We start from the raw sequence: 144,179 nt of genomic DNA, 5'->3' as shown, positions 1-144,179 counted from the left end.
CATTGATAAGTTGTTTCTTGAAGGGGGCCATGGAAGGAGGACCAGGGGTCAGCTCTCGTGATTTTTGGATTAAAAAATTTTTAATATATTTTTGAAGGGGGAGTTCAGGGCATGGAGGGAGGTCCAGGGGTCAGCTCCCATATTTTTTGAATAAAATATCATTAATAAGTTGTTCGTTGTTGTTGTTTTTTTTTTGGGGGGGGGGGGGGGGGCTGGCCAGGAGTCAGCTCCATTAAGCTTTGGGATAAAATACTGTTAGTAAGTTTTTTTAGTGGGGGTGGGGACAAGGCTGATCTGATCTTTGAACTATTTTAAAAAACCTTCGCAGAAAAACCTTATATGCCCAGAGGTCATAACTTACAACACTTGCCCTCAGACTCTATACAGAGTTTTGTTATCTGATTTGGGAATAGTTATCTCAAAATTTGATTGGATGGATTTGGGGAAAAGAGGGCGGGGGGGGGGGGGGTAGACGCCATTCAGTCATGGGAAATGATGGGCGTGGGGGGGGGGGGCAGTCTCTTACCAGTCTCTCAAATCACTTTGAATCTTAAAAACAAAACTTGAAGCTTCAATTTCCAATCAAATGAGCCCCCTTCAAAGTTTACATGACCACCCCTTCCATAAGAACCATATATACCCCCAGGGCATAATTTACAACACTTGCTCCTGAGTTCTGGGGAGTTGTGTAAACCCTGAAGTTTTTGTTATATGATCTTTGGTCTATTTTGAACAAAGTGATTATCTCAAAAATTTCATTGCATTTGGGTAAAATAGGGATGGTGGGGAGGGTTTTTGCCATCCAATCACTATTGACTCTTAGAAAAGGAACTAGAACTTCCACTTTCTAATCATTTGAGTCCCCTCTGAAGTTTATACGGCCACCTCTTCCATAATTCTGTATGTGCCCCCGCGGCATAAGTTACAGCCCTTTCCCTGAGTTCTGGGGGTTTATGTTGACCCTGAAGTTTTGTTATCTGATAGTTGGACTATTTCAAACATAATGACTACCTCAAAATTTTTACCAGATGTATTTGGGTATAAGAGGGTGTGTGTGGGGGGAGGGGGGAGGAGATGCACCCCAACCACTTTTCACTCTTGAAAAAAGAAATGAAACTTTCAATTTCAAATCAAATAAGCCTCTCTGAAGTTTAAAAGATCACTCCTTACATAAAACCTTATATGCTCCTAGAGTATAACTTACAAGGCTTGCCCTGGGCTCTGGGGGTTGTATTGACCCTGAAGTTTTTGTTATCTCATCATTGAACTAATTCGAACAAAATGGCTATCTCAAACTTTTGATTTGATGCATTTTGGGGAAGAGAGCCTTAGGGGGAGGGGCTAGTTGCCCTCCAATCACTTTTGATTCTTATAGAAGGCACTAGAACTCTCGGTTTCCAATTGAATGAGCACCCTCTGAAGTTCCTTCCATAAAAACTATATATATCTCGAGGGCATAACTTACAACACTAGCCCCAGGCCCTGGATGCTGTGTTGAACAAGGAGTTTTTCTTATCTGATCTTTGAACTATTTTTAACAAAATGGCTATCTAAAAATTTTTAGCACATAAATTTGGGGAAAAGGGCGTGGGGGGTTAGTTGCCCTCTGATCAATTTTGACTCTTAAAAAAAGGCAATAGAGCTTCCAAATTACAATTGAATGAGCCCTCCCCCCCCTATATTAAGTGTATCTAGGGAAAAAATAAATAAATAAAATAAAACAAAGGAGCCTTATGACCTTTGTTATAGGCAATGTTACAGTATTGCCTATAATTTATTATATCTTTGGAATGGTTCAAGGGATTGTATAAAAACATTGAATGAGTATTAGAGTCTTTGACTAGGGGAAAGGAGGTGGAATTAGGTCAAAGGATAATATTTATTCAGGTCTTTGAGATTACATGTTAGCAATGTTGTGAAAATGGAATTGAAACTTGCAGGAACTGTTGGAGAAAGTAAGGGGTGGTGGAGAAGGGAAATTTAAATTTAGTTTCAGAGAGATGGGAGAGGGCCAAATTGCTGTCTCCAATCCATACACAAATAATATTTCCGTACTACAAGTTCGTATGAAACTTATAATTTATACATGGATAAGTAGCAAGATAAATCAAAAGGCAATATGCGCAACTAGATTGTCAAAATGGTGTGTATTCAATATTTTGGGAATGGCTTAGGGTATTAAACCAAAACCTTTAATGAATATTTAGGACAGGGCAAGTCCATGCTGAATTGTAGCTTGGGGGAAAGTACAGCTAAATTGAGAGCATACAATAGGCTATACATCTAGTTTATCAAAATACTGCATGTGCAACATCTTGGGAATGCAAATTAACAGCTTAAGGGACTCAGCTGAAACTTTGAGGGAGCAGTAGACCAGTTGGGGCAAGTAGATTTAAAATTTTTCACTTTGGTAGACAAAAGGAAGTTGAACATCGAAAGCAAATTTGGAAAAAAAATTATAGTTATAATTTTTTAATGGTGATCTGCTTTGAAATTCAGACAATGAAACTGCCTCAATTAAATTTTGCAACCAAGGGAACCTTAATAAGGAAATAAACCTGTTGCACTGACTCTTGGTTTTCTATTTTTCTTCTCTAGGGTGCAAAAGAGAGCTCTTTTTAATGAATGAGCTCAAGATACATTTAGCATAGGCAGCACAACAGCGCTGCCTAAGTAAAGAACAATGTTGGCACAATGTATTACTTATTTTTGGTTTTTGTTTAGACCATGGCACTTCATATTGAACGAGTTGTAGTAAAAACTTCGAAAAGGGTTCATTTGATTGGAAATTGAAGGGGCTAGTACCCTTTCTAATAGTTGAAAGCGATTGGAGGGTAGCTGACCCCCTCCCACATCCACCATTTCCCCAAACACATTCAATCAAAATTTAAAGATGACCATTTTGTTCAAAATAGGTCTGGAAATTATTTCTTTGAGGACGACACCCCCCCCCACAGCCCTCATGGCAAGGGTTGTAAGTTATGCCCTGGAGGCATATAAGGTTTTTCATAGAAAGCGTTGTCATAGAAACTTCAAAAAGGGCTTATTTGATTGGAAATTAAGAGGCCTAGTGCCCTTTTTAATAGTAAAAAGTAATCCGGGGGAGAATCACCCCTCCCCCCAAACCCATCAGTTCCCCAAAGACTCCTGATAAACATCTTGAAATAGCCATTTTGTTCATCTAGCTCAGGGCTTCTTAAATTTTTGTAATTCCCGACCCCATTTATGATTGCGAGTTTCTTAACGACTCCAACAAATATAAAAGAAAAATAAATTAATATTTTTGATGATATATTTATTAGGTAACAATATACATATGCATATGAAAATCTAAAATTGAAATTTTCACAAAATGTTATAGAAATGTTTTTATTATAGTTTCAAAAACAAAAGTGGATTCCGACCATCTCAATTCTATCGAATATATCCAAGTTGCTGCGTGGTAAATATTAAATTAAAGTTTACGTTAAAAATTTAATGAGACGGATGTGCCTGTTTTTTATTACATAATAAATCAAATCTTGGTGTAATGTTAGAAACTGCTGGACGTAAGACCTCATTAACATTTTTTATTGTTGAACGATATTGGGATTTAATGTGTGTTAAAGCTGAGAAAGTAACTTCATTTAAATGTGTGGTGTTGAATGGCAGAAGTACATTTAACGCCATATCGGCGATTGTGGGAAATTCAGTTCTAGTTCCGATTCAGAATTCAGTCAAGGGCGTTTTTTTGGAATTGTAGTATTAAGTTTGAGTCACACGAAAGCTCAGCAAATTCCTCTTGAGCTTTAAGTGGCAGATGATCAATCTCACTTAAGCCAATCCGAAACGGATTTTTGAATCCAAACTATTTTTTTGTAAATCAATATTTAATATAAAATATGTCCAGAGTTGTATTTCTCTTTTAAGTGATCTACAACGGTTTTTGCAATAAAAGTTTTACAATGAATTTTCTCAATTACAAAATTATCAACGCTGGAAAACATTTCGAACGAATTTTTTTCGACCCTTTTTCTAATTTTTTGCTGATCTTTTTAAAAAGCTTCCAATCTTATCATTTGAAATAAATATATCGCAATTTTTTCCTTGAAGAGACAAGTTAAGATCGTTTAACTTCGCAAAAATATCTGACAAATAACACAGTTTGGATAGCCACAAGTCATTTTGAAAAAAAGCAGCAAATTCACATTTTCGTTCAGTTAAAAATATTTTGAGCTCGTCCTTTAATAACAATAATCTTTTTAAACTTTGACCTCTTGACAACCATCTTACTTCTGCATGTAATAACAAAGTTGTGTAGTTGGAATCCGTATTCTTACAGAGATTTGAAAATAAGCGACTGTTAAGGGCATGGCTCTTAATAAAATTTATGACCTTAATAACATCCTGAAGCATACCATTAAATTCTGGTGCTATCAATCAACTAAGAAGCGCCCAAAGGATTTTTATATGCCGGGATTGTAAGGTCCCGTCGGTCGCGAAAGGGTTAAACTGACTAATCCGGAATAACATGCACTTCGTTCACAATCATACAATGGCTAAATGAAAATAACACGTAGTTTCTTCGAAATAGCACTTAGAAATTTTGTTGATAATATTTATCAGGATTATTTCGGTTTTAAGAGATTGACAAAAATAAATGTACATTTTTTTTTATAAATTTCTATAACATCTTCCAATTCATAGTAAATTTATACAAGATATCATAATGATAGGAATAGAAATGCTGGTATAAACAGTCTTTCCGAACCAGAAGATTTTATGATATATTTATCTACGATGATTGTTATTTTTCTTTATAACAATAATCTTACAAGTTAAAAGACATTTTTTGTTAAATTGTATTTTATCACTCGCGACCCTATAATTTTGCTACGCGACCCCAAATGGGGTCGCGACCCATAGTTTAAGAAGCCCTGATCTAGCTGAAAGGTCTAAAAATTATGCTAAGAGCATATTACCTCCCCCCCACAGCCCTCAGGACAAGGGTTGTAAGTTATGCCCTTGAGGCATATAAGGTTTTTAAAGAAAGCGGTGTCATAGAAAACTTCAAAAAGGGCTCATATGATCGGATATTGAGAGGACTAGCGCCCTTTTTATTAGTCAAAAGTGGTCGAAGGGCAAATGATCCCCCCATGCTCATGATTTCCCCGAACACTTCCAATCAAAATTTTTAGATAGCCATTTTAGTCAACGTTTTTGAAAGGTTCAGAAATTATATCTTTGAGGATAACAAATCCTCCATCCTTAGGGCAAGGGTTGTGATTTATGCCCTGGGGCAAATAGGTTTTTATAGAAAGTGTGGTCATATAAACTTTGGAAGGGGTTCTTTGGATTGGTAATCAGAAGCTCCACTGCTCTTTTTAAAGCGTCAGAGGGCAGCTACCTCCCCACATGTACACACACACGTATTGTCCCAAAATCATCCAACAGAAATTTTGAGATGGCCATTTTATTCAAAATAGTCTAAATATCAGATAACAAGGCTTTTAAGGTTGAAACAAATCCTAGAGCCTAGGGACAAGGGTTATAAGTTATGCCCAGGGCGTATTTAAGGTGTTTATGCAAGAGATGGCTGTATAAACTTTAGAGGAGGCTCATCAAACAGTTCATGGTAATGAACTGTAGTAAGGAGCGACCCGGCTCAATAGTAAATGAAACTCTAAAAAACAGAATTTTGATGCTAAAAGATACATCAAAAGAATCGAATTTTTATGCTGATTCTAAATATATAGGTTTCATTAAATTTAGTCTTTGTCATAAAAAGTTACGAGCCTGAGAAAATTTGCCTTATTTTGGAAAAGAGGGGGAAACATCCCCTACAAGTCATAGAATCTTAACGAAAATCACACCATCGCATTCGGCGTATCAGAGAACTTTAAAGTAAAAATTTCAAGCTCCTATCTACAAAAATGTGGAATTTCGTATTTTTTGCCAGAAGACAAATCACGGGTGCGTGTTTATTTGTTTTGTTTTTTTTCTTTTCCCCAGGGGTCATCATATCGACCAAGTGGTTCAAAAATGTCGCAAGAGGGCTCATTCTAACGGAAATTAAAAGTTCTAGTGCCCTTTTTAAGTGACCAAAAAAATTGGAGGGCAACTAGGCCCCCTTCCACGCTCATTTTTTTCCCAACGTCAACGGATCAAAATTGTGAGATAGACATTTTATTCCGCATAGTCGAAAACCATAATAACTATGTCTTTGGGAATGACTTACTCTCCCACAATCCCTGGGGGAGGGACTGCAAGTTACAAACTTTGACCAGTGTCTACATATAGTAATGGTTATTGGAAGTGTACAGACGTTTTCAGGGCGATTTTTTTTGGTTTGGGGGTGGGGTTGAGGGGAGGGGGCTATTTGGGAGGATCTTTCCTTGGAGGAATATGTCATGGGGGAAGAAAAATTCAATGAAAAAATAAACATGAAAACGTTTTTTCAATTGAAAGTAAGGAGTAGCATTGAAACCTAAAACGAACAGAGATTATTACGCATATGAGGGGTTCTAAAAATACTTAAGCATAAAGAGCGAGATATTTAGGAGGAGATAAATACCTCGCTCTTTACCCTAAAGTATTTTTAGTAATTTCAACTATTTATTCTACGGCCTTTTTGATTCAGGGGTCATTCTTAAAGAATTGGGACAAAACTTACGATTTAGTGTAAAGAGCGAGGTATTAACGAGGGTACAAACCCCCTCGTATACACAATAAAAATATAAGAATATAAAAGATTGTTACGTTATATCTTTTACTAATAAAAACGTTCGGTAAAAATTAAAAGTTCTAGTTGCCTTTTTAAGTAACCGAAAAATTGGAGGGCAACTAGGCCTCCTTCCCCACCCTTTATTTCTCAATCAGGGGTCATTCTTAAAGAATTGTGACAAAACTTAAGATTTAGCGTAAAGAGCGATGTATTAACGAGGGGACAAACCCCCTCATATACACAATAAAAATATAAGAATATAAAAGATTGTTACGTTATATCTTTTACTAATAAAAACGTTCGTTAAAAATTAAAAGTTCTAGTTGCCTTTTTAAGTAACCAAAAAATTGGAGGGCAACTAGGCTTCCTTTCCCACCCCTTATTTTTCAAAATCGTCTGATCAAAACTAAAAGAAAGTCATTTAGCCAAAAAAAGAATTAATATACAAATTTTATTTTAATAATTTATGTGTGGAGAGCCAAAATCAAACATGCATTAATTCAAAAACGTTCAGAAATTAAATTTAAAAAAACTAGTTTTTTCAACTGAAAGTAAGGAGCGACATTAAAACTTAAAACGAACAGAAATCACTCCGTATATGAAATGGGTTGTCCCCTCTGCAATCCCTCGCTCTTTACGCTAAAGTTTTAATTGTTTTAAAAAGTAGAATTGTGGCAAAGAGTCAAACTTTAGCGTAAAGAGCGAGGGATTGCAGAGGGGACAACCCATTTCATATAGGGAGTGATTTCTGTTCGTTTTAAGTTTTAATGTCACTCCCTACTTTCAGTTAAAAAAACTAGTTTTTTTTTAAATTTAATTTGGTTATAAATTGGAAGTTTTAGTCCCCTTTTAAGAGTCAAAAGTGATGGAAGGTAGCTAGCCCCTCCCTGACTATCCCTCTTTTGTTAAAATAGTCCAAAGAACTAAAACAATGACTTTAGGGTTGACACAGCCCCCAGTGCCCTGGGGATAGGGTTGTAAGTCATGGCCTCAGGTTGCAAAAGGTTTCTATGGAATGGATGGTGGCAAAAACTTGAGATGGGGTTCATTTGATTTGAAACTGAAAGTTATACTACCCTTTTTAAGAGTCAAAAGTGATGAGAGCAACCAGCCCCCCATGCTCATCATTCCCTCAAAGACATCCAATCAAAATTGACTCTGAGGAAAGCATCCCCGTCCCCACAGCTCTCAGGGCAAGGGTTGTAAGTTATACCCCAGGGGCATATAAGATCTTTATAGAAAGGGTGGTAGTATGTACTTCAGAAAGGACTCATTGGAATGGTAAACTGAATTTCTAGTGCCCTTTTTAAGAGTCAAAGTAAACAGAAGGCAGTTAGATCCCCCTCCCCCTCAGCCCGTCATGTTTTCCCAAATACTTCAAACAAAAAATTTTGAAACAGTCATTTTGTTCAAAACATTTCAAAGATCATATAACAATGCTTTTGGGGCTGAAATAAACCACCAAAGCCTAGAGACAATAATTGCAGGATATATGCTGCAGGGTATTCAAAGTTTTTACAGAAAGGATGGCTGTTTAACTTTAGAAGAGGCTCATTTGGTTGAGAATTGGAAGCTCTGGTTCCTTTTTAAGTGTCAAAAGTGATGGAGGGCATTTACATCTCCCCTCCAGAATAACCCCTCTTTTCACCAAACGCATCTGATTGAAATTATCAGACAGTGATTTTGTTCAAAATAGTCTGAAGAACATATAATAATGTCTCGAGGGGTGACACCAGCCCCCAGTGCCCTGGGGATAGGGTTGTAAGTTATGCTATAAGAGCATACAAGGTTTTTATGGAATGGGCTGTCATATAAACTTCAGAGGGGCTTATTTGATTTGAAATTGAAGTTACAATGCCCTTTTTAAGAGTCAAAATGATTTGACAGCAACCATCCCCCCTGCCCTCCACGCTCATCATTTCCCTAAATATCTCCAATCAAAATTTGGAGATAAAAATTTTATTCATCGTAGTTGAACGTTGAAGAATTTATGTCTGTGAGGAGGACAATCCCCCCCTTAGAGCTCTTGGGGAAAGACCTACTTGACTTAATGCTCCTGCTGAAATGCTTTCAGCATCAAGAGTGATGCTACATGGTCCCTCCATTTGGACTGGTCTCTTGTAAGGATGTGGACATCCTCCTGAATATTTGCCATGACTAAGAAGGCACCTGTCGTGTCCTTCCATCTGGTTGGGGGACGACCTCATGGGCGTTTCCCATCATGCAGCATGGGATCAAAGTCAAAAATCGTTTGTGCGGGAGTGTCATGGTGCATATGAAGGAGATATCCTTACCAGCATAGTGTTTGTTGGGCGAGTTGGACTGAGAAGGGTGTTTGAGCAGTTGACTCCAGGAGGTTCTCATTGCTAACAAAATTGTGCCAGTGTAGTCCTTCAATGCAGTGAAGATGTTTTGTTTGGGCTATATTTACAGTGATAAGCACAGACTGAGTGGCTGGCCAAGTTTTGGCTCTGTAAAGAATCATGGATCCCACCAAAGCATTGTATATGTGCATCTTGGTCCTACAACTGATAAAAGGCTTCCTCCAAAGGGCACTTAGTCTCCCCACTACTGCTGAGGCTTTGGCAATTTGGTGCATTAGATCTTTAAGGATTGATCCGTGATTTGAGAGGATAGAGCCATGGTATGTAAATTCCTCAACAATCTCAGCTGGTTTGTCACCAACCATCAGGACTGGCAGGGGACATGGCGAGTTATGGGGTTCAACAAACATCACTTTGTCTTCTGCCAATTAATCAACAGCCCTATCTTTAAGGCTTCATCAGCAAGGATTTGTAGGGCTTCTATGAGCTTTGATGGCGAATCAGAGACAAGAGCAAGGTCATTGGCATAGTCACCATCTGAAAGTACCCTATCACTGTAATGCAACCAAAATTGTAGGCAGTTTATGGTCTGAGTCATAATGTAGTTGATGACACAATTAAATAGTTCTGGGGCAGCAGCACAATCCTGATGGACTCCAGCATTGATTTTAAAAGATGAGCTGCATCTGCCATTGACTTGCATGCAGCTCTCAGTCCCTTTGTGGAGCCGCTCAAAAAGGTTGCAGTACTTTGCTGGTAGTCCCATTGTTTTCAGTATGAGCCAGATCATTTCCCATGACAAATGTCCAAACAAAGTCTGATTCCATGTTGTATTTTATGCACTTTCTGAATATTACATTTGCAATTCTTTCCATGTGCACCACCCCCCTCCTAATGGTATTTTATCAAACAGTTCGTGGTAACGAACTGTAGTAAGGAGCAACCCGGCTGAATAGTAACCAAAACTCTAAAAAATGGAATTTTGATACCAATAGCTACATCAAAAGAATCGCATTTTAATGCTGATTTTAAATATATAAGTTTAATCAAGTTTAGTCTACATCAAAAGTTACGAGCCTGAGAAAATTTGTGTTATTTTAGAAAATAGGGGGAAACGCCCCCTAGAAGTCTTAGAATCTTAACGAAAATCACACCATCAGATTCAGCGTATCAGAGAACCCTGCTGTAAAAGTTTTAAGCTCATATCTACAAAATTGTGGAATTTTGTATTTTTTGGCAAAAGACAGATCACATATGCGTGTTTATTTGTTTTTTTTCCAGGGGTGATCGTATCAACCCAGTTGTCCTAGAATGTTGCAAGAGGGCCCATTCTAACGGAAATGAGAAGTTCTAGTGCCCTTTTTAAGTGACCAAAAAAACTGGAGGGCACCTAGGCCCCCTCCCACGCTAATTATTTTACCAAAGTCAACGGATCAAAATTCTGAGATAGCCATTTTATTCAGCGTAGTCGAAAAACCTTATAACTATGTCTTTGGGGACGACTTACTCCCCCACAGTCCCCATGGGAGGGGCAACAAGTTACAAACTTTGACCAATGCTTACATATAGTAATGGTTATTGGGAAGTGTACAGGCGTTTTCAGGAGGATTTTTTTGGTTGGGGGAGGGGTTGAGAAGAGGGGGATATGCTGGGGGAACTTTCCATCGATAATTTGTCATGGGGGAAGAAAATCTCCATGAAGGGAGTGCAGCATTTACTAGAATTATTTAAAAAACCATTGAAAAAATAAATATGAAAAAGTTCTTTCAGCTGGAAGTAAGGAACAGCATTAAAACTTAAAACAAACAGAAACTATTACCCATTTGAGGGGCTCACCTCCTCCTAATACCTCGCTCTTTACGTTAAAGTATTTTTAGTAATTTCAACTATTTATTCTATGGCTTTTGTGATTCTGGGGTCATTCTTAATGAATTGGGACAAAATTTAAGCTTTAGTGTAAAGAGTGAGGATCTGACAAGGGGGCGAACCCCCTCATATATGTAATAAAAATATGAGAATACAAAAGTTCTTTACGTAAGCTAATTTATAAGTTACATAAATCTTTTACTAAAAAAAATATTCGTAAAAAATTAAAAGTTCTAGTTGCCTTTTTAATTGACCAAAAAATCGGAGGGCAACTAGGCTTCCTCTCCCGCTCTTTTTTTCTCAAAATCATTTGATCAAAATTATGAGAAAGCCATTTAGCCAAAAAAAAATTCAAATTTTGTTTTAATTATTCCTCTGCGGAGAGCCAAAATCAAAACATGCATTGATTCAAAAACGTTCAGAAATTAAATAAAAAAAACAAGTTTTTTTAACTGAAAGTAAGGAGCAACATTAAAACTTAAAACGAACAGAAATTACTTCGTATATGAAAGAGGCTGCTTCCTCATCAACGCCCCGCTCTTTATGCTAAAGTTTTTTACTGTTTTAAAAAGAAGAATTGAGAGACAGAGTCAAACTTTAGCGTAAAGAGCGGGGCGTTGATGAGGAAGCAGCCTCTTTCATATACGAAGTAATTTCTGTACGTTTTAAGTTTTAATGTCGCTCCTTACTTTCAGTTAAAAAAACTTGTTTTTTTTATTTAATATTTAATAAACTCAAGTGATCTGAACCAATACACATTTCCAAATTGACTTCATCAGTGAAACTAGAGTTACCATTATAGCCTAGGCTACAATATACCACAAAATGAAAAATAACAAAGAAATATATTATTAGGGCTATATAAGGGACCATCAGCCAGAAAAGTGAGGTGAATAGTCAGAAATGTGAACATAATATTTGAAAAAGCATAATAGGCCTACTAGGAATCTAGGTAAATTTAAGGAGTTTAAATTACTGACCAATGAATAAGGTGAGCATACCAGCCAATTCCTTTTTTATGCTCTTTCAGAATACAATAATTATTTTACCCTACTTGGAAATTCAATTTTAAGTCCTTTATGGACCTTCAAAGAAGATACTTTTCCCCCTTACTTTTACTATATAAAATGGTTAAAAACAACAATTCTTTCTTCATTATATCAAAAAAAGGTAAAAGCCTAGAGAAGGACCTGTAGAGAAGGAAACATGTTAAGAAAAAAAATTCATACTTCATAATATGCAGAATAATTGTAGCTAACACATTTTGAATGCAGTACACTACACTTCATCCTCAATCCCCAATGCACAAATATATAGCCTAGATTATATTTTTCCAATATGTTTTACCACCCATCACTTGCTTTTCTGGTTCTTGTTTCAACATAGATGATTCAATTTACAGGTACATAGGTACAAACAAGAGAGATACATTGAGAGAATAGATAGAAAATATATGATTTTGGCCATATATTTGCTAATTAGGGAGGGGGGGGAGGTTGAGGGTAAAGTATAGCAGGGCTGCATGCAAAATGTGTTAGCCATAGTAGTTCTGCATATTATGAAGTATCAATGGTTTTCTTAATATGTTTCCTTCTCTAGACTTCATAATATGCAGAATAATTATAGTTGACACTTTTTGTATGTAGCCTTGCCACACTTTACCTCCCACCCTCTCACCCCTGGTGTGCAAATATATGGCCCAAATTTTTATTTCCTATATATTCTCAGAAGGTGTCTCAGATTTTTCAACCCATTTGCCTGTAAATTGAACCAACTGTGACAAAATAAAAACTGAAAAAAACAAGTTACAGGTGGCATAATGCATTGAAAAAATATAGAATTTGGGCTGTATATTTGAATATCAGGGGGAGAAGGGTTTGAAGATAGAGTATAGCAGAGCTGCATGCAACATGTGTTAACTATAATTATTCTGTATAATATGAGGTAAGAATTGTTTTCTGGGGAGAGGCAAAGTTGAAGACAATTTTCCCAAATTGGTAAAACTCTATTTAATTGACTTCTTGCTATCTCAGAAAGGGTTTATGTTAGGAAAATGAAACTTTCAGGGATGAATCTATAAACTAAAATATGTCCTGGGAAGGTATTTTGAAGCAACTACCTCTACTCCTTCTCCCTCTAAAGGGCAATGACCTTTGATGACCTTTAAAAATATGTGTGGTATAAAAGTGAAACCTTGCAAAGTATATTTTCTGCTTAATTGAAGTACAACAAAATTGTTTTCAGCCTCATAACTTTGCTCACTTCCATTTAATTAGGTTTTAAAGATATGCAAATACATTTCCTAAATTTTGAAAAAAAAGATTGATATGGCTCAAAACTCTAGCCTACTCAAATAACAAAATATTGCATTTTCAGAACTAAAGGCTGAGAAAAAGCAACTAGTAACTGAAAACTAAGGTAAAATGTTGTTTTGTCAAAATTTCAATAGGTATAGACCTGTCATGTAGGCAAATTTCAGGGCCTCTAGAGGGAGGAGTGGAGATGGGTACTTTAAAATACCTTCCTGGGACATACTTTAGCCTGTAGATCCATCCCTGAAAGTTTCATTTCCCTAACCTAAACCCTTTCCAATGACGGTAAAATCTAATAAAAAAAGAAATTTAATACCAAAATGGTAGTGGGCCTATTCAGTACTATAAAGCAATTGAGGTCTGGGAGGGACAGTTACCCCCCTGCCCCATAACAAATTATACACCTGAGTCTAATGGTATTTCTTAGACTTTTTATTAGGCTAGGCATGGGATATTTCCTTTTGAGGACCTAATCTAGAATGTTACCAAGATGTTTCCTTCTGACTAGCCCATCTCTAGATTGTTACCTTGTACTAAAAAATAGAGGTGTGTATGTAATCATCCAATGATTACATGTAGAAGGATAGCAGAACTGACCTTTTCAGATTTTGCTAAGTGCCTCAAAAGTCCATGGTTAAATTTGACAATTTTATTAGCCATTATGAAGCTCTGAAAATTTATCAGAGAAGTTCATACGAAAAAAACGTACACATATTCCATGGTTTTCAGTGATGCAGAACTTCCTTGACGAAACATTTTTTTTCAAAGAGGCCGAAAAGCCAAATTATAGTTCCTTCCGTGCGACAGAACCAACGGCAACTTTAAAGGAAGAAGGTGAAATCTAAAACAACCACTGATGGGCTAGAAAAATTTCATCAGGTTGATTTAAAAATATAGACAACAGTCCTCGGATTATTGAAAATTTTGAATTTGGATCATTCAACTCATTTTTGTTGTTGCATTTTTTTTCGAAAAGTAACCGATTTTAAAAAAAGAGGCCCTGGACGATGAATCATTTTGATCAACAGCTTCCGTCAATCGATTGACTCAAACATAAGAACTTGTTTGACACTTGAGTCAAGCGTTGACGGTGATGGATAGATAGTTTGAATGACTCAAGCGGTAGACGTGGTCGATTGACCGTCTAGGCCAGTTTTGTTCAAGCATTGCATCAGTCACGCACCAACAACCATGGAAGACACATCACTTCCCCAAAACTCACAAAGCGAGAATTTGAAACGTGATTTTATACTTTTATTAACAGAGTTATACTGGGATTACCCTGCATTATGGAAGGTTAGAAGCAAAGAGTATTATAACCAAAATAAGAAAAGTGTGGCAGGATATTCCAGGCAGTAAGAAATTGAAAGCGGATTATACAGTTTCTGAACTAAAAAATTAAATGAATATCTTAAGAAAAAATTTCAACTGCGAGTACAAGGCGATTGACAGAACGACTTTGGTCGAGATTGAAGGGTCGATTGTAAGTTGATTCAATCACAAAGCAATGGATTGACGGAACTGCTTGATCAAAATGATTAACCATCTAGGGCCTCCTTAAGACGAATTTTTTGTAAGGACAACAGTCAAACTATATGCGGGATTTTGCAGGCTCAGTCAGCCCCATCATGTTCAGGTGCACCTAATTGTTGATTCACTTTGCATCTTTTGGATCAAGTTCAGTATGAAGGTCAAGTGAAGACATACTTGTATTTTATTCATTCCTTTATATTTGCAAGCCCAATAGGACTAAAAAATGGCCCTTAAGTCTTTTAGCAAGCTTTAGTAAATTTTCTATTTTAATCGGCGACAATTGGATTTTGTACAATGTATTTTCAGCTGATTTTAAAAGATTGTTAAGGTATTTTTATTTGTGGCGGGGGGGGGTTATTTTGGTTGGATGATTTTGTTTCGTATTGGTTACGTGGGTTTATCATCATTGACAGTTTTATACACCTTTTGAACTTTGTAATAGAAAACCTATGAAAACATCTGCCCATTTTTTGAGCAAATAGTTATTTTGTATAAAAACATTAGATAAAGAAAAATTTAACTCTCTTCCTTGAGAAAATTTCTGAATAGCATGCTATGTCAAAAAAGGAAGGTGAAAAGAGCTAAAATGTAATTCAAAGTCTTGTTTCAGAGTTGAATTCATGAACAGCTAAAATTGGATACTTGATGAACATTACTAAATCAGTGAGTTTCTTGTCAAGTGAATTAACTTAACATTTCATAATATTGGGCTTGGGATCAAAGAGTCTTTTAATCCTGACCTAAGCTTTATAATTAATTCAGCGACCTTGTTATTTCGCAACAATTGGCTTGGGATTGTAATGACATATAACAGTGACCTAATTTTATAAATTGAACGGTTTAAATGTGTGGTGGTTGAAAATAGGCGCCTTGAAAAGATGCCAAGTATTAGCTATCAATCGGAGGATCTGAATGGCTTTGAAATTATCTATTTACCTGTATTAAATTTTGTCCAAAGTAATTGGCTGAATTGGATTTCTGAGAAGGAAATTATTGAATATGGAATGGATTTTTTTGCTTCATCAAAAATAGTTGAAGCTAGGGCTGATCTATGGTCGAAACTTGCGCCTGATGAAATTTCCCCTCGCCGCAGTGGTGCAAAGTCTGCAATCAGTAATATTAAGGACATGCTCGATCTTTTGAAGAAGTGTGATGAAGCTAGCATCACTATGCCAACTTTTGTGATTAAACTTCCAACTGAAGTTCCAGCGTTGTCGGCTGTGGCCTATTCACAATTAGCCCCTAAAGTTTCCATAATTCATCAGCTTGTTCAAATTGTGTCAGCAAAGTTGGACAATTATAGCCTCAATTACCCTCAGTTACCAGAACCTGTAGGCTCTAATCGCCAGTCAACCACTATTGTCGTGTCTCATGTGCTGTCTCATCTATCGGATCCTATTAAAAGGAAAGACGCTATTGATAAAATCAGTTGCCATGAACTGGTTTCCAGTATTCGCCCTGTTCACGATAAGTGATATGTAAATATTGATAAATCTGCTGCAGAAGACTTCCCTGCATCTGTTCCCGTCATTCTCGTCGGTATGTCAACCAAAGAAATTTCTAAGAAATATTCAGCCATTATTAAAGGTGTTCCAGAGGATCATGCGATTCAGTCTTTCATAAATTGTAGCGGCATTGTTGCTACCAAAATGCTGGGCTCTTCGAAAACAGTTAAGCTTGATTTTGTGGATTCTTTTGCTAAAGCTGCTTATTTCAAAGATGGTGTACGAATTGGTTATGAATTCTTTAGACTGAGCAAGTTTAAGGAAATTCCAAAGCGTTGTTTTAAGTGCCGATCGCCCTATCACTTCCAGTCTTCTTGTACCGGTCCTGCGCCCAAATGTGCTCGTTGTGTCGGCCCTCATATTAGTACGAAAGATAATCCATGCAATACCTCACCAAAATGTGCCAATTGCAATGGTGAATAAGTGTCCTTTAGCATGTCATGCTTCGTTCTACGTGGTCTTGCAAGTCAACAAACCTCTAAATGGCTTTACAAATTTCAATCATTTCGCACAATATCAATGGCACAAAAAATAAAGATGCTTATATTGAGAATCTGTACGAGAACTTTGACGTTATCTGCCTGCAAGAAACCTTGTTAACTGCCTCTAGCAGGAATCTCCTTCATCGAAGCTCTATTAATTCGGTTTTTACTTCTGATGCAGTTACAACGAGTGGCTGCCCTTCTGGAGGTCTGGCCTGTATTTTTAAAAAAAAGTATTGATCTTTCGAACCCATGTCTTTTTTATTCGGATAAGCACATTCTTGCTGTGAGAGTAAATAGTACTGTGTTTGCTAATGTTTATCTTCCATATAAGAATGATACAATGGAGTCAATAAATAGATTTGCTATTACATGCAAGTCTTTAAAGTCCGTGATGAATCATTTCAAGGAAAATAAACTTGATTTCATAGTTCTTGGTGACTTTAATACGGATTTGGATGAACAAAGTTATCGATCCCGAGAAATATTGGAATGCATGCCCCCTTACCAGATTCTGAAGAAAGATTTATCATACTCCTACATCCATCAATCTGATAATGTTTCTAATATTGATCATATAATCAGTTCGTCACAGCTAGAATGCTCGATTATTCATGTTGATATTGAGACTGATGACACTGACCATCTATCGCTTTCATGTGCTGCTAAACTGAAACGTAACCTTTGCAATGTTGTCCCTATTGGGAATTCTAAATGGTTTAAACGTAGTAATTAGAAAAGAGCCGATATTGCTTTATATTTATTGTCTTTATCTACATTGCTTAGTTGTATTCGTGTGGCTTACCATCTACTCCAATTGCAAGTAAAGGGTAGTAAGCGTGATCTTGATAGATATTATGATGATATAATTAGATGTATGAAAGAAGCTGAAAAAATTGTGGTTCCCGAAGAGCATGTTCGTATAAAAACGCGGAAATCTATATGGGCTGCCGATCCTGAATTAAAGAATTATAAAAATAAGGCAAAACCTTGGCTTCGAATTTGGGTTGATTGTGGTAGACCTACAACATGGTCTGTTACGGATATAAAGCAGAAAACAAAGAATGACAATAAAAAGTACTTTAAATCCATCCGTTATAATGGTATGGAATTTCCAGCCTCTAAAAATGATTGGTTTAAATTGATTAAGACTGAGAAGCTGGATAAAAGTGATCTTTATAATAGTGATTCGATTTCTAGTTCAGCTTGGTATGTTTAATATTCGGGAATTTTTTTCAAAATTAATTTCTTCGTGCGGGTCACATTATTCTCGGTTACTTTCTAAAATTCTTCCGCCTTCGCTTCATCAAGGCCATATTATTCCAGTATCAATAACTGCTGTTGAAAATGCAATTAAGCAACTGAAATCTTCATCCATTGATATTTATGGTATTAGTGTAAATAATATAAATCCAAAGTGTGTTGTTCTTTTATTTCATTTGCAGTTGTTGTTCCAAATGTGTTTAATATCTTCACTGGTTCCGGATAGCTTTCTTTGTGGAACTGTCACCTCAATTCTAAAGCGGGGAAAACTCCCTTCTCAATGTTCATCTTATTGCCCTATAACCACTACGTGTAACTTGAGTAAAATTCTTGAATATATTTTATTTCCTCATTTAAATGAAAATATAAATTTCGGATCGAATCAATTCGGGTTTCAATCTGGTATTGGTTGTCAACATGCACACCTTGTTCTTTCTTCCACCCTTAAGAATTGCATGGCTGAGGGGTCGCCACTTTATATATGTACTTTGGACCTTTCAAAAGCTTTTGACAAGGTAGTTCAAAGTCAAGCATTTTTTTCTCTTTTTAATAATGGTGTAAATCTTTCAGTCATTTTTCTTCTTCGTTTTTGGTATGAGAATTCTTTCTTCTGAATTAATAAATTTGGATCTCCGCTTGTCCGTTTATCTCGGGGTGTCAAACAGGAAGGGGTTTTATCACCTAGTATACTCAAAATGTGTATTTCTGGTATTTTAGATGAAATTAGATCAAATTATTTTATTGAACTTTCAGATGTTTCTTATCTTGCTTATCCGGATGATCTTCTACTTTCAGTGGTTACTGAGAAATTAGCAACTCTGATTGATAATATATTTTCGTCACTGACATTTCAAAATAGCTTCGTTATTGTTAGTGATTTATCTGACCATTTCCCAGTTTTATCAGATCTTTTGTTGCGAATATGCAGGCTCCACGTTTTAGCCCCTCAACCTCACCTTACTTCGTTACGGAAAAGAACCTTGAAGCTTTAAAGACTAAACTGCAAGAATGTTCATGGGAATTTATAGATGAAGAAGATGACTTGGACTCTAATTTTGACAAATTTTACTCTAAAAGTAAGAGATATTTTTATAGAATGCTGGACCAGAAGACCTTCTAATCAGCCTCGAAGAAAAAAACCAACCTTTTAACCCTTGGATGACAGAAGGACTTCTGACAAGCTCCAGCCGCAAACTCTACTTATGGAAAAGAAACAAAAGTTCTCCTACACCTCGTCACCTACAAGAATTCGAAACTTATAAGAATTTATTCAAGTCATTGATTCGCAGAGCGAAAAGCTCTTATTATGCGTCAAAGTTTCTGGAGTGCAAAACGGACATGAAAAAAACTTGGAAAGTCATCAATTCTGTCATTAGACCATCATCTCACAGTCCTGACATTCCAACGAAGCTTGATGTTGACGCGGTACTGATCGAGGGCCCTTGTGAGATTAAGAAGTCCCTTGCATGATATTTGCTTCAGTTGGCGAAAAGACTGTCAAGGGACCTGGTGGAAGCGCGATTTCCCTCACACAAGATCAACATCTCAAGTTCATGGGACCCCCTTGCCTTAAATCTATTGTTATAGAGCTTGTATTGGAATCAGAGGTGGCAAGACACATTCAAGTTTTAAAAGGTGCATCATCATATGGCCCCGAATACATATCAACTAAAGCTATGCAAGCTATATTCCCAGATCAACTAGATCAACTAATCCAGAATGTATTCCAGAATACATATCAACTAAAGCTGTGCAAGCTATATTCCCTTCAATTCTGGGCCCTTTAACAAAGCTTATTAATGTGTCGTTTGAAAAAGGAAAGTTTCCTAGTTCCCTAAAAACTGCGAGAGTGATAGCTCTATTTAAGGGTGGGAACAGAAGTGACCCGTCAAATTACCGACCAATTTTCCTTCTTTCAGTGTTTTCAAAAATATTTGAAAAGCCGATGCTCACAAGTTTTTTACAATCTAAGAAGTTTTTGCACAATCATCAGTTCGGGTTTCGATCGAAATATACTACGGAGTAAGCGTGCACTACACTCATCAGTTTTTTTCATACCGCTTTAGATTAAATAAAAATACCAGCCGCTGTTTTCCTTGATGTGCGGAAAGCTTTTGATAGTCTTACTCATAAGATCCTTCTTGATAAACTGTCTCATATAGGAATACGAGGTTCAGCCCTATCATGGTTCCATTCTTATTTACACGATAGAACGATTTTCATGGACCCTGACTCACTTAATTCCATTGGTGTAGACTATGGAGTACCACAAGGATCGCTTCTTGCTCCTACTCTGTTTTTAATATACATCAATAATTTATTTAGAGCGGTAAAGAACGCGATTCCTTCTGTGTGTTGTGCTCTTAGTCAGGAAAAGGAAAATACTGTGGCATCTTCTGATATTTTGCCATCCCCTCATGAAGATTTAGTTGCCTTCGCTGACGACAGCAATATTCTATGTGCTGAAGACACGGAACAAGCTTTGGAGGTTAAACTTCACATGCTCATGGAGCGGTCTTACCACTGGTTTGATACTAACCGACTTGCTTTAAATATCGCTAAATCACACTTTCTCATATTTTCTAAAACTGGAAAGGTATACCCGTCCTTATCAACTATATCTACCTCGAAAGGACCTTTGTCTCGACCTAACGTAAAAGTGCGTTTCCTTGGAATTTTGTTTGATGAGAATCTTTCTTTTAGAAACCACATCAAGATGGTCCAAGCAAAAATATTACGTAATCTCGGGATTATTCGGAAACTTAAACACATTTTTCCTGGATCTATTCTTCGGACCCTGTATTTTTCACTCATTCAGCCATATTTAACTTACTGCAACTTGATTTGGATGTCTACTTTCCAGTCTCTGCTCCATCCGATTAAAGTAATTCATCAAAAGGCTCGCCAGTTAGTTAACGAACTTAATAAAGGACATCGAAAAGTGCTTTTGAATACTTGTGCACTCTATGTCGTCTCTTGCTCTTCAATGATTTTCAAGCATCTTCATGGTGAACTGCCTCGCTGTTTCAATTCTTTCTTTCCCGATTTAGTTAGTTCAAGGAGCTCTCATAATCAAACAGTTCGTGTTAACGAACTGTAGTAGGGAGCGACCCGGCTCAATAGTAACCAAAACTCTAAAAAATGGAATTTTGATACCAATAGCTACATCAAAAGAATCGCATTTTAATGCTGATTTTAAATATATAAGTTTCATCTGAGAAAATTTGCGTCATTTTAGAAAATAGGGGGAAACACCCCCTAAAAGTCATAGAATCTTACCGAAAATCACACCATCAGATTCAGCGTATCATAGAACCCTATTGTAGAAGTTTCAAGCTCCTATCTACAAAAATATGGAATTTTGTATTTTTTGCCAGAAGGCAGATCACGGATGCGTGTTTATTTGTTTGTTTGTTTTTTGTTTTTTTCTTTCCCCAGGGGTGATCGTATCGACCCAGTGGTCCTAGAATGTTTCGAGAGGGCTCATTCTAACGGAAATGAAAAGTTCTAGTGCCCTTTTTAAGTGACCAAAAAATTGGAGGGCACCTAGGCCCCCTCCCACGCTAATTATTTTCCCAAAGTCAATGGATCAAAATTCTGAGATAGCCATTTTATTCAACGTAGTCAAAAAATCTTATAACTATGTTTTTGGGGACCACTTATTCTCCCACAGTCCCCGTGGGAGGGGCTACAAGTTACAAACTTTGACCAGTGCTTACATATAGTAATGGTTATTGGAAAGTGTACATACGTTTTCAGGGGGATTTTTGGTTGGGGGGAGGGGTTGAGAAGAGGGGGATATGTTGGGGGAACTTTCCATCGAGGAATTTATCATGGGGGAAGAAAATCTCTATGAAGGGAGCGCAGGATTTTCTAGCATTATTTAAAAAAAAAACAATGAAAAAATTAACATGAAAAAGTTTTTTTCAACTGGAAGTAAGGAGCAGCATTAAAACTTAAAACGAACAGAAATTGTTACACATATGAGGGGCTAACCTCCTCCTAATACTTCGCTCTTTACGCTAAAGTATTTTTAGTAATTTCAACTATTTATTCTACGACTTTTGTGATTCAGGGGTCATTCTTAATGAATTGGGACAAAATTTAAGCTTTAGTGTAAAGAAAGAGGTACTGACGAGGGGGTGACCTCCCTCATAATTGGTAATAAAAACATGAGAATACAAAATTTCGTTACGTAAGCTAATTTATAAGTTACGTATATCTTTTACTAATAAAAACGTTCGTAAAAAATTAAAAGTTCTAGTTGCCTTTTTAAGTAACCAAAAAATAGGAGGGCAACTATGCTTCCTCCCCCACTCCTTTTTTTCTTCTGCGGAGAGCCAAAATCAAAACATGTATTGATTCAAAAACGTTCAGAAATTAAATTAAAAAAAACAAGTTTTTTTAACTGAAAGTAAGGAGCGACATTAAAATTCAAAACGAACAGAAATTACTTCGTATATGAAAGGGGCTGCTTCCTCATCAACGTCCCGCTCTTTACGCTAAAGTTTTTTACTGTTTTAAAAAGTATAGTTAAGAGAAAGAGTCAAACCTTAACATAAAGAGCGGGGCATTGATGAGGAAGCAGCCCCCTTCATATACGAAGTAGTTTCTGTTCGTTTTAAATTTTAATGTCGCTCCTTACTTTCAGTTAAAAAAACTTGTTTTTTTTATTTAATCTACGCAATAATGACCACCTACTATTACCTCAAACTAAGACTGTCAGATCAGATTTTAGTCCCCGAATAGCATGTAGTAAAGCGTGGAACTGTCTCCCTGATAATATCCGTAGCATTCATTCGTTTGATGCCCTTAAAACCCAATTGAAAATATTTTTGGTTGATAAATATAATGGGGAATAAATTTGAGAAAAGATTTTATTTTTGAATTGGTTTGAATTAATATTGTTATATGTTTAATAATATGGTGAATAATGAGGGTAGGGCGACATCCCTAGATGCTAGACTTGAGACGTTTATTTATTTAATTCTAATTGTTGTGTTTTTGTGATGGTGGGAGATGGTGTGGACTTGGATTTGAATTTCGAAGACGAAGTGGTAAGTAAAAATAACACAAAATTATTTAATTGGATTTCTTTTTTTTTAAGAAGAGACTCTTTATTTGGTATTTATTTTTGTTTGTAACCCTATGTAACGAGCCAACCCCTATGTAACGGGCCATGGAGCCTTGTAGGGGTATAAAGTTATTGTTGTCCATTTATTTTGATGTTAATAAACTGAACTGAACTGAAGAGGTTGATTTGCGATTTCATTGGTTCCATTGCAGAGTTGGCGCCAGTGGCGATTTAGAATGAAAGGGTGCAAAACTTGCCTCTGTGGTATTTGTCCAGATCCTATCGTAACTACAAGAGCAGTGTTCAGAGGGAAAGGGGTATATTCTGGATGGGACATTATTAATAAAAACCCACTGAGAAATTCTAACGAGAATTAACTCGATAATTCAGCGAAGAACATTTCAATGGGGTAATGAAAAAGTTTTTTTTTCAATTGTGAATGAGAATCCTTAATTTTTAAATTCTGCTCATTAACTAAGTTTGAATAGGAGAAACTTACTTCGGATGGGGGACTATTGCCTGGAGAGAAATATTTAGGGAAAAAAGTCACTAATGAATACCCCCTGGAAAAGTTTTAACGAGAATCATATCAATAATTCACCATTGAACGTTTCAATGTGGCATTGAAAAATGTTTTTTTAGTGTGAATGCCAATCCTTAAAATTACACATTCAGTTCATTAACTTGAGTCGGACAATTCACTCTTAGATTGCAAATTTATATTCAATACGCTTTAAATAATCTTTTTCGTTTAAATTTTTGTTAATGTGTTTGTCGCTTCAGTCATGACAAAAAGTAAATGAAATCTGTTTCGTTGCTGTTACCAGGGCAACTACAGCCTCAAGAAAAAGGCTGCGAAAACAGTCTCTTTTTGTGCAAAACCTATATTCCCCCCCCCCACACCTAAACAAAAGATAAACAATGGCCTATAGTTCACTCTCTTGGTTACAATTAGTGACTTTGGAGTCCAATTATCGAAGATTGTTTCTATGGTATGCAAAAGGACTGTTTCAGTTGTTCCTCTGCCAAGCATGTGGTATCGCCCATTTAATGATGGGCTATGACTGTAGGCGAAGCAGAACTGCAAGGTACTTTTTTTTCCCGTTTTCAAATTTTTAGTATATATTTTACTGTTTAGTAAACACCGCTTCACTGGAGTTTGATAGCCATCAAATAGTTCGTGGTAACAAACTGTAAGTAAGAATTGACCCGGCTCAATAGTAACCGGAGCTCTAAAAAACGGAATTTTGATACCAGTAGATACATAAAAAAAATTGGATTTTTATGCTGATTTCAAATATATAAGTTTCATCAAGTTTAGTCTTACCCATAAAAATTTACGAGCCTGAAAAAATTTGCCTTATTTTTGAAACAAGGGGGAATACCCCCCTACAAGTGACAGAACCTTTATGAAAATCACACCATCAGATTCAGTGCATCAGTAAACCATAGAGTATACGTTACAAGCTCCTATTTGCAAAATATTGAATTTTGAAAAAATTGCCAGAAGAGAGATCACAGATGCGTATTTATTTGTTTGCTTTTTTTCCCAGGGGTGATCATATCGATCCAGTGGTCCTAGAATATCGCGAAAGGCCTCATTCGAACGGAAATCAAAATTTCTAGTGACATTTTTAAGGGACCAAAAAATTGGAACCGCCTCCCATGCTCATTTTTTTCCCAAAATCACCAGATCAAAATTTTGAGACAGCCATTTTGTTCAGCATAGTCGAAATCTGGTGATTTTGAGAATGACTTAATCCCCCAGTCTCCAGAAGAAGGGCTTCAAGTTAAGAACTTTGCCCATTGTTTATATATAGTTTTGGTTATTGGGAAGTATACAGACATTTTCAGGAGAATTTTTTTTCTGGTGGGAGGGGTCGTGGGGGATAACGCGGGAGGATCTTCCATGGAGGATGTTTTCATGGGGGAAGAGACATTTCTATTAGGGGCCTCCAGATTTCCCAGCATCATTTAAAAACGATCAGAAATTAAATTAAAAAAAAAAACACGTTTTTCTACTGAAAGTAAGGAGCCATATTAAAACTTAAAACAAACACAAATTATTACGTTTATGAAGAGGTTCGCCCCCTACTCAATACATCGCTCTTTACGCTAAATTTTTTTTAGTACTTTCAAAAGAGCTATCTGTTCTAATTAAACGACTTTTGTGATTCAGGGGTCATTCTTAAGAAACTTGAAACAAAATTCGAACTTTACCGTAAAGAGCGAGGTGTTCACTAGGGGGCGAACCCCCTAGCATACGCAATAATTTCTGTTCATTTTAAGCTTTAATGTTGCTCCTTACCTTCAGTTGAAAAAATCTGCTTGTTTAATTAAATGCACATTAGAAACAGTAAAAATAAAGTCTTCCCTGTTTGTGTTGTTTAGCATCATTTATTCCAAAAGAACAATTAAATGTGCTAAACTTTTCTTTCCAAGTACGCTTGGAAAAAAACTATGACAAAAGCAAGCCTTAAGCTGATACTCAGTTGCTCTGCAATGAAGTCACATATGAAATTTCTTCTGAAGATATTTATTTGATCAACTTTATATATCTCTAGCTTTATTAGAAAGTTCAAAATCTCTAAATGACAGAATTGAAACGTTTGCTTCTAGCTTTGTTAGCTCTAGCTAGTTTTTCTTTATCAGCCAGAGAAAAAAAAATGTTCAAAGTATAAATGATAGATACTTTAAACATACAAAACTGCAGTGGAATAAATATAAGATCTTTAGGTAAGTGACATTATACTCGAGGGCAGCGGTTCTACCCCCCGCCACCGACAAGCCTTTAAGCTTTTTTCCGCGTAGTATGGGGGGAAAGAGAAAAGGAATAAACTTTTTTTTTTACCAAAATAACATTATTTTCTTCATAAATTTTATATTAAAATACATTGAAAATCTTAGGAAGAGGAGTAAATGCTGTATCTACCCCAACCCCACCCCCCATGCATAATCATTGTCACATCTTCTTTATGATTAACTTAAAAATGGATTAAGACTGGACAAGAGACAGTAACGGTTCTTCTCCCTGTTGTGCCCCTCAAAAAATCTTGATTAGACTCCCCCCCCCTGTCGTTAAAAAGTTTTCAGGCTAAATCTGAATAAAATTTTTATTTGTTGAAGAATTTAAACTTATTAAAAATGTTTTTTTTTTCTTTTATTTAAACGTGACTTTTCTTACTTTAGCCTCTGGAAAAGTACCTCGTCCCAATCAGGGGTGGATCTAGAGCAAATTCTAGTGGGGGGGGGTCTAGAACAATGCGAGAAGGGATCCGATAAGCCAAATCATGGGGAGGTTGGTAGGCCCAGGGTCCCCCGGATCCTCTAGTGGTCCTAATTGATTGCTTCTAATTCTTCACATTTTATGCTCATTAACGGTAAATCATTTAGTCACTCCTGGTCCATAGTCAATATGAAGTACGACAATATTAATTTAAGTTTACGAAACGACCACTCATTACTGGCAAACGACACCGAAATCGCTAATGAACTTTGACAGTCAACATTTACGTCTGCGAAGACCATTTGTATTGCACAATTAATTCTGACAACATTTAAATGAACTAAATTCAGTCTACTTACTTTTAATTTCAATTAATGGTGACGACATGGGAAAAATGAAAATTTTGAATTCAATTTGCTTAAACTTGCCGCCAACTGCGCTCTTTACTTTATCTTAATAAAAATAAAATTCCAAAAATCACAAAATGATTATAAACATTAGATTATTTATTTGAAATTTCCGCCCTCTAAAATTTCTGCACCCGCGGAAAGAGCTCCCTGTAAAACCACCCCTGGCAAAAAAAGTCATTTGGGAGGGGGGGGGGGGGGTGTTCTGGAATTTTTTTCAGAAAGAGGGGCGAAACTTGATTTTTTTTTTTTTTTTTTTTACCTGTAAGTTGTTATATCTTTCCTGAATGTCTTGATCAAAGTGCGAAAAAAGAAAAAGGAAAAACAAAAAGATTTTTGTTTTTATTTGCCTATATCCTGTAGGTTACTATTTTGATTACTTTATTATTATTTTTTGCTCAGTACATTCGTATATATGTAAATGATAACTGCGCCCAAGTCAAGGGGATATCCCCCTTAGGTCGCTGTTGCGGGTGACCAACATCCTCATGCTGTGCTCTCAGGAAGATATTATCGGATTCTCATCTTTTGAAAAGTACTGCGAAAATGTGTTTTCATCAGTTCCTTTTCCAAATCTTTTCAATTTCATTACTAACCTGATGTTTTGCACTATTAACAAAAAGCTATTTTACAAAAAATCTGAGCCATAGACATAAAACCTATTTTTGTCTTGTTCATCCCTATCCATTTTGCCTATACACTTTCGTTTTCCTGTGACTCGTGTTTATCACTATATTTAGCCTATATTACCTTAAATTTAGCTTATGTTTGCGAGGGAAGCCTCATGTTCTTGCCAAACGATAGTTATACATGTCCATAAGAAAGCCACGATACTTGAATTTCATGTGTTTTTGGTGATTTAAATGTCAAACTTGTAGTGCAGAAGCAAGATGTTGATATGATATTGGTTTTAGAGCTTTGTATCCGTACAAATTTGTTCCCAATTATTGCCTACTAATATTGTCTTTACATTTTTTTGCCAGATTCATGCCACAAAGAGAAAAAGTGATGTCCCAATCTTTTTTATTTTCAAAAAATTATACCTTACATCACAAATTTGATATCTCAATCACAAATTTTATTCTTGAAAGTTGGACATTGTTTAATTCAAGAAATTGCGGACAGAGCCCGTTATTGGAAACTCTAAAGGGTGTATATTTTCTCGGAGAGCAGGGGAAAGCAAAACATGCCTGTGGTCCCGACTTTCACCAACAGGTATTCGTAACCCCTAAAGGTCGTATATGACGTTTTCACACTTCTGAGATAATCATTCAAATCATTTGTAAACTGTCCTCAAAGAAGAGATTAACAAGGAAATGTATATTTAATCACACATTGACCCTCCTGATCTACGTTGCCCTACCATTCTTCCTTTCCAGACCAACTTAGCAGGCAGTTTTTTGCAGAAGTGTGAAATGGTCATACATGACCTAAAAACACAAGGGTATCAATTTGCTTGTACAGTGAAGTCTTTTTTGATCTCTAAGATTCGGCATAAACGATTTTGATATCAAAGTGTCTTAAGAACCAAACACGATAGAAGACAATAGACTGAAAGAACTGACAGAGCGTGTTTAGTTTAAAAGTGACGGTTAAGGATTTTACATTCATAGAAATCTCAAATAAAACCATTGGACCATTGGAAATAAGTACAACATGAGGTTGTTTAATTTTTTTAGTTGAGATGTATCTTCACATCCGCAAGCAAACCGTCTTACGTCCTGCCAATTACCGCAAAAAAAAAAAATTCTGAATGCCACATATGTTTTCAAATTACGTGGCAAACAACTAAAGACGTATAAAGGGGGGAGGGCTAATCACCTCCATGCCAGTTTTTTTTGTGTTTCTAGGCATTCATTATTGAAGATATCAAACAAAAGTAGATTTAGTATTATTACCCCCCCCCCCCCCTCCCTAAGGGAAACAAAATCTGTGTATCTAACGTGCCTGAAAACGACGACTATGAAACACAACATACATGCACATGTCCTGGATATCCTAAATGTACAAAATAGACACATCTTTAATGTAATCAATTTGATTAATTAATTAATTAAATTAACTACAAACATTGACGACTAATTTGACTAGCTTCATCCCAAGGGTATTTAGCTAAAATAGTGAACTACACTAAATATAGTTAATGAACTGAATTAAGCTAAATAAGTCATTAAACCATTGAATACTTAATAGCATTTTCAGGAGAAAATTTGACTAGCTTCAGTCTAAGTGTATTCAGCTAAACTTACTGAACTAAATAGAATTATTTAAATCAAGTAAGTCAATTGAATAGTTAAAACCGTTGAAAACTTAATAGTTTTTATGATGCAACTAAATATACTTCACTAAATGTACTAAAGTACATTGAAACACATTTCCTTTGAAAGGATAGTTGGCTTTGGGAGCCAACAAATTCTTCTTGTTTAAGTTTTTACAGACGACAGTGTTGTCAACACACAAAACAAAAGAAAACACAAAGAAACCTGAATCAGTTTTTGGTGATTAGGCATTCTATCCAGAACCGGCAAAATCTATTTTTTCTTCCGTTAGTTGAACAAATTAATTTGGCACCAAGGCTGATGAAATGTATTTTCTACCCTTGGCAATTTGTTTCCAGAAAACAATGTCTATCCATAAACAGATGTAACCTTATAATCACAGCTATAATATAATTGATTAAAATAACAGCAATATAAAATTTGGACAATTAAAACAACTTTGAACAGTGGCAAACACCTCCAATTAGGAAACACATTATGCACCATAGCGATTTTTACTTTTTTCTTTAAAAAAATCATGACAGTTTCTTTTGTAGCGTTTATTAAAATAATATCTCAAGGAGATATGTAACTCAGAGTACAATTAGTAGTGCAGTACTAAGACCACAATCTAGGAACCGCACCGTGAATATGGGAGTGCGGCATCCCGATACCAGCGCCTTGAGTTTCAGTGAAAGATTTGTTTTATTTTTGTTTGAGTGTAAAAGGAAAGTACGACTTCTTTTAAAATTGAACATATTAACGTTCAGAAACGTCTTTTAACTAATTTTCTTAATGATTCCTTTTAATAGCTCAAAAAAAAGTGAAAAACCAAAAGTCTGAGGAACTTTACAGAAACAGCATACAACCTTAGAATCTATTTGCATGATAGGGCTAAGGATATGTTGCATCCCCCTATTTTCATAGGGGGATTGGAAGTTGGAATAATCTTTACAGGAGTTTAAAAAATTAAAGTGATATTTCTTTTTTTCGAGAGTGAAATAAAATAAATCATTTTTACTCAGTATGAATTTTAGTTCTTTTGTTTATTATTTTTTGGGGTGGGGGGGGGGTGTAAATAAATAATTCAGTAACGCGTTCTGGCCTCTAGGGGTATGATTTTATTAATATTGCTGAATTTGTTTGTTGAAAGGCTTGTGGTGCCAATTAGATCGTATTATTGGTTTATAAATAGTTTTTTTTCCTTTCTTCTGCATTATTTTCTAATTTATCTTTGACATCCCCTCGGACAAGTTTTTACTTCTCAGGGTGGCTGTTATTACTGTTTTGTTTTGGTTTAATAATAAATATTTTCTCTCTCATTCAGTTATTTGGTACCAGTACAAAGAGCCAATACAATATCATGTCACATTCATTTGTAAATAATTTCTCAGACCACACTGCTTTTCCAATTACAAAAGAAAGTTTAAGAGAAAAAAACGGGTTCAATCTAAACAAAGCAATGACAAGTCTAGTATTTTGACTCCACATCCAGGAGTCCCTTTTTTTGTTTTAGTGCGTTTTAGTTCGTTCGTCACTGCTTTGTTTGAATTAAACCCGTTTTTTCACTCTTAAACTCACTTTTGCACATTCATTTTTATTCGTGAAAAAACAGGAGAGGAGGCGAGGGTAGCTTGAAGACAGAATACCTGGGTTCAAAACTAGATACCCGGAGTAAAAGATTTGATCAAGACTAGGTGAGGCAAAGTTTCGTAATGACGGAAAACTTCAGACGTTAGTCTTTTAGTTTAAAAAACGAACTTTTCCTGCACACAGAGGGCGCATACACTGGGTGAGGTTCTTTTTTTACAAAAGCTTTCACAATATTATTCTGTGTAAAACAGAGATGTATCTGACACATTAAACAGGTGAGACACTTGCCACAGTTATAAATGATACACAACACTTTTTTAAAGCTTATAATCACTGTAATAAAGTTTAGGTTCTCCTAGCATTAGCCATCAGGAAGCTCCACCTAGACGGATCTGCACTACTAGGAGGTTCAGTTCTTAGATTTTTTCTCGAAACAGTTTGCTCCTCAATTATGGCAGGATTATCACACCTACTTTTCACACCTTGTTTATAGCGATACAAATCACTTTCATCCATTTCTTCCCATTGTCTTGGATGAGAAGTTGGTTCAACATGCAAAGGGTGTAATCTAGGATCAGGATACAGAGTCTCCTGTGACGACAAAGGCTTTTTTGTCATTGGTTCTCTGAAAATAACTGGGTTCCGCATTGGGATACACTTTGACGGCATTGAAAAGTTCACAGAGATATTGATTTGATGCAAGAGAGACGACGACTGTGTAATATCTGGAAGCAGTGGCTCGACTAAAGCAAGTTCAATAGACATGGGGATATAGAATGTCCCCTTGGGGTGCAAAACAAAGATCGGTAAACTCTCTTGTTCATACTGTGGCTCTTGTTTTTGCCAAGCAGTTATTTCGGCAGCAGGTGAATTCTCGAAAGAATTTGTATTATTCATGGGATGGTCATAATGTTTTAACGAGCCCTTAGATACCGAACGATAGGCAGGTTGTTGGTCAACTTCTATTTTTGACTGCCATACATTTGGAATACATGCTGACCTATTATCATCCTTTGAAAGACGTGGGCGCTTAATATCGTTGGAATCTGAATTCTGACTGCTAGTACGAGGAGATGTAGGCCTGGAAAAGAAAACACTGAGATAAGTCTTACTGAACAGTTATGTCACAACATAACGAAGACATTAGGAAACAATGACAATTGCTATTCAAAATCAGCACACAGTAGCCTCCGTGAAAAATTTTTTTTCATCAGTTTTATTGTTAGACGCAGAACATGCAGTAGTCAGCCTCTTGCTGTGTCGATTAACTGTTTATCCTCTTTTTTTTACTGCAGGTGTTCTGTTTTTAACAAAATTTTATTGTTACACGAAATTATTGTAATTTTTTTCAACATCTTTTATTTTCTACATAAGTAAACTATTTTTTTTCGGATGTGAACTCCCCTTCCCCCTTCCAAACAAACTATTTTTTACGAAACTGGTATTTTTGCATTAGACTTGAAATCCTTAGGACAGGGGTTCAAGTCCTGGTGTCGCTATTTATTTGGTTCGGGACGGGAAACAATGGGGTGACTAAACCTCCGCCAAAATTGACCCAGCTCTAAATAAGTACCTGGAGAGGTTTCGCGGGAAAATACAGGAAGCGTCAGATAATTTGCCCCCAACCACGCATTGCACTCCCAGCCGAAGGCTGTGAAAGAGGAGAACGGTATCTGCGCAACACAGACCATTGGTACATTTTTTTTTAAGTTAAATCGCAAGCATCTGTAAGGTCTGGACTTTTCCATGTTTCCCACATTTTGCGATGAAAATAAAAATAGGCTTTATTCAACTGGGAATGATGACCATGACAACCAAAGCTGAAGAGAGCAAAAAAAAAAAAAAAAAAATGAATGTTTGGCTCAATATTTCAACATTAAATATTCAAAATATTCAATATTGAATAATTGGGTCTTCAATAACCTAAGTTGGTAAAGAAAAAAAAGAATAGAAAAAGGCGTACGAAAAACGAAGAGGATAAAAAAGAAAGAAGAAATAAAAAGACAAAACCATGACGAGGATAATTTTCACACCAAATTTTGTAGTGAAGTACAAAACAAAGCAGACATTTTTGGCAAAGACCTCCGTCATGCCACCTTCAGTTTTCAAAATATTATATATAAAAAAGACAAAAACAGTCTTTCAAGCACCCAAGAATAAAAACAAACTAAAAAAACAAACAAAAAATAAGCCACCTTATATATAATGCAAGCAAAAGTAAAGGGTGACTGAAAACCAAACCATGAATGAAACGACCATTCAGATACTATATTGGGCACTCATTCTATGCAGCATTGCAGCACTCATTCTTATTATCATCATTATTATCTTATGCAGCATTCTATGCAGCACTCATTCTGCAGATGCAGTCGGTCTATTGATTCGTTTTGAATCAACATTACAAGTTCATTCTTTTTTTTATGATAAGAAGGGATGTATATTGAAACTGTAATACAGTTTATAAATACAGTTTAGAAAAATATCTTCAATATAGTATAAAATGCATTTAATTGGGAAAGCCTTTCAGAGAAAATAATCAAAGTGTAGTTTCACATTTTGCAACGAAGAAGTGAAAAACTACGGATTCAAAAATCCGTCAACCACAAAAAAGTTCGAACATCTTCTATAATAATTTATTACAAACCCGCTTATAAAAAAGAAGCATGAAGAAGCGGAGCAAAACAAAAGAAAAGAGAAATTAAAGACGAAAACAAATCAACCGAACATAATAATCACTAAATACAAACAAATCACACTTCAACTATCAAGCAAAAAAGTCGCTGGGAAATCAAATAATAGTGCCCTGTGTTTCACGAGAGCTTGTTTTTCAAAATTCGGCATGAACTCAACAGGATCAGGTATATGATACTTTTCTAGCAGACCAGTGTTACGGAGGTAAAGTGGCAGACCAAGCAGAAACTTTAAATATTTGCAAAAGCCTGAACGGATTCGCAACATATCCGAATTCGATAGCCAATGCCAAACGGGTGAGATGTAGTGAGCAAAGGGAAGAGCGACGGCACGATACAACCTAGCAAGAATATGCTTATTAAATTTAAACTTCAGAGCTGCAAGTTTAGCATACCCAGACCGAAAACCCGACAGAACCTGGTCAACAAAAAGAGCACGCGAGCTTCTGAGGTCGCTTCCATATGTGATACCTAGGTACTTCAACTTGCGGCTTGGAAGTACTACTTGCCCTGCAACGGTAACACGGGTAGCCTCGCGACGGGCAACTTCAGACGGCGCACGCGGGGGTTCAAATACAAGAAATTCTGTTTTAGCAGGGTTAATAACCAGACCAATATTAGTATAACCTCGACTTAGGAGATCGATATTAGCTTGAAGGTTACAAAGCGATGTGCTCACCAGTAATATGTCGTCGGCGTAGCACAGTAGGCTCACATCCATACATTCAGTGTTAAAACCACCGTTAATCTTTTTTGTTACCGACGAGGTTAGTGAATTGAAGAGTACAGGGCTTAAAACCGACCCTTGACGCAGTCCCCGGTGAAGCTTAATCGGTTTCGACAGGAATTCACTACTCAACTTAACACGGATAAGGCTACTCGAATACCAGTGCCATAGGACGGCCGCTACATGTGGGTTCACACCTTGGTGCAGCAGGTTCAAAATTAACTTTGAATGAATTACCGAATCGAACGCCGCGGACACATCTACTGCACAAATTAAAAGAGTCCGTGATTGATTCTGAGCTTTCGATACTATACGCGTAAGGAGGCGATGTGCAAATGCACAACCGAGGTGGCGACGGAACCCGAATTGTCGATTGTCAATTTTACACTTGCGTAACAGCTCAGGTAACAGAAGTCTCTCTAACACTTTGCTTAATGTGCTAGAAACTGTTATAGGCCTATAGCTAGAGCAGAGGTTACGATTTTTTCCCTTCTTCAAGACGTTAGACACAATACCTAGGGCAAACGACTTAGGGACTGCACCAGAATCAAGGCACATTTGATATAGCAGCGTCAAGTGCTCAATGAGCAGAGGTGAGCTACAGCGGAGGTGTTCAGTCACAATTCCGTCGTGCCCGGGAGCCTTGCCCTTTCTCAGCTGCTTAATAACCTGGAGCACTTCGCCTATTGAGACGGTAAAATAGTTCCGTTGGCTCAAGAGGGACGCAAAAGCTCGTGAGAGCTCGCTATCACTTTCGGTTGTTAGTTGGGCATGTTTGATCCCAAAAACTTCACTATAGTGTTTTACCCACTGCTCCTCAGGTATGTTACTAGCAGGGTTTGTCACTGGTTTAGACTGTCTAAAAGACTTCCACATAGATACAGGATTATTTGCTGCTTCTTGGGAAGCAAGTTCGGCTTCGGCAGCTTTAAGATCACTTACAGACTTATTATAAGTTTTTTTCGTGTTGCGGAACTGCTCAAACACTACACCTGACCTAGGCCTCTCGCAATCGCGCCATAATCTCAGCCAAAACTTAGCACGAGCTTTGGCTTGCCTTACTTTAGGAGAGCGACTCCAGCCAGGCTTGCTGATTCCAGGTTTAAAACGGCGAGTGGGTACAGAAGCCTGCTCAGCCGTTTTCATTGCATGTATAATCTCAGTACAATAAATCTTGAAATTCCATGTAAATTCCTCCTGTGTGACCAATATCGTTATGCAAATATTTTTTTGGGAAAAAAAAAACCGCCAAATTTCATCGATTAAATCGAAGCTTACAAAAAGTGTCAAGAGTATCAGGACTAAAATACATCGTGTGTTGTTGGTGAAATATGATCAATAGATCAGCTTCAGTAATTCTGTTTTGATTTTTCTTTCTGTCTGACCTTTCCAAGTAAATCAAGATTTTGCAGGAAGCCTCCCAACTCCACCCTTTTTGTATTCCTGGAATCGGTGCTTCACCTTAGGTAAGAATAAACGAGCTGAACATACACCTAAGCCTGTGTTCTTAAAAACAAAAGAAAATACAGGAAACTTGATTTTAAAATCTGTCAAACATGAGATTCGAACCGTAGACCTCCTCATAACAACGAGGCATAACAATAAAGTTCGCGGGCTAATGCTTTAATTATTGAAATCTTTTTATAATTAAACATGGCTTTCTCCAAAGTACACTCCCCCCGAGCTATAATACACTTCTCCATTTGCCTTTTCTAGCTTTCGGAGTATTCACGAAATTGGTTCTCAGTCAACCCTAACAAGGCCTCTAAAGTTGATTCTTTAATAGCCTTCAAAGTCTGAAAATAGTGCCTTTTTAAATTTTCGCTAATTTTTGCAAATAAAAAATCAGAGGGGATTCAATCTGACGAGGAGGATCTAAGAATCGTTGCGACCGTTTTGGCTAAAAACGGCTTTACAAATGTAAAGCCGTTTAGCCGTTTAGCAGTTCAGCCGTTTTGGCTAAACTGCTTTACAATGATGGCTGAATGCCCACGACCAATCTTGCCATAAATCTGGTCTCATTACTTAGACGTTACAAAGACGTTTCATTACTTCCACGTAGTAAGCAGAATTAACTGTCTGACGTTAAAAAGCCCATTCTTGGAATACAGTCGCAAAACCAGAAGCATAGTCTTGATTTTCGATTTTCACATCCTGGCTTTTTTTGGTCCGTGGCTGATCTGCTTTTTCCCATTCCATGCTCTTCTTCTTAGTCTACGGTTAAAAATTGCACTCGTCATCTCAAGCCACGTCACTGTCATTCGTATTCATCATCTCAAGGATTTACAACCCTTTCCCTGATTAGGAATTAGGAGGGGCTCATTCGATTAAAATTTTAAATTTATAGTGCCCTTTTTAAGTCAAAAATGATTGAGGGCAACAACCCCCTACCCCGTCATTTCCTCAAACAGAGCCAATAAGAATTTTGAGATAGTCATTTTATTCAGCACAGTTCAAAGGTCCAGTAGTTTTGTCTTTGGTGATGACACCCCCCCCAGCCCTGAGGGGCAAGGGTTGTGAGCAAGGGTCCTCAGGGCAAGGATGATGTTGTCAAGGATTTCGGAGTATTTCTCCGCTTTACCAAGGAATTTCATAAAAACTCGTTGCTATTTAGAATCACTATCACTCTTCATCGTCTCAATAGCAAAATACACGTGCACAAAAACAGAGCTACACTCAAAATGGCGTGATGAAAACAGCTGAAAATAATTGCACATCTGTGTGAAATGTAAACAAAGACTACGTCACTATGTAAACAAAGTTTATATAACCCCTCTAATGTTGCAATCAACTTCACAAAAATTGAGTCTACGAATGTTATTATCAAACCTCGTATTCTGGGTGTTATTAGCAGCAGTAGTTGTAGACTGAATCATGAGTATCATGACTGAGTCTTGAAATTCACAGTCATCTAATTTTTAATTGACCCGCTGTTTTTGTCGATTTCATGTAAATCGGATCTGGTCAAGAAGCAAATTAGGAATTCAAACGACTTAGTTGCATCCACAGTTAGTTTAAAGATTAAGTCGTTAAAGTTTCATTAAAGCTTATTAATAACAGAAAAGTCAGCAAGGAAAAAGTCACCCTTGTCCTTCATAGATGTGATTGATGTGACAGGTTTTCTCAGTCACGGCTAACGTAAAGTTCTGATTATTAATATTATTGGTTTATTACCTATCAAGAAAAACAAATAAGGAAGACTGAAAATAGAAGAAAAAGAGAAAAACGAATATACATCAACAAAACGTTATAAACTCACACTTCTCTGCGAATTAGTAGATTTATTAATGTCTGCGCTCAATTTTATTGTTCGTTAATCAGCACATAGAAATAACGTAGCAATATGGTGCTTCTTGGATTTCGTGCTATTTTGCTCCGAATGGATAAAAGACAAAGATCCTCAAGGGCCATTGATGGTGCAAAGGGTATCAACAATTATCGATGTTTCAGTTGCAGTCTTTTTTAGAGGGACAGATTCCAAGCCTGTCACCCAACCTTGCAGCAGATGGGAACTCCGAGGCCCGTATTGCCAAGCAGAGATCGATCTACTGCAATACCAGAGTCTTTCTTCAATTCCAGTCCTTTTTACAGGAGCAGGTACCAAGCCAGTCACCCAGCATTGCAGCAAATGGGAACACTGGGGCCCGTATTGCCAAGCAGAGCTAGATCTACTGCACCACCAGTGTCTTTTTCCGTTGCGGAATCTTTTTTGCAGGGACAGGTACCAAGCTTGTCACCCAGCCTTGCAGAAGATGGGAACTCCGAGGCCCATATTGCCAAGCAAAGATCGATCTACTCGAATACCAGAGTCTTTTTTCAGTTGCGAAGTCTTTTTTACAGGGACAGGTACCAAGCCTGTCACCCAGCCTTGCATCAGATGGGAACTCCGGGGCCCATATTGCCAACCAGAGATCAATCTACTGCAATACCAGTCTTTTTTCAGTTGCGGAGTATTTTTTACAGGAACAGGTACCAAGCCTGTCACCCAACCTTGCGGCCGATGGGAACTCCATGGCCCAAATTGCCAAGCAGAGAGCGATCAAGTGCAGTAGCAGTCTTTTTTCAGTTGCGGCGTCTTTTTTTTATAGGGACAGGTACCAAGCCATTTCACCCAGCCTTGCAGCAGATGGGAACTCCGAGGCCCGTATTGCCAAGCAGAGATTGGTCTACTGCAATACCAACAGTTGCGGAGCATTTTATACAGGGACAGATACCAAGCCTGTCATCCAACCTTGCAGCAGACGGGAACTCCGAGGTACGTATTGCCAAGCAGAGATTGGTCTACTGCAATACCAACAGTTGCGGAGTATTTTATACAGAGACAGATACCAAGCCTGTCACCCAACCTTGCAGCAGACGGGAACTCCGAGGTACGTATTGCCAAGCAGAGATTGGTCTACTGCAATACCAACAGTTGCGGAGCATTTTATACAGGGACAGATACCAAGCCTGTCACCCAACCTTGCAGCAGACGGGAACTCCGAGGTACGTATTGCCAAGCAGATATTGGTCTACTGCAATACCAAGAGTTGGGGAGTATTTTATACAGGGACAGATACCAAGCCTGTCACCCAACCTTGCAGCAGATGGGAACTCCGAGGCACGTATTGCCAAGCAGAGATCCATCTACTGCAATAGCAGAGTGTTTTTTCAGCTGCGGAATCTTTCTTATAGCGACAGGCACCAAGCTTGTCACCCTACCTTGCAGAAAATGGAAACTCCGAGGCCCGTATTGCCAAGCAGAGATCGATCTACTCCAATACCAGAAGTAAACTTCTTTAAGTGTTGGTAGGTCAGTTGTTTAGAGCATCATTCTAATAATTGAACCGCAAGGAGAAAAGCAAGCAGAACTCCAAAAGGGAGTCAGAGCCAACAAATAACGGGTGAGACTCCTCTCCTTTTTTACTTTTCAATGACAAATTATCGGGCTGATCATCATAACCTATATTAAAGATTTTTCTTTCTTTTATACTACTACCAATCCATGCTCAAACAAGTTATCACAATACGTTTTTCAGTCTATTTTTAAAATATGGTTCGTAGTGCCAAGCACTCGATATACAACTGTGCCTCTAGCTTAGTTGAATCATTAGATTTTAAAAGAAGAGCCAAATCTCTGCTTGAAGAAGTCAACACGCGGCTTGGAAGAAAAACCCTTTCATATTTCAGATGAATTTCAATGATTAGTTGACTTTAGTTGATTTTAGATGAATTTTAGACGATCAATCCATTTTAGACGAATTTAGATGATTAGTTAATTTTAGATGAATTTTAGATGATTAGTTGAATTTAGATGAATTTGAAAACATAAGGATTTTTTACTGTACTCTTTTCTGGCCGTTCCCTCCTTCAGGTAACTAGAGCGATTGGAATTTTTAAGAACTTTTTAAGTAGATGTCTTTTCACCTTGAAAAGCGATGGGAGAAGAAAAGAAAACTACTCGGGAGGAGGTAAACAGATGAACTTGTAACTGTTGTAGATCCATCTTTATTTTTAAAGGTACGAGTTGGTCTTTCAAATCTACACCCTTAAAGAGTAGCCATATTCTGGATCATTTAGAGTAGTAGCAAAAGAATGCCAAAGAGCCCAAAGTGTGAAAGTGACTGATAATCCAATATACAGAAAGTTGGAGCCAATTTCTCCAAATCAAGGGAAAATGACAGTAAAAACTGAAAAATGAGCCATTTGGTACCATGAAAGTACTATATAGTACTATAAAAGTACTATAAAATACTTTATAGTACTATAAAGGTAAATATATACTGAAGAAAACTAATCCATTTCTGTTGATGCTTAAATTATGCAGGCCTATATTAGTTTTGAGAAGATTTTTGAAGAAACTAAATTTCAGCTGGGGGACGGGCAACTCGGGTCTGGGGGGGCAAGGTCTAGGAGGGGCCGTTGTCCCTCTGCCCCATAGCAAATTACGCCTCTGAAACCCTTTGAAATTGATTTTTAAATTTGCTTTCATATTTCTAACGCTTTTTGAGCTTTGATACTTCCCGCATTCTAATGCTTGACGTTCCGTTTGCAAGTTTTTGGTTGTTATTCTACCACCCTATGGATTCAACATTTTTCATTTTCGATATCTGATATTTTGATAGCAAAATTTTGCCATTTTGACATCTGAGATTCAGTTTTATCCATGCATCAAAGTACTTTTGATATTTTTTTTTGATTGAAAATACATCAAAAAATTGGTTGAAACAAGCGCCCATCTCTTATTTACTTTTCAAACAAGTTTGGATTATTCTAGCTGATAATTGATTTTTTTTATATATTGAAATTAACTTAAAAAGTAAGCTTGACTGATGATCAATTAAATTAAACGAGATCAATTAAACGTCTGTTTTTCAAAACTAGCCAAATCAATGTAATTAAATATCAGTTTAGCATTACCTGAGGTCGTTATCAGCGCCAACGTCAGCAACGAATCTTTGCTTTATATTATTTTTGAACTTATACGCTCCATATTCCGAAGATGAACTAAAAGGGCTTGTTGGTGGGGTTTGTCGTCCGTCAAACAGCCTAGGTGGACCATAATCCACGTTGTCGTTATGATTATAATTTTGGCATTCTTCCAAACTCTTTCTAGTCAATGCTCCATTTTCTTCCAGAGTTCTTCGATCTGTAAGAGTTCGCTTCGCCTCAGGCCTACAGAAGGCTTCATAATCTACAAAAATATTAAAAAATGACCAAATTGTGGCTTGAAGCTGTATATTAGTATATAGATTAAAAATTAAATGTAGTTTAAAAAGTTAATGTCTAACTTTTTTTTTTATTTTTAGGTTAAAAAGTTGATGTCTCTCCTCTAGGGTTTCATCAGTTTAATTAACAGTCTAGTTTTTCCCTTTGGTAAGCTTGTGTCTAGGGTAATATCTCAGTGCTATGACAGTGCTTTATTCCGGAAACTATTTCGCAAAAATGAACTGCAAAACTTCACTCTTGTTTCTTTTTTCGCCAAAATTCGGCATGGTGCGATCGAGCTACACCATAATCGCACCACGCACCTGTCAATAAAAAATCACAATTTATGAACGACATCTATTTTTACTTGATTTTGACGTCATAATAGTGCTAGAGAAGTGGAAAACCAAAATTGAAATTAAAATTCATCTCAACAGTTACCTAATGATTCTCGTCTTTGCATCTTTATCAGATTCATGAACATGTAGGGAACTCATTTTCCAAACATTCATGAAGCGATTAATTTTTTTCTTCCGTTCAATAAATTCTTTTGGGTTCATTTTTTCCCTGGCCAAAAAAGATCTTTACGTTTAATGTGTCGAGTTTGTCTAAATGTTGCTTACGAATTATCTTATTGCTTGCGCTATTATTTTTTTCACATTGTTTCCGTCATTTGCGTAAATATGGAAGGTAGGGGCCATGAATGAACCTTTCATAAGTGAAAGCTTAATTTTAGATGAATATTTTTCATTTAACAAGCTTTGCGACAAAACTTTGTACTGTATAGCATATCAGCTTTTTGTATACGAGAATTCCCTAAACATGCAGCAAAATTCTAGCTTAAAACAAACAGAAACTACTATGCATAAATAAATAAGACGAAGAGAAATTTACCCACTTTCACCCCCATCAAACCTCCAAAGGTATGAGTTCATTTGCGCTTTACTGAAAACAGTATGTATATCGAACAGTGAGTTTTGTATTTGTCAAAATATCAACGACAACAAGAAGAAAATGCCTATATAATCAGCATTAAAGGAGGGGAGAAATATTTATTCGAATAATTATACTAGTAACTCTCAAATTATCTACAGCCTTGTCATGCTTCATAGTTTGAAAATTAGATTCCGGCAGTGAAATTGGAACTTGGTAAAAACCAGGGCCGTTCCTAGGGTTAGAGGCATCCAGAACAAAATTAATTATAGTCCACTTCCCAACTCAAACATTGTAAGTACTAAGGTCTTATAGTTGATGAAAATTATCTTGAAAGCTTCCTCTTCATAGACTAAGGATTCAGTAAGGAAGGAATGCAGGGTTATTGTCGTATCTAATTATTGTTAAATATATTTTCATTGTAATAAACTTAAGTTATAAATTAATAAATAAACTAAGGAAGTTTACTCTTTCAATGGTAATAATGAAAGAATTATTACCATTGGCTGCTGATACTATTAATTTCTCGCTAATTCTTTTGTTCCGAAAAGATATAGCCTAAGAAGACGTTCAGCTAAATTGCCTTGCCCTAGAATTCATACTGAACGGTCCAGATTTTCTCCATGAAATTCAATAATAATGTTCGGAGCATGATTTGGGTATTGGATCTTCAACTAATATTGTTTATGTTGTAAATATTGATGGGGCCGCCATAATCACGAGCTTTGTCTCTCCGTGGTGACCCATTGTATTTTATTTGTTATGCGTATTATAGTAACAAATTGAATTGAAAAAAAAGTTATACGGATTCACAGTCTTCTATTTTGCGCTTTACTGAAAACAGTATGTATATCGAGCAGTGAGTTTTGTATTTGTTAAAATATCAGCAACAACAAGAAGGAGGGAAGAAATATTTCTTCGAATAATTATATTAGTAACTTTCGGCATTATTTACAGCCTTTTCATACTTCAAAGTTTGAAAATTAGACTCCGGCAGTGAAGTTCGGACTTGGTGAAAACCAGGGCCGTTCCTAGTGTTAGAGGCATCCAGAGCAAAATTTATTGCAGTCCCCTTCCCAGCTCAAACATAAAAAAAAACTGAGGAGGCCCAAACCCCCCGTCACAAGACCCGGGACATTTTATTCTAGCATCCCATTTTCTTCTAGAGTCGTTTAATTCTAACTTACTTTCTAAAAAAAATAAAAAATAAAATAAAGTACATCTAATAGATGATTATTAATTGATATGAGGTCATGGTTGCCAGTGCTTGGGTTTATTTATATTAAGTTTATTAATAGATTTTGAATGTGGGCTGTGAGTTGATTGTTGTGCCTTATTTTCTTTTTTATGATGTGGATTGCTTTTGTTTATTATTATTCATTTTTCATTACTTTTATAATATTATTTATTTTTTCTTCTAAGGGTCCCAGTTTTCAAGTATAATTCACTTTGTAGGCACCCTCTTTAAATATTTTTCTTTTCTGTTGTACAATGTATTATAGTGTCATAGTGGGTGAATTTAGTTTGAAAATTAGAAGAAATAGAACTTGAACAGAATTAGTGATAAAATACAATTACTTTTATTTAAAAAATCAAAAAAAAAACACACTACGATCGTTGCTAAAACAAAACTTTACTCAAATACGCAGAAATTGAATTCTGGATGGTCAGGTGGGAGCTCAAAAAACACATGAAATTCGCTTTTATTAATAACAACCTTTTATTTTTTTATTTTAATTCGGCAAAGCCTTTTATTTTCTTTCGAAATCTAGACTATTCACATGATATTACCCCCCGTTTCCGAACACGAGGAAATATCTAGCTTTTAGAAACCCCGTTTTTGGGGAACGTGCTAGACCGTTGGAAAACAAAATGAACAGGCCAGCTAGCAAGACTGTCGGAGAAATAACAGAGGGAGATTAATTGATTTTTAAACACCCATTTAAGCTGGTTTGCTTATGGTAACATAGAGAATTGAACATTCGTTTAAAAATATTGCATACGTCAAACATAAATAATACCGTAGGCGAGGCTGTATCCAGGATTAATATTCGGGGGTGGAGGGTTACGAGAAAACTTAATTTTGTTTATATGAATTCTTATTAGTTTTTTACAAGTAGGATCAAATTTCGTGGGATCGGATGTTAAACCCGGTATTCCCCCCTCCCCTGGATAAAACTTGGCTATGGGTATTGATTGCTTGAAAAAGAAGTAGACGTATTTTTACAAGCAAATTTTTTTTATTATGTAAGTATCTATCGGTACGTTAGTATATAATTCAGAAAAATTAGTTTCTGTCCTAAAAACTATTAAAGACTAGAAGAGTGAAATATAAATATATATAAAAAAATATTTTGAACTCTTGCGCAATGGAAACTAAAAACAATTTCATTTTCAACAACTCAGAAACTTTTACTTTTTAGAAGACAAAAAAAAAAGAAAAAAATTGGAAGAAGAAACCCACCGGGCAGTCATGACGCATTTTGGATGATTAAGAAATACTCCGGCCTCTTCTCCTTTATTGGTCTCCTTACTAGCAGACACGAGATAATTAGAAGAAACTATGCCCTTCACTCCTCCTGAACCAATAGCCACTCTAAATATGTCACTGGGTATTTTCTCGATATTAGGATGATTATGAAAAATAAAATGATATTCAACTCTAGCGTTATTAGCGCTATTCGGCTTATTCATGTTATTACAATCCATCTTTTGCAATTCAAAATAAATGCTTAATTTATTAGTATCATATCACCATGGTAACAGCTCGAACTCGAATTTGATAGTCTCATAATATAAAAGACGAGACAAGACTCTTTTAACTTGGCTCTTATCCAGAACGGCTACCAGTGTGGGCTAGCACATGGGGTAAGACATCCAGAAGACCCAAAATTAACATTCAAAGTGTGATTTTTTTAGTATTTGGAACATAAGTGATACTTCTACGACCAATGCCCCTTTTGTCTTCTACCCTCTAGACATGATTTTATACGCCCCCCTCCACCCAACTGAAAAATGTGAAAAGGCATCCATGGCTACAAGCAAGTGAAACGTATATATTTCGGTTAATACCTAGATGACAAATGAACTCTACAAAACTAGAAAACCGGATTAGAAAAAATAACCTATTGAGGATCTTCAAACTTCAATTTCATGACGGTGAGTTTTTGTATCAATGTTATTAATGCCAGGGGTTGCGTACTAAATCATATAGTATGCACTTGAGGTATAGAGTAAAAACTAAATCCTGCTTGGGGAACTCCTTAATTCTGTTTCAGCCGGTATTTTTTCGAAGAAAGGCAATATTGTTCAGCTCAAAACTATGAATTTCAGTGAAAACTAAAGAACAATTAATGAGTTACTTTTCGAATAAGATTTGATCTTTTTGTTGAAGTCTGTTAAATATAAATCAAAGAGATGTGGCTGCCCTAAACTTTAGTGTCTAAAGTGTGCTTTAATGTCATTGGTTTATTTTAATGACGTATTTTCGCAAGTCAATCACACTATTCCTTATTTTTGTACCGGTAAATAGCCTCATTAAACAATGCCCATACGCAACAAATAACCTGATGCTCAGGCCTGGCCCTAAATTAAGCCAGCTAAAAGAACTAAAAACCCCATCTAGTCCTTTTGTGTGAAGTTTTAAGCCAGTAAAAAGATGGCAAATTTTTCGAATCGAATATTTTTGTTAAAGTAAGCTCTCTGTGGCGGGATTATGTCAATATATACATATATATATATATATATATATATATATATATATATATATATATATATATATATATATATATATATATATATATATATATATATATATATATATATATATATATATATATATATATATATATATATATATATATATATATATATATATATATATATATATATATATATATATATATATATATATATATATATATATATATGTGTGTGTATACATATAATGTATGTATATATACATATATATGTATATATATATGTTTTTATATGTATGCAAAAATATTTTTTATAGTCTTCGAAGGACTGAAAGAAACAAATAATTTTAAGAGTCAACAGTAGTAAATATAGAATATTACAAGATCAGCAATGCATAAAACAGGATAGGTTTTGAGTTATATATATCGAATGAAATCGATATATACATATATATCGAATATATCGATATATATCGAATATTTCGAATGAAACTCTACTAAACCGTAAACAGCATTTCAAACGTAGTGAACTTACAATATTGACTGATTTTCCGATACAAGAGAAAGCCAGAAGTGTTTGCCTACTTGATCAGGAAAAAAGGGATAAACACTCTGCCAGCAGATGGCATAACCGTGCTACCAGCTACCCCCCCCCCCTTAGACTGGCTCAGCAGACAGCCTCCAACAAAAAAAAATGCTTCGGGTATAATGGCTACAAACCATTGAAACACAAATATTTCAATAAATACATAGATAACTAAAGAATTTCACCTGTGACAAAGACGGAAAACCGGATCAGAATAAAAGAACCTATTGAAGGTCTTAGAACTTTAGCATCCTTTTAGTAGATATTTACATTGACAATGTTTATATCAGGAGGCTACATACTAAATTGCTTCATTTATACCAGGGGAAAAAACAGTTATATACGGAAAGTCGACCCAGAGGCCCAAAAAATGAACATTTGCGTTAACCAACGTCGAATTCCTACTGCTACTACACATAACTCATTGCAACACCAAGCCAATTGAGGCTGATGCAGCTATGGAAGCTCCTCCTCTACCCAAATCCATTAAAACTTCATCCCTTACTCCTCCCCATGAAGTTCTGACTTCCTATAAATCTGTTCTTATTTACCCCATTAAGGAGCGACTTGTTTTTTTTTGTTTGACCCCATGTGGATGGCCAGAAACAGCAATCTTTCACAAACTATAATCCTTCATTCGTAAAACATAGCCTTAGGAGTTCAGCTTTTATTTCATTACAGCCCTAGAAAATGGAATTCAACCCCATTTTCAGCTTATGGTCGGGTGTACGGTCAGTCAAAGAAGCAACTTAACCTATCCTTGGGCATTTCCTCTGCAAAACAATTAACCTATCTTAGCTTACAGCTAGTATCTACTCACCTTCACTGGGTGATGCACATCTCTTGTCGCACGTTCCAGACGAGTCTTCCGATCCGGATCCTCTTCTTGAGTCCCCAGAATCTCCTCCTGTGGATGACGACTGCGGATTATCAGAGGACGAGGATGGCCTAGTATGTCCTTGATTTAGGGGAGGAGTCGCAGCTGTTTCAGGTACAACAGAAGATGAACTATCATTCCCATTTGCTTCTAAAAAATGAATTATAGTTTAAATGGTCTGTCCTGGTTATCTTTTTTTTCTTTTTTTTTCTTTTTTTTAGAGCCTGTATCGTCTTAGCTCTTGTTCATATTCCAAAAAAATAGATCCAGGGTACGGTATAAATCGAGGGTAAGACTAAGTTATAAATAATAAAAAAAACTTCGACTTCAAAGACATTAAAAATAACTGATCAATAAAAAATAATAAAGATCGATAATAAAATACAAAACAAATAAAAAGTATAAGAAAATGCATAAAAAACGACAATAAAAGCAAGCAGATCGATAAACTAATAAAATCGACACTGCAAGCACTCGAATTCACTTTTTTTACGGTAAACTACACATTTTATTGCGCGAAAAAAACGTGATTTAGATGCACATGACTTGCTTAAGTTTCTTTGGGATTTGGGCTAAAGCCAATCTCCATTTGGCATTTTTTGCAAATTAGCGCATGTATATTTTTTAGGAGTCAAACATTGTCCATTGTTTCTTTGTCAGTGATGGAACGTGAGGTTTTTTTCATAGTTAAAAAAAAAGTTTGGAAGAACAGGAAGATAAGTCTGCGAACCGAGATTAGAATATTAGAAACTACAGTGATAACAGTGGTCAAATATAGCTCCGAAGCATGGGAGCTCCGAAAAGCGAATACAAGATTTGCTAGATGTTTTCCAGAGAATTTGCCTACGGATTGTTCTGAGTACACGGCTGACTGACCGTATTTCAAACAGTAGACTGTACAAAATATATGGTTCAATCCCGCTTTCTAGGACTATAATGAAAGAAAAATTGAAATAGGCTAGGACACATTGTTCAGATGAAGGATGACAGATTGCCGAAGATTATCCTTTTCGGCCAACTGTCTAGGGCTAAACGAAAAGCAGGTCGTCCTCGTCTGGGGTAGGAGGGTGCCATAAATAAAGATTTAAAGGAAATGGGAACTTTCTTAGGGGGTGTAAAAAGGGAGGCTTTGACAAGATTGGGGTGTAGGAGGAGCGTGCGTAACTGTGTTTGCCTCAGGTGGCTTGGTGCTGCGGTAAGTTGTCAGTAGTAGTAGTAATCTCTTTGGTCCTTTTTACCAAATCCGTCAAACTGAAAAAACAAAGTGTATTCCATCTGGTCTTTTGGGTTTAGTTACTTACAAATGTGCTGTTGCAAATCGCACAAAAAGAATTTTATAAGAGAGCAGAAAAACTGAAAACCATCCCCGCGTCTCTTTTTACTTTTACATTGGCCTTTAGTTTGCCCTTTTTTAAGTGTCAAATAAAAGAAACAGCCTAAACTTTTACATTTTTCAATTAATAAAAAATAATGATATAACAAGTCCACTGACAGTAGCCTTATCTAAAATGACAAATTCAAACATAAACTGGTTGTAATTCATTCGAAATTATTTGTAAGAAAAAATATGCGCAAAAGTTCGAGCAGTCTCACGGAAATCTGGGAAGGCAATTTATGCAGGGGGAGGAGGTGCCCAACGCGTATTCTAATTAAAAAAATAATACTCATTTTATTAAGACCCAGTAGTATGTAAAAAAATATAAAGAAAGAAAAGATTTACTAGGCATTGTAGCTACGTACAAGTAAATCTTGACATCGGAAGCTCTACACCCATTATTTCTGTCAGTGAAAAAAGAGGGCATACCACATCTTGAAAGAACAACAACTTCTAAATATTTTGAGTAACTAATTACGTAAGAAAAAAGCAATTTAAACCAATTAAGTAATTAAACCAATCGATGAATTTCGCTTGTTTGTGCCAGAGGCCAAACTGTAAATCTAATTGCTGCAAAAACGTCACATGCCACTTTTGGGGCTGCCACAGACGATCTGCTCAAATGACATTTATTCCGAAAAGTCCATCGCATCTAAGGAAAGACACCACCACAACAAAACACAACATCGCAAAGAAGAAAGAAACGAAGATAATAACAGCAAGTGAAAATAAGAAGAACGAATTATGCAAATATTTCGGTTGAGACCTCCGCTCAACCGCCCTCAGTGTAGAATAATAAAACAAAAATGCAGATAAAAGTCCATAAGACAATATAAAATCGAACCTCAAAATAAACAGTGAAAATAAAATAAGGACCCTTTCGAAGTAACGATAAAAAATTATTTAAACCACACGAAATTTTTTCAGAAGAGGGGGAGGTCATACTTCTTAGAATAAAAAGAAAATATTTGGAGAACCCAGAGGAAAAGCAGAAAATATATTGAACCAATCGACGTCTTAATAAATTTAAGGAGCTGGAATTTTTTTTTCCGTGTTTTTATAAAATGTCAAATAACACCTTTTGAACTACTACAGCCAAACCGTCTTATTGACAATTGTATTAAGAAGTCCATCATGCGAAAAACATTCCAAAGTCACTCCGGAGACCGTTTATATGGAGAGCTGAACAACAGAGAAGCTAAAAAAAAATCGCTTTTGTTCTAGGAAGCAAAAACTCATGAACTGTTTCCAACACTTGTGCAAAATCTTTTCCTGAAGGTAAGTAGAATAACGAAATTGCATCCAACACGTGAGAATAGTATTGCCGCAAGATCAGTTACATATTGAGGCCATAGCATAACAAATTATCATGTAATGATAGGTATTCGTCACTCTAGAACATTCTCGTTACTGGCAGACTGAGGGGGATGTCCAAAGAGACCAGACCCTCTCTTTAGATGGTTTTCTACGAATATGCTATGACAAAGAATCCGAAAAATAGCATTCGTATTCTAAGCTCCTAAACCGAAGAGACGGATAAAAAATTTAGACATTGAGGTGCAGCTTTGAATAGTTAAGCCTGGCCACTTATGGTCAGTACTAGAAGAGAGGGCTGCCTGTACTCTGAAAAGATTTTTTTTCTTCATTCAAAACACTTTCAATCTCTTTTGGTTTCAGACACTTGCTTCGGCTGACTCTGCTACCAAAAAGAAAGATTATACTCTACCCACAAAAAAGGCCTTATAAAGATTTCTTATATATCTTGCAACCTCTTTACTACCGTGTCTACCTCAAATTGAACATTTGGTTTGGCGGTCATGCTGGGTTATAGGAAAAGACCTAGCCCAGAATTCTTTAGATCTACAGACAAGCTTTATATAAGTAACACCCCCTAGCCCCTTGCTACTCCCAGCATCCAAACCGTGGTTGGCCCTTTTATGAAAATAACATATTTTGTATAACTTCTTTGTGAACTTAAAAATGCGTCAATTTTTAATTTTATTTGATAAGCTACCTTTGTAACTACCAATTATTTATCTGTTATCTTAATTATAGAAAGTCTTCAGGAAAGCTTAAGCATTCACTCGAACGTTACGAGGAGGGCGGAGGCAGCGACCTTTCTCACGTTCAGGGTAATCTAATTTGTGTTCAGCTTTTGTTTCTCTCACAACAGAGAGGGGCTTTGCTAGTCTATGACAGCCGATTCTAATCCTATGATCCCTCGTCCTAAGGGTTAAGGTTTTGATACATGAATAAGGACATCTCCTATACATGTATCAAAAGCAGATAACTGGGCGTGATATTTTTGAATTTGCACACACTTTTGATGCTTCACTAAGTGACTTTGCAATTCTTCAGTTCTTAAAATTCCAGAAATTGACTTGTGTGTTGACTCAAGGTGGTTGAGCTATCACGTAACAAAAATAAGCATGTTCTGCTCAAATTTTACAAAACACGTGATTATACCGGGTACACAACTGGTATGACTACTTACTGAATTTAATAAAAATTCCCTCTCTCTTAAATTCTTTTGATTAAGAAAATAAAAAAAAATCACCTCGTGGTTAAAAATAGCAGGTTAATGGGTTTATTATTTAGGGGTTCACACTGAATTATTATTTACAATCGATCTTAAGTGACAAAAGTTTTAAAAACGCCAAATAGTGTTACTAAGTTGTATAAAAAAGACAACCAATTAGGGAGCCGAGGTGACCGAAAGAAAGAGGCTAGGGGTGTAAGTAGAAGTTTGTGAGCATTTTACCAGGACCAAATTTTGGATACATTTTTTAAACTTGTTTAGTTCCCAGACAAAAATTAGCAAATGCTGCAGTCACAACTGAATCCTAGCCGTCCTCCTCCTGATACCTGGGTAATCCTAGGATAAACGTTAAGTTCGAAGTTTTGTTGGTTTGCGTTCTTTTTTGTACTTATTTCGTGTCAACAGTTGATTCACAGCGGCAATCTAAAAACAAATCCAACATAATCAGCGAACATACTGTTTAGTCTTGGGCCACATACAGGCATAAGTGTTGAGGCTTGAATTCAGCCCTGGCGGTAGCGATTAGAAAGAGCATTTAAGGACCAACTGAATAGTATTTTTATCTTTTACTTGGTGAATTACTCAACTTGTCCCAAGTTTCACGAATTTGGACTAAAAATTTATTTTTGGAAGGGAAAGGGAAGTAGTAATTCCGATCAATAGTAGGCTAACCGAAACTCTAAAAAGCGAAATTTTGATACATCGAAGATGTATCAAAATTTCTGATTTTCGAAGACGGATGGAAACAGAAACACCAATAAAAAGGCAAGCAATCTGAATGAACACCACACCATTAGATTCATCATACAGGTAAAGATCATTGATGTGTGTTTATTTGTTTCTTTTTTCCAGGGGTGCTCGTAACAAACCATTGGCCCTAGAAGATCGGGAGAGGGCTCATTCGAACAAAACTTAAGAGCTCTAGTGTTCTTTTCTAGATGGCCAAAAAGACTGTGCCATAGAAAAGCGGTATCCTCTGTCATTTTGTGGCACCAAACTACGATTTTGCCCCAAAGAGGATCAAGTTGCTTTCGATTTAAAATTCTGAGATAGCAAATCGATTTAAAGGTATTAAGAAACTATGTATTGAACTCCCTAGTTGTAAAGGAAGTAATGCCACATGGTGGAACATTCGTTTTTGAAAAGTAGACCAGTCCATACAAGATAAATAGTCAATATGGAGATTCATTTTAATCATTGATATAACTAAGTTGATTAGTCTATTTTTCATGAAAATATGTTTGACAATGCATAATTGCCATCAGCTATAACGAAGGATGGGGGAGGCAGATGTCTAACTTTCCATAATTCTTCGGATAAATATAGAAAAGGGTAAGGAAAGGAGGGATTGGTAGGAGCTAAAATATCATCTCCTTTCCTTTAGAATAAGCCTGAATAATGGTGCTGTAAGGTGATACCCTTATTCTCACTGCAGAAATATGTTTCTAAATTTTCGTTTAACTAAACTATTGTGCTTCATATTTCATAACACTATATACAGGGAAGTGTAAGTGGGGATCAGCTATTAGGAAGGAGGGGCGATGCGTCATTTTGTAGTTGAGGGGGAAGATGCTTCAAAGTTCATCAAAAACTTTGAAAAATATTCAAATCTTTTCCCATATTTTAATTACAATCCAACATTTCAATTTTTATGCAAAAACGAAAAAAAACTATTTTTTTATACTGAAAGTAAGTAGAAACATTAAAACTTAAACAAACCCAAATTATTAAACGCTTCTTATTGTTCTAATTAATCGACCCTTTCGTTTCAGGAGCCATTCTTGAAGAATTGAAAAGAAGTCAAACTGAGGAAGGGACTACCCTCTCGTATACTTAATAGTTTTATGTTCGTTTTAAGTTTTAATGTTGTTCACTACAGTCAGTGGAAAAAAACTTGAATTTTTCGTTGTTTAAATAATACTGGGAAATCCGGCTATCCCTCTACGGAAAGATCCTCTAGATAATGCAATCCCGGTGAAAATTTACCTCGGACAATTACCATCAACATATCTGTATGTAAAATTGAGTCGACAGAGATAAAATAAAACAAATAAAAAGATTTTCTCATGTGAATTTTGACAAATTCCCCCAGTGTAAAATTTCTCCTGAAAAGTTTGCCCCCTGGAAACTTCTCTTCCTGTTGAAAATCCTCCCTTAATGAAATTCAGCCTCCCCCAACCGAAAAATGTTTGCATAATTCCAGTAACTAATACTATACCTAAACAAGGGGCACGTTTGATAACATAAAGCTCTTTCCCAAGGGGCTGTGGGTGGTCAGATTCTCACCAAAGGTATAGTTATTATACCTTTCAACTGTGTTGAACAATATCTAAAAATTCTGATCGAGTGACTTAGGCGGAAAAAAGAGCGTTGCAGGGGGTTTAGCTGCCCTCCATTCTTTTTTGGGTCACTTAAAAAGTGCATTGATACTTTTAATTTCCATTGAATGAGCCCTCTCCCGATATTTTGGGACTATTGGCTTGATATCATCCCTGGGGAAAAAACAAATAGACACGCATCCCTGATCGTCTTTTGGCAAAAAAAAAAAAATATGCAGAAATCCAAACTTTTAAAGATGGAAACTTGAAACCCCTTCATTAGAATTCTCTCATAGGCTGAATCTGATGTGATTTTTATTAAAGTTCTATGACTCTTAGGTGGTGTTTCTCCTCTTTTTACAAAATTCAAGCGAATTTTTTCAACTTTTAGGCGGTATTTCTCCTCAAACAATTTTTCTCAGGCTCATAGCCTTTGATGGGTGAAACGGTACTTCATTAATTTTATATATTTGGAATCAGCATAATAAGCCGATTCTGGTGATCTATCTATTGATACCTAAATTCCGTCTTTAGTTTCGGTTACTATTGAGCCGGGTCGCTCCTTAATTACAGTTCGTTACCACGAACTGTCTGAAAGAAACTGAAAAAGCGGGGCGCTACCGATCAATTTACAATGATTGATACAAATTTATATATTATCTCGGTTAGATAGTATGTAACTTGGTTAGTCCTAGGCAAGATTTGAAAAACAGTCGAAAACTTAATAACAAAGGATTTTTCTTAACTGAAAATCAGGAGCAACATTAAAACTAAAAAAAGCAGAAGTTATTCCGTATATGAGGGAGGCTGCCCCCTACTCGACTCCTGGCTCTATACGCTAAAGTTTGACTTTTTGTCAACGTTCTGTAAGAACAACTGCTGAAACGCAAGGGTAAAGGAATTGGAATAAGAAGTTTTTAAAGCACTAAAAAAAAAAATAGAAACGGTTAACCTAACTAAAATATCTAGAACGCAGACAATAAATAAAACAATTAATTATCACCAATGGTAATTGTCTCCTCGAATGAACTCTTAGTATAATTGTTACTACTTTTCGTTAGAATGGTGAAAACGAGCCAAAATATTTTTCAAATTTGGCTCCTGCACACCCCCTATACTGGCTTCTATTTCAAATAGCAGACAATGTGTGTCAGAGATAAAAACTCCCGGTTTCAAATACCATTGTATAGTCACGTTGCAAGTCCACACGACTTTTCTTTGATGCTGAAATTCTTCATTAGAGTAAACGCAATACTGAGCCAAAGGTTATAAAACGTGAATGATAAAATAAATTCGGAGAAGTCTGAGCTATGCAATGTGATAGAGTGACAGGGGGGGGGGGGCGAATTCGATAGTTTAAAGGAATCTGCATTAAAACATGTTAAATGTTTTCACAAGCGTAGCGTTTTCGTTCAGCATTTTCAAAGGTACATATGCGAGCGATCTTGTTCAACGAGGGTGTCGTTTCTTAGACAAAAACGTCAAGTTCGTAGCATATAGACAATAAAAGAAGAAAACTCATTTGACCAAGCCATTAGGTAGTATAGGAAACGAGAACGGACGAAAAATGCAGCGGTGCCAAATATTGAAATCATATTAAGTTCCGTTTACGCCATCCGTAAGGTGATACTTCAATCTTGTAATGGCGAGCCATATTGTGTGGAGAAGGATGCCCGAATTAGCAAGAAGTTGCTACTCTTTTAGCTTGTTAAAAAAAATTGTTGAAAATTATTTTCCCTCTCAATTTTTTTTTTTGTCGAGGATTCATTCAAGTCTATTTAAAATATTTAATTTAACTAATACATTTAATTTTAATTAGATACTTAAATATTATACGTAAAACACTCGAGAAGTGAAGTTTGGTTAGTGCTAATAAAATATACCTAAATAAGATGAAAATAAAATAGTTTAGAAACAAATTTTGGATATGTATTTGCATATTAGGGATAGGGTGTGTGTGTGGGGGGGGGGTAAAGCATAGCGTATATTAAATACGTAACCTAAATAAACCTATTCTAACCTAACCAAAATACCAACTAAATATTTAATTAATATCCATTAATATCTACATAATATCCTAAATATTTAATTAATGTCAATTAATATCCATTCAATTAATATATTAATTAATATCCAATAATATCCATGGTCAGACACTATGTTTTATCACTGTACAATGCAAACTAACCGGGATGAAAACCCTTAAAATTCTTTTAAATCCTTTCTTAAGACCTATTCCTGCCCCCATTTGGCCCTTTTGACCTACTTTTTGGCCCTAGACGGTTGCCCGACAGGGACGATCTCGTGCTATCCGCCATCCTTCATCTGTAGAACGCATCATAAGATTATTCTTTTCGGCCAGCTGTCTAGGGCGAAACGGAAAGCAGGTCGTCCTCGTCTGATTACAGAAACAGGGATCCTTGGATCCTTACTTCCCCTCCCCCCAAATCTCGAAATTTTCACTAGTTGACCTTATAGCTTTTATGTGAATTAATTTGCCCGTTTTGGCAATCAATTCGAAGTTAAGCCCCCCCCCCCCCCTAGAACAATATCCTGCTTATGTTCTAGATGTTCTAGAAATGATAGCAAGATGCCTTGAAATCGGTAGCTTAGGAAACTAAGGTCGCTTGGTCCTATTTTTTTTTCTTTGGAATATAAACCTATTCCCTTTGGGTCTTCTTTTTTTGTTATTTATATTCATTTGATTATCTTTTTATCGATATTTTACTGGGCATACGACGGAATAGCTCTGAGGCTGACAAGTTGGAGAAGTGTGTATCAATTGTGTTTAAAAAAAAAGAATAGAAAATTCTATTTGACTATTTGATGACTAACAGCAAAGCCTGTCGGGTGAATGGCACGAAAAAAGCATTATGCATCCTTCTTTAACAAAGAAAAAATTATTTCCCCCCCCCCCACCACAAAAATTGAAGTCCACATTAGCTGGCAAACCTGAATCCGAGACCTCTACGCAAATTTTAGTTTTTAGTCATTCTAATGGCGCACTTCGAGAAGAAGATAATTACACAACGATTTTTAAACAAAAAGACGAGAAGTTATACAAAAAAGCTTATATTTACCGAACAATTCTACAAATGAATGTGATCTTAATAAAAAGAAACGGTCCAGCTAGAAAAGAATTTCTTGTGAGTGGTACATGTTGTCACGAACCTTGGCCCATAGTAACCGAAAATTTAAAAAGGGTTAGAAAAAAAGCCCAGAAAAGATAAATCTTTATTTGCAGCAAATACAAGAATGGTAACTAATATGTTGGTTAATCTTAATGGCAAAAGTTCATTGCAGAAAAAAAACTTATAGGAATTTCGAAAAATGGCCAGAAACCCCACAAAAATGATTTCTGATTTAAATGAAAACCTCACCATTGGATTCAACATAGCCAAAACCACTATTTAGGGCAATTAAAGACTCCCATCTTGACCAACAAGGAAAATCACTTTTTCATATGGGAAGGAGTTACGTGTCTCCTTTTTTTATGCTTGCTCTTTCGTTGTTTTTCTGTCGCCGCTAATGGGGTACTGAACATCATTGAGTGATTTTTAAGGGTTCATTTGAAAGGAAATTGCTATATCTAGTGCCTTTTGCAAGTATTAAATAAAAAAAAACAAGTTTTTTGAAATGAAAGTAAGGAGCGACATTAAAACTTAAAACGAACAGAATTTACTCCGTATATGAAAGGGGCTTTTCCCCTCGACACACCCCTCCTTACGCTTAAGTTTTTTATTGTTTTAAAAAGTAGAGTTGCGAGAAAGAATCAAACTTTAGCGCAAGGAGCAGGGTGTCGAGGAGGAAAAGCCCCTTCATATACGGAGTAATTTCTGTTCGTTTTAAGTTTTAATGTCGCTCCTTACTTTTATTTCAAAAAACTTGTTTTTTTTTTATTTAATTTCTGAAAGTTTTTGAATTAATGCATGTCTGATTTTGGCTCTCCGTACATAAATTATTAAAATGAAATTTGCATATTAATTCTTTTTTTGGCTATATGGCTTTCTCTTAGTTTTGATCAGACGATTTTGAGAAATAAGGGGTGGGGAAGGAGGCCTAGTTGCCCTCCAGTTTTCGGTTACTTAAAAAGGCAACTAGATCTTTTATTTTTTAACGAACGTTTTCATTAGTAAAAAAAATACGTAACTTAAGAATTAACTTACGTAACAAACTTTTATATTCTTATATTTTTGATTATATATATGAGAGGGTTGGTCCCCTCGTTAATACCTTACTTTTCACGCTAAATCTTGTTTTGTCCCAATTCTTTAAGAATGACCCCTGAATCAGAAAGGCCGTAGAATAAATAGTTGAAATTACTTAAAAAAATTTTAGCATAAAGAGCGAAGTATTTATCTCATCCTAAATACCTCGCTCTTTATGCTAAAATATTTTTAGAACCCCTCATATGCGTAATAATCCCTGTTCGTTTTAAGTTTTAATGCTTCTCCTTACTTTCAATTGAAAAAACTTTTTCATGTTTATATTTTCATTGTTTTTTTTTATAGTAATGCTAGAAAGTCCTGCGCCCTTTTCATTGAATTTCTCTTCCCCCATGAAATATTCCTCCAAGGAAAGATCCTCCCATATAGCCCCCTCCCTTGAACCCCACATCCAAACCAAAAAAATCCCCCTGATAACGTCGGTACACTTCCCAGTAACTATTACTGTATGTAAACATTAGTCAAAGTTTGTAACTTGCAGCCCCTCCCCCAGGGACTGTGGGGGGTAAGTCATCTCCAAAGACATAGTTATTGTGGTTTTCGACTATGTGGAACAAAGTGGCTATCTCAAAATTTTGATCCGTTGACTTTGGGAAAAAATGAGCGTGGGAGGGGGCCTAGGTGCCCTCCAATTTTTTTGGTCACTTAAAAAGGGCACTAAAACTTTTTATTTCCGTTAGAATGAGCCCTCTTGCAACACTCTAGGACCACTTGGTCGATACGATGACCCCTGGGAAAAAAAAACAAAAAAAAACAAAAAAACAAATAAACACGCACCCGTGATTTGTCTTCTGGCAAAAAATACGAAATTCCACATTTTTGTAGATTGGACCTTGAAATGTTTTCTATAGGGTTCTCTGATACGCTGAATGCGATGGTGCGATTTTCGTTAAGATCCTATGACTTTTAGGGGGTGTTACCACCTATTTTCCAAAATCAGGCAAATTTTCTCAGGCTCGTAACTTTTGATGACAAAGACTAAATTTGATGAAACTTATATATTTAAAATCAGCATAAAAATCCGATTCTTTTGATATATCTTTTAGCATCGAAATTCCGTTTTTTAGAGTTTCTTTTACTATTGAGCCGGGTCGCTCCTTACTACAGTTCGTTACCACGAACTGTTTGATTATAAACTAAAATGCAGTTTTGACAAAAACAGCATATTCATTTTCAAAGTGATGAACCTTCCAGGGTATGATTCCCTGGGGTTCCTTCTTTACTAGATCCAGCTAAGAAAAACCAAAGGCTTTTTCCTGGAAGTTTCTAGTAAATATTGTTAAAAATAAACTAATAATATTTTTAAATGTTTTTAACAATAGTTTTTGCTTGGTGCTGCAGAGAGCTGTTAGTAGTATTAGTCTTAGCTGAACTGGGAATCGAATGGTGTTTTTCCGTAGTTTACCGAAAAAAAAGGGTTAGACTTGTTACGAAAATAAACCAAGGGACTTTTAACTAACAGCTAATTTCATTTCATTATAATTTATAATTTTTCTCAAGGTATAGCGTGGAAATCCTAACATTTAATGATTCCCCAAAAGAGCAAAAAAAGCTTTCTCTTTCATCTAAAAATGACTTCTATTTCATTTTAGATCTTTTTCATTATTTACTTCATTATTTTATTCTATTTCATAATTTCATCGACAAAATTTCCTTCTCTTTCATCTAGATTACGGATAAACTTTAAAAATCCTTCTATTCCTGTAGCGCCGCATAAAACGAGACTTCGTGGAATCGGCTATTATAACTCGGCCCTCCAAAGGTAAAAGTACGTATCTACACTTTTCATTATTTCGATAAATCACGGCTCAAAGTTTGAGTACTTTTGAGAGCTTCAAATACGGTTTACGGTGAAACTGGACACTGGCTAATTCTGGAAATTAGTTAAATAGGTAAACAAATATGGGGATTTCATATTTTTAAGTAAAATTTTCTATTATTACTGCCCCGAAGCCTGAAACAGTAGATACGTACTTTTACCATTGGACCGTTACTCATATAAAGAGGCGCTCTCAAAAGGTAAAAGTGCGTATATGACATATACGTACTTTTACCTTTGACTCGAGACTCGAATTCGAATGAAGTCCCAAAGGTAAAAGTCTGTATAAAACATAAAACGCACTTTTACTCTGCCCAAAACCCCGTATCTATGACGTATACCGAAGGTAAAACCACGTATGAAGCATGTACAACAAGTCATTTTTTTATTCAAATAATTAGAAGTTAAAAAATAAAAAAAATAAAAAGAAATCACTGAAATACTGCAGGCAGCTAAGAAACACAGCCGTGCTTCAGCAAATCGACAGAAGCTGTTGATGAAGGCATAGTGCGCCAAAATGTACGGCGATTCTCATTCATAAAAGGTACAAGTTTTTCCAAGATGGCCTTTTTCTTTTCTGGCTTTACCCCCCTTGCGCCAAGAATCGGATCTGGCAAAGGATACTTTGCCTCTTTGATTGTACTAACCAGCTTTTTTGGCACAAAACTTAGACTCTTTTCTTCACCCTCAGGGCTAGTTTTATAGAACAGTTCTGTTTTTCCCTTCTTAAAACAGACCTCACTGAACTCATCAATGGTCACGCCCAAGTTCTTCATGACGATGCCAGGAGCTTTTAAGCTTTTCCACTGGCAAAAGTCTTCTATGTCCATTTTCACGGCTTTCGTGAATTTTCTACTTTTTTCTATGGTGTCGCACAAATCTTCAAAGTCAAGAACATCCCTTTTTCGAATTCGAGACTCAATCGATCCGTGTATGGAGTCAGCCCCCATGTGCGTATGGCCTTTCACTAGATACTTGATACGAATCGTTTCAGGTCCTCCTTCACTGTTGACTATCAGTACAAATTCACTAAAAATTGTCCAATTTTTGTTCTGGGCACAGCAATTGTCAGTATAAAAAATGAAGTGCAAGATATCCCTATTCATCTTTAAGACCTTGTGGAAGGCACTACCTATATCAGGTGCATCACGTCCTTGTCGAGATTCGTTCCAAACAACGCAAAGGTTCTGGTTTTGTTGGGTGGCCTTAACGGGGGCAAACGTCTCATTAAAACACACGAGTCTTGATAGAAAAAAGGCCTCCTTTCTGCTGTGCATGATGGGAAGCAATAACACTTTTTGTAGGTCCACGGTGAACAACATGGTAGTTGAATCTTTTTCGTATTTCTGCTTATCTTCAGAAAATGCTTTTGAAACCTGTTCAACAAGATCTTTGTGCTTTCTGTACAGTTCAGTCTCTTTCTCGGTTGCCTCACCATTTGTACCAGGAGTTCTCGCAGCCCCTACTTTCTCTTTTAATAGTGTGCAAATGTCACAGCTGTCACTTTGGGGCATGCACAATGATACTTTCATACCATTAAGAATCTTCCTATATGTCTCATCACAGATTTTATTTGCTGGATATTTTTCATTAAAGTCTTCTGCCATAAATTTGTAGCTCAAATCACGAGAAAGGTACCGAACATTTGGAGCGTGAGCTCGACGATAGTGTGGAATTGCTGGCTGAAAGCTTTCAATGTGCTGCATCACAAGGCTTCGATCAACTTTGTTTGGTGGCCCTGCCACTTTATGGCCCCTTCCGTCCTTGAGCTCATTCCCAAGAGCATCCCTTTCAATTTTTGACTTGATTGTAAAAATCACTCTGTCATTCTTGCCAAATCCTAGACAACCAAGGAATGTAGACTTGCAAACTGGCAAGTTTTCAACTTTTGGGGTAAGTGTGGGGTATTCATTCAAATTTCTGGGAAGGCTGTACCTAACTGTAGTTTTTTTTCTACACGCAGCTTCTGGGGCAATAGTCCTTCTTTTAACTGGTAGGAATGTCAGCAAAGAAGCGAGCCACATTTGTCTTGATTTATATTCTTTGCTCCAACATGTGTCATAAATTTTCCTGAATTCTACACTGGAAAACCTCAAACATGAGTTTGTACATTTGTTAGATTTACAGCCAGGTTCGTCAGGAAATGGATACTTCTTAACATCTCTTTCAAATTTATCTTTTTCTGAGCGAACTCGTTTTGGAGTAAGGTCAACAATAGACCTTCCTTCTCCTCCACCATTTTCTTCACGTCTATTTTCTCTATCTTGTCCCACAGACCTTGCTGCTACAGCGTCAATTACACACATGACATGGTCTGAGGAATCAGGTTCACAAACAGCATTGTTGCTTTCATTAGATGGTTGATTGTCCAAATTTAGCTGGTCATCTTGGGTCTCATAAGCTGCTGCATCCGAAGCCGAATCTTCCAAGGGCAGGAAAGGATCGGTAGGAAAATGGATCAGATTGTACTCTGGATGATCTGATGTAAGATCATTACTGACCGAAAGAGGAACTAAATCTGTAAAGAGCTTTCTCCTCTTCTTCAAAGTTGTCTGCCTTTCATCATCAGAAGACCCAAATGTCCCTTCAACGTCCTCCCAGTCAATATCAGACTCATCACTATCACCTCTACTTAAATCTTCTTTTTCGAATTCTTCATCAGCAAAGTGTTTTAACTGTGCCTTAGTTTTAGCTTCTCCATCAGTGGTGTCCCTTGATCGAGAATGTCCAGAAAAATTGGGTGATATGTCTGTTGTTTGATTTATCTGGATGATTTCTGGGGGGGAACAGGAACTAGCTCCTCGTTGCTCTTCACTGGAAGATGGCAAGTCGGTATTTGAAGTTGATGCCACATTTGTACTTGCTTGACATGCCAATGTCCTGAAAAATTGGAATTCTAAGAACTTGTTATCAACCTTGATTATCTCAGATGAAAGAGGGGGTTCTAGGGCTATTTTGATACATTTTTTTTTGTTTCTAAGGTAAGCAATATTTAGAGGCCCTCAATTTTTTCTCAATGTTGTAATAGTTGACCAAACTAATCCCTGATTATCTCAGATGACAGAGAAGGTTCTAGGGGTTATTTTGATGCATCCCTTGTTTTTTATTTTATTTCAAAGGTAAGTCATGTTTGTAGGCAATACTAAAAAAATGGCTTTAGGTGGTTGGTTGGTAATTTGGTATGACGCTGCTCTCCTGTACTAATTCGACAGCTACATAGCTAGCTGTGTAAACTGGTTGTAGCGGGTCTGTTGTACCTACCTGGTAGTACAGATGGGGTTTTACCAGAGGGTTTAGGCCTACTTGGAGAAAAGGTTCCAAAATAGCATGAAGCAAAATTTTCTTACCTTAAATCTCTTTCCTTTTGTATAACCAACGCTCTCTGTAAATTTAGAAAGCCTCTTGACATTCTATGCCAGTACTCTTTAATAGCTCAGAGTTGGCTGGTTGTTCAGCTCTGCTCTGGTAAACAAACAATGATGATTGTGCTGAATCATGACATATACGTACTTTGACCTTTGGTTTCCTTTCTCATTTTAATGTGCCGGCCAAAGGCAAAAGTACGTACCAAGGGTGAAAGTACGTATCTACACAGATACGTACTTTTACCTTTGGATGCGCCCAGAAATTTTTCAGATACGTACTTTATCCATATGCTATTTCCGTTAATATTTGGACTAGAGCCTTCTTACATATACCATTCGATTCAGCACATTTTTTTTAGTATGGTGGTGGCATTAAGTCGAGAAGTGAAAAATTGTGCATATACGTACTTTTACCTTTGGAGGGCCGAACTGTTGAGCATATCGGAAGCAAAAATTCATGGGTGCTATATTATAAGAAATAAATGTTATGGATGAGTGAAAAAAAAATGTCTTTCGGATTTAACGGCGAGCATATGAACAGCGTTTCTTGATACTAAAAAAACTTCAGGCACCAAATATACGGTAGAGACTATTATGATAGCGAAGTCTCAGTTTCAGTTTCTTTTGTTAGATTATAACTATATCTAACTATTATAAAACGTGCTTTTGAAAAAAAAACTAAGTTTTCTTCTGAGTACTGATGAGTAGGCTAATAAGATGAACGAAAACGGATTGAACGAATCGATTGAGCATTTTAAAAGATTCAAACTATGAATATCAGTTGGAAAAAAAATACATAACGCCCAAGAGCATATCCAGGATTTTTTTCGGGGGGGGGGGGCATTTTAAAAAAACAAATGAGAAATTTGTTCAGGGGGGGGTAAACTATCCTACTCCCCCTGGATACGGATTTGATAACGCCTTTTGAATTACTGTGATGTTCTGCTAAGCCCCTTAAATTTTTGCTGGCAATCCCAATCTAAATAAAAACTAAACTAAGATCTAATCTAATCGAACAAAATCTGAATCTAAAAAAAAACTAAGAGATTTTGCAGCTTGTCAAAATCTAAAAAAAAAATCTAAAAAAAAATCTAAACTAAAATCTAAAAAAACTAAGAGATTTTGCAGCATGCCAAAATCTAAAAAAAAATATAAAAAAAAAATTTAAACTAAAATCTAAAAAAAAACTAAGAGATTTTGCAGCTTGCCAAAATCTAAAAAAAAAATCTAAAAAAAAACTAATCTAAAAAAAATCTAAACTAAAATCTAAAAAAAAACTAAGAGATTTTGCAGCTTGTCACAGTGCTTTAACGGAGGCGTGTCCCCAACCTTGTACAACCTTCAGTAGCACTTACACAATCTGTTATGACTAATATAACGATTAATGCGTGAGTGATAATCATGAGTTGTAAATTGGGGAGGGGGGGATTTGATTTGAAAATACCTTTGTTTACTATTTTTATTGAAAATGCCATTTTTGGCATTTACATTGAAAAAAACGAATTTTGATTTTGAAAACCACGTATTGCTCCCGCCTCGCATTTTCTTGAATTGACGTCACTAGTTAACTTTAAGAAGTTTGGTTATGAATCTCGGTTTGACGAAAATGTCACATAACGCCGTTTGAATCATCGCACCCTATCTGTCTCACGCCCTAGATTTTACCTGACATCTTTACTTTAAAAAATATTACAAACCTTTCAAAGTTTTTTCACAGTGCTGACGGAGATGTGTTACCAACCTTGTGCAAGTCCCTTCGGGAGCGCTAACACATTCTGTTTGACTTATATAACGAACTGTCTCGGTCATACAGTCGTTATAACCTTTTCTGTACTGGTCTGGACTTCTGTATAATTGATCCAAGTAAGCCGTAATTTCGCATTTATCTAAAAGACACGCTGATTTAAGGGTTTGAAGTCTAGGAAGGTGGTCTCCTTCCCTGCACTCCAAGAGGGAACACTTTGGAGGAGGGGGGAATAAAAAAGAAAACAAAATCAAATTAAATGACAAACACAGAAAAGCCCTGAGTTACCTAGGGGTATCTTCTTTTCCCGCGTACCTATACCTGCGACGAAATATGACAGGATACTATTCTGGCAAGAAACACAAATAAGCACATAAAAATGAGAAAGACAAATAGAAATAAATTCTGTCATGGAAAATAAAAGAAAATCCCCTCATACGTTGTTATGTTTAATCGAATTTGTTTTATAATATCAAATGACAAGATTGGCCCGAAAATTTTGTTTTGTTTATAACAGGAAAATCCAGAAAGAAGTTGGATTGGAACTTGAGGCTTACGTATATCGCGAGCCCTGGTGGAACTTCGTTGAGATAAGGATGCTAAAAGAAGATTTAAAAAATATTTTTAGTTTTAATTTTCACATTTTGATGTAAGTTCTTATAATATATATATATATATATATATATATATATATATATATATATATATATATATATATATATATATATATATATATATATATATATATATATATATTCCTTTCCAAAAGGAAGATAAGAAAGAGTTGCGGTCTACATATTATAAATATGCGAAGTACCTCTTACGGCTTCCACCATGGACAAGTCGGTATGGGATTATCGACCCTAATGAAGCGATTATAGCCCAGATCGTCAGATATAACTCTAATACTGTTACTCAACCTTGGGCAATTATTTTGAGGCAATAGGTTTTGTTTTTTGTAGTTAGATATTCATTCGTTCTTTATTTTTCTTGTTTTTGTGTATTCTTTTGTAGTGCGTTTTTGCTTTTTTATCTTATACTCCATCTGTTTCTTTTGATGGGAAATAAAAATATACATACATATATATACATATATATATATATATATATATATATATATATATATATATATATATATATATATATATATATATATATATATATATATATATATATATATATATATATACTGTCTTGGAAAGAAATTCCCTATAATTGTTTCTAAGTTGTTTTTATTTAGTGAGGCTTACGTATCTATCACACAGGTAATGTATATCCCCTAAAAAAACAAAAAAAAAAAACAAAAAAAACAAAAAAAAACGCTCCATAGAAGCTAATTTGACAAAGCTAACTTTTTTTCAATACTTCTGATTCTTATTATCTGTCTATTAACAGTAAAAACATTTGGTACTGGTCTGTTATAGCGCCTATGTATATAGAAGCTAAGTAGGACCGAATTATTCGCTAGTTTTTTTCAGCTTCGCGTGAGACAAAACAAAGAGAAGTGACTGAATAGATGAGAAATATATAATTTGGGCTATATATTTGCATATTAGGCGGAGATGTAGGGGTAAGGAATTTGAACAGTGTGAAGAAAACAATTCTTACTTCATAATATGCAGAATAATTGCACCTAACAGATTTTGCATACGGACCTGCTATACTTTACCTCCATCCCCCAACCCCTAATGCGCAAATATATAGCCCAAATTTGTTTCTAAAGAGTTATATTTTTTTAACTGAAAGTAAGGAGCGACATTACAGCATAAAACGAACTGGAATTATTCCAAATATGAAAGGGGATGGCCCCTCTTCAAAGCCCAGCTCTTTACGCTAAGGTTCGACTCTTTCTCACCACTCTACTTTTTAAAACCACAAAAAACTTTAGCGTAAAGAGCGGGACATTGAGGAGACAGCCCTTATCAAACAGTTCGTGGTAACAAACTGTAGTAAAGACTCATAAGGAGCGACCCGGCTCAATAGTAAACGAAACTCTAAAAACGGAATTTTGATACTAAAAGATACATCAAAAGAATCGGATTTTGATCCTGATTTTAAATATATAATTTTAGTCTTTGTCATCAAAAGTTATGAGCCTGAGAAAATTTGCCTTATTTTGGAAAATAGGGGGAAACACCCCCTAAAAGTCATAGAATCGAAAATCACTCCATCGCATTCAGCGTATCAGAGAACCCTGTTGCAAAAATTGCAACCTCCTATCTACAAAAATGTAGAATTTCGTATTTTTTTTGCCAGAAGATAGATCACGGGTGCGTGTTTATTTGTTGATTTTTTTTTTTTTTTTCCAGGGGTCATCGCATCGACCAGGTGGTCCTAGAATGTCGCAAAAGGGCTCATTCTAACGGAAATGAAAATTTCTAGTGCCCTTTTTGAGTGACCAAAAAAATTGGAGGGCACCTATTATTGCCTACCCTCCATATTAAAAATTGGAGGGCACCAATAATAACAAATTATTGCTTATATCGGTCATTATTTAACAAAATTCGAACTTTAAATGTAAAGAGCGAGGTATTGAACAAGGGGCTAACCTCCTCATATACGGAATATGAGGTTCGCCCCCTCGTCAATACTTAGCTCTTTACGCTAATGTTTGGAAATCTGTTCAAATTCTTAAAGAATGACCCCTGAATGACAAAGGCCATTTAATTAGAATAATTAGCTCTTTTGAAATTACTGAAGATACTTTAGCGTAAAGAGCGATGTATTGACGAGGGGACTAACCCCCTCATATGCGTAATAATTTCTGTTAGTTTTAAGTTTTAATGTTACTTATTACTTTCATTTGAAAAAAAAAACTTATTTTTTATTCAATTGTTTTTCTGATTGTTTTTTAAATAATGCTCGGAAATCCAGCTCCCCCTTCATGGAAATTCTCTTTCCCCATGAAAAATTCTTCCATGGAAAGATTCTCTCACGTAACCAAATCCCCAGAGCCCCACCTGAAAAAAATCCCCCTGAAAACGTATCTATACTTACCAATAACCAATACTAAATGTTAACAATTGGGCAAAGTTCATAACTTGCAGCCCTTCTCACCAGGACTGTGGGGGATTAATTCGTCCTCAAAGATATACCTATTAAACATTTCGACTATGCTGAACGAAATAGCTATTTCAAAATTTTGATCATGTGACTTCGGGAAAAAATAACCGTGGGAAGCGCCCAGTTGTCCTCCAACTTTTTTGGTCACTTAACTTTTAATTACCGTTCGAACGAGCCCTCTCGCGAAATTCTAGGACCACTGGATCGACACCATCGCCCCTGTGGAAAACAGACAAAAAGCAAAACAAGCAAATAAACACGCATCCGTGATCTTTCTTCTGGCAAAAAATACAAAATTCCTTATTTCTGCAGATGGAAGCTTGAAAGTTATACAGCACGGTTCTCGAATACGCACGTTCTACGCACGTTCTACGAATACATACGCACGAATTCAATACGCACGTTCTCGAATACACGGTTCTGATTGTGTAATTTTCATTAAGATTCTATAACTTTTAGGGAATGTTTCACCTTTTTTTCGAAAATAAGGCAAATTTTCCCAGGCTCGTAACTTTTGATGGGTAGGACTAACCTTATGAAACATATATATTTAAAATCAGAATAAAAATCAAATTCTTTTATATGTATCTATTTCTATCAAAATTCTGTTTTTTACAGTTTCGGTTACTATTGAGCCGCCTCGCTCATTACTTAAAGTACGTTACCACGAACTATTTGATAGACGCTATAACAGACAAGTACCAAACATTTAATTACCGATTCCCACACAACTCCAAATTTCTCACAGAAATTTACAATATTAATAATAATTAAAGAAAAAAAACAAGTTTTTTAGCTGAAAGTAAGGAGCGACATTAAAACTTAAAACGAACAGAAATTACTTCGTATATGAAAGGAGCTGCTTCCTCATCAACGCCCCGCTCTTTACGCTAAAGTTTGACTCTTTCTCTTAATTCTGCTTTTTAAAACAGTAAAAAATTTTAGTGTAAAGAGCAGGGCATTGATGAGGAAGCAGCCCCTTTCATATACGAAGTAATTTCTGTTCGTTTTAAGTTTTAATGTCGCTCCTTACTTTCAGCTAAAAAAAAACTAGTTTTTTTTATTTAATTTCTGAACGTTTTTGAATCAATGCATGTTTTGATTTTGGCTCTCCGCAGAGGAATAATTAACACGAAATTTGCAAGTTTTTTTTTGGGCTAAATGGCTTTCTCATAGCTTGGTCGAATGATTTTGAGAAAAAAAGGAACGGTGGAGGAAGCCTAGTTGCCCAACAATTTTTTGGTTACTTAAAAAGGCAACTAGAACTTTTAATTTTTTACGAATGTTTTTATTAGTAAAAGATAGACGTAACTTATAAATTAGCTCACGTAACGAACTTTTGTAATCTCATGTTTTTATTACATATATGAGGGGTTCATCCCCTCGTCAGTACCTCGCTCTTTACAATAAAGATTAAATTTTGTATCAATTCATTAAGAATGACCCATGAATCACAAAAGCCGTAGAATAAATAGTTGAAATCATTAAAAATACTTTAGCGTAAAGAGCGAGGTATAGGAGGAGGTGAGCCCCTCATATGCGTAATAACTTCGTTCGTTTTAAGTTTTAATGCTGCTCTTTACTTCCAGTTGAAAAAACTATTTCACAGGGACTGGGGGAGTAAGTCGTCCCCAAAGACATAGTTATAAGGTTTTTCGACTACGCTGAATAAAATGGCTATCTCAGAATTTTGATCCGTTGACTTTGGGAAAATAATTAGCGTGGGAGGGGGCCTAGGTGCCCTACAATTTTTTGGTTACTTAAAAAGGGCACTAGAACTTTTCATTTCCGTTAGAATGAGCCTTCTCGCAAGATTCCAGGGCCAGTGGGTCGATACGATCACCCCTGGGAAAAAAACAAAACAAACAAACAAACAAATAAACACGCATCCGTGATCTGCCTTCGGGCAAAAAATACAAAATTCCACATTTTTGTAGATAGGAGCTTAAAACTTCTACAATAAGGTTCTCTGATACGCTGAATCTGATGGTGTGATTTTCGTTAAGATTCTATGACCTTTAGGGGGTGGTTCTCCCCTATTTTCTAAAATAAGGCAAATTTTCTCAGGCTCGTAACTTTTGATGGGTAAGACTAAACTTGATGAAACTTATGTATTTAAAATCAGCATTAAAATGCGATTCTTTTGATGTAGCCATTGGTATCAAAATTCCATTTTTTAGAGTTTTTGTTACTATTGAGCCGGGTCGCTCCTTACTACAGTTCGTTACCACGAACTGTTTGATAATAAAAACGCAAAGTGGACTCACCGCAAAAGACTGAACAAGACAAATACTGTATATTCCTAGAACTTGATCAAAAGCCTTTTTAGAGTCAAAATCTCAAATGCACTTACAACCACCAAAAAGACTAGATATTTGGGCTAATAGATCAATGGTAGCTACATTAAAAAACCATCCAACAATTCGTCTGCTATATGAACTTTCTCCGTCCTTTGTTTTATAGACTTGATCATCTCAATTTCGAAAAGATTCAAAAATACTTTAAATATAATAAAATGTATCTTTAATAACGACATAAATCTTTTACAAATCCTAAATTATGAAATTCACCAACTTGTTGACATGCGCCATTGGCTTGAAAATGCGTCGTGTATCAGTTAGCCATTTCAATGATTTCAGTCTTAGTGCAAAATTGCTTTTACCATCAAACTCTGAACTTCTCTGTCTTTTTACTGGCTCACGACTTCATACAAAAGAACCAATCAGGCTTTGTCTTTTTACTGAGTTAAAATAGTGCAACGCCTGACTATCAGGTTATTTGATGCATGTGTGCGTTGTTCAAAAAGATAAAGTTATTTGTTTCTGCAGAAATAAGAAATAATAAGGCTGACTTAGGAGAATAGGTCATAGAATTAAGGCAATGGTATTAAGAGCAGAGATGTCTATTATAGGCTGTATCAACATTTTGCAGCTGTTACGGCTAAAGGTCGGATCTAACATTTCAACCTTTTGCTGTTCTTGAGTCATTGCTATTTTCAAAGACAAAATTGCAATTTCTAGTAACAATGAAAAATCAATACTAATTGTGAACGTTAAAACTCACCAAGTTGTTGGCATGCACCGTGGGCCTGTAGATGTCTCATATGCCGGATAGCCATTTCAATGATTTCAGTTTTTTCTATTCTGCCCCGTCCTTTTTTCATGTAGGAGGATGGGAGAAGGCGAGACAGATCTGCGAGGCAATTGTTCATCCTGTCGCGACGGCGCTTTTCTATTATCCGGTGTGACATGGGATCCTAAAATTGATTACTAGTTCAGTAACTTAAGGGTCCATGACTTAAACTCGATTCTCCTCAATTCTAAGCCTAGCCTAGTGCTGCTAGTACTGCAGCTTAGCATTAAATGTAGGTGTGCTCTTCCACTGAGCTTGACTGCTATTTTATTTCAACATTGGATTTTCTTCTGAAGGAGGCTGATCCCAAATGAGGGTAGGGGTGGGGGGGCAGTTTACCAGTTTTGGTCAGAATTTTGGTCAATACACGCTATTGGGAATTCCCTACGAGGCAATGGTTATTAGGAAGGCACTGCATATCCTTGCTCCCCCTGTGTCTACACCCCCCACCCCCCCAGTGATATGCAACTGTATAAACGATGAAAATATTAATAGAAACAATTGGTGGAATTGTTCCATGCCCATGTTGTAATTCAAAATAGTTCATACACTAGTTCAAGCGAAATAGTCAAAAAGTATAAAAATCGATCAAAATAACGAACGTCATGATGAATCTAAATAATCAACCCATCATAAACCAAATAATTTAGTTTATTTTCATGAAACAGTATTTACTGTTTACTTTACTTTAGAAATAGCAATTACCCTTTTATTTGTCAAAACAGTATTCACGGTCTCTCCGTTTCAAACTAAATGATTTTGCAGTATATCACAGACTTGCTTCTTCTTTTTCAACGCAGCGAGGTAATACGCACCACAGGGCTTCCACTCTCGAATCTCAAAATTCGGGTACAAGTTTAAAAAATTCGGGGAGTTTTCGGGGACAATTCTTCAAGATTCGGGGAATTTTCGGGGGCAAGTTCAAAATGGAATTTTGTTACAAAATTTGGGAGCCAAAATTGGTTATAGCTTCGTTTTCAGGCTCAAGTAGGGCTTGGATCCGCGTACTAAATCAAGTTTTTAACAAAATAGGTTCTAGAGCTAGGGTACAGGATTGGAAGCCATAGCCAAAAACGATTTTTGCTGGTATTGCAGACAAAACCTCAGTACTATTTTTAAATAAATTAAAAAAAATAGGCTGAATGACGCTGCAATTTTGTTGCTTTAGGTTCTATATTATCTTTGCTGCTTTATTCCCATAGCCCGAAAGCGAGATTTTTATGTCATTTATTTTCAGAAAGACGACGAAAATAAAGTAGCCTATAAAAAGGCAATAATCTCATACAAAGCAATAACATGTGCAATGATTTCTCGAAATTAAGGAATATTCTTCGGCAAGCAAACATGAACTTACACCAGAAATTTAATTTTAAAAAATCACCTGAAAGCCAGGAACAGAATTAAAAATTAAAACGAATAGAAACGATAACATAGTGAGAGGACTGTCCCCTTCTAAACGCCCAACTATTCATGCTGAAGTTTTTTAGTACTTAAGCTTCTCATTTTTCAATTGTTTTGGAAGTTGTTCTTACAGAATCGGGACTAAATCTGAACTTAAGCGTAAAGAAAAAGGGGGCTATCCCCTTCATATATATAATATTTTTTTGTTCATTTTAATGTTGCTCCTTGGGCGTACTTTCAGACGGAAAAAATCTTTTATTTTATTTCAAACAGTTTTTTAAAAATGCCAGGAAATCCAGCTCCATCTCCACAGAAAAATTATTCCTCTCCCAGGAAAAATCGTCTAGACAATTCAATACCGTTAGAAATTTATCCCGGACAAATACCATAAAGGTCCCCACGCGTAAGATTCGGTTTAAAAAGATAAACTTAAAATAAATAAAAAGAATTTTGTTTAGGATACCTGGCCAATCCGTTTTTTCTCTGATTGGTTGAAAATATATACAGGTTTTATTTTCTTGACTGGTGTTTCAAAAGCCTTTTCGGTCCGGCAGTTCTACCTAGCTTCAAACACTTAGGCCTGCTTAAATCCTAGAGTGTAAATCAGCTTTTTCAATTTATTCTGCACCAAAAAGGGAGTAGTTTTGGATGGGAAAGCCAAACGAATTTTTCGAATGATCAAACATGTATTTGCAACAAACCTTGTTCGTACTATACTGTGCAGGAAAAAATAAAGCCTTCAAGTTTCAATTATATTCAATTATACAAAAAAAAATATGTCTTTGAAAATTGCCACGAAGAGGCTCAATATCAGCTAAACTAAGCACACTACCTACGACCTAGGGAGCCACGAAACCAAAAATTCTTTTTTTCACGCTAGAAGTAGCGTAGCTACTTCTTCAGCAGTTGCAGAAGCCTTAACATTTGACAGAAGCTTCGTCATTTCACGGTCAAGGACAAGAGAAGAGGAACTGAGAGTGAGTCTCTTCATTCCCACTTTGGTCTGAAGACTACACGCAACCGATTTTGTCGCCAAACAGTTTCGTTTATCTGTTTTCAAATCTTTGAGGGCCCTGAACAAGCGTTCTGCTGTAAAGTTAGAAAATGGCAGTGCACACATGTAATTATTATTATTATTAATATATTACCCGTCAAAAACGGAAAAGACGGAGTATATAAAAGAAAAAGAAAGAAAAGTACAAAAATTTAAATACACTTCCACTACAAATATTATAAAATAACACTAGTCCAGGGGTGGTTGACTCTTAAAACATTAGTACTGAATTTGGAGATTCTTCTCTCTATGGCCATGGAAGGGTTGGTGACCTTATATTTCCTGGAGATGCCGCCATTGCTGTCCCACAAAGGGAGACGCAGGAGAAACTTATCATACCTGTGAAATGCGCTGCAAATGGCTTTCTTTTCGGTAGCTTTGAATATTTTCCAGAAGGGAACCAGAGCAAGCAGATGGGGGGGGGGTAGTAAAAGCATTGTATAGCCGGGTAAGGAGAGGACGGTTGAAACGATACTTATTGGCAACAAGTAATCCGTTAAACGCTCGTAGACGGGAACAGAGATGGTTTGTCAGTGCTGAGCGTGTGTCCTTCAATGTAGAAGAAATAGGAAGGCCAAGATACGTAAGGGACTCACAAGGCTTAATCAGAGTGTCGCTAATTTTAACGGAGAGGTTAATTGAAAGCTCATTTTTTGAACCATTGAAGAAAAGAAGTTCTCTTTTAGATTCGTTGAAGGAAAGTCCGATCTACTTGTATGCCGCTGCAAGTGAGTCGTAATTTTGTTGAAATAAAGATATCGAACGAGAAACATGAAGAATGTCATCAGCAAAGTTCAGCAGCGAAAGGTTAATCTCACGGAAAAAAGCACGACGGCTTTATTACTTGCTGTGCTTTGTGTCTTGCACCTTGACGTATGCCTTTCTTGACACTCAGCATTTCTTTAGAAGGAAAACTGCCGGACGGAGAGGGGATCAGGATAACAGCCGAGAGCTTATTGTACATACTGTAAACAGGGGAAAGGATGCAAGAGGAAACACCTCGCTGAAGGGCTTTGAGCAGGATATGGCCATGGATGCCAGAATCGAAGGCTCTACTAACATCAAGTGCTCCAAAGACGAGAAGATCACCATTTTTATCTGCATCAATAAGAAGATTTGCAAGAACGCTGTGAACGTGTTCCCGTCCTGAGTGCTTTTTGAAACCGAACTGGTCGTCAAAAATAAGGGATTCAAATAGCTTACAAAAAGTAGTTGAAACAGTGATCGGACGATATGAAGCGCACTGGTCAGCTGGTTTACCTTTTTTGAGAATAGGATGGACCAATCCAACACCAAAGCTGTCTGGAATGATGCCAGCAACGAAAATCATTTGAAATAGCAGAGAAAGGTGCTCTAGGAGAAGATTGCTGGCAAAGCTTAAATGGGTACCAGATATACCATCGATGCCCTTAGATTTCTTTTTTTTTTACCTTATCAATTTTGGAACGCATCAAGGACGGAGTGACCAGGACACCAATATCCTTAACTGCAAACTGAAGCTCCTTATCGAGGGCCTGGCAAAAGGTGTTATCTAGGTAGGAATTAGGGTTTGAAAATTGGTCTCTGAAGTAGTCGCACCAGTCTTTTTCTGGCATGCAGGGCGGGCCATTGGAAGATTTGTTCTTAGATCGAAGATGCCATAAAGCAAGAGGCGAATTATCGACAGTCTCGCTGGTACGGGCGATTTCGTTAGCCTTATGCTGTGCGATGGCTTTGGAAAATTTACGTTTCGTGTAAATACGAACAGCGTTGACTACTCCAGAGCGCGGCTTCCCACAATCTACCCATAAATGTAGCCAGAATTTTGCTGAATCACATGCACCAGGAGATTAGGATTATTCCGCCAGTTACGCACTTCCGTGCCGTGGCAAATTTTGCGGACCGGAACTGCAGTTTTCTCAGCTGTATGGATAGCATGCGTTATCTCAGAACAGTATATGTTTAGTAGGATGGTTTTTTCTGATTTTACTGTCATCTTTGGACAACAGAGAAGTGCGAAAGGAATTCGGATCTTCGACAGTATGTAGTCACATGAGCTCTGGTAGGAATCGATGTTAGCTGCTTCCCAGTTGAGGCTGACGAACCATTTAGGTGGGGAATTTGTGGGTGAAGTTTGCGGCAAGGGCTTTATTTGAAAAGAATTACAGATCGGCATGTGGTCGGATATGGAGTAATCAAGAAGAACCATAGTATTAGATGTGGGTTTAATCATAGAGAACAATAGAAATAGTCCAACTGAGACACGGAACCAGATTGATGGATGTACGTAAAATCACGATCATTTCCAACATAGGTGAGACTTGGACAAGCATGGAGCAAGATCTGAGATCTATTGTTTTCAGGGTCAGACAGTTCACAGTTAAAGTCACCAAACAGGAGATAACTTAGGCATTCATCTTCATATTTTGATACTAGCTTGGCAATAGATGTACATGTGTGAGAGAACTTTCTCTCAGACATATCATTACGGTAATTAGTAGGAAAATAAACGACGAATATGACCACATTCGAAACTTCAACCGCAAGGAAGCTATCAGACTTAGCAACTAGATTACCAAGTACTTCTTTTCGTATCATCAGGGCCAAACCACCTGAAGGCCTACCGCGAGTGGACTTATCATGGTGGAAAAACAGATTATGAGAAGACGTGAACTCCAACAGTTGACAACTATCGCTTGACAAGAAGTGTCCCTGAAGACCCACCACGTCAAACCGCAAGCAAAGTTCAGACAGTAGGTGATGTCTCGGTAGAACTTTCCCATTGATGTTCCACGATACAATTTTTAAGGTTTCTTCAGGCATTGGAATTCTTTAGAAGAGACTGAGCGACAGGACATTTAAAAGTGTAACATGGGTGGTCGGAGAAATTGCAAAGAGCACACTTAAGTGCCTTGGTACAAGGATTATCTTTGGTTGTGGAGTGGCCAGCCTCACCACGCTTGGAACATTTACGGGTACCTGAGCACGCAGACGCAAAATGACCATATGACTGGCAAGAAAAGCATTGGGGTGGCAAGCGTTGAAATATACTAATGGGGAGTCTTTCGTACTCTATGATGGGCGGAAAGCGAATAGAAGACTCGAGGTCCTCTTTAGACTCAAATAGAAGCTTAAACGAACGGGTGTTTCGGATTTGAGTTGCTTTCAAACAGTTGGCAATCAGATCATATAGGCTATTTTCATCCAGATCTTCAGGAACATAACGGAGTTTAGGCTCGACTTCAGGATTATTCCCGGTTATGCGTGATATATTAGATTCGGCACCACTTATCCTTTGTGACTACTTTCCAGGCGTCTCTACTGGGACAAAGCTCGATTATATTCCCACTAGCTTCTCCACAAATATGCTCCAGATAAGCTTTACGGGAGTCAGGCTTTATAAGGTATAAGGGGGGCTTCTTGAGAATAACTGCATAGGAAGGCTTGGCCGGTGGAGTGACTAATTGATTCATGGATGTAGCAAGTTTCTCAGCTGCAAGGGCTTTTTTCTCACTTTCAATAAAGTTCTTCAAATTATTGGAGATTTTTTTCAAGTTTTTGAGTAACAATAGCACTCAATTCATCTGGCGTAGTTGGGACCTCCGTAGGATCAAAGATTACAATTTTCGGCAATTTGATCCGGTTAGTCTCACATAACTGGATCAGTTTCAGCATATCTAACACATTATCGGCAATCTTTTGGCGAGCGGCTTTGCGACTCGAAGTATTCGAATAGTGCCAAAGTGTATCCTTAGCTTTTATAATCGTATCCTTGTCATAAAATCCCACTGCCTTTTCGCATATTTCATCAGTCTTATTTGCTTGGAGCGCTCGCGATAAATAATTTAGCAAAGCATTATGCACAAGTCTTTCTTTCTCATTAGACATTATGCTAGACAGTCCAGACACATTCAATAGGAAAAAAAACTGGTTACTTTTTGCACGCAACAAGAGCTCATTAGTAATCTAGTACTATAGTCAGTAATCTAGTAATCAGTACAAAAATCAGTAATCTAAAACCTTTCTTAGGTTTTCAAACCTCAGCTTTCCACATGGGTATGTCTGCTTACAGATAAACTTCCAATACTCCTCCACGGACATCGTACATATGTCTAAACTCGCCAAAGAAACAGTGCTCTTTTCACGCCATTCCCTGTCAATTAGAGCCTTGTTCCACGAAGGCAACCCACGACTTCTTAGAAAATTTGCTAAGCTAGGTGGGTTCAAATTTCGAGAATTGACAGGATCAAGTAGACTTGTGAACTCATAAACGTCACATTCAAACGTAAAGCGTCTCTGTATCTGGATAATGGCCTCCTTGTAAAAGTCTCTTGCTGTTATGTAGACCTTCCTCACCTCCAACTGTGAGATATCTGGACTGAACGAGACCAAAGATGCCAACTCCTCTACCGCAATATACCCGAGATAGACCTTCTGAACGTCAACATAATGGCTCTCGTCTGTTACGTCAAGAGCCAAAAGATCAGCACAGTTTCTGACGTAGGTTCCATCCATATAGTTTATAGCCAAGGTTGCAATAAGCTTAAGTATTTCTGTCTTCAGCTTATAGAAAATTGGTGACTTCGATTGAAACAATACATTAAATTCGTTCAAAAGGCCTAGAGCGTAGTCAACTAACATCATTAGAACCTTCATAAAAGGATTTTTCAGAGTACTAAGGGCAAGTTTGTTGCAATGAGTGGGGTCATAAAAATTGGCACTAGTGAAATAGAGGGACAATGCGCTCCACTGTTCAAGGATTCTTCGCACACATGCATGGAGGGACAGCCACCGGGTTTGTCCAAGGGCTAGAATTTTGTGATCTGGTGTAGCCGAGAAGTCTTGAAATTCTTTAAGTACTGCAACTCGCTTAGCGCTCATAGAGAAATGACTATATACGTGGCTACAAAAGTCTTCCAGAGTTTCGGTAAGCTTCTTGCAGGCATACGAAGCACACAGATGAATGGAGTGGCAACCACACTTGACAACTACCACCCACAGATAATTGTCACTGATCAGCTTTGCTACCGAATTATGACATCCCATCATTAAGTTTGTTGTGTCGGCACAGAAACCAGTCCAATTTCGCAGAGGCACTTGGTTTTCTATTGTTTTCAATGGGCACTGGTCTGATTGGTGTTTCACTGAGCACCTCAAACAGACTGACTGACTCTTTAGCTCTACATTCTTTTTGAGTGTGTTCATATTCCTTGGACTTATAACAATGAAGGACTCTGCAATAGTACTGATATACAATATACCACCCTTTTTCTTCCAAAGCACCAAACATTTGGTGCTTGCGTATATATTGTTGCACTTTGTCCTTTAGGGAGGATTCCAAATAGAGGTTGAGAGTAGGGGGGATGGAAATTTTGGGTGGGACCAGGTAGACCCTGGTTAGGTAACTGAAGCATTCAGCTGCAATCACAATTGTCTAAAGTGTAAGTATGGTAAAATAATCAAGGAAATACGAAGAATCACCAATACTCACGAGATAATTATAACTTGAAGCAGAAGATATTATATCCAACCAGTTAATTTTGAACTTTCCAATGCTTAGAAGATTTGAATTTCCAAACTATAAGCTCAATTCGGTTTTATATTTTTCAATATCATACGTTCGCCAGCGTACCATTGTATAAAGTTGCAAAACAATATTAAAATTGTGGAACGAACAGTGAGCCTTCCACTAACTCTATTTCGGGTAGATCATGGGAAAAGAAAGATTTTCGGGGAGTTTTCGCGGATTCGGGGAACGAATTTTTTTTCGGGGATTTTTCTCAATTTTCGGGGAAATCCCCGAAAATTCGGGGACAATGGAAGCACTGACGCACCACTATGAAAGTCCTTTCACCATTTATGGGTGGTCTGTAGAACAGCTAGTTATTGTGGCTTGAACGAGAAATCCAGGGACCACAGCGTGATCTACTTCTTGAATATGTTAATAATATATTTAAAAGTTTTGTACCCCAGCAACATTTCTTTAATATCCCTGAAATAACCTGCAGAAGATATACCCTCAAACAAAATGGCCTGAACATCCTATCAATATTCAGAGGAGATAAACAGAGAGGAGAGTGACGTAGACTCCAACTAAAGAGGATATATCAAGGTCTTAAAAAGGACATTGACATATCAAGGTCCTAAAAAGGACATTTAAAAGAACATATCAGCGTTCATCAAGTAATAAATTAAGAACGAGTCCCTAGACAGAAATGAAGAAAACAACGTTTGAGAATGATTAGCCTATACTCTATACCTATAAGAACCCCGAACATTCTACTTGAACGGACTGAGGTGGTGAACGTTATCCACCAGTGTTACTCGCATCAAGTAAGAGTCTTAAAGCCGAAAAAGTGCATCAACAAAAGCCACGCTTTCACTATATGTGAAAAGGGAGTCCCCGTTGAAGAATTTAAACAACTACCCACTATTCAAATTTGAGACCTGTCCGCAAAGTTTCTGAAACTGGTGGATCTGGTTCCACTTCTCTGGCATTTATGATCCAAAATAGGGGAACTGTTGGATTCAATTTTCTAAAATTACCTTGAAGCTTGTGGACCTCATTCATCACCCTAAAGATACTATTCAACGCCAGCACAAATACGTCTCCATTCCCCCTCCACTTGCACCCCTCTTTCAACACCTCCCGTGAACTGTTGAATATTCTTGTTCCTATTCATAATATATTCTCTATTTACCACATTTGAATACAAATTATAATACATCAGTATTTTGCTATTTTGTAGGTATTTATAATCCTGTAATCACGCCAGGCCACTTCTATCTTGTTCGGCCTACATCTCTTTTAGTTCTTGCAGTTCAGAAATACCAAAGTTATTGAGCTGTTGGGTAAAGATTTTCTTTCTATGGCCAGAAATGATCACATTTGCCCATATATGATAATATCGAAGCAAAAATAAACAAGACTTCACTAAAAACGGTTTAAGTGCCAAAACAAAATGTTTAAAAACTTAAGCGCTTATTCTAAGCGCTCAATATACTTCTACTCTTCCCCCAATTTTCTCAAGTAAATTCCAATGCAGGTAAATTTATAGGTATAGTACATACCACAGGATACCATAGTAATTTTTAGTGAGTCACTAATGACCCTTCAGAAATTGTCCTCAAAAATCAATTACGTTAACGATAACAACCTTCGTTACCAGGCGTGCAAATTCACTAAATGTAGGGGGAAGAGGGGTGGTGATAAGGATTCTTTCAATTTTTTAATGAAGATACAAAAAGGGCTTTTCGAAATCTGGACGGGGGCATTTTTGCTTTCATCGATTTTATCAATGAAATAAAAAAAAATGTACCTTCAAAATTCAGCGGGGTAGGATATTCACTCCTCATTCCCAATTCAGGGCCCTCCTGCTACTTAGAATTTCCTACGATAGAGACCCAACATGCCTTAAGTAAGGCTCTAAGTATGGAACAAAGAAAATAGGAAATTTGCAAAAACTTGAAGAATATATGAACGAATTTATCAGTAGAGAATATTTCACTATCTAATCTAGAAAATAGAGCCCAAAATATATGAAATCTAGAAAAATAAATCACAAAGGAACAGAAAAAAAAAGAAACAGGCGAAATCTACTAAAAGCACATAGATAAAGAAGAAAAGAAAAAGAAATAAGCCAAGAGTTGGATCTTCTGCGAATTAACATGGAAAGATGCAAAAATGCATGCGTCTGCGTCTGGAGACTGCGATTGCGATGTAGCGTCTGGAGACTTCATTAAAAAAGCAGACAACTTCAAAGGAAACTGCTAATGCAGTTTCCTTTGAAGTTGAATTAAATCTGCAATGCAGTTGAATTAAAGCTTAATTTTCTCTGTAAGTGGCGATTAGTCTGTATTTTTCAATCTCAAGAAAGAAAATTTTCACAATTTTTTTTCATTTTCTCACTCTCAAGTCAAAATCCCGTCTAATCAGTGGGCCTAGCAAGGCTTGGGAAAAGCTTGGTAGATTTGTTAAGTAGGCTTGTTGAATTTAAGCCTGTAGGACAATTGGTGGAAGAATTCTTATTACTCCCCTCCTTCATTTTTACGTCTCTGGAAAGGGAAAGACGCACCACTTTTGGGTCAGACAACGTCACTAAACACCACATGGAGTTGGTTATTCTTTTCGAAACTAGCGCCAGCTTCCGCTCCAATACTTCTCCCATATTCTAAAGCACAGAGCCCGTTACTTGTTTATTAAACGGCAAACACTTAAGTGCTTCATTTAAGTAGAACCTATTTTTGACGCTTAATCCTAATGAAATATCACAAAATATGATGAAAATATAATTTTTAGAAACAAATTTGGGCTATATATTTGCACAGTGTAAGAATTGTTTTCTTACTTCAAACTGTCCACATACTTTACCAACACCCCCCTACCCCAAATTTTCAAATATATAGCCCAAGTTATATATTTCCTGCCCATTCTGTCACTTGTCTTTGTCTTGTCTCACGCTAAGCTGAAAGAAACTAACGAAGACACCGATTTGTTCTCGAGTTTTACACACAGTAAGCTTGAGTGTTTGCCGTATAATACACAAGTACCTAGAGCCCATTCTTAACTTTCATAGGCAAGGGGTTGTACCCTTTCAACCTGATCAGATTTAAATTTGGGGCCAACACTTGCTCTACCACGCATGGCACCCGTCCAAACTAACGAAGAAACCGGTTTGTTCTCGAGTTTTACACCCCGTAAAGTTGAGTGTCTGCCGTATAATATACAAGTACCCAGAGCCCATTCTTAACTTTCACAGGCAAGAGGTTGCACCCTTTCAGCCTCATCAGGTTTAAATTTGGGGCCGACACTTACTCCGCCACTCATGGCACCCGTCAAAGGCCGTCCCTAACTTTTTTTTTTTTTACTCCGCAGTTACTTGGTTTTCACAAGTGCATGAATTTCACTCTCGCGGCTTTCCACTGAGGGCGAAAATCGAAGTCGACTAACTGACTTAACTAAAAAGGCGAATATTTTTTTACATTTAATTTAACGCTCAAGCTTTCACTGACAAAACCATCTGAATTAAGATAATTAAAAATGAGTAACTAAGAAATTACATAAGGCATAATTCACTTGTTTGGACACGAGACACGGTTGGTCTACATGCCACTAAACATGTGCTGAAAACAAGTTTCAATTATGCCTTCTCAATGACGCTTGGCACAAATCAACATGAGTACTTGGAATTTTTATCAATAAATTATACGGCTATTTCATATTCGTTTTCCTTTTTTATGCATAGACATCCATGTCCCACCTATGGAAGAAGGGATTAATGTCAGAGCTTAGTTTGATTTTACCACCAGGGCTGCCAGCCCTAGTGATTTATTACTATTTCTAGCGATTTTTTATATCGCCTAAACAAAAAAAAATGCACCAAGTTAGCACATAAATCACTAGATTATGGAACAAAATCATTAAAAATCACTAAAATCTAGTGATTTATTTTTTCACGGGGCGGTAATCCTGTTGGCACTTGTGTATTTTTCAGAACACAGTCAATAAGTGAAGTTAGGTTCTTTTGTGAAACAAACTACGATGCAGGTGCTGAGAAAATCCGGTTTCATAGCCACAAAGACAAAACTCTGTTTAGTTTGCTATTAAATAATAAAAAAACAAGTTTTTTTAACTGAAAGTAAGGAGCAAGTAAGTAAGGAGACTGAAAAGAGGCAATTACATTTTTCCAGGATAAGAGGTTGTTGCCCATAACAAAACAGTGCGTCAATGGACACAATATGACTGTCAATATGACGTCAATATGTCAATATGTCAATATGACGTCAATATGACCGTGTTCTCCCATTGGCTTTGATCTGCTCCTTAGTACAAGTGAAATCTGCAGCTAGAAGACTATTGATCTTCTCGTATCCTTACGAGAAGGAACATTTAGGTTAGGTTTACCTAATTAAAATGTACCTGCATCGTAGTTTGTTTCACGAAAGAACCTAACCTCACTTCAATCAATCAATTTATTAATACTAACAGAAAAACTATTACAAAAGTAAATCAGTTAATAGGCCCAAGAAGCTTTGCTTGTAATGGGCCACAGAGAACAAGAATAAAACACTTTTATAAAATATATACAAGAAAAAAAAAAGAAAAAAAACATTGGAACAAGACAAGGACATTTAACAGATAGAAGATTTAGAAGGAGATTTAACATATAGCTGAAAATGATTTTAAAAGAAGAGAAGTGACATACAAATTGGGATAGAATTAAAAAGAGAGACAAAAATTATTGAACTGGAAAGACCCGACGAAATAATGCCTTTGCAGAAAGAAAAAGAGGGACATCCGAAGGGATGGAGTTCCATAATAGAATTGACTGATATACAGGAGACCTCTGAGCTGCTGTAGAGGATCGTTTTGGTAAAAAAAAAATTGAGTGTGTTCTGAATAATACACAAGTACCATCCTGCTTACGATACAAGCAAGCATATCGTTCTTCCAGAATTGTCAATTCAAATACTCAAGATTGTCTTTGCATCTATAGAACTAACTCATGCACCATCACACAGTACTGAAGGAACAGGCTCAGTTTTATAGACCTTCCCCGATCTAAGGAGAAAACGGGATATTTCCCAGAGTCTGAAACTTAGGAAACATTTTTATTTTTAGATGCATTAGTATAATACTACTTCAAATACAAAAATCAGTATAGAAACTTAATACAAAATATTGTAACAGAAAAATCGTTAAAAACTGTGAGGTAACCTCAAGAACAGTTGTTAATAACAATGAATAATAATAATTATGCCTACTTGTTTTCTTTTTTTTGAGGGGGGATAAAAATAAAATTTCTATTTGATAATTTAAAAAGAAATATCCAGCAACAATTTCAACAACTTTACAAATTATTACAGAATTTCGCGAAATTTTTATTAAAAATGTTCTGGTACCTGGCCGAAACAGATTTGTAACTTAATTTATTAATATATTCTTTTTTTTAATTTGGAACTAAGCATCGGCACTGTTTCTGTTTCTGTTTTTTCTTGCCTGTTTCTGTTTTTACAAAAAACAGAACAGATTACAGAAACAGGTCACCTGTTTTTGTTTGACCTGTTTCTGTTTCTGTTCTGTTTTTTTTTTTCATCTGTTTTTTTCCGTTTCTGTTTTTTTTATCTGTTTTCTGTTTTTTTTTTCGAATGCCGCGCTATCTAGTGGGCATGATACCGAAATCGCCCTTTGTCAACAAGAAGAGTAATTTCTTTGATATTCAGGTGAAATCATAGCGACATCTAAACTAGAAGCTCGATTTCTTTGCTAACCTTCGTCTAATTTTGTGTGCTGGAGCAAGCATCCTAAAGGTAAAAATTATAAATAGTTAAATTAGATCAGCCATGCTAGTCTATTTGCTCTTTTGTATGCATGAGGGTTCTAGGCCTATTGTTATCAGTCAGCTCATTCCAGATACAGCACAAGCCCATTTAACTTCTTCCTTTTCTTTTTCTTTTTTGTACTATGCTGTAACTCAGACTTATTTTATCCCTAGTACCACACAATTGGACATGCAGAATTCAAATAGCACATTGATTTTTTTTTTTCAATTTTTTTTTTCAAAAGAATCATCACAACATTGTCGATAACTACATTGTATGCAAAAATTAGTCACCCTGACTGGGTGTATCAGGATTCTTGTAGGAAAAATGCCTGTCTGTAATTAAAAAAAAAACTCATTCATATGACTTTCAGGTACTACTGCAAAACTGTCATGGATATTTCCTCTGATGAAGAGGTAGAAGTTTTACCTAAAATCATAAAGAAAAAGCCAGTTTGGGCTAATTATGGTGTGAAAGACAAATGCAGCATCACCTGCAAGGTTTGCAAAAAGACTATCAAGGCTAGTGGAGGTTATTCAACTACTTTTGTCAATCACCTGGAAAATGTTCATAAGATTAAGGTGAAAGTACAGTCATCTGCCTCTACTGCAACGGCACGGCAGGTCATGGATAATGTTGCCAGTGGCCCAGAAGCTGTTGTTTGTCGTACAGTACAGGGTTCATTGCCAGGATGTGGGATAGCTGAAGAACAGCCAAAGAACCAAAAGAGCAATTTTTCTTTCTCTAGAAAAGGAACTAGAGATATTCGTTCTCTGATGTTGCGCAACCGCTCAAGTCAACTTAAATTGGCACAACAGTGTGTAAGAACATACTTGCAGACAAGTTACCACTTTCCATTTTTGACAAGCAACCCATGCGTTGACTGATACACTCCTTGACAGACGTTATTTTGCCTCCATCGGGTCGTACCATAAAAAGGCATGTGTTTCAAGCAAAGAAAAAGAAACTGTTGAAACTGAAATTGGATATGAATCAGGCACGAAAGGTATCTCTAACATTTGACTGCTGGTCATATACAGGGGGAGAATACTTGGCAGTGACAGTACATTACCCCAAGCTAGTCAGTGGAAAATGGGTAGTTCACAGTTGCATCTTGCACTTTAAGCGTCTCAAGGTTCGGCATACAGCAGCAAATATACTTCCAGCAATCATAGTAGCCCTGAAGAAATTTGAAATTGAAGACAAATTGTTCTGTGTTGTAACTGATTCTGGCTCGAACGTCGTAAAAGCTTGTCAAATTGGTGGAATTGAACGTTCATCTTGCTTTGGCCACTGCCTCCACCTCAGTGTCACAAATGGCCTCAAATTTTGGGGAGAAATGAATTTGACGTAGAGCAAACACCGGAATGTGATTCAGATGATGAAGGTGAACCCGAACAAGGCACTAGTAGAGAGCAATGTTCCTCAGAGATTGGTCTGACAGAGGATGACCTTCCTGATATCATAGATTCAGACATTGTTGACACTGCTTCAGATGTATATGACTTGGAAGAGTACGACTCCGACACAGAAACTGAATGGGATGGATGGGTCAGTGGTGCAAATGATTTTACTGAAACTGAAGACTCAGTCTCACTCAATGGTGCACTCAAAAAGTTGCGTCGGACACTCAAGCTGCTAAAAAAGTCAAATATTCAACACGATCTCTTTGAAGGGCTTCGCAAAGAAATAGGACTTAGTGGTCACATCCCTCATGATATGAAAGTGCGTTGGAGTAGCACTTACGTGATGATTAGTTCCTCGTTACGCGGAAAATCTACTCTACAGATATTTTATGATGTAAATGTTCGCAATGCGAAAATTAGAGAACTTGAACTTACTGAGCAAGACTGGTCACTTTTAGAATGTGCAACAAGTCGTTTGAGCCCTTTTGAAGAGGCCACCGAACTGGCTAGTGGGCCCACTTACACCACTTCAAGCAAAGCATACATGCTGATCAAGGGATTGGTGAGCTTCTGTGAAGCGAGATCGACGAGGCTGCTTGAGAATCGCCTGAAGGATCAGCTGCTTATGCAGTTAAAAAAGTATTTTGTGCAAAATCCTAGATTCAAGTTGGAGCTCTACCAGCGTGCAGCTTCTCTTGATCCTTGTACATATGAACGAATGACTTTAGAAGAAAGAGTGGCAGCAAGACAGTCCCTCATATGTTTACTTAGCCCACCAAAAGGTCGTCCCACCTAAAGATCGTAAGTACCAGTAGCCTATAAAGAGTGGGGGCTAGAGATTTTTTGACAACCGTGGTGTATAAGTCTGCTATTCTTATTGAATGTAGAAAAATCTTAGTAATGTCAAGCAAGTTCGAGAAAACAAAAGAAATGTAAAAATTTTCGTCCCCGGTTTAGGCAGGGTTTAGGGGACGAAAATTTTTGTGTCTTTGCCTTACTGTTGGCTCTTACAGAGAAGCTTTCTGAATTCTATGTTTGGAGAAGTTAAGGGAAACTTGGAAATAAAACTATATGTCATTAATGTAAGAGATCTTGCTATTTTTCCCTCTCCCCTCTCCATTCCGTTGTCCTTCTGCCTCTTGTTTTTAACCTAATTAAGGTGATGCTTTTCTGCAAGGTAACGGATCCGTTCGACTTCTGGAGTCAGAATCGATATTTTTTCGACAATCTTTTATAATAAATGAGTGACAAAGAATTTGAGAATAAATGCAATTCGGCCGTTAGGCCTAAGAATTTTTGGTGAAATTGCACCCGATTGGGACGCATTTTATGACAAATTTTGCCAAATTTCGCCCCCCTCTCTAAAAATACGCTAGTGTGTTGAATTACACGAAGTGCTCATCTTTTGTATGTAACTAAAAGGATTTAACAAGAAGATGTTTTCTTTCCTATTAGAAATAGAAGAAGTAAGGAAAAAACAGGAAAAACAGCTGTTAAAACAGCTGTTTTTTTGAAAAAAAAGCTGTTTTCTGTTTTTTCGAAAAACAGAACAGATTACAGAAACAGGTCACCTGTTTTTGTTTGACCTGTTTCTGTTTCTGTTCTGTTTTTTTTTGCTGTTTTTTACTGTTTCTGTTTTTCTCAAAAACAGAAACAGTGCCGATGCTAATTTGGAACGACACAAGCCGGCCTTTTAGTATCTCGTCATTTTCAACCTGATACCCGGAGGCTATTTCAGTAATGCAAGCCAAGAAGTATTCTTCAAAGTTTCGGCTCTTTTAAAAGATAATTTAATTAAAAATAAAAGCTTTAGAATAACAAAATTATTACCCTTGTTGTTTTTTTTCGACCTGAGCCACAGTCGTCATCATCCAATGGGAGACACTGGTACGCCTGACCTCTAGAACAAAAAACAAAACAAAAATAAAATAAAACGAATTTATACAAAAACATAGCCAACAGAAAATGAAAACATAATCTCGCAATAGAAATGAAAACTATCGTGAATTTTTTTAATCTAATTTTGTGTATATGGGGCTTCCGTCTTGCATAAGTCTCAAAGAAATTTTGAAATGAAAAAAAATACTATGCGAGCCGAGGTGAGGGTTAAAGTAGAACAACAATTTCTAAGAAATGTTTTGGTTCAGGAAACAATCCTGTGAACTAAAATATAGCCACGTGCTGTCAACTCTCTTAGATGAGTTCTTACCTTTAAAATAGATTTCAAGAAATTACTAGGAGCGTGTTTCAAATCAGACTTGGATATTTATTTTTCATGGGAGTAGCTTAGAATTTTTCCCATAGGCGATCAGCTAAATTTCTCACAGCGTATTTTCTACTCACTTCTGAGGATTACTCTAGAGGAACAGCAAGTTTTTAAATCAGGTACTCGCATACCTAAGTTAATCAAAAGATTCTACGCGAACCCGGGTTTTCCGATTATCAGCAATTTCTCGGAAGTTGCTTGGATGATCGAGATGAAACTTTCAGAAGGTGTTAGGGGGGGGGGAGAAGTCAAGTAGATCCCATATTTTGACTTGGCGAGGGAACAAAGGTAATTTGAAAGACAATATGTGTATCCAGGTCGTTGAAATAATAAAATATCTGCAATATCTTGAAACTACATGGGAGATTATTCGAACTTCAGTGAATTTTTGGGGGAGGAGGTAATGTAGATTCAAATTTCAACGAAAGAAAAGAGGAGAAAGGTTACAAATATTTTGTAGCAAATATGTCTAAAAATTGTGACAGTGTGAGCCCTTAGGGGAATAGAGTTTATTCACCGTTTAAAAACGAAAATCAAAAGACATATTTACCCAAGTGACCAAAATGGTGTGCGTGTAACTGAGCTACCATGCAACTGAACCCCTGTATAACCGAGCCCTTGTGCAACTGAACCTTCGTGTAACTGAACCACCAGGCAACTGAACCTCATTTAACTAAACCCTCGTGTAACTAAACCCCATTTAACTGAACTCCCGTGCAACTGAGTCACCATGCAACTGAACCACCGTGGAACTGAACCAACTTGCAACGGTACCAACGTGCAGCTGAACCACCTTGCAACTGAACCGCCTTGCATCTGAACCCTAGTGTAACTGAACCATCGTGCAATTGAGCCACTGAACTGATTTTTTCAGTATTCTAAAATAATCAGGCAATATCATTGGGTAAAATACAAGTTAGAATTTTAATGTGTTAAAACTTGTTGGAATTGTTTGTTCCTTAAAGTCATGATATGCAAAAAAAGAAGATCCGGTGTCAAAAAACCATCAAGATGACGTATTGCTCTTTTTTTTAGATAAATCAGACCTTTCTGGGCGTCAAGTAATAAACATATGTGTTTAAAATACTTGACCTTTGTGAATCTAGTTAACGAATTTTGATCAGATGTCTTTGAGGAGATTGCAGCTAAAAAGGATATGGGAGGGGGACTGGTTGCAATCCAGCCTTTTTTTTCAATATTCCTTCAACATACCCAGAAAGTTTAAACTTCATACCCTGAGGTTTGTACCCTAAGCTCTTCTCGACACATTGCAGATATGTCGTCTTGTAAAACTGGATGTACAAAGTACTTCTTGATCACAGCTTAGATACCAATACACAGTTATGAAAACTCCTACTTGCCCATGAGAAGCTTTTGGTACAGAGCTCTGAACTTGGCGCCTCCTCCAAGCCCGCGCTCCGACGCGTAGATCGCACTACAACATCAGAGGCGGGAACGCAATTTTGTTTTGTTGCATACAGAGCTTAGATACCAATGTTGGTTATCTAAGCTGTGCTGCCAGTTTCCTGTCTCCAGCCGCTAGCATCGCTACCGCACACTGTGTCCCAAAAATAAATCAAGTTTTCATAACTGTATGAAAACTAAATCTGAGCTGTGCTCTTGATTTAGTTGAAGAGATGCTCCTAAATATTTTCCGAACGAAGTGACGACCGACAACATTAGCCATTGTAGATATTGCTGGTATTTCCTTTTCCCAACCAATAAAGGAAATAATGTCTTTTGATTAAGTTTGGCATTTTTCTTGACATTTCCCTAAGGTTTGACCTTAATACTCCATGTTTTTTTTATTTGTAGGATCAAACATATCCACTTTTCTTGATAAAAAAAAACACCTTGTATGTTAATAATATGCAACTTGCATAACTTACAGCTCTTACACCAGGGGCTAGGGGTTGTGAACCCTGGAGGCATATTTATTTAACGTTTGATCTGTTTAAATAAAATGGTCATGTAAAAATTATCGATCAGATGTATTTGGGGAAATGGAAGTCCTTCGATCACTTTTGACTCTTAAAAAGTGCACTGGAACTTTGAATTTCCAATCAAATGAGCACCCCCCCCCCCAAGTTCATACAAAATTTTCCAAAAAATATGGTGTGTTAATAATGAGTAACTAGCTTAACTTACGGCCCTTGTTCCAGGAGCTGCTGATGGTGTTGTTAACCCCAGAGGCATGGTTATTTGACCTTTAGACTATTTTGAAAAAACACTTTTTTTTAATTTGGATCAGATGCAGTCGGGGGGGGGGGCGGTCAAGAGGGAGAGGCTGATTGTCCTCTGATTACCTTTGATTCTTCAAAAAGAATCTGATTACCTTAATTTCGATTTTTAATTTTAAACCTTAAAAAAGAATCTTTTGAATTTGAAAATAAGAACCTTAATTTTGATTGTTCTGATTACCTTTGGAATTTCAATTCCCAATCGAATGAGCCTTTTCCAAAGTTTTTACGACCATCTCTTCAATAAAATCCTTAAATTTTAACAACGGGTAAGTTGCAATAGCCTACAGTCCTTGCCCTAAGGACTGTGGGGTTTTTTGTTAATCACATTTTAGCGTTCGATAGGAAATTGAAAGTTTGAGTACCCTTTTTAAAAGTCAAAAGCGATTGACTTTCATCTGTATATTTCCAGAGTGTATGTGCCTGAGTTTGCTTGTTTGCTGTTAATGGGATAAAGTATTGCACTACTTTGAGGTTGTTTTCATATTGATTTGTACCCTCTAATAGACAATTTTACAGTTAAGTTAAATTGAGTGATATTCTCCAATCCCTAGAATAGGTTTTTCTTTTCGGACATCCTCACCAGCGCCATCTTTTTTCTTAAGTTGATCGGGGCGCCATCTATAAAGACAATTTTTCCCATATCATTAAGGTGCTGATTCTACTGGGAGCAAGCAGAAGAGGGGAAGGAACCCCCCGCAAGCGCCGTACTGTACCCGCTGGTATTCAGTTACCCGAAAATTGCGGGAAAAGGTGAGGGGGTACTTACGCTTCCCTTGTTCCTGGGTGATTTCAGTAGGCGTTCATTCAGCGCTCGACGCGTGAAGGTGTATTGTGTGCGAAAGAAAATAAAACGTTCAAGATTCTGGACTACTTTCAGCTCTCGAGCAGTGAAGTTCGTTGGTATGACACAAGAGACTATTTACGAATATATATACGCGCCTGTCCTGAATTTCGCTCAGACAAGTTTGCGATATGCCGATATTTCCCGTGACGCGGTGGTTGCTACGGGTAGTAAATTTTACGGAAAAGACATTCTGTACGCTGCGCATTGCAAACTGAACGATATTTGCGGCAACTTGGAGATGAATATGTAATGAAGGACCGCCGAGCTGGTTTGCAGAGTGATGTCTTCATGGGTGATTTATACGATGCTATCAAGAATGCAGAAAACTCAGCCAATTTCACCTATAGATTTACTATCTGGAAAATTGGCGAAGTGCCTAGAATACCGCAAGATGTGCTGACTTCTCTTTCAATTAGAGTTAACGAGTGCACAGAGAAAATAGAGGGACTAATCGATCAGTGTAAGATCTACCTTCCGTCAGGCCCTACTGTCTGGCCCCCGCTACCGAAACCAGAAAGACTTGAGAATCCTGTAGTGATAGCGAATGTGCCGGCGGAAAGCCTTGAATCATGTGCCAAACAGAAGGAATTTATCGAAAAGAACGGTGGAAAAGGACATATTCGCCGGATCACTCAACGAAAAGGTGGGTTAGTTTGCCTTTCTCGATACGGCGGATTCAGCTCAAATCCTCGCAGACATGTTGAAAGAAAAGGTCCGTGATGTCAAGGTTTCTTACCGGAAACCAAAGTTTTTAGCGGTGGCAAGATTCGTTCCTCCGGCAACCACAGAGGAAGAAATTATTGCTGCGAACTCCGAAGTTACGGAAGTCCACCGGTTCGGCACCTCTGGCACAGTGAAACTTGTATTTAAAGACTCGTTCGCGCGAGATCAGACAATTAAACGCGGAATATTTGTAGACTACACCCACTTCCGGGTTGAGGCCTATAAAGAGCTCCCCAAGAGATGTTTTAACTGTCAATCTTTCGAGCACCTCTCTAGTGCCTGCAGCAACGCTCCGAAGTGCTCTAGTGCGCCGGTGCCCACGTCGCATCACGGACGTCCCCATGCACGTCCACCACAGTTAAATGTGCTCTATGCCAGAAGGCCACAACACCCACCCCTCATACAGCATGAGATGCCCACTAGTTAGAAATGCTATGAAAAAGCCTACTACAACGAAATGACTTCTCTCTCCATCATTTGCCGAAATATCTATGGGCACAATTCAGTCAAACTAGACTACGTTAAAGAACTATGCCGTCAATTTAATGTTGTGTGCTTACAAGAACATTTACTCACCTCCGAAAATTTTGGTCTTTTCGAACAGTTGAATCAAAAAACTGTGTTCATGCATGAAGCAAAAAGGTCCTCAGTCCGCGGTCGACCTAGTGGGGGCACTGCTATCATAACGGACAGTTCGCTTGAATTTCAAAAGCTGGAATCGTGTGAGTTCTTCTCGCTGTAGATTTTCCTGGCCCCCGGGGGTTTTGTTCTGATCACGGTTTATCTACCAACAAACCTAAACACCCTCTCTCCGAAAAACGGTTCTCGGAAGCTTGTGGCCGCCTCTCGCGCTTACTTATTAGGCTGGGCAATCGAAGAGTGCTAGTCTGCGGTGACTTTCAGTGCGACTTAACGAACCCATCAAATAAGCTCTCCGAAATCTTCTTCTCAGTAATCCCAGCTGGGTATGATCTCTGTGAAAAGACTGACGCATATACGTACATCCATAATTCCGGTTCAACGACAAACATTGACCATGTGCTATGTAACTTCTCTCTAGGTGCTCCAGTCACCGTGGACTCTGAGCACACAGTAAGTGATCACCTTGGCTTGTGCTTTAAGGCTAACTTCTTCCCGTGTAGGCCGAATAAGCCCCAAATTTATGCTACCAAGACTGAGTGGAATAAAATAAACGCCGACCAGTATAAACAGACATGTGATGAGATTCTCGGAAAGATAAAAGTTCCCTTTCAGCTCTTGATGCATGGCTCGAGTGATTTGGTAGCACTAGACATTTATTGTACTGAGATTATACATGCAATGAAAACGGCTGAGCAGGCTTCTGTACCCACTCGCCGTTTTAAACCTGGAATCAGCAAGCCTGGCTGGAGTCGCTCTCCTAAAGTAAGGCAAGCCAAAGCTCGTGCTAAGTTTTGGCTGAGATTATGGCGCGATTGCGAGAGGCCTAGGTCAGGTGTAGTGTTTGAGCAGTTCCGCAACACGAAAAAAACTTATAATAAGTCTGTAAGTGATCTTAAAGCTGCCGAAGCCGAACTTGCTTCCCAAGAAGCAGCAAATAATCCTGTATCTATGTGGAAGTCTTTTAGACAGTCTAAACCAGTGACAAACCCTGCTAGTAACATACCTGAGGAGCAGTGGGTAAAACACTATAGTGAAGTTTTTGGGATCAAACATGCCCAACTAACAACCGAAAGTGATAGCGAGCTCTCACGAGCTTTTGCGTCCCTCTTGAGCCAACGGAACTATTTTACCGTCTCAATAGGCGAAGTGCTCCAGGTTATTAAGCAGCTGAGAAAGGGCAAGGCTCCCGGGCACGACGGAATTGTGACTGAACACCTCCGCTGTAGCTCACCTCTGCTCATTGAGCACTTGACGCTGCTATATCAAATGTGCCTTGATTCTGGTGCAGTCCCTAAGTCGTTTGCCCTAGGTATTGTGTCTAACGTCTTGAAGAAGGGAAAAAATCGTAACCTCTGCTCTAGCTATAGGCCTATAACAGTTTCTAGTACATTAAGCAAAGTGTTAGAGAGACTTCTGTTACCTGAGCTGTTACGCAAGTGTAAAATTGACAATCGACAATTCGGGTTCCGTCGCCACCTCGGTTGTGCATTTGCACATCGCCTCCTTACGCGTATAGTATCGAAAGCTCAGAATCAATCACGGACTCTTTTAATTTGTGCAGTAGATGTGTCCGCGGCGTTTGATTCGGTAATTCATTCAAAGTTAATTTTGAACCTGCTGCACCAAGGTGTGAACCCACATGTAGCGGCCGTCCTATGGCACTGGTATTCGAGTAGCCTTATCCGTGTTAAGTTGAGTAGTGAATTCCTGTCGAAACCGATTAAGCTTCACCGGGGACTGCGTCAAGGGTCGGTTTTAAGCCCTGTACTCTTCAATTCACTAACCTCGTCGGTAACAAAAAAGATTAACGGTGGTTTTAACACTGAATGTATGGATGTGAGCCTACTGTGCTACGCCGACGACATATTACTGGTGAGCACATCGCTTTGTAACCTTCAAGCTAATATCGATCTCCTAAGTCGAGGTTATACTAATATTGGTCTGGTTATTAACCCTGCTAAAACAGAATTTCTTGTATTTGAACCCCCGCGTGCGCCGTCTGAAGTTGCCCGTCGCGAGGCTACCCGTGTTACCGTTGCAGGGCAAGTAGTACTTCCAAGCCGCAAGTTGAAGTACCTAGGTATCACATATGGAAGCGACCTCAGAAGCTCGCGTGCTCTTTTTGTTGACCAGGTTCTGTCGGGTTTTCGGTCTGGGTATGCTAAACTTGCAGCTCTGAAGTTTAAATTTAATAAGCATATTCTTGCTAGGTTGTATCGTGCCGTCGCTCTTCCCTTTGCTCACTACATCTCACCCGTTTGGCATTGGCTATCGAATTCGGATATGTTGCGAATCCGTTCAGGCTTTTGCAAATATTTAAAGTTTCTGCTTGGTCTGCCACTTTACCTCCGTAACACTGGTCTGCTAGAAAAGTATCATATACCTGATCCTGTTGAGTTCATGCCGAATTTTGAAAAACAAGCTCTCGTGAAACACAGGGCACTATTATTTGATTTCCCAGCGACTTTTTTGCTTGATAGTTGAAGTGTGATTTGTTTGTATTTAGTGATTATTATGTTCGGTTGATTTGTTTTCGTCTTTAATTTCTCTTTTCTTTTGTTTTGCTCCGCTTCTTCATGCTTCTTTTTTATAAGCGGGTTTGTAATAAATTATTATTATTATTATTATTGGAGGCAACCAGCCCCCCAGGGACAAACACCTCCTTTGGGTAGGAGTTTTCTGAGGGGGGGGGGTTTCTAGAGGATTTTCCATGAGAAAAACATTTTTGCGTGGAGAGGAGGGGGGGCAAGACTTACATATAAATTCCTCTTTTCCATTTTCCTTAGCACTTTTGAGTTAAAATAAAAAATAACAGAACCCAAATAAAATATTCCAATTTGGAAAACCATATTTTTCACGAGGGGGTATTTTCCAGCGGAGGGCCTTTCCATGGGAGAGAGGGGGGGGTTAACGCCTAGACTCGTAGACAGTGACAGGGCAAAGGAAACCCCCATTAACAGACATAAAAAGAGAAACAAATCTGACTTTAAGAGCTTTTGACGTCCGATTTTCTTTATTTTTGTGACAACAAAACAGAGCTATTTTATTAATCATCTTGACAGTCATTTATATTGTGACTATAAAAATCAAATAATTCCAACTAAGATGAACATGTAAAGATTCTAACTTGTCTTTTACCCAATGTAAGTACGGTGGTTGAGTTGCACGAGACTTCGGTTATACGAGGGTTCATGTGGTCCGGTTGCATGGTGGTTCAGTTCCACGGTGGTCCTGTTGCATGGGGGTTCAGTTGCAAGGGGGTTTGGTTAAATAGGGTCGAGGTGCACGGGGATTGAGATGCCCGAGGGCTCAGTTAAATGGGGTTCTACTGCACGAAGGTCAAGTTCCATGGGGGTTCAGTTGCATGGTGGTTCAGCTACACGGTGGCTAACTTGACCGGTAGTTCAGCTGCACGTTGGTTCAATTGCTTGGGGTTCAGTTACATGGTGGTTCAGTTGCAACGGAACCGAGCAAAACAGAGTATGCGCAATACTGTCAAAAACGGCTTGTGTAATCGAATCGAAGCTTTCAGGGTGTATTGTGGGGGCGACGGGACCTCAAATTTTGAAATTGGGGGGAGGGGAGAAAGAGGAATCAGAAGACACTATGCATGCCCAGACTATGGAAATAGCATCTCTGCAATGACTCGGCAACGACTTTGGGAACGCAGTTGAAACTTGCGTGTAGTTTGGGGCGGGGGGACAAGTAGACTTCAAATATTGAGTTGGAAGTGGGATGAATTATTACTTCACGAATTCAACTAAATGTTTCTGCGCTATAAGCTCATGCTGTAATTGGATTTTATCCACGTATAGATAGCGGGGTAAATCAAAAGACACTACGGGGTACGTGGTAAACAAAATAGCGCATCTGCAATGTCCTTGAAAAGGCTCGGGTTATCAAGTTGAAACTCAGTGGTAGGAGGACAAAAGTAGACCTTATTTTTGACCTGGGGGGAGGTGGGGCTAAAAATGTATTTAAATCACGAAGACACTGGAAAAATAATAAGAAACATCAGAAATATATAATTAGCGTTCTCACTCAAGGGCTCCTTCCAAGGATCGCTATCGTCACAATCGTACCCCAAATTCGTATCTTGATGGGGCCAGATATAGTTCTAGGCTATATATAAAAATCAGTAAATACTTAATGCATGAACAAATGCAAATGAAACAGATTTATAAATAAAAATACTAACATTATATTCCTTTTTTATGCTCTTCAAAATATCAAGGTCGCCTTTCTGCCGATGCAGTCCCCCTGACGGTTCCGGATATGGCCCTAGGAATATACATAAAAATAGCTAAAAGAAAACGATAAAACAATCAAATTCTTACTTTATAATATTCACTATGTTTCTATTAGGGTAATCAGATTATCATGTGTTCCCTTCATTGTTATCCACATTTTTAAGTCATTTTTATGCAAAAATTCTACTGAATCACTGAGACATGCTGGATTTCACCTGGTAAAGAATACAAACAATGAATCATTTTACAAGCATGACGCATCACGAGATAAAAAAAAATTAAGATATTATTATTTAGGGCTATATCTGGGACCATTAGAGGTGGGGTAAATTGTCAAAAACGTGACTATTATATTAAGAATTAGCATAAAATAAGGAAGAAAATAGGCCTAGTAGGCTACTAGCTTAATCTCTTTGTTTTATAGGCTACTGTTTCCTTCAGAATGGCCACTCTCATCAATGGTACCCGTTTTATTTTATTTTTATGTTTTTTTCGGAAATAACAATTCGTTTTTCGATTCACTGACGATTGAGATAGACAAGAAACAGGCATGCATTTATAATCAGAATTTCATCCTAGTTCAAATGTAACACTCCACAAATTTACTTTATAACCCTTAATGGTCAAATATATACCCTGAATTGTAGCCTATATAGCCTAGGTTAGGCAATAGAATTTCCATATCTTGATAAACCGTTAAATCAATTTGTAGAAGAGCGACGTAAGGAAATGTCAGCGCACATGTACAATTTAGGGTTCATATTTGCGTATTAGGGTGGAGGGAGACGTGAAGTAAATGTGCGACGGAAATGGCAAATTGTTTTCTTAACATAATTCCTACTCAATAGCCCCTAATCTAGACCTTTACCGAAATCAATGTTATATTTGCATCTTGGATAAATTCTGATTCTATGGATATATTTGTTTCTTAGCTACCTTCCTACCTGAACTGTAAATTAATCTAAATATTTAACAAATAAAAAATCTTTCGATCAGGCCATGATTTACCAATAGGCCCACTAGGCCCAGGCTTATGGTGGCACAATGCCAGGGGGCCGAATAAATTATCATTGAGCGGTTTCTTTATGGCACTTGATATTAACCAAGTGACATATAGCGATCACAAATTCTGTCGGTCTGTCCCGGGTTTGCTACTTTAGGCACTTCCAGGTAAGCTAGGACGATGAAATTTTGGCAGGCGTATCAAGGACCGGACCATATCAAATTAGAAATAGTCGTTTTCCCAATTTGACCATCTGGGGGGAGGGAGTGGGGGCCGTTTAATTCGGAAAAAATAGAAAAACCGAAGTATTTTTAACTTCCGAACGGGTGATGGAATCTTAATGAAATTCAATATTTGGAAGGATATCGCTTCTCAGAGCTCTTATTTTAGATCCCGACCAGATCCGGTGACACTGGGGGGAGTTGGAGGGGGGAACCTAAAATCTTGGAAAACGCTTAGAGTGGAGGGATCGGGATGAAACTTGGTGGGAAAAATAAATAGAAGTCCTAGATACGTGATTGACATAACCGGAACGAATCTGCTCTGTTTGGGGGAGTTGGGGGGGAGGGTTAATTCTGAAAAATCAGAAAAGAGGTGTTTTTAACTTACGAAGGAGTGATCGTACCTTAATGAAATTTCATATTTAGAAGGACCTCGTAACTCAGATCTCTTATTTTAAATCCCGAACGGATCTAGCGTCATAGGGGGGGGGGGGAGTTGGGGGGGAACCGGAAATCTTGGAAAACACTTAAAGCGGAGAGATCAGGATGAAACTTGGTGGGAAGAATAAAAACAAGTCCAAGATACGTGACTGACATAACCGGACCGGATCCGCTCTCAAGCGAGGGTGGGGGGGGGGTAATTCGGAAGAATTAGAAAAAATGAGGTATTTGTAACTTACGAACGGGTGATCGGATCTTAATGAAATTTGTTATTTAGAAGGATCTCGTGCTTTAGAGCTCTCATTTTATATTCCGACCAGATCCGGTGACATTGGGGGGAGTTGGAGGGGGAAAGCGGAATTCTTGGAAAACGTGAAAATTGAGGTTTCTTTATCTTACGAATGGGTGATCGGATCTTAATGAAACTTGATATATAGAAGGAAAGTATGCCTCAGATGCTTCATTTTCAATTCGAATCGGATCCGGGAACATAGGGGACTGGAGGGGGGAAACGAAAATCTTGGAAACCGGAAATCTTGGAAAACGCTTAAGAGTGGAGAGATCGGGATGAAACTTGATAGGAAGAATACGCGCAAGTTATAGATACATAAATTGACATAATTGGAACGGATCCGTTCTCTTTGGGGGAGCTGGGGGGTGTTAATTTGGAAAAATTAGAAAAATTGAGGTATTTTGAACTTAAGAACGGGTGACCAAATCTTAATGAAATTCGATATTTAGAAGGAACTCATGCCTCAGAGTTCTTAACTCAATTTCCAACCAGATCTGTTGACATTGGGGGAATTGGAGGGGGAAATCGGAAATCTTGGAAAACACTTAGAGTGGAGAGATCGGGATGAAACTTGGTGGGTAGAATAAGCAAATGTCGTAGATACGTGATTGAGGTAACCGTACTGGATCCGTTCTCTTTGGGGGAGTTAGGGGGTGGGGTTCAGTGCTTTGGCGAGTTTGGTGCTTCTGGACGTGCTAGGACGATGAAAATTGGTAGACGTGCCAGGGAGCTGCACAAATTGACTTGATAAAGTCTTTTTCCCAGATTCGATCATCTAGGGGGCTGAAGGGAGATGAAAAATTAGAAAAAAATGAGGTATTTATAGCTTACGAGTGGATGATCGGATCTTAATGAATTTTGATATTTAAAAGCACCTCGTGACTCAGAGCTCTTATTTTAAATCCCGACCGGCGTTAAGCCTCTGATTTTCCTTTTAAATCAATCTATTGATTCTTAGAATTTTGCTAGAGCTCATAACATATGAGCTCTTGGCCCTTCCGGCCTCGTCACAAGTGCCATATGAGCTATTAGCTCTTGCTCTTAACAGAACCTGGCTGATGTGATTTATTGTCAAAGTACCAGGTAACCCCCACCGCCGCGTTGCCTTTTCACAGAAAAATGATTTTAAAACAACACAGAAATTCCATGGCCCATTTTAAACTGTCAGATGTCTCCCAAGAATGGCCGCTGAAAGTTCGGCTTTCTGTTCAGTGCTTCCAGTTCCCCCAAAATGATTCCCCCGAAAATCTCACAAAACAGTTGGGTCTATTAGGAAGCGTCAAAGCTTTGAATCCGGCTCTGCTTTCGAAAACAATACCAAAAAAAGGACATTTTTCATTGACAGTACCAAAACAAGATATTTTTACAAAATACAGCGGGGGCAACAAATCTAGGAGAAGGGAATAACACAACCCCCACCCAAATTGACGCGACTTCCACACCCCTCCGAAAAACCAAAAGAAAAACCCCTCTTCAAACCCTCCGTTCTGTACGGAAATGTTAGCTGACCGCTTTGAAAAAGGTTTACAAAGCGTCTTTTGGTCAATAGCACTCTTAAAAACAACAAGTTTTTGAGATTTCAAGATGTACATGTTATGGACATATTATAGAAAAACATGGACATAATTTGGCTAAAAATGACACATTTTTGGAAGCGCAGAGGACATATTCATGGACCAGAGAGTTGGGAACCCTGCCTTCCACACCACCTTTTTCTCAAAGTTAACCCATTAAAATTTTGAAATAGCCATTTTGTTCAGCATAGTCGAAAGACTTAATAACTAGCCTATGTCTTTGAGGATGACTTGCCCCCCCCCCCCCACAGTCCTATAGGGGAAGGGCAGCGAGCACCTCGAATTTTTATTATTAAAAGCGGGTATGCCAAAAAAGGTAATTATTTATTTTTTTAATTTAAAACCGAGACGGAAGAATATTTACCACCCGTGTTCATATACCAATTCAGGGTATATTTGTGCACAGTGGGGGGGGGGTAAAGTTTTTTTCCGATGCAAATAAGCAGCAAGTTTAAACTTTACCCGACCCCACTAATGTGCAAATATACACCCTGAACTGGTATATATAGGGGTGGGGGTATAGTTCATTTGTGGCAAAGGTGATTAGGCTATTCTATTGGGAAAGAGCATAAAAAATGCATCGAGTGGTACTTTATCCGTAAGTCAATTATACGAAATATTTACTAAGATTAGGCCTCTTACCTGTCATATCCTAATCCATTGCTGCCATGAGGAGAATCGACCCAATATTTATCCATAATTATTAGGAAGGTGAATACCCGTGCAGATGCGATAAAATCGAAGGAATTTGGATAAAAACAAAAGAAATCTTAAAAAAGGTCATTTCTCATCACAAAGCCGACAGAAATAATGTTTAGGAGTTGAGCATCTATTCAAGACTGAATCAACTTGTCGCCTGACGGGAACTTCCATCTTCAAAATCACGTGTAACATCTCGTGGGACAGTAAACTCTTTTTTTGTAATTATTGACATCAAATTATCTAGGTCTCAAGGGTTTGAAGAAGTTTGTGTTTCTAAAATCACAGAAAAAAAGATTATTGTAAAATCACCAGGAAAATTATAGAAATATAATAGTTTATCTTACTAGTAATATTTTAATCTATATTATTGATTTACATTATATTCTATTCCTCCATATTTTCTATATTTATTAAATCTTCAAAGAAAAGCAATAAATTATCCAATTCTGGTAAAAAAAATATTGTTGAGCCTCCTCATTCGTCGAAGAAAGTTTAGCAGGGGTTTCCCATTATTTGTTAAAAATCAATTACTTTAAAATAAATTATTAAGAGAAAAATATCTTTCATTACAGAAAATAAAATTCAGAAATTAATCAATCACAGAATTAAGACCAGACTCGGTATTGGATTGTTCGACATCCTTGTGATTTCTGCAGGACGTCACGTATGGTTTGTCGTGGCTGTACGCGAATTTCTGCCCTGGATCGATTCTTCAAACCTCCTTCCAGCCTCTGGGCCTGCCTTTGTATTTACAGTTTCCAAGCAAAAAACTAGCTCATTGCCCTTTTTAACTTTAAATCTGCTCGATTTTAAATTGAGGGAAAAATTTTCTCCCATGGAGCAGGCCCTTCTAGATATAAGGGACCAAGTAATGTACAAGAATAAGTAGGACTAATCCTTTGTTAAGAGGCCGAGGTTATTAGCGTGATTATGTTTGAAAAACGAGGCGTTTACGACTGAAAAATAATTTACAATAAGCCAACGGGAAGTTACTGTGCAAACACGTGTATTATCTCCTGAAAATATTTCTAACTTAATTTGATTTTATTTATCAAGGTAAACAAATTTATTATATTTATATTTTTAGTTGAAAAAAGGTTATACCCTTACAATAGAAAAAAAAAAACATTATTAACTATATAAGAGAAAACCCGAGTTAGAACCACGCTATTGTCCTAGCGTTTCCGCGCAGATTTTCAATCACGAATAAATAATTTCTAGGAAATCCTGTCGAGGTGCACTCAAGGAGGCTGATCGAGAAGTTACCCCATTGGAAGACGAAATTTCTTTAAGTAGGACATATTTTAAGCAAATTCGAAAAGTATGTCGTTTATTGCAAATAGACTTTTTTCAAAAAAAGGCTTACCTACTTTAAAAGTTTTGTGGGCTTGCACTCACCCCTTTCTCATCACAGGAAAGATTCCTACGGGCGCCATTAGGCCCGAAACCTGTCATAACAGCAGTATAAATTAAAATGATTACATTTATCGAAAGTAACTTTATTCTGAATTATTACAGGGCAATTTTCAAATTACTGATTTTAGTCAACAAAAAGGATAATTTTCATAAACCATGAAATATATTCAGATGTTTTTGGGTAGTATCTTAAAGTTGACTGCTTTCTTTTTAACTTAACACTCGTGAGACATTTGCTATCTTATTGCAAAATAAAAATCACGTGACTAATCACGTGAAAAACAATTATTTTTCTTTAGCATAGTCAAACTGAAATTTTCAGGGATTTCTGCAGTAGGATGTATAAAGATTGAATGCAAACGCGAAATACAGAATTAATATATAAAAACTTACTAAGAAATTATATAAGAACAAGAGCTAAGAGCTCATATGGCACTTGTGACGAGGCGAGAAGAGCTAAGAGCCAAGAGATCATATGGTATGAGCTCTAACAAAATTCTATGAATCAATAGATTGATTTAAAAAGGAAAATAAGAGGCTTAATGCCGGTCAAGATTTAAAATAAGAGCTCTGAGTCACAAAGTCCTTCTAAATATCAAAATTCATCAAGATCCGATCACCCACTCGTAAGTTATAAATACCTAATTTTTTCTAATTTTTCCTCTCCCTTTTGCCCCCCCCCCAGATGGTCGAATCTGGGAAAACGACTTTATCAAGTCAAGTTGTGCAGCTCCCTGACATGCCTACAAATTTTCATCGCCCTAGCACGTCCAGAAGCACCGAACTCGCCAAATCACTGAACACCTCCCCCCAACTCCCCCAAAGAGAGCGAATCCAGTACGATTCTGTCAATCACGTATCAAGGACATTTGTTTATTCTATCCACCAAGCTTCATCCCGATTCCTCCACTCCAAGTGTTTTTCCAAGATTTCCCCCTCCAACTCCCCCCAATGTCAAAAGATCTGGTCGGGATTTGAAATAAGAGCTCTGAGACATGAATTCCTTCTACAAATCAAATTTCATCACGATCCGATCATCTATTCGTAAGATATAAATACCCCAATTTTCATGTCTTCCAAGAATTCCGGTTTCCCCCTCCAACTCCCCCGAATGTCACAGGATCTGGTCGGAATTTGAAATTAAAACTTTAAAGCACAAGATCCTTCTAAATATCAAATTTCATTAAGATCTGGTCACCCTTTCGTAAGTTACAAATACCTCAATTTTCAAAATTACCCCCCCCCCCAAATTCCACCAAAGAGAGCAGATCCGGTCCAGTTATGACAGTCACGTATCTTAGACAGGTTTCTATTCTTCCCATCCAGTTTCATCCTGATCTCACCGCTTTAAGTATTTTCTAAGATTTCCGGTCCCCCCAACTGTCCCCCCCCCCAATTACGCTTGATCCGGTTGAGATTTAAAATAAGATATCTGAGTTACGAGGTCCTTCTAAATATGAAGTTTCATGAAGATCCGATCACTCCTTCGTAAGTTAAAAATACGTAATTTTTTCTTATTTTTCAGAATTACCCCCCCCCCCCCGCAATTGATCGGATCCGTTCCAATTATGTAAATCACGTATGCAAAACTTCTGCTTATTTTTCCAACCAAGTTTCATCCCAATCCCTCCATTCTAAGCGTTTTCCAGCATTTTAGGTTTCCCCACCCCAAACTTCCCCCAATGTCACCAGATCCGGTCAGGATTTAAAATAAGAGCTTTGAGACACGATATCCTTCTAAATATCAAATTTCATGGAGATTCAATCACCCGTTCGTAAGTTAAATATACCTCATTTTTTCTAATTTTTCAGAATTAACCCCCCCCCCCAACTACCCCAAAGAGAGCGGATCCGTTCTGGTTATGTCAATCATGTATCTAGGACTCGTGTTTTTTTTTCCACCAAGTTTCATCCCGATCCCTCCACTCTAAGTGTTTTCCAAGTTTTAGGTTTCCCCCTCCCAACTCCCCCCCAATGTCACCAGATCCGGTCGGGTTTAAAATAAGAGCTCTGAGCCACGATATCCTTCTAAATATCAAATTTCATTGATATCCGATCACCCGTTCGTAAGTTGAAAATACCTCATTTTTTTAATTTTTCAGAAATACCCCCCCCCCAACTACCCCAAAGAGAGTGGATCCGTTCTGTTTATGTCAATCATCTATCTAGGACTTGTGTTTATTTTTCCCATCATGTTTCATCCCGATTCGTCCACTCTAAGTGTTTTCCAAGTTTTAGGTTTCCCCCTCCCAACTCCCCGCCCCCGTCACCAGATCCGGTCGGGATTTAAAATAAGAGCTCCAAGACACGATATCCTTCTAAACATCAAATTTCATTGAGATCCGATCACCCGTTCGTAAGTTGAAAATACCTCTTTTTTTCTAATTTTTAAGAATTACCCCCCCCCCCCCAACTACCCCAAAGAGAGCAAATCAGTTCCAATTATGTCAATCATATATCTGGGACCTGTGCTTATTTTTTCCATCAAGTTTCATCCCGATCCCTCCGCTCTAAGTGTTTTCCAAGATTTTAGGCTTCCCCCACCTCCAACTCCCCCCAGTGTCATCAAATCCGGTCGCGATTTAAAATAAGAGCTCTGAGACACAATATCATTCCAAACATCAAATTTCATTAAGATCCAATCACCCACTCATAAGTTAAAAATCCTTCATTTTTTCAATTTTTTCCGAATTAACCGGCCCCCCACTCCCTCCCCCCACATGGTCAAATCGGGAAAACGACTATTTTTAATTTAATCTGGTCCGGTCCCTGATATGCTTGCCAAATTTCATCGTCCTAGCTTACCTGGAAGTGCCTAAAGTAGCAAAGCCGGGACTTTAGGTTTTCCCCCTCCAACTCCCCCCAATGTCATCAGATCCGGTCGGGATTTAAAATAAGAGCTCTGAGACACAATATCATTCCAAACATCAACTTTCATTAAGATCCAATCACCCGCTCATAAGTTAAAAATACTTAATTTTTTCTACTTTTTGCGAATTAACCAGCCCCCCACTCCCCCCCAGATGGTCAAATCGGGAAAACGACTATTTCTAATTTAATCTGGTCCGGTCCCTGATACGCTTGCCAAATTTCATCGTCCTAGCTTACCTGGAAGTGCCTAAAGTAGCAAAACCGGGATATACAGACAGACCGACAGACAGACAGACCGACAGACAGACAGACAGACAGACCGACAGAATTGGCGATTGCTATATGTCACTTGGTTAATACCAAGTGCCATAAAAACACGTAGAAAACCGACACAACAAAATATGACTAGGAGCGCAAAAGTCCTTAAGTAGCTTGCAGAAAACAAAGACTAATTTAAAATAATTTCAAAAGTCCTTAGCCGGCCATGAACTCATTACAGTTTAATATACGATGTTAGTTCTTCAAAAATTCAAGGAGAGTAGATTTTCTTCTACTTCTTCAGAATTCTGCGAAAATAGGCAAATATAACGAGTTAGTTCATTTGATTTGCAGATATATGCTGCGTAAGCGGCGTAACAATAACTTTTTCTCGTTAAAAAACGTAAAATTAATAAACAAATTTTGTTTTAATTATTCATGTACGGTGAGCCAAATTCAAAACCTACATAAAATCGAAAACGTTCAGAAATTAAATAAAAAACAAGCTTTTTTTTAACTGAATGTATGGAGCGATATTAAAATTTAAAACGAACAGAAGTTATTCTGTACATGAAAGGGCACTGTCCCCTTCCTCAATGCCTCGCTCTTTACGCTAAAGTTTGACTCTTTGTCACAAATCTACTTTTTAAAACAATAAAATCTAACCATATCGTAAATTAATAATTAAAACGAAATTTGCATATTAATTTTACTTTTTTTAAACTAATAATAACCTTATAATAACCTAAGCTTGATTTTTGTTTCAGATGTTTAAGAACAATTCCTGAATTAAAAAGACTATTTAATTTGAATAATATCCTCTTCTAAAGGTTAAAAAAGAAACTTTAGCGAAAGAGCGAGCTACTAAGGAGATGCAACCATCTCAAATGCGCAATATTTTCTTTTCGTTTTAAGCTTTAATGTTGCTTCTTTCTTTCAGTTGGAAAAAAATGTTTTTTTTTATTTAATAACAACTACGAGCCAAACACTTACAATGTCTTTAGTTTATTATCACATAAAAATCATAGTTATGAAGCTACTTAAGGCAAAATTAAATGCTAAGATTGAAAGGAAAATAACACAAACAAGTTATTGCTTATATCGGCCTTTATTTTACAAAATTCGAACTTTAGCATAAAGAGAGAGGTATTGACGAGGGGGTGAACTGCCTCATATGTGTAATACGAGGGGTTTCACCCCTAGTCAATACCTTGCACTTTACGCTAAAGTTCGAATTTTGTTCCAATTCTTTAAGAATGACCCCTGAATCACAAAGGCCGTTTAATTAAAAATAACTAGCTCTTTTAAAATTACTGAAAATACTTTAGCATAAACAGAGAGGTAGTGACGAAGGGACGAACCCCCTGATATGCGCAATAACCTCCGCTCGTTTTAAGTTTTAATGTTGCTCCTTACTTTCAGTTGAAAAAACTTTTTTTTTTAAATTTAATTTCTGATTGTTTTTTAAATAATGCTGGGATATCCAGTGCCCCCTTCACAGAAATTGTCTTTCCCCGTGAAAAATTCCTCCATGGAAAGATCATCCCACGTAGCCCTATCCCACCACCCCTACCAAAAAAATCCCCCCCTGAAAACGTCCCAATAACAATTTCCCAATAACAGATACCAAATGTAAGCAATGGGCAAAGTTCATAACTTGCAGCCCTTCTCCCAGGAACTGTGGGGGATCAAGTAGTCCTTAAAGACATAGTTATTTGATATTTCGACTATGCTGAGCAAAATGGCTATCTCAAAATTTTGATCCGGTGACTTTGGGAGAAAATGATCGTTGGAGGGGGCCTACTTGCCCTCCACATATTTCGGTCACTTAAAAGGGCACTAGAACTTTTAATTTTGTTCGAACGAGCCCTCTTACCAAATTCTAGGATATCTCGTTCAATACGATCACCCCTGGGAAAAAAACAAATAACACGCATCCGTGATCTTTCTTCTAGCAAAAAATCAAAATTCCACATTTGTGCAGATAGGAGCATGAAACCTCTACAGTATGGTTCTCTGATACGCTGAATCTGATGGTGTGATTTTATTAAGACTCTACGACTTTTAGGGGGTGTTTCCCCCCTTTTTTTCAAAAACAAAGCAAATTTTCCAAGGCTCGAAACTTCTGATGGGTAGGACTAAACTTGATTAAACTTATATATTACAATCAGCAAAAAAATCTGATACTTTTGATGCATCTATGGGTATCAAAATTCCGTTTTTAGAGCTTCGGTTACTATTGAGCCTGGTCGCTCCTTACTTGCCGTTTGTTACCACGAACTGTTTTATAAGTTTCAATTTACTTCTTTCCTTCTATAAGTTTTATTTTTAAGTTAATTTTTGCTCGTTTTTAGGATTTAAAAATACACACACAATAAACTTTACAAAAAGATCTTTCTCTAACTAACTTGTGCTTTACGGACAAGAATTGGGAAATTTCAATAGCTTCACCTATCTTGGCTCAGTAATAGACCCTCGTGGAGGCTGTGACCTTGACGTATAAAACAGAATCAACAAAACCCAAGCCAACTTCTCACAACTCCACCGCCATTTGTGGAACCGGCGAGAGATCAGCACGAAGACAAAAATTTCTGTATATAAAGCTGCTGTTACATATGTCCCATTCTGCGCAGTCGCAACTTGGCCACTGAAGGCGCTTCATCTCCACGGTTTGCAAGTCTTTGACCACCGCTGTCTACGAAAAATCCTGAAGATTCGATACCACGACAGAATCTCAAATGTTGATGTGCGCCACAACTGCTGTAAAATCGAACCCACCGCCACAATTGCCAGACAGCAGAGAAGACTGCGTTGGCTTGTTCAGGTGCTCAAAAGACCCAATGACGGCACCATAAAGCAAGTGCTTTTAGCTGCCCCGTTGCCAGAATGGCGCAGGCGACCTGGCGGTAAATTGAAGAATTGGTGGGTAACTGCCAAAAACGACCTCAATCCCATTGACGGATTTTGAAGATCTGGCAGAAAGTGGGAGAGCTGCTGACTCCGGTTTGCTGAAGAGCTGGCACAATAAACGCGACAAATGGGAGTCAACCATATGTAGTCTTCTAGATGCCGGGTGAGGCGTCCTTGTCTGGTCCCGCTACAAGTACAAGTAAGCAAGTAACCACTATAATGCGTAATTATTGAAATTACAATAAATAAGCGAGTCAAACACAAAACGAGCAAAAATTAACACGAGTAGGGTTGTCAGACCCCCATGCATTCTCATTACCAGAAGGTAATTTACACTTTACTGAAAACAAAATACTTAAAAATATTTTAACATTTTTGACTATAATAAAAAAAATATATATTAAGACTTTAAGAAATAAATATCAGCATATGTGGTTCTAGGCGTTTACCCCGCTGAAAATTTCCCCGCAGAAAATACTCTCTCGGAAAATACCTAACCTAACCAATCCAAGATACCAAATCTATATATTAAATACTTAATTTAAAATATACCTATGTAATAGTTTGTCTCACAGTGCCTAAGCTAATTGTCTGCGAATGCAGACAGACAAATCGGTTTTACGAAAACATATCAGATTAAACTTCTTGAGTGGGATCACTAGAATTCATAATTAGGCCTACCGTAGGCTAATTTCTGTTCGTTTTTGAGTTTCATTTATTTATTGACAGTAATTTGTGGTAGTTTTTGTGCTTGGAAGATTATTTGACTTCATTTCTGTTCATTTTTGGTTTAATGGAGCTCTTTGCTTTATTTGAAAGGCTTTTGTTTGTGTGTAAAAAGTTTTTTTTTTTTATTTATCCTTTAAAAGCTTATTCGGGCACCCGTGACTAGGCGACACAAAATATTCGACGTTTCAAACTATAAGAATCCAAACCTTCATCCGTGACCTATCAAAACTAAAAAGTTACAATTCCTTTGTTAAGCCTATGCTAATTAAGGCAAGAAATACTAACTAATCAATTTTATCGCTTTCTGTCGTAAATTGAGCCTATTCAAGTCTGGTTTTGCTGACTTGGCTATTGCGTATCTCGAAATCCAGTTTTTAGTCCACGTTTCTATTGATTAGTCACGTGCTGACTAGCGCTGTTCAAATCACGTTGAAAAGAGCATTTTATTCATGGGTAAACTGAAGAAAGAAACTTATATCTTGTAGATAATTCTTATTATTAGACAAATATATAACAAAATTTTAGATGAAAACCAAGCTTTCTAAAAAGAATCAAAATTTCAGTCAGAATTCAGGGATGACGTTAAAACTCTATTGGTTGAAGTTCACAGGTGAATAGCTTCCATTTTTTGGTGAGTTGAGTCTGCCATATTGGGTTTAACTTTATCCTAGTGTGCTGAAAGTTAATACTTTTGTATCCTGTAGAATTCTTTCAAGTGCTTCGTGCGGGGTCTAACTCCCCCCCCCCCAAACAGACCTCTGCTGGTAGTTTTGGTCCCCAAATCCCGAAGATTTTTGCATTTTTTAAATTAGTTTATATATATATATATATATATATATATATATATATATATATATATATATATATATATATATATATATATATATATATATATATATATATATATATATATATATATATATATATATATATATATATATAAACGAGCAATAATCGTGTATTTATGTATTTTTTTATGTATTTTTTTCTCGAAAACGACTCCCCTTTTTTTCAGGAAAATTGGTATCTTGGGATATTCTCGCATAAAAAAAAAAAATAAATAAATAAAAAAAAAAAAAAAAAACTACCTAGATAGGTATGAAGTCTGAGAAAATTTGTTAAGAGACTTACTTTTGATTTTTGCAAGTGACGTTATGTACTATATTAGAACATCATATAAGCATTTCTTATGATCTATATATATAAGAATAAGTTGTCTGTGTGTCTGTGTGTCGAGTGACGTCATGTTTGTGTGTCGACTGACTTCATGTTTGTCGACTGACGAAATTACAGACCGGGACATCGGGACACAAATGACGACCGGGACACCGGGACATAGGGGTGTCGAGGGTTTGCATATGACGTCTGAAAAATAAACAAGAAAAAGAAAACAAACTAAAATGTAAAAACTGGGAATTGCATAAATATTTCGAAATATTTTGACAATAGATTAAAATAATTCGAAAACCTTAAAACAGATACAGAAACAGATAAACAGATACACAATTTTGAGGTTTATTATAAATTGTTGAGCTTTAGCAAGCTTGGCACGTGAAGAGGAATTTTTAGTATAGATCTTAAAATCTATATATATAAAAATAAGTTGTCTGTGTGTCTGTGTGTCGAGTGACGTCATGTTTGTGTGTCGACTGACGTCATGTTTGTCGACTGACGAAATTACAGACCGGGACATCGGGACGCAAATGACGACCGGGACACCGGGACATAGGGGTGTTGAGGGTTTGCATATGATGTCTGAAAAATAAAGAAGAAAAAGAAAACAAATTAAAATGTAAAAACTGGGAATTGCATAAATATTTTGAAATATTTTGACAATAGATTAAAGTAATTCGAAAACCTTAAAACAGATACAGATACAGATAAACAGATACACAATTTTGAGGTTTATTATACATTGTTGAGCTTTAGCAAGCTTGGCACGTGAAGAGGAATTTTTAGTATAGATCTTAAAATGACAGAAGAAACAGCCGAGGAAGCTGCTCAAATAGTTAATTTAAAGAGAAATTTTAGTGTAAATCCTACAATGGCAGAAGAAACAGCCGAGGAATCTGCTCAAAGGGTTAATGCCAAAAGGCTTGCGGCTAAAGAACGCAAAACCGCGTAGTTAGATGAAAATCCACCTGGACAGCGAGAGTCAAAACGTATCAAAACTGAAAATGATAGCGATGATGATTGGGTTTGGGATTTTGACTTGGATAAGGATATCAATGCCTACCAGATTTTAGTTAAAAAAAAGAAAGGTTTGGCGATATGTATTTCATACTGACGCAAAAAAATAAAGAAGAAAAAGAAAACTGAAAAAAGAAAAAAGGTAAAAACTGAAAAAACTAAAAAGAAAAAAACTAAAAAAAAACAACTAAAAAATAAAAAAGATTAAAAAAGAAAAAACCTAAAAAGAAAAACGTAAAAAAATAAAAAACAAAAAAGGTAAAAAACTAAGAAGAAAAAAACTAAAAAAAGCTAAAAAACTAAAAAAAAAGAAAAAACTAATAAAAAACTGGGAATTGCACAAATATTTCAATATATTTTGACAATAGATTAAAGTAATTCGAAAACCTTAAAACAGATACCCAATATTCTGAGGTTTATTATAAATTGTTGGAGCTTTAGCATGCTTGGCACGTAAAGATTTTTCCAAGTGTCAATGTTAGAATTAACATTGACAAATTGAAGAAAACAAATCAATAAAAAGAAGAAACTAAAAAAAAAAGAAAAACTAAAAAAGAAAAAAAACTATGAAAAGAAAAACTAAAAAAGAAAAAAAACTAAAAAAGAAACTGTATCTATATGTATAAAAATAAGTTGTATATATGCATGTTTGTTTGTTTGTGGGTTTGCATTTGAGGTCATTATAAGTATATAAGGCTTTGTTAATGACGTAATTATAAGATGACACTACAGACCGCGACACCGGGACACAAATGACGACCGGGACACAGGGAATATAAATGACGACAGGGACACTCAAAGAGAAATTACAGACCGGGACACCAGGACACAAATAACGACCGGGACACCGGGACAGAGGGAATATAAATGACGACCGGGACACTCAAAGAGAAATTACAGACTGGGATACCGGGACACAAATGACGACCGGGACACAGGGAATATAAATGACGACCAGGACACAGGGACACAACTACAAAGGGGACGCCGGGGGCACAGGGGGATATATAAATGACGACGGGGACACAGGGAATGTTCGATTAACAATCACCATCAACAAAGCTCAAGGGCAATCGTTAGAAAGCTCAAGGGCAATGCGGTATAGATCTGAATACGGATTGTTTTCCCATGTACAATTATTATGTTGCATGTTCAAGAGTTGGTAAACCTGACAATCTATTTATATGGACAGACAATGGGACAGCAAAGAATGTTGTATATTCGCAAGTTTTACGCAAGTTATATATATTCACAGGTGGGACAGAGGGACACAACTAATATGGCGCCTTACGACTTACGCGCGCGGGGGGGCTTGGGGGGCTAGTATCATATAAGTACGCGGGAGCTAGTATCATATAAGTAGGAGTTTCCAATGCATCAGTTATTTATATAATATAATGTCTATTGGAAGGCCCAAAAAGCGAAAATTTGCAATTGCAGTAACTGTAAATGATGATTCTTTGGAGCCAACACCTGAACTATCAAACGTGATAAGATGCGAAAATCGACAACTTGAACCATCAACTGCGACAACACCAATATGGGCAGCTAAAGCAAAGGCCATTGCTAAATTGTCTGAAGTAATCAAAGTCCAAAAACGTGTCAAAAATGAAAAATATCGTTACCGAATTTCATTTCTTATAAGTATAAGCAATGTCTTTTTAAGACATGTAAAAAAAATTATTTTTTTAAAAGTTCATTTCAGTTATTATGTAAACTGCAAAAAATATTTACAGTGCCTGAGCAATAATTTTAATCTCTTTATTCAAACTAGAAAAATACCTGAAAATTTTAAAATTAGTTTATTCTTGTTTAATGAAATCAACACGCTACGCGATTAAGCTTGTAGGTTGGATTGCATCCAGTCATATAATGTCAGTAGAAAGGCCCAAAAAACAAAAATTTGCAACTATTACAAGTAATGGTTTTCTATTTCGACAAGGGATTATGACAAGTCAAAAACCTTAAAAAAGAAAACCAGAAGTTTCAAGCTCAGTTCATATCGTTGTTAAAAATCAGACTAGCATCAGTAGTAAATATTTTTGAACAGCCTACAGTATCAAAAGAAATTAAATTGCAGAAAGAGCAAAAAACTGGTAATTTCAGAAATATTTGTATACTTTTTAACAAGGTTTACAAAGGTTTCAATATTGGGAGTGGGTCTTACTTAATTCTAGATGCCCGAAAAGACTAAGGGCATTAAAGTTAAACTTTCAGAGCGTGCCGAAGGGAGTGTTGACCTAAATCAAAAGACACTATGTGCAACTCAATGTTGTCAAAAGTATCTATAGTTTCTCAGGAACGGCTAAGGGTATTCAGTTAAAACTTTCAGGGAAAGGTGAGGGGTATTTTGAACTAAATAAAAGACCTATGGGCATCCAGGTTTTCAAAAAGGCGTATCAACTATGTCTCAGGAAATAGTAAGGGTATTTAAGTTGAAACTTTCAGGGAATTGTGAGTGGAATGTTGGACTAAATCTGACTGAGGATGACGGTGAACTAGATAAAAAAGACACTACACTAATTCAGATTGTCTAAAGGACGTAACTGAAGTATCTCAAGTACGGCTAAGGGTGTAAATTACCGGCTTAAGAATCCAAATGAAGCCTTAAGGGAATATTGGACGACCATTTAGAGCTTAAACTCGACTTGCAGGGACCAAAATGTCTTTTGACAATCAATTTTGAAGATAAATGTGGTTGCAGTGACTCTTAGTGCATTCTTCTTATGATGACCTGCTTAGAACTAAATGCCATGAAGACACCTCCATTAAAGTTTAATACCAAGGGACCCTCAGCTAGGAAACAATCTGAGTACGTTGATCCGATTCCAGTCCAATCTTTGGTCCAATTCAATTTTTACTTTTCATCAACAAATCAAATCTGTTTTAAATAAACCAGCTCAGAGTGTATTCATTTAAAAAAAACAAGCAGTTATAGCAAAATATAATACAATAGGGTTCTTATTATAAAGTGGTCGATAAATTTTCGTCTATATTCCAGGCTAAATAACAGAATGAAGGTCAGGATGGTTTTAGCCCTATAGAAGGCCAAAATCTTTAAGATTTTAAATCCTTTTATTTAAACAATATCCCCTTTCCATCCATATAAAATTCTACTGTAAAATTGTTACTAAATGTTTTTCAAAATTGTATCCAAAATACAATTGGCAAGCCAAAATCTTAATTCTTAGGCGCGCCAAAGGTTAGGCGTGCCAAAATTATATCATCCCAAGACAAATTTATATTTCTCTCTAAAGTGCTGAAATCTAACAACATTATGATAATTTTATCTTAATTCTAATCAAAGTTTACAAATAAAATTGATGCTAGTATATGCCCTCCCTCTCAAAACCGCTAATTTTATTCATTTTTATTTTTCGTTCTTACAATTATAAAAGAAAATGTTTTAAATATACTTAATTTTCAGTAAAGGACAAAGACTCACCCCTATGAGCTTCATTTTCTTTTCGACTCTAATCTTAAACACCAATAGTAACTCATCCTAGCAAAGACCCCTGACACGTCTATCGATATGCACTGTCTATCCTTAGCGTCTACATACCCCATAAATGTTTACACTTTATTTAGAGTATAACTTCATCTATTGAATAGTAATTAGAATTATTTCCAGTTTCGGGCATAATAAATGTGTGCACCCTCATATCCAGCCCTCTACTCCCTCCTTAGAGTTTTATCCTTTTTTCCCCCTTACCAATTCTTTAATCACTTTATATGTATTTCATATTTCTTAGGACTTTAATTCCATTTGGAGCACTAATGAGGAATAATGCTGCTAGCAAGACCGAATGAGGTTAACTCAGCAACTGAAAATACCATCTGGCCAAAGAAAACAATTCACTAAACACATCTCAAGCTAGTTAAAAGGTACAAAACGTGAAATTAACACACCAAAATTCATGAAAGAACTCAGTTTGGCGAAAACGAACATATTTAATCTTGCACAGAATACTCGAAATATGCAACCCAAACCCACCCATCATCATACAAGAAATGCCGATATCCTGTTCATGCCCTACACCACAAAACAATAAAATAAACACAAATCTAAAAAGGAAATTGTCACAGGATACTTAAAAGGCACCTCCTCACAAACCACCAAGTCAACCAAGAACAAGGCCAAATGTACGTCTTAACGCGCAAAAATAAGAATACGAATCCATACAAATTGAAACAATTTGACCTAGCCAAACCAAAAGAAGAAAATCATCATCAACTCCTTCAAACAGGTAAATAAATACGCAAAAACTATATGACAAGACAACCTATATGTATAATGTCAAGAGCACGCAACCTCACTCTTCAACAAATATGAAAGAAACAAAATATAAGAAATTCAACCCACTCAACTCAGCGAAACTTAACACGGACAATATGAAAAACAGCTGAAAATCAAGAGAAATTGCCCACAACAGACAAAATATCCTAGAAAAAATCAAATGATAAATAATCCAGCGAAACTTCAAGAAAGAAACTCAAGAAGCACGAAAGAAACTCAACCCATCATAAACTCAACTCACTCGAATCAACACGGAGAACTCAATACGGACAACATGGGAAACTTGGCAGAGTCAGCTGAAAACACCAAACACTCAAGAGAATTAACCCGCTATAGACAAAACAACCTAAAACAAATCATAGAATGATAAATAAACACACCAGAATTTTAGAAAGAAACTCTAGAAACACAATATATAAGAAACTCAATCCTTTTGACTCAGTAAGGGAACTCAGCACAAGCAAGCAAGAGCACCAAAAACTCGAGAAACACGGAAGAAATTCAACAAATCAGAAGTTCAACCCTCTTCATTCAATATGGAACACTCAACAGAGCGAATACGAAATTCTCAGTATAGACAACTGAAAATCTCAAGTGCTCAAGCCAATTAATCCATCTCAGACAGCTGAAGTTGTGGGAAAATCATAAAACGTGAACTTAACGCGCAACAATCCATGAAAGAAACTCCTCAAGAAACACAAGAGAAGCTCAACGTGTCAGAAATTCAACCATCTTGAGTCAATACAAGCCATACAACAAAGGCAATATGGGAAACTCAACATAGAAAATAGAAGTTAAGAAATTTAAGAGGAAGTTAAACAACCAAAGACAATATAAACTAGGCAAAATTATATAATGATTATTAAACCAACAGAAATCCAAAAAAGAGACTCAAAAAACACAAGAAAACTAAATATATCATAAATTATACCATCTGGATTCAACACAGGAAACTTAAAACAGACAATAAGAGAAACTCAGCATTCACAAGTGAAAATGCCAAGTACTCAAGTAAATCAGCCAACCCCAAATACATCAACCTGAACAAAATCATATTATGACAACTAAAACCACGAAACTTATCAGAAAAAACATATCGGAAATTAAACCCCGTCCACTTTGACAGGAAATTCAACACGGTCAATGCGGGAAACTCATCATGCATAATGAAAAACACCATGCACTAAAGGAAATTAACTCACCTCAGACAGCTCAAGCTATACACAACAGAAAAGTAACACTGTGTTTAAGAAATTAAATCTTTTCGACCAGTTAAAAGTGCTAGGGATCTTGGGTGTCTATTGGTAGAATTTTTAAAATCTATCGCTTTCCTTAAAAAACAAAACAACACATGATTTTTGTAGATTAGGAGCATAAAGCGTTTTAAGATGTTTTTATAAATTATTTTAAGATGCTTTATATGACTTTAATTCGATTAATTTTGTCCAACTAGTACATGATCACGTTCAACACAAATTTAAAGTGAAGTTTTCTGGGTAATATTAATGCATAGACACTTATTGCTTAGGTTTTTTTACAAATTTTAATTTACATGCTAAAAGTTGTCAGCGTCATGGCTAATCAAAAATTATTGAGAGTCTTTTTAAATTAGTTTTATATCTTTCGGAGCCTTGTTTTAGCTTGTTTGTGTTTGAGATATACCTATTTTCGACCGACAATAATTTCAACCACTTATGCAGTGACTGTGTTGCTACAGATATATCTAAACATGGCAGCAGAAGAAACTGATGTTAGCCTAAAAAGAATTCTGAAGAGTAAGTGTTTAAAATCCGGACCGCTGGCGTCATCAATTATTGAAATTTTCATCGTATTCCAACTCTACAAGCCTTATGAAGATTTCACTACTGTTCAGCTTAAGCCAAAAAGGAAAAAGAAATGGCGCGGCAAGCGCGCAGGTAGAAGCGTCCAAGAACGCAGAGAGTGCCGTGTACTTTATAACGGTGATCACAGTATTACAATAATCAGTATAGTTCGCAATGTAAGCAGAACAAAAAAGTCAAAGAATAGGCAATATAAGACATACTTAGTTACTATAAATTCCTCAGAACCTAAACCAACATTACCAAAATAGAAGCCCCACTACCGTGACGAAGCTTCGAACAACTCGGATAATCCCCCTCCTTTGCTAAAACCTGTCACTCTAAGTGCCAAAATGAATTTCCCAAGCCTGATTCTGTGCAATTGCTGATCACTGAATAATAATTGGACAAGTTTGAACTTGTCTCCCGCATCAACTCGACAACACTAGCAATAATTACAGAATGTCGGGATATTACTACTGAAACAGGTGCTATAAATGCTATCTGAACTTCTTCAATTCCAGGCGTGACAGAGACGACACACGACGCGGAGATGGAGTAGGTATCTATTGCCGTGAATACTTGCCATGCAGACAACTTAATAACCCTCCAGATTCCTGTCATGAAACAATCTGACTGTGGTAAAGACCAAGAGGGTTACCAAAAAATTACTCGTGTATCATTCTAGCAGCAGTATACTGTCCCGAAGGTGCTCGCAACAGACTTGAATTAGTGACGCTTCTGCAGCATAAGGTTGACAACTTTCGGAAGCAACTCAGTAATCCAGCTTTCATCATAACTGGAGACTTAAACTTAATCGACCAAAGTGGATTTTACGTGTGTTCGATCTAAAACAAGTGGTTAATGTTCCCACTCATGAAAGTGGAAGCATACTAGACCTCATACTAACGAATCTTGAGGTGTTTTACGAACCACCAGTTTCCCTAGGACCACTCGCTAAGTCAGACCACAAACTTCTCTGGTGGAAACCAAAGAGCAGAAATCAAATGCTGAAATCAAAAAAGGTTAAGATAGTTTACAGACCCCTTAATGAAAGCTCCATCAAAGCATTTGGTAAGTGGATCGCTAACTTTGACTTCGATCCAATTTGTGTTATAACAAATAATGATGAAAAATTCGAGAAGTTATGCTCGTTTCTGCTGCAAATATACCATGATTTTTTCCAGTTAAAGACCGCACGATATGTGAGACGGATTGGCCGTGGTTAGTCACTAATATAAAACAAAAATGATCAAAGAACGATGTAAACTCCATGCTGCAGGAGACACACTGAATGCAAACAAAATAGGAAACAAAGTTGTCTCAGCCCTCACTGCTTCCCGAAAAAGATATTTACGGGAAAAAATGGCACCGCTCCTCAGGTCAGATTTTCACAAGTGGCATGACACAGTAAAACGGCTTAGTGGGAAAAAGAAAGGAAACAAATACGAATCAATAACCCAGATGGTAGGCTGATAAAAGCCTCAGATGTCAACGAAATGTCTACTCAGATTTGTACTACCAACCCAACCGTAAGTGACAAACAAATGTGTGACATCATTAACAACAGTAGTGCAGATGAAAACGTAGAGGTGTTAGAAATGGCAGTTCCCTATGCAATCGAACGACTACGTAACAACTGTGCCTCATAACCAGGTGAACTCCCCGTGAAATTACTTAAAGAGTACTCACCTTTCTTATCCAAGCCTGTCGCGTCAGTGATAAGCCAATGTTTCTCAGAACAATCATTTCCGAAGATGTGGAAAGCTGGATATGTCCGTGTTATACCGAAAGTCAAGACAGCCCAGTTCTGTGACCAACTGAGATCAATATCGATAACTCCTAACTTACCAAAAGTAGCTGAGGGTTTGATCTACCGTTCTTTGTTAGAAAAAATTGCTCCCTCGATCGATCCGTACCACTTTGGTTGCATACAAAGCAGTAGCACAGCAATGTATCTAGTGCGAATGTATCACTTAATCGTCCAGTGGCTGGACACTTCTAATGATGCTGTCGACTTATTTTTGGCGGACGACCTTATCAAACACAAGACCGCATTAACAAATCTGAAAGAAATGGGAGCTAAAAAAAAATACTGCTATTAGCGAGGGAACTTTTACAGGGGAGACGGCAATCAGTTTACCCTTTGTTTACAGAGTGGTCAGAACTAACCTGCGGATGCCCCCAAGGAACGAAATTAGCAGCTCTTTTATTTCTTGCCGTCATCAACCCTATGCTCGCAAAATTTGAAGAGCGTTTTAAGTTTGTTGATGAATTGTCTGCACTTCTCAGATATATAGTCAAAAATGCAGTAGCAAAGCAGCAGTCTGACCCGACTTTTTTCACTGACTTCATCAACCAGTGTAAGTCGAATAGTGTGCAAGTAAAGTTTTACGATTTAATCCACTCAAGCGAGATATCACTACCCCAGATGCTCTGTTTCCAATTGCTTTCTCTGCAACAATCCTAGACGTAATATTTACAAGTGACTGCTCGTTTAAGCTGCATGTAGACAATATTGTGCACATAGGTCACCACTCAATCCAGAGTTTAATAAGTATGCGCAGGTTAGGCTTCTCTGATCGTCAGCTCCTGCTGGCGTATACAACCTACATCAGGCCTTTCCTCGAGTATTGCTGTCCTATTTGGGGTCCCCAAAGTCAGAGCACAGCTTATATGGCAGATGAACTAGGACATGTTCAAAAATACGCTACTAGTATAACACATAGACCCAGTTCCGGCAGCTGCGAATGTGCCCTTGAGTTATTGAATTTGCCCACCCTATTCGATCGAAGACATGAGCTAATGATGAAATTTGGGGAGTCACTATTAACAAACGAGAAGCACCGATCCATACTTCCACAATCCGCATCAATCAGCAGACATACTAGGCATTACAATAAACTAGAACCAGCCAAGTGCCGTACGAACAGATTCACAAACTCATTTGTGCCATATTTCGTAAGTGCATTTAACAAGTGAATTGAAAGTTGCACCATGTTTCGTAAGTGTATCTAACTAGTGACCATATTGTGATTGTAAAAGGAGTGTAAGTTAGCGTTCATTTCTGAGTGCTACGATAGCTATTTCATTAACCGAATACGAGTATAAATACGACTCTTCCGCTACTGAATAACATCCATTTTTGTGCTTAGGTTTTTAGCTGCCTAAACGTTGCTGGAGGCAAACATATTCATTTTACTGGAATGTAAGGCCTTGGACAGCTGCTTCGTAAATTTTGATGCTCTGCAGATTGAAACTGGACAATCCAATTTTATGAGATTCGATTGATCATTTACGATTTGACGTTCCAATTATATTTTGAATCGCTTTTTAAGAGTCTGGTTTGTCAGGAGAAAGGCGTTATAAAGACTAGGTGATTTGGCCTTCAAAATGGTATATCTTTGGCCCACCAAGACATATTAGATGGCAATTGAGCTTGTCCATAGAACTTTTGAAGCTTCACCTTTTAATCGTACTTGGGAACAGTACGGCCATATTGGCCTATTTCCTACACAACTGGCTTGTTTTGATGGTGACTGGTCGGAAAATTTTGAGTAAAAAAAATTTGAAAAATATTGGCTTATTTTAATCTGATCTGGATTATTTTTGGCTTATACTGCTTTTCAGGAATAAATTATAATTTTAAACAATCCATAGCTCATTTGAGGAGACTCCCTTTGGGGAGCCATGCCCAGGCCGCTTCGTTAAGAAGCAGCAATGCTTCTTTCTTGCGTCTATTTCCTCTGGTACACAATATTTGTGGTTGTAGAGTGTATAGGCTGTTTATGAAAAAGTTGTTTTTCATTTTATTTGTTTATGTTTGTTTGTGTTCAGAGTACCTATTCTTTTTGCAAATTCTCTCTGATTTTCTTACCAAGAAAATTCACTGGTCAAAATGTAATTGTCTGCAAAACATAATATGAGCGAGCGCATTATACAAGCATACTAATTAGCTACTTTCTTATGTTGGTGTTTATTTTTAATTTTTGGGATGTTTAGGTGGGGTTCTCAAACGCATTGCCGCTAAGGCCACCCTCTCTGGAGAATATGGTGTCTCTGTTTTGTAAACTATTCAGTATTGGAAGGAGGAGGTTGGTTTCCACTTAGGTTTATTTTTGTAAAAAGGGTGTTAGATACTACCATTGAAATAACGAATGTAACGATTGTGTTACTATTGGGGCCCATAACGCAATGGCCTTGTCTTTGCAATCGATACTTATCAAAAATGCTCATGAGTATGAGTATTTGTGCGAAAGAGGTATTAGTTCGACGCATATTCAACAAACACACTCAACTGAATTCAGTGCAAAACTATGAGGCCCACTCAACTCAACTCAATATGAAAACACTTAATTTCAATTTTTTTGTATTTACTTTGAAAAAACACCCTCCTTCTTCGATCTAAGAAAAAACATAATTTTATTCATTTTAAATATAGAAAAAAAAAATCTGGTCCTACGAATTTTTCATATTTTTAATGCTATTATCAAACGTTGTACTCGATTTTATTTTGTCTTTGCATTTAGTTGTGTTTTATCAATCCTGCTTTGAAAAAAAGTAATGAAAACGTTATACTGTATATACTTTTAACTTTTTATACCGTTATCACCTTGTCGTATCTGTGTTTTATACCCGTATTACCGGTATACGGTTGATGAAACATTCAGACAACAAATATTAAAATCAAAGACAGACAACAAAGACAGACAAAGCTACTGTTAAAAATAATTTATTATTAGGGGTACTATTACTGCCATCTCTATTACCACTCAAGACTCATTGCAGAAATTAAGCCACCTGAAGCCAAAATAAGCAACTGGACACCCTTGTTCTCGACCCCAGTTTATTTAAAGCTTTATTCTTCACGGACAAAGATTCTCCAAAGAAGATCTAATTTTCATTAAATACTTTCTTCTATCCACTTTCTACCCCATTAAGGGACGGACTCCCTTTTTTCTTGCCCCAGATGTTAATCTTTGGGCATGTATTGTTTTTAAAATCTGATCTAGCTGTTTTGACCTCTCTTTCTGTTCAACTCTAAAAATGTAATCTAACTAATTTTTTGTTTGACTTTTCAAGGCTCTTTGTAAAAATTTGACAAAAATTCCAAATCTAACATTGTTACATATACACACTGAGCAAATATAACTTTATGCGATAATAAGCCAAAGATATGAACTGTCTTCGTCTTGTAGTTGTTATTAGTACAGACTAGCGTATCCACACGCTATACTAAGACCAGGCTATATTAAGTTCGAGAAGCCGATAAAATGATTCATAGCCTTTGAACCATTATGACGCATAAATCTGCAGCCGAAAAGGGCTGACATTTGGCCTCTTTGACAAAGTGGTTGTCTTTGCGTGCAAGCACAGCAGCAACAAGGCGAAACAAGGGTTAGCAAGTACGGTAAAAATAGTGTTCGATTTGGAGCAAAACGCCGTCTGGCTTAATTTCTGGCACCTAGCCTCTGGCCATATTTCTGCCTTATTTATATAATTTCTGACTTATTGGAGCAAAATGTTATCTGGCTTATTTGGCTTGTATTTTCAAAGGCCGTGGCTTATTTCTGGCTTGTTTTTCAAATGCTCTTCATTTTGTTTTACTTTCTGCCAACACTGCATAGTCAGTTTAAGCGTAAAATTCAAAATATTGAAACCAGAGGTGACTCCAAGATGCCTGTGGCATGGACAGCCGAACAAGAATTGCAGCTCTTTTCCAGCTTAACTGGGAGTAAACCCATGGGTAAATGTTAGCTAGATCCAACACCATCATTTGGTCATCAGACTAGATCTATTTCATTAATTTCAACTCTTAGTGCTCTTTCTGGTAATAGCCTACTCTGCAGCCTAGTGCTGGCTTTGTTGAGAAAAATGAATAAAATTATGTATTTAGGCCTCCTCAGAAGGAAGCATCTTATTAAAATAAAATTGTATCTTTAAATACTTTTTGTGCTCTTTCCAAATATCATATCTGTGTCTGACAATATCCCAACCCCTCTGATGTTCCCATATGTGGATTACTTGAATAGGGGATCAGTTAAATGGGTTGTGTTGAGCAGGTTTCCCAGATAAATAGGTTAGTTTTCATTATTATATCTTTGCCATTATGGTAACATCTTGATTATTTTTCAGTTTTTACCATAATTTTCAATTGGTTTTGGAAAATCAGCTTGCCCCCCCCCATGATTTTGATGATATTATGCTGCTGCTAGGAGCCTACTACGAAATTTCCTCTGTACTAGGCCAAGAGTTTAGGTGGGTCCAGGTAGTGCAACCTTGTCATCAACCAAGACTTGCAGATTTTTTTTTTTTTGCTCTGACTGATTATGAGTTGTTGCCTAAGCCCATCATTGGATTGTGGAAAGTACTGGATCAGAGGGTTGTTTGCTCTGCACCTGGATATTAAATTGAATTTGCCTGGTTTTTACCCACATTGAGAATGCATGAAGATCTGCTTGGATATCTTTGGAACTTTAGGGTTGTGAAGTTAGGCCAATTAATTTGGAATCATCTACACATAAGCAAATCTTATTCTTTATGGTCAAAGATGCATTATTGGTATAGATATTGAATAGTGTTGGCCTCAAAACTGTGCCTTGGGATGCCTTGCTTTCTATACTTGCTGATGCTTAAAAGAAAATTGATCTACCATACCTAAATACTTTTAACACATCCTTCCTGTTGACAAAAAATTGCATTTTCTAATCACTAGCTGGTGTCAACTGTCATCATTCATGGAGAAACACAGATCCATTGGACCATGTCACTCCAAAGTGTAAATCAAGGTAACTTCCCTGTGAAAGCCTATTGCATGGAGTTTAAAATTTAGTATTCTGTAGCATATTTTATTGAATGGTTTTGCTAAATCTAATATGCATGAACTAGAGATCCCACATCCACAAGTTTTGTGACATGCTCATATCCATCAGTAGAAGTTGTATCAGCTGATTGACTGGGACAGAAGTCTATTTGGCTAGGCAATAATAGATTGTGCATGCTTAGGTGTTTTGCAATATTAAATATCCCCATCTCTCATCAAATAAACTTTTTGACACTTGTTATCTCCTAAAAAAACCCATCAAATGCAGCATATCAGCTAAGCTTCATATGCTCCTATAGTCTCTGCTAAGCTCTGTTTAATTGTTGTGATCTGTCACTATTATAGAATGCTGTTACTCTCACCCATATCCTCTATGTTGCATTCTTCTGGAAGATTCTTACACATGCTAGTAAATTGAAAATCTTCACCATTTTCTTCCATTTTGCAAAATTTAGACATCCAATTCAATGCTTGTTGATATTTTTCATGCTCAAGATCCTGCTATTACTGGTGCTAAACTTATTTTTTATTTATTTATTAATACCAAATATGGTAAGCTTTCAAGCTTGTCACCATAAATATAATAAATAGAAGTTATGACAACATAATACAACTGACAACATAGTACACACATATAAATCAATGAAAATAACAACTACAACAAACACTGACAAATAATACTATAAATTATTTAAAAATGATTTACTTTGAAAATTTGTTTCTACTAGCCATGTTTTGAATTTATTTATGTCATCTGTTAGAAATGTTTTAGGTGGAAGGTCATTCCATGGCTTCCACACCCTGCTGTAAAATGAATGTTGGCCTATTTTCCTTTTTGAAAGTGAGGGGTACAATTTATGTGGGTGATAACGGGTCCTGTTAGTGTCATTAAATGTGAAGAACTGTGATGTACATATATTATCAATGCCTTTGATTATACAGAATGTGTTAATAATGTCTGCCCTATCCCTTCAGAATTGAAGACTTGACAATCCTAGCCTGTGCAGTCTATTTTCATACGGCAAATGTTTCAAATAAGGTACAAGCTTAGTTGCTCTTTGCTGTATTTTTTCAACCCTTGCTCTGTCATTTTTGTTCAATGGATACCATACTGACAAATTGTATTCAAGTATAGGTCAAATTGTTGATTTATAAATGGCAATGAATGAACAGAGATTAAACTTATGGAAATTCCATCTAAGACATAATAGCTGATAGTTTGCCTTACGAGTTACTTCAGAGACATGCTTGTCAAACCTAAGACTAGAATCAAAATGAACACCAAGGTCATGGACATTTTCAACAGGTAAGATTGAATGTCCAGCAAGATGGTATTGGTAACTTTGTTCTACTTTGCCAAAGTAATGGACAACCCTACACTTATTTTTGTTGACAAACATGGAGTTAGTATTACACCAATTGTGCACTGCATCCAAGTCTTTTTGAAGCAACGAAGCTTCATCTGAATTTGTCAAGGAGCGGTAGAGCTTTACATCATCTGCAACATTTTAATTGTGGAATGGTGGACAACAAGAGGCAAGTCATTGATGAAAAGGCAGAAAAGTACTGGACCAAGGCAACTACCTTGTGGAACACCACTTAAGACTATCTCAGCAGAGGACAAAGCATCACCTACAATAACTTTCTGCATTCTGCCTGTTAGATAATCACCAATCCAATTCAACATTCTGGCACCAAGGTGATATACCTCACACTTTTGAAGTAAAAGCAGAATGGAAATTTTACCAAACGCCTTAGAAAAATCTATATAGATGCAATCAAACCTGAGACCTTCATCTGCCATCCTATGGAAGTCAGTAATTACTTCCAAAAGCGGTGTATTACATGAACATTTTTTACGGAATCCGTGTTGAGATGGATGCCAAAGAAGATTAGATTCGAAATAATTTTGTATTCTCTTGACAATTAGTTTTTCCATAACTCTGGAAAAAATTGAATTGTTTGATATTGGTCTATAGTTTTTAAATTGCGTTTTTGTGCCACTTTTATACAGGGGTTTAATTATTGCTTTTTTCCATGCCAAAGGGCAAGTACCAGACACCAGACACAGATTATACAAATGTATCAGTGGTTCAGTGAGTACTGTTGCAAGCTCTTGGATCATATGGTTTGAAAATTCATGAATATCTGGTGATTTATTTGTGTCAAGATGCTTCAAGACCTCAAAAACTTGTTGATCATCAAAGTCAGAATCATCACAATCTGTTGTGAAATTGGTAGAAAAATTAGGATCAATAGGAGTTTCATTGTGAGGTCATGTAAAAACAGATGAAAAAAGTTTATTACAATGTTCAGCTTTTTCATTATCATCGTCTATATTTGTCTGTGTTTCAGGGTCAGTGAATGAAGTTGAGGATGGGGACTGTGATGTCTGGTTTTTTCTTAGATATTTCCAAAGCCTTTTTGGGCAACTTTGAGCTGATGCAATGACAGAAGATTCAAGTGCCTCACGATTTGACCAAAGAACCCTAGTTGCTCTATTTCTTGCTCTTTTATATCTTATCCATGACTCAGTGCTTCTTATTTTAATATACTCACAGAACCAATAATTTTTTTCGCTAATAGCTTGTAGAGTTTCTCGAGGAAGAGTTTGCCTATTTTTATAGAGCCGACTATAAGCTATAGTCGGAATAAATTTGTTTTGACCCACTACCAAAGCCTCATGAACCAGCTCAAATACTTCATTAACATTGTATTTATTTTCCCTCAACTGTTCCATGATACATAGTGATAAAATGAAATTTTGGAAAGACTCATAATCACCTTTGGTGTAATTATATTTAAGAGTCTGTTTTTGAGGAGTAGGATCATCACCTGAAGATTTTAATGACAGTTTAAGAACAGTGTGATCACTTTTTCCTAATGGAGGTAGAATTTCAATATTTCTAACATCATCAGGAGATTTTGTTATTACCAAGTCAAGGACAGAAGGATTCGAATCATCCCGAAATCGTGTAGGCTCCTGAACGTGCTGGCATAGGTACGTGTCCTGCAATTTTTGAAGGAAATGATGCTCAAATGACTGATTAGAAAGCGAGGTTATTTGATTTTTCCAGTCAATGGAGGGTAGGTTAAAATCACCCACCAATAATACCCTTGAACTAACCGTTGAAACATTGTGAAGATATTGTGATAAATTTGCATTATTATTTGGAGATAGCTCATTAACGCTAGGATTTCTATACACTGCAACAATTCTAATACTATTTGTAGACCTAGGAAATTTTACATCAACCACCAAACATTCACTAATACTCAGTGCTAAAGGATCATTTACTTCTGTGTACCTAAGCAACGAATGAACATAAACAAAAATTCCACGTTTATAGTTAGTATTCACTAATAAAGTATAACCTTCAACCTGTTGAAAATATGCTTCTGGATGTGTACAATTCTTAGGCAAAGATTCAGTAATAACAACAACATGAGGCTTATGCACTGACATCAATGACTGTAGTTCTTCAACTTTATTTGATAAAGTATCTGCGTTGGTGTAGAGCACGAGGAAATTATTGTTCCATAACTGCTTCCCTAGGGATTTGCGAGCTATTTTCACCTCGAAAAGAGCTTATCTTTACAAGTTCTAGACCACCTTTTCCATCTTTAAATTTCCAACCTGATTCTCCTGCTGTCACTTTTTGGTTAAGTTCCTCTTTCAGAGCATTATACCTTTTCTTTTGAGCAAGTTCCAGTTTTGTGCGATCATGAGAAAAGTTAAAAGTTGGGTATGAGGATTTTATGGTGTTCAGGTTACCACTCAAGAAGAAAGAAGCAGCATCACGTTCTATGGGGCTACAGAAAAACATTTTGATCGGACGACATTTTCCATTATTTAGTCTTCCCAAACGAACTGTAAATGAACATTTGACAGGGCAATTCTGCAAAATTACTTGATTCAGGAGCTTTAAATCAACCTCATTTTGACTTTTCTTAGTACTACAGTTTGGATCCTCTTGAAGTCCAAATACAACTAAATTTTTTTGCTTCATGACTAAATCTTCTACAATATCATTGGCTGTTTCTTTGCTTTTTATTTCATTTTTCAATTTTTCACTAAGGTTATCAAATTCGACTTTGAGCGATGTAGTGGCGTGCTTCTTTACATCCTCAACAGAACATTTGGCAGATACCTCTTTTTCTATCTGTGTTAATCGATCACTTATTGGTTTCAGTAGTTTTTCAAATTTATCTTGAAGCTTAGTTTCGATTGTTGAAAATGAACACCTAATTTCACTCTTTATTATGTCTTTGATCTCACTGGGTGTTATTCCTTGAGTTCCAGAGCCCTTTTGCTTGCAAATAGGACAATGTCAGAGTGACCCAAGACGACGTGTCATCTTGTTAAACAAATCATACTCTGACTTGCTCATTTCAATGCATTCAATGCACAACCATGCATCACACATATCGCATGAAAGGGCACAACTATCATCTTTTAGCCCAATATCAAATGCTTTGCAGCAATCTAGATCTTTTCTTGGTGATTGTCTCTGACGTTTGCTGCTCATTTCTGTATCCAGCCAGACTACGGTAAAAATGAATTTGTAAAAATCACGGGTGCATGCCAAAGTTATAGAAAACACAACCAAAAGATTTCAAATTGTGCATGGAAACAACTCCTTCTACACTGTCATAGCTCTTCTTCCTCACATGTGTTCTTTGTTAGTTTTGTGTTTTTTTTTTTGGATTGTCTTTCATCCTTGAAAGTATTGTGCTCTTTTATATTTTTTTTTCATAGTGCTCTGTCATTATCTTTTCTATGAAGATAGGTTTTCAAATGATAATAGATAACTGGTTTTACTATGCCTTTAAGAGGTTTTCCCCCCTCCTGTAGTCGGACTAATTGGAAGATAATTGCCAGCTTCATATCTGCTGTCCCCTTTATGTACAGGTGTAATGTAAGGATCCTTCTGATCTTGTTGGAGAGATTTTGTGTTTAGGGACTTTTGGGAAAGTAGGGTGAGATAGTGCTGCATACATTTCATCTAAAAGCTTGGGGATACTCCATCTGGTCCTGTTGATTTATTTGGGTTAATCTTCTTTAGTCAAGTCTCTACATCTACTTTAGTGATATTAACAGTTGGCTTACTTTTTTAAAATTTCTTAATGGAGATCTGGCAGTGGAACATTATCTAACACTGTAAATACTGAGATGAACTGCCTATTTACTGCATTAGCTGTAGCCCTTGAGTTGTAGATTTTTCAGTCATCTTGTAAGAAGTTGAGCATTAGAATGTCTGGCAGAGATTCATCCATGCTTCTTGGTGGTATTTCTTGTCAGACTTCTCAGATGGTTAAGCATCTCTATGTATTTGATACAATTGTCAGCCAGGTTTGATTTTGTGTGCATCTTATAGCATTTTTTTCTGTTCCTAACCTTTTTAGTTTCTTTTGTAATATACAAAATGGTTTTGGTTTTCTTTTCCATTTTATAGAAGGGACTTTCAGTAGCTTTCAATACTATTCTTTTTATAGTTGTTCATGACTCTTCCACATCTGTATTCTCAATGAAAGACAAATAACATTGAGTTACTATGGTACCAGATAAATTAGACTGCAATCAGTGTACACACGTTTTGTAAATTTTAGTCTTTGTGGATACATTCTAAAACTGCAAGTTATCACAATGTGGTCACAAACTCCAAATGGTGGTAGGGGAACAATGCTTATTATAGACCTGGTTTTTTCAGTCAATGTTCCTATTGAACAATTGTTTAGGGTCATGAAACTATTGTTAATAGATGCATTTTGACTTTTGGAATATATTTTCTCTCTTGCAAAACTATCGCAATCTCACTGTTATGGAGTTATTATATATCTGCACATTAGGGGGGGAGGGGGGTAAAGCATAGCATATATTAAATACAGAAATGGTTAGTTTACGTATTTAATATATGCTATGCTTTACCCCCACTCCCTAATGTGCAAATTTATAGCCCAAAATTTTTTTTCTAAACTATTACAGATTTGCAATTTCAAATATCTGATCAATGAAAACGGTAATGATTGCAATTCTATATGTGTAAATACAAGAATATTTGGGCTGGAATAACTCCATAACAGTTTGCGGCAGTTTTGCAAGAGAGAAAAGATGTTCAAAAAGTCAAAATGCATCTATTAACAATAGTTTCATGACCCTAAACAATTGTTCAGGTAACAGGAACATTGACTGGAAGACCAAGCATCAGAGGGTTCTGACCATTTGTATGTCTAGTTGGGAAGTCAACTACCAGTTCCAAAGAAGGACTAAATAGCTCTGGGTATGGCTTTAATAAAATATTTCCAGAGAATCTTTTGACCCTTTAAATATTTGAAATAACCAATAATAATCCCCTTGTTGCTCTATTGAAGTACTAATAGCAAGTAGGGAGGATTCAAAGATTGGGAACTAGGGTTTCTATACATGCAACCAGTGAAGAATGGTCTATAAGTAGGAGGACTAACATCCACATTTGTTCAACATGTGGCTGATAATTACCTTCAACATGTCCTTCTTACCTTCAGAGAGCTTTGGATATGCATAGCTATTACTCTTCCTCCTTCTTTAGATGAGTTGATGACCAGGGTTTATTTAGGTATCCATATCTGGGTATCCTTAAGAGTTGTGTTGGTCCATTAGGTTTGACCTTGCAGAAAGTACAAACATCTGCTTTTTCTGTCAAGACAGTAGAATTTTCCTTTTTCTTTGAAGACAGTAGATTAGATATTCATCCAATCTTGTGATAGAAATGTGTATATTTATATATGATGTGATTTATGCTGTGATCACATAGTTAGGGAATGTTATATGCTGTGACTGAAATTTTTAAAATAAAATTCTATACTATTCTATACAATGTGCCTAATTTCATTTGAGATGCACACATCCTTATCCAAGACATTACATTCGTTAAATTTTATATTCTAGCTATTCAAATCATCACATGTGAAAATAGTCTGCTTGGAAAAGGTAGATTTTTTTTAGAATCATCTGGTTTGTATTTATTGCAACTAGTGTTGTGGAGGTTATTTGATAATTCTGTTCTTGAATTACTAAGTTTTCTTCACTGTTAGCTTGTCACATATGAAGTTCTTATATCTAAAATGTAGCTTTGCCCTCTTGATACATTCAGCTTTTGAAATGTCATTCCTAAACTGAATTTGGTCAGTTCCTTTTCTCTCATACAATTTTTCTAGGATCAATTTTTTAATTTTTAGCTCATCAACCCAAAAACTAATGAGGTTTACCTACAGCCAGCCCATTTCAGAGCCATTGACCATTTTATCATTTTGGCCTCTAATATTCTAATGTAAGTTTAAAGATTTAACCTCATATTCTTCCTTACTTTTTTTCAACTGAAAAAAAAATCCTGCACCTTGACTATTCTACTTTTTACATTTTCCCTTTCCTTTTTACATTTTACTTTTCTACTTTTACATTTCACCATTCATTCTAGGGTAGTGCTACCTAAGTAAGTAAAGTTAGTAAGTCACTTAGTAATTTTCCAGTTACATTATATCACCTTTTTGTCCTCATTTGTGTTCTAGTCTAAATGACATGTTTTTTTTTTCTTGTCATTAATTTTCACAACTGGTCTTGCGCTCTGAAAACTATAACCCATCCAAAATTGATTAATATTTATAATATATCCATCCTAAAATTAGTGTAAAGAACCGTGTTACCTTGGTTTCCCTTTATCCATGGAACCTATAATCTAGAATATTCCTCTAACTTTTATTTTTTTTTCCTTGTAGTCTATTTAGTTAGCTGTTATAGGACTATTTATTTAGTTAGCTAATATAAGACAGGATTTATTCTGAAGCAAAACTTTTATGTAATTCCGTACATTGTCTCATATTATACATTCTTTGGTAAACTTTTTAATAATTTGTTCATGGCAAGAATTTACAGAAATTAGGGAGATCAATTTTTTTTCAGAAAATCTAGGGTGGGGCAATTGTATTGTTTCCAGTTTTTCAATGAAAATATAAAAATTAATTTTTCAATGAAAACACAAAGGAAGTATATTCCAAAATATAGGAAAAACCGAAAAATTAATATAAAGATGAGAAATGGCTCTATGGGCAGTAAATAAAAACAAAGAGAACAAAAAATTAAAAAAATCTTTTGTCCATATACAACAAGTCGTCTTCACTGCAGAAAAAAGAAAAGCTAGAAATATAAACGAACGAATAAAACTAGAAAGTATATATAAAACTAAAATAGACCAAATTAAAATATATTATATGCAATTACTCACATATAGTTTCATGAAGGTGGCTGCCAATTGTATATGTGAATAATTGCATATTATATATTTTATGTTAGTCTATTTTAGTTTTATACATATATTTTTTAGTTCTATTTTTTTCGTTTAGTTTCTATTTTTTTTTCTATGCTGAAGACGCCGGGTTGTATATGGGCAAAATATTGTTTTTTTTGTTTGTTCTCATCGTTTCTATTTACTGGCCATAGACCCATTTGTCATCTTTATATCGTTTCTTTGTTTTTGTCATGGCTGGCCAGTTCGGTTTTAGATCTTTTAAAATCTAGGAAGGGGGACAAAAAAAAATCTTGATGAGCAAGTATTCCCCCCCCCCCTTCTCCCCAACTGATGCCACTGTACTTTGTTAAAGCTTTACATAAATAAAACCTAAAAATTAAAACTAATCATGTATTTTCCTTCTAAAAAGAAAATAATTTATTTTAGGTGTGATGAAGCACTTCCAAATGGCATGTATTTTGGAAAAACTGTCATCTGATCACAATTTTGATCTTTGTTCAGATGATGTTTGGAAGCATCTAGAAGCACTATACAACCTACCACTAATAGTAAGGCTCTTGCTAATTGCTGGAATTTTGCTCATTTTTTTAATTTTTTTTTATTAGAGAAAGAAAAACATGTATATACAGAAGAGGAATAGTGAGAGAGAGAGGGGATTCCGTGTAAGATTAGTCCTCAGGACACCCCTCCAAAGTTTTATATCCATGTAGTGTAGTATATAGATATACATGTAGTATAGTATGCAATATAGTAAAAGGTATTGGATACATGAATATAGTACAGTATAGGATATTATATAGTATAGACAGCATAGCATAGTACACAAATAATATAGCATTACTACTACCATTAGTAATGCTATAATATCATTAATATTATAGCAGTACTACCAGGGGTGTCAACTCATAAAAATTTAGAAGGGAGAGAAGGAAAAATTATTTAATATCAGATTTATCAATGGTAATACCTTAAAAAGGTATTTTTTTTAATCTACAAGGGAAGGATGGGCAAACGTGTAGGGTAAATCCCCCTCCCCCCTAATCGGTTTACCTGACTACTACTGTTGCTATTAAAAATTCAATGTGGCACCAAGCCACCCAAGTCCTATACGGCTGTGCATGCTCCTCTACTTCAATCTATTCTAAGCTTTACTCTTATCGTACCTCCAAGGAAGCTCCAATCTCCCTTAGATCTTCTCGTATGTAAGGATTTCATTGTCTGTGTAAAATATGGCCTAACCATTGTAAAAAAAGACAAATATTTAAAAAAACATTCTCAGTATTTTTAAGTGCAAATGTTCAATGCCATAATTGACCGCTGTCATTAGCGTGGCTCCAATGTTCTAATCGTAGTTTACAGACTTAACATCAAACAGGGTTACTTTGAATTAGAAGTACCTTTTTTCTCCTTTATTTCGCGATAGCTTTTGTAAATGGTAATATAACAGCATAGAAAAACGTATGGATATGTATAATATAAACGTTTGCAGGGTCTTTTCTATTCCTTCCCACATGGCCATAATTTCTTTTTAAAATCGTGTTAAAAGTTACCCATACTTGAATAAGTTTGAACAATCACTTATTTACAGACTTTTTACTCTTAGGTTCAATTTAAAAAAGTTTGCTTGTATGCAAACAATTAAGAAAAAAGCACAGAAAATTAGACTAAGATCATGTAAAATAAAGCAGAACTTGCAGAAAAATCCTAGAAAACCAGAGCTAGAACTTGTATTCTTTACAAAGTTTTTTGTATGACTTTGTTTTGAAAGTTTTTGACGTTGTCGTTTGACCTTGTTGTTTTTGAATGAAGGGTCCAGTGAAAACATATCTTTCTTCAACAACACTGACATCTTCTTTTTTGGGCCAGTTGTAACTGAAGTCACGTGAACTTCACAATCTCCTTATCTGGAAAGTCTTCTACTCACCCAATGAAGAAATCATTCTCATAAAAAACAATATGGAATTCAGACAGCTTGATTGGGGGACTAAAGTCCTTCTTAGAAGTAAAATTGTCTCCACTTTCATTTCCTCTGTCCTGGTCTTCATCTTAGCTAATTTTCCTTGAATCATTCCACAGTTTTCTGGCAAATTGTCTGATGCATTGTCAGATGAGCAGTCTAGATTAAAGACTTCTTGTAACATTTTTCTAGCTCCCTTTCCTTTTTTCGGCTTCATTTTAGCATTGCCAGATTTTACTTCGCTCGTCCCTGAATCCTCAATATGTTTATATTCTTTGTTGCTCAATTCAGCTAGTGATTTTCTAGGAGCTTTGTTTGCTTACGTGATAAAGTACCAACATGTGACAAACTGCCTGTTTAAAGAGAGTTATGACAGAATCACCAACTGCCTCACGGATTTCGTCATTTGGTTGCCCCTGGGAAATCTTGGATGCAATGCCTTCTGTCAAAGCATGCTGTGAACTTATTTTGAAGGTTGACATTGTCATGCTTTGCCAGCTCATACCAGTGGAGCTTCACATACACCTTTTTTGGACTGAATTTTGGGGAGGGTTTGCATCTTGTATTTTTCAAGGGCTCTTCTCCAGATTCATTTAGTTGGCCCAAAAAATGCTAATTTGCTGGTAAACAAACAAAAGAAATATCTTCTTCATTGCAGACCTTGATAATCTTTTCACTGAAGTGAGGGCCTATTACAGCTTTCCGTCCAGGCAGAGCTCTAAGGTGCAGAAACAACTGATACATGAACAAATCTTTGAACAAATAGCCTTCAAACCAACTGGACTTGTTAGTGTTATCTCAAGTACCATGATGTACACCTCCTTTTGGACTGAATTTTGAGGAGGGTGTTGCGTCTTGTAAAACCCCACTTCTCCAACTGGAGTTCAAAACTTTTGCTTCATAACAAACTTAAGGAGCCAACAGTCCTCCAGAAGCTGAACTACATACGGTGATTGAGGCTTTAGTTTAGTTTCATTCATAACCTGCTCTGGGTATTTAAAACCCCTTTTGAATATACACGTTTTTCTTCCTTGGTCATCACTTAGATTTGTTTCATCAAAGTTAAAAATATTGGATACTGGCACATCTGTGATGTGCCACTCACATCTTTGATGTGGATGCTGGCAAAGTAGTCAGTAAGGTCTTTATGAGTCACTTTTCCTTTCTTTCCTGAATAGTTTTGGCACATTCGCACTGCTAGTTGGTCTTTGTGGCGCTTCAAAAAGGAGTCAACTCATTCACAACCTGAGATGTTATTTTTGAAAGTGTTTGCCCTTTTTCCAATGTTGTCAAGGTATAATGCAACTATCCATTCCATATCTGATTTGTTTAAAAGAAATCCCCATTTTGCAGCAATGATAATGTTTATTTACAAGAACTTCTTTGTCTTCTTGATCAAGGAAGATGGGATACCCAACTTTATTTGTATGCTGATTCTTCATCTTGTAAGCTCCCAAAGTAAAAAAGAGTAGCTCCCACAAGGGAGCTACTCTTTTGTTCTATTTTTTTTCAACTGCGAGGATACAACATGCAACTTGGTTATTCAGTTCAGTTTATTTGGGTTTATTAAAAATAAATTATAACAGTCATAACGTACATAATCTTTCATCTCTACGCAAAAAATGCATGCTGAGTCCCTTATCACCTCAAAAATAAATGCGCACTATGGCTCTCCCTCCACTTCTCGATACAACCATGGCCCCTACCAACAAAATCATCCTTACAAGTCCCCACCTCTTCATCCAGGAACAAACACCTCCAATCCCCAGACAAAAAAAGCTCAATAATGGCTAAAATCACTTTTCTATTTAGATTCACTATTCAAATTAAACTAATTCAAAACAAGATAATTTTTTATTCTCTTTTTGAAAGAACCAAGGGAGCTCCTACCTTTCAGTTCAAGCGGTAGGGTATTGTAAGCCTTAGCACAGACGATGTCAGGCGAAAGATCCAACCTCACTGTTGGCCTATGTCATCCCAGTAATAATAATACCCAAGTAAGTGATCAATTCACTTACTCAATTGATCAATCCATTTGATCAATTTTCTCATTAACTAACATGATTTTTTCATCCTCATTTATTCTTAGTCTAAGCAACTTGCCTTCTTAAAATTAATTTTAAAAACTCTTCTTGCACCCTGAACTCTCAAAACCTCCAAAAATCAATTCCTTTTTTTTCAAAATTTTTTTTTTTCAATTCCTTTTTTTTCCTTTTTTTTCAAACACTTTGATCTCGGTTGCTCATATCATCTGCGTAATTTACTTTCTCCTTTGAATTTGTTCTGCATCTTGAATTTGTTTTGAATCTTGTCCTTTGTTCTGCCACAGTCGTCCTGACGTTGAGTTATGAGAATAAAAATCTCTCTAGCTAAGCAACCAAAATAGTAAAGGTTACTGGTAAGTGAAAAAAATAGAGCAATTGAGCGTGGCACAACTGTGCTAGCATTTGCTAGCACAACTGACAACAGCTAGCACAAATTTGCATTTGCTAGCACAGAATTCAAGCAGAACCAGAATATTTCAAAATAAGCATAACTTAAATTTTTTTTAAGTTTAAGTTTAATTGTAGGCCTTGGGATCCAACTTGCAAAACCGCTTTTGTGTAGGTAAACTGCTAGTCTTTGTTAGGGACATATATTCTATCTGGTAATGCTGCTATAAAAAAATAAAGTTTTCTATAGTCATTGTTATTCCTGGCTAAATCATGTTTTCTATGGTCATTGGCCATTCCTGAAGAAAGTGCAGTAAAGAGAATTTTCTTATAAGTTTCTGGGGATCCAACCTGATATTTTAAAAAGTAAGCAGATTAATTTTGTTCTGAAATTTGTAATGCTTGTAAAATAGACTCGGTTAGGTTAGTGTGCAGAACAAAGGCTTGCCAGCCAAAAAAAAATGCTCATAAGCAGGATGTCTTTGCGAAAGTGGTTCTTTAATTTCAAATCCATCCAAAGTAAAAAAAAAATATATTTTGTTATAAACTTAGCCGTTTTTTCTAGGTAACACTAGACGATTTTTTTCTCATGAGTGTCCTCTCTTATCAGTTTTCTATTCTTTTTTTTTTGGCTTGTACTGCTAGCAGGATAAAAAGAAGACAGAAGAATAAAAGAAGAAACTGAAAAAGAAAAGAAAACAGTAAAAAAGGAAGAGAAAAAGACAGTTGTTGGATTTTACTGGGTAATTATAAATTGCGCTGATGCTGATATCCTTTTCCCCTGATCAATGACGACCGTTCTACCAGGCTGATTCTTGTCAACCAAGACACCTTGTATATGCAGTTTCTTAATGTTAAATTAAAGAAGAAATTGTACCAACTGATATTTTCAACTTTTTTTTTTAGATTTTTTTTTGTAGTAGTTTTTGTTATCAGATCATATTTTTCCCTCCTCCTACAATACATTAGCTATAACTTTTGACCTTGTCAGATCAAGGAGTAAAGTCTTTGAAGTTACTAGATGGCCCTTTTTAACGTCCTAGAATTGCGTCCTGGAGCTCCAAATTTCGTTCTAGACAGGAAGGGGGAATAACCTTTGCTTGCTTTAAAGTAAACTCATCTTTCGTACCATAATATGCTACTACACACCATACTGCGAATGGTACCCGAGGAATTTTAAAATCTTTGGGTTAACGGGGCACTACTATAAAACTTATAACAGTAATAGAGTTTGTCATTTTTGTTAAACGAAAAAATTTGTGATTGAAAAATATAAAAATACTTTGTTCCTTTGTGCGGTTGATTGTGTTAGACTGCCTTGATTTTCCATTTTTCTTAGTTTCCCTTAATCTGAAATTCGAGCGTGGAGAAGACTTAGGGGTATATAGGGTAGGGGAGAAGAAGTTGTCCCCTCTTGGCCTGGAAATTTTTTTTGTCTGTATTTTCATTAAAAAAAATCTAACCAAACCGAAAATGCCCTTTATATTTTGAAAAGTATTTTTTTTGCATCTTATTTTTTTTAATTAGAAAAAAAAAGATCTAAACCCCTCTCCTTTACCTTTTCTTAAATTGGCGTCCCTGATATAGGATGGACTGTAGGTGTATATGATGGGCCATCCTGAATGTACAGAGGTCCTAAAACTACAATTTTACTACATTTTCAGGCGAGTCGCCTAACAAATTTTTAGAACCCTAACAAAGTTTGAAGTTTAAAAAAAAAGAAAAAAAAAATCAAATAAGAAGGAAAAGTGAATTTATTTCATAACTCTGACTTTTTTAGACGAAAATCCCACGATTGGGTTTTTGGATAAAGAGGATTGGATTTAATATGAATTTTATTTTTAGTAAGAAAGTCATTGTGATTTGCTGCTTAGCAAAAGTTGACTTTCTTGGTAGAAAATTCTTTATGTGCTGGTTACAAACGCAAAAACAATCAGTAAGCAAACCTTGTAAATATTTATACAATAAAATACCAAATCTGGAGAAAATATTTAAAGAATTGTTACGTCACAGTTAGATTTATCACAGTTAGAGAAATTACATGTTCAGTATAATATAGCCTGTTCAAACTTATTTGATTAATCTTCTTCTAATCATACAATCTACTTGGTTTTTGCTGTTTCGACGTCTTGGCGACTTGACTCATTAATTTCGTTCTGATTTGCTTCAAAAGTTTCAATTTTTTTTTTGTTTCTTAAGGAAGAATTAGAACCATTTCCATTTCAAAATATAGAAATGGAATTTTCTTTGAATCAAGAGTTCCAGTCATTAATGGAAGAAAAGCCGAAACATCATAAAGGAAGAAAAAGTGAAAAACATATTGTAGATACTGAGAAGAAGGATGATTGTAAGCAAATTTGTTTGTTTTTTATGTATCCCTTTTTTTTCATTTCCACTATCGTTTACTTCTACTATCCTATTATTACTACTATTATTGCTATAATTACTACTATTACATTTTACTATCCTTTCTACTTTCTGCTTTCTACTACTTTTTTTCTTTGTTAATAAATGATCGAGAGATAGTAGCTCGTTTTGTAAGAGGTAAACGTGGAAAAGAAAGTTGAACACCAAAGTATTTGGGTTATAAGTATCTTATATGCAGTGTTGGATCCAGGTACATATCAGTCTGTCACAAATAAAGTGAATTTAAGTGTAAAAAAACTAATATTATTTTCGGATACTAAAAAATAACTAACCCCGAGGAGACATGTAGACTTAAATTTATTTCAGTAGGGATCCGAAAGAAAACTGATAAATAGGCAAGTCATAAAGATATGATAAGGAAAGACGCGGAAATACAGAAATCAGGGGTGGGGACATTATGGGATCAAAGGTTGATTAATTGGTTCTGGTTGCCTGACATCCCAGATACGTCATGATCTTACTTATACATGCATTAAACTGTTGAAGTTTTCAAAAATAATTCTTACAATGAAGGTCTTTCTCCATTGTATTTTTGAGTAAATTACCGCATTTGGACTTGTTTAAATGCGAGTCTTCTTTCATTTTTATTCTTTTTTCTGTATAGCAACTGTGTTTTTCTAGTTGTATTTCTGTTTTGTCTTTTTTATTTATTAAGCTAGTTTTTTCTTTTTTGTTACTTTATTTTCTTTTTTTCTTGTTGACAAAGGCTTCTAGATTTAAAACCAAGATATTCTGACTTATGCGAGAATTTTTTGTTCTTACAAAGTTTATTTTTCTTGCTAAATTTTACTCGTTTTTCAACGTTATCATTTCGTTTTAATATAAAAACAATTCTCACCGATTCAGTTTTGTGAAAAGCTAAATACCTTTAACGAGGCCTCTATTTCATGAAATCTGGGGGATAAGGGATACACTTTTGTCGAAACATACAAGCGTACCTGAAACAAGTATACTAAGAAGCCACAAGCATACCTGAAAGGACCACTCCCCCCATTTATAACAAGTAGCAAAGCCCCTAAAGTACTACCTGAAAAATAGTAAGAAAATACTGCAACAGTACAAAAACATCAAACTTTCAGTCCTTAACTATCCCAAGAAAAATTTTATAATTCCTAAAGGTTCGATCAGGTTAGTAAGAGATTCATTAGGTCACGGGAGATCCCATAAGTCAAAGAATGCGCAAGGCGTTCTGTATTGTATCAGACTAACGACGCTTCTTGACTACTAAGGTCCCTGCGTCGGCCCTGCAGTGCATTCCTGCAGCATGATTCGATCTCTGGGTCCCGTGTTACCAATCTAAGGTCAAACCCACTGCGCCACCACAGGACGAGCGCAAGGCGTTCTTTAAAAGCTTCATTGAGGTTTAAAAAGTACGCTTGGCCATATGAAGTTGGTTCAAAATCACCTTCAAAGGTTTTTGATGGATTTGCCACTAAATTAATTTTGTGAGAAATTTGTTCATCTAATTCAAAGCTAAAAACATTACGACTATTGATGGGTCTCGTTCTGTAATTATTTTGGTTCCTTCACTAAATTTTCAAAGTAATTCTTACTGATGCTGAAGTCGCTATTGAGTTGTAGTAAATAAAATTTGCGTTTTCGCTTAAAGTTGTTCAGAATCTTGAAAGTTGTGATATATATTAGACTTATTACATATTATGCTTATTGGAGCTACTTATATTATCTTCGAAGCTAGTCATTATTGCCACTAATTACTTATATTATTTTTGTTTTGTTTAGCTCGAGCATCAACGCCATCTTCAACAAAAACGGAACGATCAGACACTTCCTCTGAGGTGAAAGGGAAGAGAACACGGGCTGCGACCAACACCCCCACTAGAAATTCTCCTCAACCAAAGCGGAAACGACTTCGATGATTAATTGAATAATATTATTTTTCACTTTTTAATAGAATAAGTTGATATTAATTGTGTCAAAATTAATACGGGACTCAAATGAAGAGAAAAAACTGTAGCTATGCTAATAAATTATTCTGCAAAACGTTACATCGCATTAACAATTACTTTTAAATAAAGACATTCAGAAGCCAAATCATTGTACTTCAAGTTTTCGTTATTTTTAGCATCAAAGGACTTGATTGTCTCTTGGTTTTAGACAATGTTAAGGACACTTCCCAAAATTTAGGATTAATGCCCCAATTGGCAAAAATATTTTGGTTATGAATGCTAAATAAATATTTATTTAGAAATCATTTAAAAAAAGCTGTTTTATTCTTATTGAAAAATATGTATTTTTAAACGTAGTTGGTCTAAGTCTGTAATTAAATTTCCGATGGAAGTGCAGATAGTGGCGTCAATCCATGAGAATAAGGGGGGGGGGGGGTAAAAATTTAAAATATAGAAGGGGAGGGTGGCATGGTCTTACTTTTTTCGTTTTTTTAAAGAAAATAATAAAAAAGGTTATTTTTAGAGGCAAATAGCAAAAAAGCTATTTTTTGAAATCTGGGGGGAGGGGCAATTACCCCATCACTAATGGCACCTCCGAGTAAAGAGCGAAGATGAAACTGAAAACGAACGAAAATTGTTGCTTTGCAGCATTATTTTATATATCTCTAAAATTAGTTCAAATAAACCGACGAATCGTATTTCCCTATGTTTCTAGGATTATGCAAGACTAACACTTTTCTAAAACCACAAAACCCATGCATAAAAACCAAGAATTTTTGTTTAGGAGCCGAAAAAGCGACTCTGAAGCCTTCAGAAAGTAACAGACGAATCTACCTTACCCCAGCCTTTCATGTCATAATATTAATTTCTTAACCATTTAATTTTCGTGATCAATTTAAATTGGCTAAAATGCCAAAGCAAAAAAATCGGAAAGTACTAACCAGAAATCCGTTCAATAATGTACGAAAACTATAGAATGTTTATTTACCCAGCTGTTGAATCAATTGCTAATAATTAAAAGTTTTAAGAGTAGAAACTCATTTTAGTGTTACTAAGAACTAATAGATCTTGTAAAAAGTCCAGAAGCCCAATAACACTTGGTATTTAAGGGAGACTATGGCTTTACTATCCATTTGATCTTGTTAATCTTGCAACATATTAATCCAGGCCACAGCCTATATAGACCCCAGTTGCGCGGAGTCGTACCTTGCCCATAGAAGGATTTCAACACACATAGGCGTTAACCTCCGGCGCTCCAGCAGCCAATCAGCGCGGAAAGATCTTGGCTCTATTAGCCTCCGGCGCTCCCACAGCCAATCAGCGTGGAAAGGTCTTGGCTCTTAACCTCCGGCGCTCCCACAGCCAATCAGCGCGGAAAGATCTTGGCTCTATTAACCTCCGGCCCTCCCACAGCCAATCAGCGCGGAAAGATCTTGGCTCTATTAGCCTCCGGCGCTCCCACAGCCAATCAGCGTGGAAAGGTCTTGGCTCTTAACCTCCGGCGCTCCAGCAGCCAATCAGCGCGGAAAGATCTTGGCTCTATTAACCTCCGGCGCTCCCACAGCCAATCAGCGCGGAAAGATCTTGGCTCTATTAGCCTCCGGCGCTCCCACAGCCAATCAGCGTGGAAAGGTCTTGGCTCTTAACCTCCGGTGCTCCCACAGCCAATCAGCGCGGAAAGATCTTGGCTCTATTAACCTCCGGCGCTCCCACAGCCAATCAGCGCGGAAAGATCTTGGCTCTATTAGCCTCCGGCGCTCCCACAGCCAATCAGCGTGGAAAGGTCTTGGCTCTTAACCTCCGGCGCTCCCACAGCCAATCAGCGCGGAAAGATCTTGGCTCTATTAACCTCCGGCGCTCCCACAGCCAATCAGCGCGGAAAGATCTTGGCTCTATTAGCCTCCGGCGCTCCCACAGCCAATCAGCGTGGAAAGGTCTTGGCTCTTAACCTCCGGCGCTCCAGCAGCCAATCAGCGCGGAAAGATCTTGGCTCTATTAACCTCCGGCGCTCCCACAGCCAATCAGCGCGGAAAGATCTTGGCTCCATTAGCCTCCGGCGCTCCCACAGCCAATTAGCGCGGAAAGATCTTGGCTCTATTAGCCTCCGGCGCTCCCACAGCCAATCAGCGTAGAAAGGTCTTGGCTCTTAACCTCCGGCGCTCCAGCAGCCAATCAGCGCGGAAAGATCTTGGCTCGATTAACCTCCGGCGCTCCCACAGCCAATCAGCGCGGAAAGATCTTGGCTCTATTAGTCTCCGGCGCTCCCACAGCCAATCAGCGTGGAAAGGTCTTGTCTCTTAACCTCCGGCGCTCCCACAGCCAATCAGCACGGAAAGATCTTGGCCCTCCTTTCAACGTCGCGACGATAGCTATGTGTTGCTTTTGAAAAATGTTTGCGCAACTGGTGTCTATATAGGGTGTGATCTAGGCCCTGTAAAGTGCGATATGTTGCTCGGGGTCGATGAAAATCAATGAGCTCCAAGTCCAGTTTCTTTTGCAACTTTTCCACTAGAGACTACAGGGTTGTCATCATGGCATTTGATTGGACAAACTGAGAGACTCTTTCTGGATAGTTATTGAATAGGGGTCGAGACAGATGTTGAGTGCTACCCAATATTACTAAAAATCGTTGGAGTCGTACTTCCAAAAATCAAAGGAGTTGAGAGTCAAACTCTAGAAAAACTATAGAAACCTAGGCCATACTTTTAAAGAAGTCGGAATTCTACTTTTGAAAATAACAAGAGTCAAAAGTCGTACTTCTGAAAATAAAAAGAACCAAGGGTCGTATTTTTGGAAATTATAAAAATCAGAGTAGTATTCTTAAAGAATTCAGAGTCATACTTTCGAGAATGAAAAGAGTCAAGGGTTGTATTTTAGAAAATTATAGGAGTCAGTAAAGCAATTTTAAAGCAGGCCGTACTTTAAAAGTGAATAAGAGTTATAAATCATAGAAATTAGGTTCGTTCCTTTAAAGGAGTCAGATTTGTGCTTCGAAATAAATGGAGTCAAGTCTAAGATTAATAAAAATTATGGTAGCCATGGTCGTGCATTTAGAAGTATTGAAGCCGTACTTTTGAATGACTCAGTCAGAGGCATACCTTTTAAAGAAGTAGGAATTGTGCTTAGGAAATGAGGGGAATCAAGGCTTCGCTTAATTAAGAAGTCGTAT

The 144,179-nt window shown here is 36.8% G+C and overlaps 3 protein-coding genes across 3 annotated transcripts in view; 1 reads left to right on the top strand and 2 right to left on the bottom strand.

Moving 5' to 3' along the window:
- Window positions 1-13,944, bottom strand: part of LOC136033297 (mitochondrial-processing peptidase subunit beta-like) — a 91,483-nt gene extending 77,539 nt beyond the window's left edge. Inside the window, exon 1 of the mRNA XM_065714068.1 lies at window positions 13,803-13,944. Coding sequence (XP_065570140.1) covers window positions 13,803-13,865 — 63 coding nt within the window. The 5' untranslated portion in view covers window positions 13,866-13,944. The remainder of the gene's footprint in view (window positions 1-13,802) is intronic.
- A 15,400-nt stretch (window positions 13,945-29,344) lies between these two features.
- Window positions 29,345-100,827, bottom strand: LOC136033296 (uncharacterized). The gene is made up of 7 exons (XM_065714065.1): window positions 100,629-100,827; window positions 87,318-87,387; window positions 70,257-70,449; window positions 64,084-64,272; window positions 46,688-46,894; window positions 40,363-40,636; window positions 29,345-31,627 (listed from the first exon to the last, which is right to left on the bottom strand). The coding sequence occupies exons 1-7, from the start codon at window positions 100,682-100,684 to the stop codon at window positions 30,892-30,894; spliced, it is 1,725 nt and encodes a 574-aa protein (XP_065570137.1). The 5' UTR covers window positions 100,685-100,827; the 3' UTR covers window positions 29,345-30,891.
- Window positions 100,828-122,774: 21,947 nt separating this feature from the next.
- On the top strand, window positions 122,775-141,155 carry LOC136033295 (MRG/MORF4L-binding protein-like). Its single transcript, XM_065714064.1, has 4 exons — window positions 122,775-122,925; window positions 132,714-132,835; window positions 138,876-139,023; window positions 140,844-141,155. Exons 1-4 carry the CDS (start codon window positions 122,856-122,858, stop codon window positions 140,978-140,980), a joined length of 477 nt encoding a protein of 158 aa, XP_065570136.1. The 5' UTR covers window positions 122,775-122,855; the 3' UTR covers window positions 140,981-141,155.
- Window positions 141,156-144,179: the final 3,024 nt, after the last annotated feature.

Source organism: Artemia franciscana, chromosome 11 (genome assembly GCF_032884065.1).
Source record: "Artemia franciscana chromosome 11, ASM3288406v1, whole genome shotgun sequence".
Classification (NCBI taxonomy): Eukaryota; Metazoa; Arthropoda; class Branchiopoda; order Anostraca; family Artemiidae; genus Artemia; species Artemia franciscana.
The sequence above is the reverse complement of the archived record's forward strand: the minus strand, read 5'-3'. Positions and strand labels throughout refer to the sequence as shown.

Coding starts and splice junctions, on each gene's coding strand:
- LOC136033296 (XM_065714065.1), bottom strand. CDS start 100,684: ATGGATAAATATTGGGTCGATTCTCCTCATGGCAGCAATGGATTAGGA. Junction 46,895..64,083: donor CTGTGAAAAAACTTTGAAAG/GTTTGTAATATT, acceptor TTCATTTTTTAG/AAGCAAATGGGAATGATAGT. Junction 31,628..40,362: donor GGCGCTGATAACGACCTCAG/GTAATGCTAAAC, acceptor TTTCTTTTCCAG/GCCTACATCTCCTCGTACTA.
- LOC136033295 (XM_065714064.1), top strand. CDS start 122,856: ATGCCTGTGGCATGGACAGCCGAACAAGAATTGCAGCTCTTTTCCAGC. Junction 122,926..132,713: donor AACTGGGAGTAAACCCATGG/GTAAATGTTAGC, acceptor AATTTATTTTAG/GTGTGATGAAGCACTTCCAA. Junction 139,024..140,843: donor TACTGAGAAGAAGGATGATT/GTAAGCAAATTT, acceptor TGTTTTGTTTAG/CTCGAGCATCAACGCCATCT.